Below are 115,119 nucleotides of genomic sequence, written 5' to 3'. Positions count from 1 at the left end.
CTGGCGTATTTCGCTGCACCATGCTTGGTATTGATTTAGTAGCCATGGAATCATAAATACTGAAATTACACTTACAAAACAAAGTGTTCCTAGACGGACACGAAATAAGGCGTACTTGCTGTAAACAATAGGCAATGTTCTGAGTCAGCACGGTTTTAATAACAGTCTTACCTCTATTGAAATAATAACATCCTTTCACGGAACCTTCCCGAAGCAAACTATAGTGTACGGCGTGGCGGTCTCAGTGCGGTCTCCCGGAGTATTCGTCAAATCTTACTTGCCCAAGACCGTGGCACATATTGGAGGCGCATTTTAACGGATTTTGTCGGAAACGACCCAGCACTGAACACTTGTATTCAGTGCGTATTTAGCTGCACTGGCGTATTTAGCTGCACTGGCGTATATACCTGTAGTTACCTTAAATAAAAATAATACCTATTATAAAAGTGAAACCTATTATTTTTAATTTTTTTTTTTTTTAGCACTTAACATTATTGCTGCCGTTGGAGTTGTTGACTGGTAGAGTCCGTCTCAATTTTAACTAATTATTAAATTCATGATTTTTAAATTCTAAAATTCCGCGACATACCTTAGGGAACTACATGACATACCAGTGTGTCGCGACACATTGGTTGAGAACCACTAGTCGACTGTATGCGACAGTATATGCCGTGTTGTAAGATAAAGTAGACTATGGAGATTCGAGGCTACAAGATGGCGTAAATTATAATGTAGTCTAGTGTTATCTGATTTTAGTGATCTTATATAGCTTCTTGTTATTTATTTATTTAGTTTCATCATAAATTAACTTTAATATTGTAATGAACAAATACTATCGTATATAATCACAAATAATTTAAAGCAAGATTACATATGATTACATATGATGTATGTAGTGGATTACATATGACAATGAAACAGTGCGTGTCTGAAAATTTTAAATTGTTGAATATGATTTAATAGTATCATTGGTAGATGTAAATAAATTGTTTCTTGCAGCCAATTTGTATTATACTTTTAGATAGTATTTAAGATAGATAGCCTAGTGAATACGAAATGACCTAACCTGAGAAAAATAATTTTTTATCATCATTAATAATCTTTAGCATTATTTATATTTGTATCCTTCAACCAAGATTAATGTCGCTTATTTTATTACAGGGTGTAATGGTTCAGTCTGAGTGGTTTGCGTTGCTTGGTCCAAAGAAGCCCTACAAGCCACGAGCGTCTCCTGTGATATCAATAGACGATAATCCTATTATATCCTATGCGCCACCACCAGAGTCAGTAATCTCATTTCATTTGATTAAAATTTTGTTTTATGAATTATACACAAATATTTCGTTTTCTCTATAAAAAGATAGTATTTATGTACAATCCTGTTCAGAAAGCTGGCTACCTATCTCTCTTCGAATCGAAAAGCCTTGTATTGTTATCTAGAGTGGAAGTAAACCAATGAAATGTGTATCTTCTTTGTTCAAGTGGTATCTCTATTTCAAGCCAAAGTGCTAAAAGTTCATACCTACGGTTGCAAGACTTAACGTTTTAATGATAAGTGGATGGCTTGTTTTTTTAAACAAGGCTGTACATCAATACACATACAAAGAAAAATAACGAACATGTATATTATAACTTACTATTTTTATAAATTATTAAAGTTCCCTGTTTAGAAAGTAAAGTAATAGTAATCATTGTATTTGTTAAAACTTTATATAAAAATATTCTAATTGGATAAACTCGATTTGTTCTAGTGTATCCTGATAACCTGACTCTACCGGGAAATATGTATTGAATGCGGTAAACAAAATAGAAATCTACCATGCACAAAAAACGTTGTGATAGTTCTCAGTTACCAAAATATGACATTTATTTCCTATAAAATAATATGTTACTTATAAAATTATCATTATAATATATGATGATATAAATACAAGAAAAATGGGTTAAACATATTTTAAGTTAAACGTAGGAGTACAGAAATCTAATGTGCCAAACTGTGGTGCCAGAATTTTAGCAAGTAATATTTTAGCTTCTGAAAACTTCTTTATTTTTTTGCGGATTTTGAACCTGCATCAAATTTCCATACTCTAAAAATTTTATGATAAAATAAATATTCTTGTTTCGTTTGTATTCGGTTAGATAATGTAACAATGTAATCTTGGCTTTCTTAAAGGAAATTACTTTTCTTTCAGCTCTCACTCTTCACTAAGGCATACGCGAGGGCTTTTAAAATATGAGATCCATCCTTTGCTTCATGGCTTTCTCAATCGTATGGAAGTTAGGAACAAAATTGCAGATGACAAAGGATTGCGGAAATTTCTGTAAGCAGTTGCAGTTACATATTTAATTTTTTTTTTTTAAATGTAGCCATTAACTTAAGAATATTCTGTCGGTTGTGCACTTGGACATTTGTGTCACGTGAGGTATTCTCAACAATTAGTTAAAATCAGGATAAATGTTGAGCTTTCGTCTGAAAATTGAGACCAAAAGGGTGATGCTCTCCCAGTATATCGTATTGAGTTCAGGATGCTGTTGTGAATAGAGTCGAAAAATCAATAGTGACAATCACTCAAATAATCTTCGTATTAACAGAAAGTACACATTTTATTTACCAAATTATTCCTTCAATATCAAATAGTATTCGTATTAGGCTTATAGTAGAATTGATTCTTAAATACTAAAGGTGAAATGAAAACATAGTAATTATTAAGTCTAGTCATAATAAGGGTCCAGGCGAATTCGACAAAACAATAATATTGACATTGAAGCAGAAAAGAATTGCAAGGAATACGTTGTTATTAAGCGTTCGATCAACCCTTGTACATATCAAAATCGTAAAAAAAAATCATTCACATTTATCATATATATCATTATTTATCCTAATGTAAAACCATTCGCCCTCATCTCTTAATCCTAATTCATTATCACATTTTAAATTCTTAAGAGTTATCGCAATACAATAAGCTAAATCTTCAATACTTCATTGCCGTGTTGTGTAATTAATTACAAGTGATCGAGATTTATAACAGACTTCACCTTCAACATGTTGATCAATAATAGGATGGTTCCTTATCAACTACAACTACAGTTGACCCGTGTTCGTTCCTGAACAGTGATTACCAATCGATAATATGGGTAATACAATTTACTGTAGGAATTTGACTTACTTAAAAATAGGATTCCCAACTCTGAGGAATAAAATTACTGGCATCCGCTCATAATCCTCGAAACAGATGAAGAAGAATTATGTTTTAAATCCTAGAATACGAGGAAGAATCAAATGAAAACAGCAATTAATTTCTTTTCATCACTATTTTACTGCAGAGAGAACGTTTGCTTCTACGTATGTTTGCTTCTACATTCTCATGAATCGAAAAATTGTCTATCCTGTACAGTGATGAAAATTTTCCGAAAAATTTTGAAACGGAAAATTCTCCGATTCATAAAAACATACTCCACTTATTCCTACATCGTTGTTTAGCCGTGATGTGAGGTGGAAAATGTTCTTCTATATTTTTTTCGGAAAATTTTCCGTTCTTAACAAATATCAGTGATCAAATAACAGTTCCTCAGTATTCATAAAATTGATAGAAATCATGTATAGAAATGTTAAAAAGTGAAAGATCGTTTAAAGAATCTGAAAATTTTCATGGCTCACAATTTTCAGTACTATGTAGGAACAAGTTAAACAATTTTTCATGAATCGAAATCTTTTCTGTCTTGTATGGAAAGATTGGAGACCTTTTAATGAGTCGGAAAATTTTCATCATTTTGAAGCTAAAAGTAAAACAACTTTTTGTGAATCGGAAAGTTTTATTGCTGTGTAGAAACAAGTGAAAGGAATTTTCATAGATCGGAAAATTTTCATCACGATGTAGTAACAAGTGGAGAAAACTTTTCATAATCCGGACAATTTTGGATATTATGTATAGTGATGTTTGGTGGAAAATTTTCCACTATATTGAACTGCACATTCAGCTATAAAATTCAATTCCTGTAGAGGAAAGTTAGTCAGCAACAAATTATCATTTTCGAATTAGTTTTCGGAAACCAGAAAACTTTCGAATATTTCAAGCTGGAAAGTAAAAATATACAGTGTTTCTCCCTCTCTCTCTCTCTCTCTCTCTCTCTCTCTCTCTCTCTCTCTGTTTGTGTGTGTGTGTGTGTGTGTGTGTGTGTGTAAAGTGCAGGGAACATACATCGTAGAGAACAAATATCTCATTCCAATATTTAAAATGTAACAAGAAATTGAAAATAAACCTTCGTGAATTTATCAATTTCAGAAACAAAAAAATCCACTATTTCTTCACATGTAGGCCTGCCTATGTAATGAAATAACTACATAAAAGTTCCTTATGAAGACTATTTTTGTAACAGAAAATAAGAAAATTTATTTTATTATGTTTGACACTCGTAAATCATGATTTCAATATTGGAATTTTGATTAATCAATATCTTACAGCACATATTTGTATTGTAAAACTACCATTATTATGTGTAAAAATGTATTAGAAATAATAACGATTCGATAGAACAAGTGTATATATATATATATATATATATATATATATATATATATATATATATATATATATATATATATATATATATATATATATATATATATATAAATGTTTTTTATTTTCTAAATTAAAATGAAATTACTTGTTGCTTTTAGAACGCAGCGCTAATAGTGCTGCTTTTTATGTTTCTTTTATTATTTTATTAGAAAAACAACTACACAAATCAGCTTCCTTATTAATTATATTTTACTTTCTCTTCTGAATGAATATATAAATAAATAAATAAATGTTTATTTCCAGAAAATGATCAGTATTTGCTTTCATGAGTTACTTAAACTCGAATTTTGGGTAGTCAAATATTTACAGTAGGCACTTTATATTATATCTACTTATTTATAAATATTGCAGTATGTAAATCTATAAAAGTAGTAAAGCTATGAGAAAACCGTCTTATGCGTATTAAACTGACGAAATCTAATACTGTAAGCTCAAAGGTGGATTCTGAGGGAAGAACGCATTGAAGTTTTTGAAACATTCTTGAAATGAAGAATCGTTAGATTTTCACTTCATGAAACTTTTTAAGACAATATTTATTACCAATAAATTTTACGGCTAAACTACGATGTAGGAATACGTGGAGTATGGTTTTATGAATCGGAAAATATTCATAACTTTTAATAAATTGAAATTTTAAATAATAGAATCCGGTTCCAGAAAGCTAATTAGAAAATTATAATTTGTTGCTGACTAACTTTCCTCTGCAGAAATTGAATTTCGTAGCTCTATGTGCAGTTAAATATAGTGGAAAATTTTCCACCTAACATCACTATACATAATATCCAAAATTGTCCGGATTATGAAAAGTTTTCTCCACTTGTTTCTACGTCGTGATGAAAATTTTCCGATCTATGAAAATTCCTTTCATTTGTTTCTATAGATCAATAAAACTTTTCGATTGACAAAAAGTTGTTTTACTTTTTGCTTCAAAATGATGAAAATTTTTCTGACTCATAAAAAGTTCAATTTTTCCATATAAGACAGAAAATATTTCGATTCATGAAAAATTGTTTAACTTGTTCCTACATAATACTGAAAATTGTGTGAGCCATGAAAATTTTCAGATTCTTTAAACGATCTTTCACTTTTTAACATTTCTATACATGAATCCAACCATTTTTATGATTGCTGAGGAATTGTTACTTGATTACTGATATTTTTTTAGAACGAAAAGTTTTCCAGAAAAATATAGCGGAAAATTTTCCACCTCACATCACTAAACAGGACCTTCAACTGGGGCTTACAGAAGAACCACAGGACAATTGTTAACACCAGCTTTAAAGAAGTTGCAACCCACAAGAGCCAAGAGGTTACTCCAGCGGTACGCGAACGGGAAACGCAGACGAATCCTGTTCACCGATGAAAAAATATTCAGCGTACAAGAAACATTCAACCGGCAAAATGACAGAATTTATGACCACAGTTCTCGGAAAGCTGCCGAACAACCTATGGTCAAAAGAGGTCACCATCCAGCTTCCGTGATGGTTTAGTGGAGCGTGTCTTACGATGGTGTCACTCAACTGCACTTTTGCGAATAGGGAGTCAAGACCAAGGCAGCAAATTACCAGACCTATTTCGAAGAAGATAGTAATACCATTAAATCGCACTCTTTTTTTCTGGCGCAGAATAGACATTTCAGCAAGACTTAGCGCCAGCACATGAGGTGAAGATGAACCAGCATATATATGTCCATCTGTATGTGAGATCCTGACCACCTATATACAAATTTTTCTTTCGTAGGAAAGTACGTTTATACGGAAAGTATGTATAAAACATATGTTTTCATTTATACATTTGCTGCAGGATGTTACATAGGGTTTACTACAGGATTTACGCATCCTGTAGTGAAGCCAAAAACTACAGGATTTACGCATGTCATCTACACTTTTAAGTACACTTTAAGTACACTTTTAAGTTCGTTGTGTTTCCTCAGTAGACACTACTGATTAAGGTGGAACTGATAGTGAAGTATACCGGCTTGAAGCTTTTCATTATAACCTTAGGAAGACGATAGTAACTTCTATGGTTAATGAGATGAAACACAAAATTATGATTACCTGTTAAACTTAAGTTTTGTTTTAATTGTAATATTGTTCAAAGACAAAACATATATCAAACAACATAAGAGAATCGAGAAAAATAAATTGTTGTGGCGCTAAAGTATGTTGTTAATTATCAGTAATATTTATTTATTTATTTATTTATTTATTTATTGAAACAGAACACAACAGGTATTATACCCAATTACAGTGTTCATCTTTCATGAAATAATATACATATTTACAATTTCCCTTTTCAAACCTCGTGAGGCAATCAGCATAAATATCTATATTATTTGTCATTTTTAAGAGTCTGTTGTAGGTTGCACTAATCCTCCATGTTGGCAACTTATTTAGGATATTCGTCCTTGCTTTTGCACAATAAAAGAAGTTATAGTTTTCTGGACGTGTTTTTCTACCTGGTACATTTATTGAAAGCTCGAAAGCAATTTGTTGCAGTCTAGCTTATTATTAAGTATCTTGTATAAAAAATATCATGTCACATAACGTTCTTCTTTGTTTGAGGGTTAGAGTTTCAAAATTCCTATTTAATGAATTAGAGTTTTCAGTTCTTGGGAAAATGTTTGTTTCCTTATATGAAGTTCTTTATTTCTAAAACTTGTTTATTCCTTTACTGTGTATATACAGTAAAAATATACTGTTCATTAGCATACTCTTTCTATTGTTGTTTACCCTCTACAGGGTTTCTCAACCTGGGGTTCGCGAGAGGGTTTCATGGGGTCGCGAAGATAAGCGGAAGAGATAAATATGATTCAAATCTAATACCGGAAAATATTTTTAAATATTATTTTGAATTTTGTTCTGATAGGCATACTTTTATTTTTATACATGGTGTTAAGGACAACAAAAAATAGGTCTGCTAAACATTTTCAACAGATGAAACTGATGATAACTGTATATTGAAATACCAGAAAAATACAAATGCAACAAAAATTACAAAATTGGAAATCACTTTGTTTTTTTATCATATGACCCAAAATTAAAGGAGTTATGAAGTGTTAAAATTTTGAAACGGCGTCCATTTTCAAACAGTATGTCAGATCGGATTCAATATTTGTAATATAAATGAACTGACCAAATTTGGTTTTAATCCATTCGGTTTTATGAAAGTTACTGAAGTTACTGTATCCACTATATACAAGAAATGGATTCTACTATTATGGAAATAGATGGATATCGTGAGATCTCCACAATAGGTATATTAATAACTCCACACAAGCTTATTGTACAAACCAAAGATTATAAGCGGGTCGCTGGCAAGAGGATATGATAAAATGGTGGTTGTAATAGGAATTAGGTTGAGAACCACTACTCTAACAGTGTCACGCCATGCTAATAGTGGCACACAAGCTTCTAACAGTGATGCACGTAACACTTGTAACGAAAATTGGTTAATGACTCCATATTGTTGTAAAGTTTCGTTGTTTAAGCCTCTTATTATTTATTTTCTCTCCTTTTTCTTATAGGAGACTTATAACACAGAAGAAACTTTGTCCACAGAACTATGCAGAATACTTGGCATTGTTGTTGCATATCGAGGAGCATCAGATGAATGTTGATATCAAAAGCTACACCGAAGAGGACAAAACTTTGAAAGAAGTCGTCAAAGAAGGCACGAAGCTCTTTGCTTTGGAGGTAAAATTATATTTGTCCTCTTAAATTCCTACTTAGTTTGTTTCTTGCGGATATTGTACTTCCTTCTATGGACAGGCGACTGTAATGTAGTCACAAGGTCACGTACATTCCCAATTAGAACGAAAAATAATAATTAATAAAAAAAATTAGGGGAGGTGGGGGCATAATGGACACCTTAAGGTTGAAATTGAAATAGCAACGTTGCTATGAATGGAAAGTCGATGATTTTGCAGTACAACATTCTTTATTCTTTCTTCTACATATGTAAATAGGTGGAAGGCATGAAATTTTTCCAAACAAGTTGTATGTGCAAATAAATGAACCTATTATGAATGACCGTTTTACCCCAACACCCTGGGTAAAATTGCCCCATCCTTGGAACACATACATATTAACCAAATTATGTTCCGTTTCGATAAGAAAACACTAGTTTCCTTATTTATTGAAAATGTTAATGAAACACTTAGTTGTACAACTATAAAACAATGAGTTGAAAACTATAAAAATGAAAATAATACTAAAATAAAACTAAATGAAAAAGAAAATACGAAGTGGAATAGAGGGGCTATCAAAAAATTTCGAGACTAGGTCTCTAACATGCCAACAGATGACTAAATAAAGACACAGCTCGATCATAGGGAGCACTGACTTCATACTATTCACAAGATAACATTACCGTGCTCAATTCGACATGAAATATTTTGGTCCGACATGGAATATTAAATATGGCACATCAAAATATAAACTAGATAAACTTCTTTGAAGGCAACTCATTTCAAAATCAAGAGGTAAGAAAAAGGTAACAAAAATGTCGGTGCTGGCAACTTAGAAATTTATTTCTACATAAAAATAAAATCTTTTCGTGTGTAATTCGTCAATTACTGTGTATAACAATTGGATTTATTAAATGTATATTAGCATCCAGTTTGCACTGACGGTATGTCTTGGTCACTAAAAAAAACAGAGGCGGTATGCCTTCATTACTGAAAAACCAGAGGTGGTATGGCATACCACCGCGTACCGTCTCACTTCGACCTCTGCTTGAGGGGCTTCTAACCCGTTCCTACTACTACTACTACTAGTACTACTATTACTTATACTATGGATCCGTATAGTAAAACTGCACGAATTATTTTTACATGATTGAAAATATACCACAGTTTTACAGGGAACGAACAGAACTTATAGTGCATACAATCCAAACTTCTTTAGCACTCAAGGAAATTATATTTAATCAGTTTACTTTTCACTAATCCTCTGTTTCTATTCGCGTAAGATTTACTGCTGAGCTATTGCAGAAGTGAAAAAAATGTTGAAAGTGTTTAATTTGTGGGCTATTCAAATTAGATTTTATAGATTTCAAAAACATTACATGGGATATTTACGTGTGCCTATACCAATTTACATAAATTAATAATGTGGAAATTGCAGTTTAATATGTAATTCTTTTGTATACAGATGGAAGGTCTTGCAGAGAATCGTCCATCAATCCTTCGTGGGGACAGTGTTTATCTTCAGTTGATGAATGGAGATCAGAGTGTCAAGTATGAAGGAAGAGTATATTTTATCACAAGTGACGAAATTCTCTTGAGATTTAACAGAGCGTAAGTATTAATTTCGTATATACAGCATTCCTTCTCTGATTTTAGCTCTCTCGTGGTTACTGTACGTGCCTTTGGTGTGGAAAACTCAGACTGAATTCCCAGTGGAGGCTTATATGATTCGGATCCCAGGTTAATCTCTAAGTACACGTCTTATATATCCTAGATGTTGAAATGGATACAAAACTCAAAATCAATCAACAAGGGAACTCTTTTTATGAATGAAGTAAATGGGGATTTTAATTATGCGATTTTACTCAATTATTTTTCAGGTGTATGTAAATATTCTTTAGATTCTGAAAACGATGTTTTATTACATATACTGTACGTGTACATATAACATTACTGAAATTAGGTTAAATTTATAAATATAAAAAATATTAACACAGAGATTATTTTTTTTTTCAAAGTAAGGGACATTTAACTAAAACTGAAGAAGAAATCTTAAAATCAAAATCATTAAAATCCTATTTGAAAAAAGAAGAAGAAGAAGATTTCCCCATATAAATCAATGGGCTAAAAACAAAAATGGCAGAAATATTCAACATTCTTAACTATTTTTCCTCACGCCGTTTTATATTTGCCAGAAGGAATTAAGTCACTGATCTCAGATATATGGATGAGATTGCAGGGGTTAAGTTACAAAGTTGGTCTTCCGTTTCTTGCTAAAATTTCGAAAATTTACCAGGAAGAAGTGAATAATTTGCTTGTTTGTGTGCTTGATAATATGTAAGGAGAGCGAAAGTTGTGTTTATTTTCTTATATAAGCGGTTCTAACCCTTTGGGTATCCTATGGTACAATTTGTACCATACGGGTGTTTCATGGTACATTGCGTTATAACTCTTCTATTTGAGCTTTTTCGTCCGTTTTTTTTTTTTTTTTTTTTTTTGTTCTTTTGTTTTTCAAGTCCAGAGGCATTGTAGGAGACATTACGTATGGTTTCACACCTTCCTGCGTCCACACATAGGAGGCGATGACGTAATAATTTTAAAATTATTTTTTCTTTTACGAAGCCTATCTTCATTATTTTTGGCGGGCTTATTTTTGCACGTAGAAGATTGAAATTTTGCACAAACATTCAGTCCACCGAGTAGTATTTACCAGATTTTTTTCAGATCTCTGCGTTGAAACAGGGGGGTCCAGAGGGGCTAAAAGTTGAAAAAAGGGATATTTAGACCAAAAAATCCCGTTTTTCGCGATTTTTCCGCCGTAGATACATGATGGAGACACGTGAGTCATACCATCTGAAAGGCAGCTCTATTCTGAAGAGAATGATTGGCGAATTATAGTCCTAGGGTAATTAGGGATGTGTCACGGAATTTTTACAAAATATCCCTCTGTATACGGGAATATGGTACATTGTCGGTATATATATATATATATATATATATATATATATATATATATATATATATATATATATATATATATATATATATATATATTTAGCGGGCTTATTTTTGCACGTAGAAGATTGAAATTGTGCACAAGCATTCAGCCTACCTAGTAGTATTTATCAGATTTTTTCAGATCTCTGCGTTAAAACAGAGGGGGTCCAGAGGGGCTAAAAGTTGAAAAAAGGGATATTTAGACCCAAAAAATCCCGTTTTCCGCGATTTTCCCGTCTTAGATACATGATTGAGACATGTGGGTGGTACCGCCTGAAAGGCAGTTCTATTCTGAAAAGAATGATTGGCGGATTATAGTCCTAGGGTAAATAGAGATGTCTCAGGAAATTTTTTATCTGAGATCATGGTGTTTTGCGGTAATTTTGGGGCATTGTGGAGATTCTTGATAAAAATTCTCCCGCCCTTAATATTCAAGATAGAAGCTTGAAATTTGGCACACGCATTCAGTCTACCAAGTACTATTTATCAGATTTTTTGGAGATCTCTACGTTTACACAGGGCCGCTCCAGAGGGGCCGAAAAATGTGGGGGAAAATCCCTCCGAAATTTTCCCTTTGACATCAATTTTCCCTCTTCTGGTATATGATATGGGCATAAAAGTGGTACCATTTGAAAGCCAGCTTCATTCTGAAGAGAATGAGGTATGAACCATGATCCTAGGATAAATAGTGACGATGCAGTAGCTGCTTGACTGAAAGTCTAAAAAATACCCCCAAAAAAACCGAAATCCCGAAAGCGCTAAACATTGGACTATTTAGAAAGCGGAGGGAACTACGTGGCGCAAGGTTACTGCATGGTAGGGTTGTGGGAATATAATGAGCATTTGTTTTGTAAACATGGCCAGAACGCAGCCCTAGATATGAGGTAAAGTTATTAGCCTATATTTTGTGAAACAATAAGGTGATAATCAGGAAAATCTATTAAAAGTAAGTAAAAATCATGGCTCAAAAAACTAAACATAAATTTTAGAAAGTGTGCTAAGCAAATAACTGTAAACAAACGTGGAGAAAGTTATACTTTTCAATGTAACGGTAACATAACCAACATGGCAGCTAGGTTCTAGAACATAGGTTCTCCTTCCCATTTAGCTGCAATAAAGACAGAAAAAAAACGTGCCCTGCGGGGCTCTAATCCGCCTTCACTCGCCAACGCTCGTTCGTCAATACTATGTGAATTAAATATTAAACTTTGGTACAGAAAGGAACTAATTATTACGCTTTTAGCCAAAAACTAGGCGGATGGCCAACTTCGGAATAAATACCGATTGCAGGAATAAATCGGTTGTGTAAAACATTCATATTATTTATCATATAGCTTAGCTCACGAATCGCTGCCGCGGTTGACGGCAAAGAAGAATTAGAATCGCGGCAGAGATTCGTGAACTAAGCTTTATTTATTTCTAATTTAATATTACAGTTGATACAAAACAAATGTACTATTAGTTATGATTGGTTGGAGTGGATTTTAGCCAGTGGCGGATCTAGCCCGGGGTCGGGAGGCCTAGGCCCCCCAGTTGTTTGAGTGACGAAAATAGCTGAAGCTATTATTTATATAGTTTCGAAAGTTTATAGTAAATTCATGATAAACCTATCATAGTCTGGGTGTTGGTTTACCCCCCCCCCCCCGGGTTTTACTTTCCAGAACCGCCTCTGATTTTAGCATCTCTTTTAGCACTAAGTATATAATACGTAGATTTACAGCTTAACGTGGGTTCGAAACACATGAACTCCCACTGGGAATTGGACTCAGATCAAATATGCTATTAGTACTTGACGAATTAGAATACGAAAATAACGGACTATACCTTTAAGAACTTAATTTGATCTATGTATGTAATTAAACAGATCTTACTGGGAAAATAATATTTCAAATCCTTCCTTTCGGCAATATCAGATTGACCTGAACTGCAATTACGAATGGTAACATAGACGAAATGTTGATTGTATATTAGAATCATCGTTTGAAGAGTTGTATTTGTCTTGATCATGTTATTCTGAACTTTTTAAATCCCACCTGGATTTACGCACGAATAACATGTATTACATTCCTTCAATGCCTCCAGCTTTATCACTTTCTGTCACACGTGTAGACGTCGTACAACGTGAGTGCGTCAATCTTTATCCATGTCCCACAGGAACCGCCATATGGCACGGATGATAACTTCTGTGTCTTAGTGCTTCTTGTGAAGCGATTCCTCCATTTTGGCGGAAAAGTCGCCACCAATCTCCTGAAGACATTCTTGTGTGAAATGCGTTTATATGCCACTTCGATCCTGATCCACGCACATTGTTCGTCTTTCCGAAATCTATTGTTACGGCGCTTCCCTTCCTTCCTCTATTTCACGGCACTGGTGCTTTTGACTAAATAGCACACAGTCGCTGCGCCTCGAAGAACCTCTATGTGTTAAAACAACTTTTGAGGAGAAGCAAAAAACATTCCAAACTCTTAGACTTTTGCCACATATACACGGAAACACTTGAAAAATATAATAAAATTGGTTCTACGTATAGTATACACTGGACATTGTTGTAGCTAGCTTCAGCAATATTATATTATTATTTTTGTGTTTACGTAGCATATTTTACGTCTTTTTAAGCACATAGAGAATTTGTATACATTAATCAACAAGTGCGTGATGAAAACCTGAAGCCTTTAATTTCAATCTATTATTTTTTCATTGTTATAGCGAAATAATAGAATATTCACTTATCACATTATAAGGGACGCTGCCTGACAGCTTTCAGGTTTATTTGCACGGCATAACTCATTTTCGACAAAAATGTCACATAACGGTTCTTCGAGGCGCAGCGATGATACAATCGTTACCACTCACCACACTTCCTCATCTCATATCCCCTTATTAGCCACATAACTCTTGTATTCTGAAACAGTTCTCTGACGTGAGGACAATATTACCACTACCTTTTATCCACCTTATGTACCATCCTCCTACCAAATTCCAAAATTTGCCCAATCGGTTCATTTCTAATACGTCAATACAACTTCAGGTTACACGTGCATAATATCATATAAGCTTAGATCTTTGACCTTCAAAGGCTTAATTCTTTTTAGATAACCTGATGTATCTGTTTCCTCTCATTTGTTAAGATAGAAGTTCATAACCTACAACCAAATTTCACTTGAATTGAGAAATTATGGAGTTTTAGGATGGAACCATGCCTCTTTGCGCACTGGTGGTGGCAATAACGTTCCGACAGTACGTCAATAACGCTGTGATATTATAGTTTTGACTTAACTTTGACACGATATTGTCAATAGTGACCACAATAGTCTGGATAACAACACGTACGACATTGACTTTTTAACCCCAAATTTAAGTGCAGGATTAAAATTATTTGAACATGTACACAGGAGTAAGTAGAGCGCAATCATAAGAGGACGGGTAATGCTAGGACTACATGCATAACAAATATTACATTATCATTGACATCCTCTGTCCGCATGTGTTACCTCTCCTGTGACAGCTCAGTACGACAATTCTTGAACAACTCTTGTTCGCAAACTGAACGTATATCAATGGGTTGCCTGCGTAATGTTGCGCTACCTCCAGGGCCAGCTTGTATGCCGACTCCGATACATTGCCTATCTATAGGATCTGAAGACGCAGTTATAACAACAGTGGGCCGAATTAACTTAAGAAAGCATACAACGGTTGTACGATTCCCTTTGGAGCCGAATTGGCTCATATATCCTGGGGAGAGAGGGTGCTATGCTCCTTTAACATGTGACCACTAGCATGTCCGTACTGCTAATTCCTTTCTAAGTTCGATCTGATGTTATAATGATTGTAGTACAATCGCATAATATTTAAACAAATCCAATTTAATTGTATTTCAAAAATTCCTCCTGTTTGACATTTTTTGTCAGCAAGTTTATAATATGAAAAGTATGCGTAAGCTCAAAAGAATTGTGCGTAGGCCACAAGAGAATATTTTGATATATTTATCAAATTGTATGGACTGATTAAAATAAAATGTCTTACAGATCAAAATGTTGTTTTGCTGAATTTTATTTATCTTTAGTAATGGTGTTTATCGCTATTGATAGCCTATTCACGAGGTACAGTACTTTCTACATAATTTTTAAAATGTTTGACGAGCGGCGAGAGAGGACTTTATAGAATGGTAGTGCTGAGTTTTGCTGTGAAAGGTGAAGTAGTCAACTACATGGTTATTTTAAGAGCAAGAATTTTAGTGGTGACATTCGTTGATAGGAGAATGTCAGTGCTGTATGCTCAAGTTATGGATTAATAACATAGAAAGTCTTCAGTGAGACGGAAAGTAGTTAACCTCAGCAAGTCAAAACAAAATTGGAAAAAGTTGTTCATTCATAGGGATGCGCACGAGACGAGTCGAGACAGGATTTTCCTGACAAAATTCGAGTCGAGACAAAGCTCTTCCAATAGAAAAATATACATTTTTCGAGTCGAGACATCATTTTTACAGCACATTTTCGAGACGAGACAGCCACAAATCTTGTCTCGTGCGCATCCCTATTCATTCAAAGAAAGATGCAACTGTTAAAGTAGCGATTTTCTGTAGCATTTTATTTTTCAAGATCGTAGCTAAGAATACGAAACACGCACTGTATAGTACTCTGAATTTGGGAAGGGATTAATTTAAGAGGAAGAGGTTTGAATTGTAACTTTGACATATTTTATTCTTTTACGACTATGGTAACCCATTACTTGGAATAAAGTTAACTATTTACAAAGATGAAACCAACTGTCTCTGTTTGATACATTTCTTTTCAAACGTTTCGAATAATTACGTCGAGTAAGGGCGTAAAGTAAATCATGAATACGCTTGTTTTCATTATGGTTGTTAAAAGTGTTATCTTAGTAATTGCTTTACAGCTTATCAAAAAAGGACGATAAACGTAAATAAATACTGTAAATAAAAAAAACATGACTTTTGACTGTGAAGTGTTCGTAATCTACATTTCTTCCTTAGATAAAAGCAAGAGGTTCGCTTCCTCCACCCAGTGTACGGGATACTCATTGAATAATGGTTCAAATATATCAACCTTACGTGATTTTACATTGGTTCTTGGAAAAAAATTATTATTAAGCAAGTGGTCGTTCTAAGAAGTTTCACTACATGCTATATATATGTACTCAACGGAAATCTAGTGTTAAAAAATACAAATATTTTTATGTGATTGTATGTGGTTCTGTTGTGCAAATACAAAAACAAAAGTTATACCAAATATCGCCAATGAATCCTAAATATTCGTATTATTATTCCAGCATATGTTACATTTTGTATTACCTGGAACTGTTATCTTGTTGAAATATGTGCAAATTTATGTAGATGTATTACTGGATGACTGGATTATATTCTGATTGTATCTATTTTTATATTGCAGATTTAACGACAAATTCATAAAAAATATGAAATTCAGAGTGGAGTTCACTTTCAATCGGATTCCACTACGATGTCAACATCGAGCCATTTCAATTGCCAAAATGCATGGAGTGGTTGACTTACTGTTCCCAAAAAGCATGCCAAGGCCACCGAATAATGTTCGAGAACTTAGGTAAAGAAAGCTCGTGTCTTGCGTTTTTCTTCAATTTAACATACAATTTTAGGGAAATTTTATGAAGCCAATCATAAATATTCATCAGATTTACATGAACTTTCACAACTTACCTTTATGCAATAACAAGACTATACAGCAGCAATAACTTATCATTAACATTGAGGTTCTGCTGCAAAATTTAACATAGGTTAAACTCCATTTTAATAAAACATTTTAGTACGCAATACAAGGGATTTATTCGATACGTTTTCATATAATCCGGAACTATGGTTCTACCTACTTTAGAAGGTGCTTCTTCAGGATATGTAGGGGATATACTACTACACAAGAAATCGTTGGGCACTCCAACCTGACACAGCGAGAAATTTGACAACTTACCAAATAAGGGATTTCATTTGCCTAGATCACAGTGAAAATCATCCTGGAAAGGTTTTCCACCAGTTTCTAACAAACACAAGGTTTTATGGTCGGTCATTTCTCCGTCAAGGTGACATCTACTCCTACCAACGAATTGAGACGATTTAAACGGGACCTAAAACAACATTCCAATTCATCCAATCGATATTCGATGGGATTGAAATGAGGACTATAAGCAGACCGGGTCCAGTCGCTGCACATAATTATCGTCTTGCCACATTATTCAATGGCGAATCTGTGGCAAGAAACCATGTCATCTTAATTGGAGCATTGCTCCATTCTTCTACAGCTTGCATAGCAATGAATTGTCCGAAATGTTCACGTATTCTGCACTTTTCATGCTATCAGGGGCGATGAGCAGAAGACGCAGCCCATACCAGCAGAAAACATCTCACACCATAAATCACCACCACTAAATTTCACTGTTTGCATCACCACCACTAAATTTCACTGTTTGCATCACCACCACTAAATTTCAGTGTTTGCACAACACGATTCGGTGAGAAGCGTATGCCAGGTTGGTGCACACACAAACTTTCGCATTTAATTAGAAACATCTGAACCTTATTTCATCACTCCATTACTGCCGTATTTTATCGGTTCACTGTCCGTATGTTATTGGCGTTACATCATGCCACTCACTAGCGGATCCAGAAGGATCGTTTGGGAGGGAGGGGTTCGCTTCCTGGAAGATGAGCGTAGCCTCAAAGGAACCAGGTTACTTTGCAAGAATCGGACGCATATGAATTCGGGTCTCGAGGGGGGTAGCTAAACCTGATTCCCAATATTCCATTTTGGGACCCGAATTTGTAAGTTTTTTTAAAAAAATGAATGTATATTCTTTCTGTAGATTTAAATTAAATACGCACTTTCATTTCGGAGACATGGCGGTGTCATGATTCACTAGTCATCGCAATATATCAGACGCGCTGTCTTACACAGTATTTGCACAAAAGAAAATACTGTATTGATGATGGCATTCATTTTAACGAAAGAGTGTACAATTTGCTCTAATCATTTCTATTTTGAATAACAATTGCGGGACAGCAGTTGGAAAAAACCAAGACTCGATGTACGCAAAATTAGATAACAAGAGTATACAATAAGAATAATGCAAAATGTAAACGAATAACGAAAGACATTATGATATTTCTATGTACCTTTCTTGATAGCTTAAGAAAACACAATAATTAATTATAAAATGATGTTTAATAGTATATGGCACACAGTGTTCCAAAGGGCCCAAAATTTAGGGTTTAGGATTTTAGATTTAGGCTTTCGGCATCTATGGTCATTTAGCCCGTCATGTTCTGAGGGATGACATCCCTCGGCGAGCACACAATCCGGGGAAAGGGAAGGAAGAAAGGATTGGGGAAGGAAGGAAGCGGCCTGGGACCTATAAGTTAGGTACCACCCCGGCATTTGCTTGGTGTAAAAGTACAGGAGAATGACGTGGATGCACTTCCTAATACATAATACTAATCCTCACTGCATTTAAACCTTGTACTGTACTACTAACAGTAACCCAGAGTGACAGTTTGAAGTTAAATTACAGCAGTAACATATAAAGATATGAATTGTGAATATAAATCCTATATAAATATAATATATTTCAGTACTTATTAACCATATAAATCACTACAAAGGTAAATGCACAATTTCTTCAATAAAATATTGTAAATAACGTAATAACAAAAATATCAATACTAAACTTTCTCTTACACAAACACAACAGAAATTTTGTCGGATCTAGCACGAAATGTGTATAAATTTTACACGAATTATAATTATATAGAATCACAATATAAGCCATTATAATGTATAACGTAAAAAAACAACAAACAAACAAACAAAGATTAGCAAAGCCTACAACAAAATGAACGAAAGAAGATCAGAAATGTAAAACCAAAGTAATGTTTCCGTTCATTACAGCACACAAACTATATTTCCTAAAACATACCGACTGGCGATATTATTTGACATTATCAGATATTTAAAAAAATAAAATTTAATTTTGAAAAACGCTCACCTTTAAACGAAATTACCAATAGAGAATAAAGTACGTATAACTTGTTTTTCTTTCTATCCCAGATATAATATAGATCCCGTTTGGTCTGATGGCGAACACGCTTGCCTTTCGCTCGCGTGATCCCGGGTTCAATTCCTGGTGGGGGTACAGTTCAACGAAAAAAGTGATTCGGATTCCACTATAATCAGTAGGTCCACGTTTCCCTTAGCCGTTCTGGCACAAACGTGGGACGTTAAACAAACAAATATTATACATATACTACATAACTGTTTATTAAATAATATAATATAGCCTGTATACCAGTACACATTTTTTTATCATTGTAGTTGTGCCCTTATTTTTCAGTTAAAATTTTTAAAAAAGCAATTTCAAAAACTTTTTCGAGTTCGTTTAACTTTCTTGATTTTGTTTGCAATTTAGACACATCCAAGGAGTTCAACTTTAGACTCAGACTCATGAGTTTTGGGGAATGCCCACAAATTGAAATTAATTAGGGCAAAAACCACGACGGGCGGAAACTACACTACGGCCTTAGTCACTTTGCAGTCCATTTCTGTGAAAGTTACAGCAAAAACACAAATTTACGCCCTGTCTTGTTCGTGGCAAATCTGTCGATGACACGATCGTAATCTACGTTTGTCTCGGTGCGTATATAGTAGTGCCAAGCCGCTAAGTCGATCTACACCCATCCGGAACCGTAGCCATGTATTCAACCTTTTTAGTGTTGAAATGTTCTTTCGGCTGATGCTCTGTATAGGGTATTTTGTACGAATACACCTTTTTTGCAATGGTATAATTGAGTATGTAAAGAAAAAATGCATTAGACCAGACTAGGAATAAGGGGTTGGACATTGGCTCTACTAGGTAATTTCTTAAATGCAGTTGTTAGAAACATAGGATAATTATAGCCATGCTTATAACAACAATAAAATTATATTATACTAGCCTTCGCCTAGGTAGGGCTTCGCCCCCAGATCCCCAATTTACTCTGCATACGGTCTCACAGAGTATATGCTCCTACGTGCTACTTTGGCACAATATTTCGCGTTTTTCCTTCTGTCTCTTTCATATAGCATTGGATTGAGCTAAAACTCTTTCACGAAATTCAAACATTTCAGAAGGTATTTTAGTGAACCACCCCCACCTCTTTTCTTTCCCTTTTACGTCAAGTGGCAAAAAACGGAAATACATGTTTAATTATTTTATATGAAAAATTAAACTACCAACTTTCATGTCTCTAACCGTAAGAGATCCCGAGATATGAGCATCTAATAATAATAATAATAATAATAATAATAATAATAATAATAATAATAATAATAATAATATTAAATAATAATTATAATAATAATAATCTGATCTCAAAAAAATCTCATAAATACTACTCGGTAGAATGAATGTGTGTACCAAATTTCAAGCTTCTATCTTGAATAGTAAGGGCGGAAGAAATTTTATCATGAATCCCCACAATGCCCCAGATTACCGGAAAACACTCTGATCTCAGGTAAAACATTTCCTCAGACATCCCTATTTACCCTAGGATTATAATCCGCCAATCGTTCTCTTCAGAATAGAACTGCCTTTCAGACGGTACCATTTACATGTCTCCATCATGTATCTGAGGCGGGAAAATCGAAAAGAAAGGGATTTTTTGGCTTAAATATCTCTTTTTTCAACTTTTTGCCCCTCTGGACCCCCTGTTTTAACGCAGAGATCTGAAAAAAATCTGATAAATACTACTCGGTGGACTGAATGTTTGTGGAAAATTTCAATCTTCTAGGTGCAAAAGTAAGCCCGCCAAAACAAAATACACCCACAATACCCCATATTCTCGTATAAAAAAGAATATTGGGTTAAAATTCTCTGAGACATCCCTAATTACCCTAGAATCATGGTTCACTCATCGTTCTCTTCAGAATAGAATTGCCTTTCGAATGGTACCATTCACATGTCTCCATCATGTATTTGAGGTGGGAAAATCCCAAAGAAAGGGATTTTTGATTAAAATATCTCTTTTTTAAAATTTTTGCCCATCTGGACCCCCTGTTTTAACGCAGAGATCTGAAAAAAATCTGATAAATACTACTCGGTGGACTGAATGTTTGTGCAAAATTTCAATCTTCTAGGTGCAAAAGTAAGCCCGCCAGAACAAAATACACCCACAATACCCCATATTCCCGTATAAAAAAGAATATTGGGTTAAAATTCTCTGAGACATCCCTAATTACCCTAGAATCATGGTTCGCTCATCGTTCTCTTCAGAATAGAACTGCTTTTCGAACGGTATCATTCACATGTCTCTATCATGTATTTGAGGTGGGACAATCCCAAAGAACGGGATTTTTGATTAAAATTTCTCTTTTTTAAAATTTTTGCCCATCTGGACCCCCTGTTTTAACGCAGAGATCTGAAAAAAATCTGATAAATACTACTCGGTGGACTGAATGTTTGTGCAAAATTTCAATCTTGTAGGTGCAAAAGTAAACCCGCCAAAAAATATACCCACAATACACCGAATTCCCGTATAAAGAAGGATTTTTGGGAAACAATCCTGAGATATCCCTAATTACCCTAAGATCATGGTTAACCCACCATTCTCTTCAGAATAGAACTGCCTTTCAGATGGTATTCACATGCCTCCATCATGTATTTGAGGTGGGACAATCCCAAAGAAAGGGATTTTTGATTAAAATATCTCTTTTTTAAAATTTTCCCCCCTCTGGACCCCCCGTGTGCTAACGCAGAGATCTGAAAAAATTCTGATAAATACTACTCGGTGGACTGAATGTTTGTGCAAAATTTCAATCTTCCAGGTGCAAAAGTAAGCCCGCCAAAAAATAATGAAAATAGGCCTAACAAACGAAAAAATGTGTGTTTTAAAGTTATGACGTCATCACCTCCTATGTCTCGATGCAGGAAGGCGTGAAGCCATATGTAACGTGTTCTACAATGCCTCTAGACTTGAAAAAACAAAACAAAACAAAACAAAACGGACGAAAAAGCTCAAATAGAAGAGTAGTGCCATAAAACACCCGTACGGTACAAATTGTACCATATGACCTAAAAGGGGTAATCCTCATTTGTTTTTAGTTCATTTCTTACCCACTGGGAAGTACTAATGTTGTTTACAGTGGCTGCTTCCGAAAACAAGCTCATTTCCTTTACGCCGTTCCGTTCCGTTATCCTCACTTGCTTACGCCGTACTTTTGCGTATCCGAATTGGATGCGAATGTAATGCACCATTATGTATTAAATTTACACGTACTGCGTCACTAACATAAGCCTAACGCAAAATTATTAAATTAAAGTGGATTACTGCCGGGACCGGGTGACGATTGCTCACCAGACGCAATCCCAAACTCGCTCAGTTTCAACATGTTTATGAACAATTTATTTATTTTCTGTTGTGGAATCACTATAACTAAAGCCTTTCTACTGTTATTCCATACTGTTAAAAGAATAATGATTATCAAGACGTAATATGCTCCCTCGTACTTATTGTGCTGATGAGCTCCTCCGTGGCTAAGCGGTTAGCGTATGCGCCTTTGGCGTGGGAGACCCGGGTTCGATTCCCGGCGGGAGCTCATGTGGTTCGGATTCCACGTTAATCGGTAGGTCCACGTCTCATATAGCCTCGCTGCTGAAAGGGACGCTAAACTACAATCAACTCAATTATTGTGCTGATGTTACCACGCGTGGTTAAAACAAAATGGACTAATGACTTTCTTACTGACTATTTTGTCTTTTCTAGTCACTTCGTGATGCAGAAGTAACTTTTACCTAATCAGAAAATTAATACCCTCCTTTATTTTGGCATTCCGCGCCAGAAAATTGCTTTCGTTTTACATATTTGCTCACATCCGCACATTTGAAGTATTTTTAAAAGCAGTTTTAAAGACACTCAATAAACCTGTACGCCATCAATAATGTTTTATGAGGACCAGTCCTACAATCTCCTGATGCCGCTTAAATGTCAGATAAGATAACGGGATGATAAGTGATCACAATATTAATATATTATGTAAAATGAGAACTACTGCCGCAACATCTTGCTGGAAGTTTTAAATTACTCAATAAAGTCGTATACCTAGAAATATTCCCTCAGGGCAAGCCCTACAATTTCCTGAAGTCTCTTAATCGTCAGATAAGATAATGGAATGATTCAACTTATCACAGTACTAATGTGTTATTTTATGTAAAATAATAACTACTGCAGCAACATCTTGCTAACTTATTTGGTGGCTAAAGATATCAGGAGATTGTAGAACCAGACCTATTACTAAACAAGCAATCATAACTGCCAACTAGACAATCTCATTCCCGCCATTTACTATTCACATTCATCTTTATATTACTATTCATTTTAAACAACAACAACAATAATAAAGAATATATCAAAGACACAATTTGTGCTACTTAAAGTTGAATTATCCTGTTAAATAATTATCCATATCTTTTTTCTTAACAAAAGACCAAGGCTAAAACAAAAGACCGCACATATGATTGTTGACTACAACACAGAGCTCTTTCAGGTTTCAAACAACCCACCTTTGACACTTTACTACTCTATTATTTTTTTAAAATACAAAACTAACATGGCCGATAAGCAAACTACAACGTAGGATTCAAGTGAGCGCCTGTTTCACCGTCGCCACGTTCACTTGCGATTCACCATTGATGCCAAATTCGGACGCCCCAAACGGTAGATACCGGCAGGATGACGCTGGATCCGGCCCAACGGATCATGAATTCAGAAGCGCCCAGTGACTTATGGGTAGAAAACAATTTAGCTATGCCTTGCGTTTTTAACTCTCGGCCTCCTTCGGCTATCATCGTTATTGCTCCTTTGGGGCTTATGGTAAACGCTTCAAGGAACTAGCCTCAGTACTAAAAGTGATGCTAAAATCGAAATAAATCAGATCAACCAACGTCACGATGGGAAAAGAACCCAATGAAGAGAAGTTTCAAGTCACATCAAGAACCGAGACCTGAATCCAAATTATTTGTTTTTATCAGGCAAACGGATACAAAATATTCATGAATTTTTAAAATACAGTTGACTCTTGATTAACCGAAGTAATAGAGGGTAAGATATCCACGGTTAACTGAATAACTAACTAACTCTATGGCCTATGGAACCCGGAGGTTCAACGCCGCGTTCACAAAAGCTCTCCACTGACTTCTATCCTTAGCTAACTGCATCCAGTTTCTACTTTGTGTTCCTATCTGTGCGAAATCCATCTTAATATTGTCCTCCCATCTCTGCGTAGGTCTTCCTAATGGTTGTTTTCCGATTGCTCTTCCATTCAAGACTTTGAAAGCGTTTCTACTTTCTTCCATTCTAGCTACATGACCTGCCCACCTAAGCCTCCTAGACTTGACGACCCTAACAATGTTGGGTAAAAAAATTATATATTATGTGGAATGGAGGAACCACACACCACGTATAAATTATGTGGTTCCTCGTTATGAAGTTTCCGCCATTCCCCATTCCCGTTCCTCTTGGGTCCGAATATTCGTCTCAGGATTTTGTTCTCAAATACTTTCAGACTATGTTCTTCCCTCATTGTAAGCGAACATGTTTCGCATTCATATAGAACAACAGGCATGATTATAGATTTATATATTTTAAGTTTCAAATTCCTCGACAGAATTTGCGACGACAAGAGATTTTGAACCGAATAGTAACACGAATTCCCTGCTTTTAGCCGACATTTAATTTCTTCGTGGATATGATTTTTCTCTGTTAATATTGATCCTAGATATTTGAAACTATCCACTTTATCAAAAGTATTATTTAATATTTTAACGCATCCATAATTTGCCGTATTACGGTCCCGACGCACTTCCATGTATTTAGTTTTCTCTGCATTTATTTCTAAACCCATGTCCCTGCAAGCGTTTAATAAGATCTCTGTATTTCTTTCTATTGTTCTCCTATCATCTCCTATTAAATTTACATCATCAGCATATGCCATAACCTGGTGAATACCGTTCAACTCTAGGCCCTGGTTGCTATCTTTGATTTTCCTTATAGCGTATTCCAGAACAAAGTTAAATAATAATGGCGACAACGCATCTCCTTGTTTCAGGCCATTTTCGACGTGAAAGCTCGTGGATAAAAATGTTCCTACCCGGACTTTACTTTGGGATTCATTTAAACATATCTTAATTAATCTAATTAGCTTTCTCGGTATTCCAAGTTCTGTAAGAACGTTGTATAATGTTTCTCTCCTAAACGAGTCGTATGCCTTTCTAAAATCAATAAATAGTTGATGTACCGGGCTACTGCATTCCCACTTTTTTTCGAGTATTTGGCGAATGTTAAATATTTGGTCGATAGTTGATCGATTTCGTCTAAATCCGCACTGATAATCTCCAATAATTTCATCTGCATATGGGGTCAATCTTGCTAATAGAATATTTGAAAAGATTTTATACTATATTGACAAAAGAGAAATGCCTCGATAATTATTACAGTCAGTTTTGTCGCCTTTCTTGTGAATTGGAACAATGATTGATTCTTTCCACTCTTGTGGCAATTCTTCCTTGTTCCAGATAAGGAGAATGAGTTTGTGTATCTTGTTCCACAATTTTTCGCATCCAGCTAAAATTAACTCAGCTGGAATTTCATCTACACCCGGAGATTTTTGTTTCTTTAATTTCTTTATAGCAGTTTCTACTTCTATTGGGATGGGTTCTGGAATATACGGTTCTGCGGTGTGTATCTCTTTTTCTCCACGCACACTAGTTTTTGGTTGCTTGTTAAGCAAATCGTCAAAGAAATCTTTCCATCTATTTAAGATGCTATCCGTATCAGTGAGAACTGTATCGTCAGCTTTCTTTAATATATAAGCACGCGGTTGACACCCTTTCTTAAATTCGCTGATCCCCTTATACATTTCCCGGATGTTTTTATTTTTACTATTCTCTTCAAGTTCCTTAATTTTAGCTTTCAAAAAATCGCGTTTCTTTGTTCTAAAAGTTTTGGAAGGACGGTTAACTGAATATCACGATTAATCCAAAGGCAGGAAAAATCCGAGAAATATACTGTAAATAACCAAGAAAAATGCTACATGGAAATTTACCTGTACTGTATTTTCAGCAGCTATGCTTTAATAAAGTTTAAAATCAACTCTATCAACAAACAAAAAGGAAATACTATAGATACGCAAAAGAATATAAATGTTTTGAGATTACGAATTCACATTTTAAAAAGTCAGTCAGATCTTTCTGTTTCTTCGCAGAGTTTCCTTTTCTCAAGGTCAGTGATCTCACGTAGCGTCATTTTGTCACTATCTTCTTGCCCTAATAAGGCACTCGACGTGATGAACTGTAGCTCCCTACATGACCATGTTTTAGCTGATTGCTGCCTACCTTGATCCACCCTCCCCTCACTCTCACTTCATGCGGTCAGGTTCTTAAAAAAATTTCTTTTAGGGGGAAGGGCATGGGCGTCGCCAGAAACTTTCGCAGGGGGGTCAAGAACAAACGCTAAAATACACACACTCACACACACACACACACACATCACAATATTATAATTAGGAAGTCATGCAAGTACATATACTATGTTGACTTTAGAAGAACTTTCCGAAGACAGAATCGTATGTTCCCTCCTTAATACTTCATAATAATTCCTGTTTTCAACATCTCAAACGTTGAAAGAATCAAGAAGAGAGAGAGAGAGAGAGAGAGAGAGAGAAAGAATGCGTGTTCGTGACTATGTTGCTACCGTACGTGCCTTTGGTGTGGGAGATTCGAGTGTGGGAGAATCCCGGTAGAAGTTGAGCTCATGAAGTTTGCATTCCATATGAAGCTTTAAGTCCACATCTCACCCTCGGGGTTGTAAGGGACACTAAACTCAGAATAAACCAACCCAAAAAAGAGAAAACGTTTTAACAGTACTGTGTTTCTTGATGTTTATTTATCAGTCCTTTGCGAAGTCATGCAACAACGAGACTGCTCTCGGGATCTCGATAAATACAAGAAAATATTTTTTGTGCATGAAAATCAAAACCTAATCATTTCACATAAATAGAAATTTAAAAAAAATAACACATGCAAAAATGTATTTACGAAAATATTACGGTTTTACTTACCAAACAGGAAAAGAGCAGATTTTACAAGATAAAATCGTCATCTTCGTGTTTGTAAATAACTAAGCCACCAGGTAGAAATAATTCCTTGTCTTGTTTCATAAAGTTCATACAAAATGCACAAAATCTTTCTTTCTTCCGTAACCACTTTACGAAACGCGGAACAATGAAATTATATTTATAAAAAAAGCGAACACACACACAGTGCACATAAAAAGTCTCTCTATGTAGATAAGCATTATTACGTGTCATATAGGAACAGGAACGTCTTGAACTTCTTGAACAGGAAATGCATACGGCTTGGTTCTTTCCCAAAAGCATCCAGCATGTCTGATATGAATTGTGTTTTATTTTTATTTATAAGTTCCCGATGGAGACTCATCATACACAATCCTGTTAATCCTTCTTCAGACATAGTTGACCTTAATCACGTTTTCACACGTCTTAGGGTGCTAAAACTTCTCTCAACACTACATGTTGTAACGGGGAGGGTAACCATTATTTGTATTCCTTGATTTATTGCCGGATAAAATGTGACGTGATCCATCAAATCAAAAAGAGAGTTTCTCTAAACTGTCTGCATCTAGATTTCTGTGTTTCCATAAATCATACCAGGCAATCAGCTTGAGGAAGGAAATTGTCAAATTCATAAATTTCATTTATTTCATTCATCATCTTCATGAATTGTAGTTTAGAGGTGTTTTTTATTTCACGGGAATGCAGTGTGAAGAGTGAAAAGCCTGGACTATGTTCTTCCGAAAATCTATTATTTAGCGACTGTAACAAAGAATCTATGTACGGTATAAATATGGTTCGCCGATAATATTCTTCCGCATTTGTGTATGGAGGATTAGCACGATGAACTTGTCGAGATGCAAGTCTGGGAACTGACAGCTGAATATTCAGTTCATCAGCAACACGAATACACTTTTCGAAGATCGAATGAAATGTAACTTCAGCTGTATCTCTCTGTTCTTTGAGCATACAAATCAACTCCGAAATGTGTGATTTTGCAGCCATTAAGTTCAACTGAACTCCTTGCAAAATTTGTGCTACTGGCTCAAGGTACGAGGAATATTGATTGATAACTGACAAGGAAACAATAAAGGCTCCTGTTGTTCCTGATCAAAAAAAGACGATAAGCATTGCTTCTAGTTTCAGAAACTCTAGAATTTATTGACATTTCTTCTAACGCACACACTATTTGTATGAAATGTTCAGAAAATTTTCTGATGCTGCTGTATTTGGAAGTCCAGCGGGTTTCAGAAAGAAGTGGGATATTTGGAATATTTTTTCTTCTTAATGGGCTCTCGCGAAAGAAAATTGTGATTTCTTTGATAGTATCCACTGTGTTTCGTATGTAAGAAACGGAACATAGCTTATTAACGACAAGATTAAGCTTGCGTGATGCACAATGGTAAAAAAACGCTTTTGGGAATTGTCTGATAATGCTTTGTACACCGTTACTACATCCAGCCATGGTGGAACAACTATCGAAACCCTGCCCTACAAGTTCACACTGAGATAATCCATGTTCTTCCAATTCTTTTAGAATTATTCTAGCAATATATGCGGCGTTTAATTCTCCTAATGAAATGAAACCTACGAAATCTCGCATCTGATTTTCAACAGTGTTATAAACCAAATACCTGGAGACAATTGTTCTACACCCCCAATATCAGCTGTCTCATCTGCAAGCACACTATAATAGTGGGAAGAAACAATTTTAGGCTTTATATACTGTTCATATAAAGTGTTGCCTGCAACTGATATCAATTCATTTTGAGTCTGCACAGATAAGTATTTTGCATTTTGAGCAGCAGTTTCAAAGTGCTGCTTTAATGTTATATCTCCTGAATCTACTTTAAATTGGAGAAGATCGTAGAAATTGCCAGATTTAGCATTCTTTCCTCGTAAAGACAAATCATGTGTCGCACAAAAGACAATTATCTTAATGATTGATGACAGTTTTTTTCGGTTTTCCTCAACTTGCTTCCGAGCCGCTTCATCAATTTTCAAATCAACGGGTAAACTTTTCGTAAACATAACATTCGAAAATAACTGAGCACGTTCTGTTGACACTCGATGCCATTCAGATTGTTCGTCTTGTCGATGAGATGCAAAAAAAAATCATTGTATTTTCTAAAAGGTGTTAGTATAAAAGACCCTTGCAATCCTCTTTTTACCGGAGATCGAAAAAGAACACACTGCTTGCACAATCCCCCTCGCAACTTTCTAGAATATGCTAGCCACGGAAATTCAACAAACCACTTATACAAAAAGGGGCGTTTTCCTGGCATAACATCTTGTTTAAAATCATATGTTTCGGTCGGGTGCCACGGCGACATCAATATTTCATATCGACCAGTGTCCGACAAACTTGACTGCAAATTTAAGTCTACATAATTGCCAATGTCTTTTGGGTCACAGGATGTCTCCTCACCTAATAAAGTTGCACAAGAAGACATTTGGGGAGAAGGTACGCTAACGATATTGCCCTCCGGTAATTCTTTTTCTTCGCTCAGATTTTCAACAAACGTTTGTTGTTTTCCAATTTTGAGGACACTTGCTGTTTTAGAATAACATCGAGTTTCATTTGCTTATGCTTATGATGATTAATTTTTAAAAAGCAATTTTTCTAATTCACTCACCTACACATGAGATATTAAATAAATTATAAACTAAGGGGAAAACACCCACTAAACTGTGAAATAGACCAGAGATCGAAAACCACTCACATTTATCACTTTCCGACACTCCCGAGCAACTTTGAAGTTTTGAAAACGAAAACCGCCTATATGACACACCAGAAACACGGATTTCCAATAACTGCGCACAACCAATTATGCAAAACTAAACCTTTCTCTTCTTGAAAAGGGTCAATCTCCATCCTCCCCGCTAAAAATAACATTGTACTTTTAAACCGCGTGGTCTCATAAGAAAAAAAAAAGCTCAATTTCTTTCTGCTCAGAACGCTAGAACAAGGAAGACAATGTTTGACAGCATTAGAATCGTTGCTGCTCCATTTGCAGTTTTGTCTTCTCGACCCCTTCCCCTCTCTGTAATCCATCAAGATTCTTGGTTTAAAAGGAGACGGGGTCATTCAAAATCTCCTTGCTACAGCCAGAGGGCAAACAGGTGCAGAGGAGTCGGTGACATCATTGCCTTCACAAACAGTATTCTTGAGTTATTTTTAACATCAATATGTGTTAAATGCTCATACTTTTCCGATTGTTGCAAAGGTCAGACAAATGAGTCAGAGAAACACTTTTATTCTGCTTTACAAAGGAAACCACTGCAGAAGTACGTATTAAAAGATGTGGCTCTTCATTTTCTATTGGAACGATTGAGGATAACTTGCTTGATTCTTTCAACGTTTGAGATTTTGAAAACAGGAATTATCGTGAAGTGCTACGGAGGGAACATACGATCCTGTCTCCGTAAACTTTTTCTAAGTTCAATATATATACTTGACTACTTCAAGATCAATGTAATATTAACTAGACCCCTTCGACCGACCCCTTCGACCCCCCTGCCGACACCCATGGGGAAGGGTAGAGGACATCTGAAAGGTCAGGTCGTTATGAACTCCAATCTCACTCTCAAATTCCATGTCTGTTCTCTCTTTGTCTCTAGGGTACCTGATCGTGATTCTTGCGATAGATTCATTTTTCTTTCTTTTTTGGCGAGCACCGGTGAAGCTGAAAGCCGGTTAAGGCGCCCCTGGTAAATACGGAGTTGACTGTACTTAATTTGTAGTGCAAAAGTAATTATTTATTGTTGAAGATAATTTCAATACCAATATAAGCAACTTGAGACTCACTGAGGAACCAGAAGTGACTGCTTTTGAGTAGACGAAATTTGTTCAATCGTTTCACTTAATATCATACTCCTAAAAGCAGGCAGACTAAGGGACGCGAAACCCGAGCGACCGCCCGGAGCGCTACAGTCAGGCGCCAAAATGAGTCTCAAAAATAAATTTTATAACGTGTTTTCTACTCTTTCTTGGTTTATATTCTTGTAAAGTAGCATCAATTACATTACACAATCTTTTTCTATTGCACCATGGAAGAAGAGAGTTTCATAGTACTAGCGGGGCTGTATCGACAAATGGAGACATGGCATGTAGAAGAAAGAGTGAAAAGGGAGTTGATATTATTTATAGCTGGCTATGTTCTTTGCGAACTTTTCCCAGGCAATGAATGTTATTGGAATGTATATATGTTACTCTTTTAAAGTGGTAGTGGAGGGGGAACAGTATATACAGCACTTACTTTTGATTTCTTACAAACGACACCGCCGTGCCAAACTGTCGGCCTTTGTTGAAAGTAGTGTTTAGATACAGTATGTTATTGTTTCGCTATGTACAGTTCTTGCCAAATCATTCATTTTGAAAGTGTTTCTGAAATCGAATATACCACTCTGCATCAACATAGGAGAGGGTTAGACTCAGCATTACGAAAAAAAATATCAGCGACTACCTTTCAATCCTTCCTCAATGACCGATAAACAAAAACTTAAGCTTATCAGTTCAATCACAATCACCACAATTACAAAAGAGCCAGTAAGCCCATTCTATCCAAGTATATCAGATGCTTGATGTGGTTAGGCTGTGCGTAGTATGTTGTTTCGTTAGAGAATATTAATAAAGCAGGATATAATTTTTAAAATGTCAGAGAGAAAAAATCTGGATCTTACTACAGAAAAAGAAAACAACAAAAAATCCACGAAGAAGAAAAACAAAGTCGGATATATGGAAGAATGACTTCTGGTGTTATTGATATAACAAAACAATTTACAATATAGCAGTAATCATGTCACCATTAGTAGTATTCAATAAATTTCGATATTGTTTTTGTTTATACATATCGCTACATAAATAATAATAATAATAAAAACACAACGTAATTGATACCATATGTATATTTTCAAGTACTAAATATACCTACTAAATATATCATGTATTTGAGAGTATTAATCTTTCTTTTTGAAAAAATAGGTTTACAATATTAAAATCACTGTAATAAAATGTAAAATATAGGCTAGGACTAGGGGGGCACCAAAAAGTCACTTTGCCCGGGTGAAAATTTTGCCTTGGTTCGCCCCTGCCTAAAAGTGTTTAATCTATATTGTCATTTCAGATGGTTTAATAAGGACATTGGACAAAATTGTGAACAAATGCAGGCTGTACGTAACATTGTTGCTGGAACTTCTTTCCCTGCTCCATACTTAGTCTTTGGGCCACCAGGCACAGGGAAAACAGTTACATTAGTTGAGGCCATTACTCAGGTAAGTGCATACTACTTCTACTGCTACTTTCATAATAATAATAATAATAATAATAATAATAATAATAATAATAATAATAATAATAATAATAATAATAATAATAATAATAATAATAATAATCTATATACTGAACGCGAAAACTCTATTAGGAGGGAGTTCTTTGACCTAAAATATATCGATCTATAAACTAATTAAAAGCCCTTAAAATGCATAAAATAATTGCACCAAGGAAATACTTTAAATCATGCCATTTAACTTATGTAGAGGTATTTTAATGCAGCTACAAATACTTTCAGGAAAGATTCCAGAGAACATAATCTATCATATTAATTAAGACTGTCTCCTCATGTGCATTCATGTCCTTATTGGAAACAGTTATGTATAAATCAGGTCCGTATCTACGGGGTGTCTAGGGGGGCCGGGCACCCCTAAAGTGTTACTGGCCCTTCTAAAATTTTCATGATAGGCTTGCAAATGAACTATAATATGGTTGGATCGGGCCCTCCCTAACTTCTACCACCCTCTATATTTTTGGGCTGGCTACGGCCTGGCACAATTGCAAACATAAGGTGTACTGCAAATTAATTGCACGAATTATAATATTTGTAAATCTTTTTCTGAACTCAAAGTACCATTTTACTTACTTATGCATATGTACGCATAAATGAATATTAATACTTTCCATAGCATAGAGAATACTTGTCATTTATTCGAGTATTGGACGAGAACTGTATGACGTTTGAGTTATGAATTGGGCTAAAATAATGTAGATATATTTAAACTCAAACATATCTAAGTGCCATTACGAAAATAATAAGTAGGGGAACCAACTTTGAACTTTATACAACTGTATATTATGCTTTATTTTCCCTTATATTATGCTTTATGATGTTTCTTCATAAATTATTCTTCAATATGTTGTTCCTGGAATATACTTCATTTTTACACATTTCTGTTACATAATTGTTTTATTTACTAGTTTTTATTACACAAGCATTAAAAATGTACGTGAAGCTATTAATTTATCCCACTAAAAATTACATCAATACAACATACTTTAGAATTCAAACAAACTACACTTAAACGTCAACATAAATAGAGAATACAAATATTTGAAAACAAAAGTTTTATTTTCTTGTGTTCAACCTTCTTCATCCTCGCCATTCCTGATGGTGTCAGTGTTTCTGTTAGCTCTCCTATTAAAAGCAAGTCGCAAGTGAGTTTCAAGATTTTCTTCCGTAAATGAAGATCTGCGTGGGTTTAAAACCCAGTTTAGAGTGGAGAAGCTCCTTTCAACTGAAGCACTAGAAAGAGGTACGGTTAATGCAATCATGGTCAAGGTACTCAAATTTGGCATCTTATCCAGGTGTTTCCTCCAAAAGAAAAAAAAAGGGAGAAATGGAAGTAATTTCGTCTTGAACTACACGATACATGCACAATTCTTCTAAAGGTATATCCGGCTGAGGGAAACGCTTCAATTCTGTCGGTAGACCTGCTGCAAACATATTTGGATTTGCGCTTGTGGTATCCAGACACTGAACGTGTTTCCAAAATTTGGTAGCATAACCTGATATCCACTCACATAATCTGCAAGCGTTTTGCACTGCACGCCAGAAGTTTCAAGAATTTCTTGAACTGATGAAAGAATAAACCGCAATTGACTTCCATCCACATTATGAGTTTTTAAAACTGTTATCTGCTTACAGACTGCATCTGTAATTTTATCTATGGTACTTAACTGGAACTTAAGACATTGTTCTTCATTTCCAATTAGTTTCTTGACATTAGTGACAGCAGAACTTTCTCTTCTATCCACTTCCTCAATGTGCTGTAATAAGCATTGTGAAATTTTCCTGCCTGGAGCCAAGTCCCCCAACGGGTAATCACTGGCACTAGAGGCAAACTGGTGATCTTTTCTACTTCCTTCAAGAGGTTAAACAGTCTTTCCCGTCTGGCTGGTTTTTAGTCAAAGCTGATTTAACTGATGCGATAAAAGTATCAGCTACTTTCAGACTATTTCTAATCTCTTCCGCACATAAGTAAAGGACATGTGCCCAGCAAGTAGAATGCATTAATCTAGGAGCTACTGCAGCTAAGCGCATAGCAACGCTTTTCATGTATGGGGCATTAGCAGATATTAGAACTACAATCTGCCTTCTATTAACACCAATTTTAATGCGTCAAGTACAGAGTCTACTATCACATCTACGTTGCACCGTTGCACTGTTTCTATTCTGACCAGACGAAAACATTCAGTAGGCTCACCAAATGGACGAACAAGAACATTTACAACTTTACGGTTTTTAATATCAGTAGTTTCGTTCAACGACCACAAAAACATCCTTTTCTTCACAGTTCAATTTTGTTCCATTCAGATCATCATCAGCACAGGGTTTGTTATAAAGTTAGTAGATGATTGAATCCAAATTTTGAACTCTTCATTCTTAAAAACATGAAGAGGGATACTAGCTGCAACAAATGCTGTAGCCATATTCTTGACTTTTTCTTGATTGATCCCCTGCGCTGTGAAAATTTTGCGCCCCCTTACTTCAGCGCCCGGGGCCGTCAGCCCGCTCGTCCTCCCCATGGCACGGTACTGGGTGGAGTAAAGAAGTTCAAACAGTTGTGAAGGAGAAAACGGAAAGACACCAAAAAAATGGCAGAACTTTGGCAATCAACAAGATCTGAAGGATAACAAAGAAGCAAAGAAAGCCAAGAAAGCAGTTAGTGTAGCAACACTCAAGGCTTATGTACAACAATCTGGAAACAATCGGGGGATGAAAGATTATATACAAACTATCGAAGGGAAGAGAGAGAGAGAGAGAGAGAAAAAAAAAGAAAGCTATCTCGCATGTAGTCTGCGGGTAAAATAACGGAGTCCTGGCAAGTAAGAAGATAATAAAGAAGCGGTTGAAGAAGTATTTTTAGAAACTTTTGAATGAAGAAAACCTGAGATAAACTTTGCGAAAATCTACTCATGACTCAAGGACGTTTTCGGTTTGTGACTGGTGGAGGTGGAAAATACAATTAAAAAGATGAAAAGTGGTAAAACTCCAGGACCGGATAATATCTCCGTCGAAGCGTGGAAAAGTTTAGGTGAAGATAAAGTGTGGTGGTTTACTCGACTTTATAATATGATATTGGAAACAGGAAATATTCCAAAAGAATAGAGAAACAGATACGTTGTGCTGATTTTTAAAAGCAAAAGACATGTGCAAGAATGTGACAATTACAGGATAATAAAAGTTATAAGCCATGCAATGAAGCTCTGGGAGAGGGGAATAGCAGTAAGATTGAGGAAAGAGACCGAAATAACAGAGAACGGATTTGATTTCGTACCAGAACGGTCAACAACAAATGCAATATTTACGTTCAGGATGCTAATCGAAAAGTACAGAAAATACCAGAAGAACCTCCATTTGGTTTCCATCTCCCCTAAAGAAAGCGTATAACAGAGTAGGTGCTGAAGAAAAAGTATGTTCCGAAAACATATATCTGTGTAATTCAAGATATGTATGATAGATGTAGGGTAGAGTTGACACATGTGGAATAACAGAAGAATTCACAGTTATAGTCAGATTTCGTTAGGGACTAGTCTTAGCCTATACTTTTTTTGCAGTTATGGATGAGCTTACAAAAGGCATCCAAGAGTAATACCTGGCACTATGCTATTTGCGAACGACATTGTACTGGTGAGTGAGAGTAAGCCAGCACTGCAAGATAAATTAGATACCTGGAAAGAAATATTGGAGAGTGAAAGGTTTAGAATTAGTAAAACCAAAGCAGATTACTTACATTGCCTATTTAACAAAACTGTAATCGAAAATACAGGAATGCGACTGGACGAAAAAGATGCTGTAGTGGCGAAGAAGTTCTAGTACTTGGGATCAATATTACATGATAATGCAGGAATAGAAGAAGAAGTAAACAACGGAATTCGCAGCGGTAGGACAGAATTGAGAGAAGAGGCAGGAGTATTGTATGATCGTAAGGTAGCAATACGTCTTAAAGGATAAGTTTACAAAACAGTAATGAGATTTGCCATATTATACGGAGAGGAATGTTGGACAACGAACAGAATGGAACAGAAGTTGCATGTTGCGGAGATGAAGATGCTAGGTTGAATGTGTAAAGTGACGCAGAAGGACAAAATTAAGAATGAAGTAGTCTGAGGAACAGTAAATGTGAGACCAGTGTGCAAGGGCTGGGTAAAAAGTAAGGCGACATTGTTACACTTCTTATCTGGATTTATGTACAGATGAACATTTGTTACATTCTTTCAACGTAATTGCCCCTGATTTTTATCTCCTTCTGCCATACATTTGGAAGGCGTTGTACACTGTCAGAGAATCCATTCTTCTCGATGTTCCGCAAGGACTATTGTACAGCACGCATGGTGGGTTCTCATATGTTGTAGGATTCTCTTATAGTTGTTCCTTCATTCTGGCGGAAAGATCGTCACGAAGTCTCTGAAAACATTATTGTACACTGCGCCCATGTCCTACTTTAATCTTGATCTATGTTCATCTTTCCGAAACATACTGTTATGGCGCTCCTACTTTCCTCCTTTACTTTACGGAATTGCTGCTTTTCTTATTGAATTACACACAGTCGTTGTCACTCGCTACACTTAATCGCTTACATTCTCTAATCAGCTACGGAACTCTTATAGTGCTGAGACACGAGAACAGTGTTGCTGCTATCTTTGATCCAAGTTATGCAGAAAAACTGCTAGAAAGTATACTCAGATTGCTTGGGCATGTAAGAAGAATACCTTCAAAATTCGTAGCTCACCGGTGGATGCTATAGAATTGAATGGAAAACGAGTACGAGGCAGATCAAAGAAGATTGTGTGAAGAAAAATATAGTGCAGTACAGGGGTGCCCATCTCCCCCAAAGCTGATGGCGCACTCCCCCCAAAACTAATAATCTCTTCCCTCCTCAAAACTCAAGTCCTCTAAAAACAATTGCCCAGTGTAGCAGTAGTTTTTATAGTACTAGTAATTGTTATTTTTGTTGTTGTTTTTATTTCCTGTAGTAGTATTATAGAATGCTTGTAGTAGTAGTAGGGGCAGTAATAATTATAAAAATGGCATTACTTTTATTAGTAGTCTTGGTAGTGTACAATACTAAATAGGTTCTATAAGGATATTGAAGGGTATAAAAACTTCTACACACTGTGTATGGCACAGGTATTCTTTTTTTTTACAATTAGTAGTAGTATTTTTTTTCTTTACAAAATATTGATATAATTCCCTTGTACATGAAAAGTAAGACGCAAGTTACAAGTTATTGAGTTTGATACCAAAAGAAAATGTTATCCTCGAAATTAGCCTACAAAAAGAAGTGATATCCAACAAAAAACATTCCTGTAAAAGAGCCAAGTACGAGTGGCCTTAAAAAGAATTGAAATCACAAAAATAGGCGCCAAGTTCTGGTGGACAACAGTTATAAACACTCACTGGCTCACTTCAAATTTAGATTTGAAACTTGGCTGTTGTCTGTATGATTGCCACTAGCTCACAATTATGTCAAACTACTACATAATTTTCAACAGACAACATAGGCAAGTTTCAAATCTAAATTTGAAAGTGATTCCTTGAGTGTTTGTAACTGTTGTTCACCAGAACTTGGCGCTCATTTTTGTGATTTCACTTCTTTTTAAGGCCGCTCATACTTTTTTTTTTTTTTTACAGGAATGATTTTGTTGGATTAAATTATTACTGGTCCGCAGTACTTCATTCATCGAGTATCGAAGCAGGAGGTACGGAGTTCACCCCGGAAAATTTTTGAAAATTAGCTTCTCAAAATCGTGTTTTAATGCTATTCCGACAGTAAAATTGCTAGTTCGAAAGTAGAGTAAAATCCCCCCCAAAATTTTTTTCAATGGCGCAGCTTGCGCCATATATCCCCCCCCTGTGGGCGGCCCTGGTGCAGTATAGTATCACAGTTGGCATGACACAAGATCGAAATACATGGAGAACAACTATCCGAGAAGCCGATCCCAACTAACTAGGAAAAAGATGTAGAAAAAGGAGACGTACAGTTAAAATACCATTTAGTGCATGGAGCCGAAGCCTCTTACGTAGTTTGGATTTCACTATGTTCATTCAACTAAACATTCGTTCCACTTCTGCGTTCGAGTAGGGCAAAGATAGAAGTGTGAAAGCTAATTGCACAAATCGCCGAATGGATTTCTGTGTTCGGGTCGGGAGGCATTTGTTTACTTCTATCGAAAATGACACAAAATCTATGTTCTCCCATTGTGAATTATCAGTAGTACGCCGTTGTGGAACAATCTTGTTAATTTGCTCTCCATCAAAGCCAAGTTCCTTTTCAACTTCATAAATTTTAAAGCTTAAATCTTAATGATTCATTAAAATTCAATAATGACGTTTTTCAATATTTTGACATGGGGGGGGAGAGGTTCCTACGTTCCTCTGAATAACTTAACTGTAAATGCCAATGCTGCATTTTTGTGAAGAAAATGTCAGTTTTAGTAAGTAAATTTACTGTTAGGCGCTTATTTAAAAAAAAAAAAAAAAATTGTTGCTGAACAGCATGAAAAGTCGTTAGATCTAGCAACAAAGTCTTTAAATTGGTAATACTGTATGCGTGCTACGTGCACTGATGACTTGCTACTGTGCATGCGTGATCTCGTCAGTTGCCAGTATCTCTTTATAAAATATCGATCCTTTTTGACATGAGGATCGTATTATTGATTAGTGAAATTTGTTGACTGAATTACTAACAAATTATTTATTTTACTTTGTTTTCTTTCCCAGATTTGGAGTACAAAGATGATGTCTCATCTCCTGGTGACTGCACCCTCCAATGCAGCTTGCGATCTTCTGACTGAGCGTTTGTTGAAACACATCCCACCCAGTCAGGTTTTAAGGATGTATGCAAGTTCATATCTGACGTAAGTATACATAATAAATTTGCATTTAACTGGATTTTGGGATTTTATATTTGATTGGTATAAAGCAAAGAAAGCATCATGTAAATGTTCAGGCATTGATATTTTCTTAAAATTTGAAAAAAAAAAAAAACACATGTAAGGTGACTGAAAGAAGTATGATTCATGTATAATCATGGTCATAAATTACACCCTGTTCCTGGAAACATTGACAGTGAATTTAGAAAAATTTGAGAAGCTTATTAACATTATATTCAACAGTTAACACAGTCAGTGTTTACAGCGAGTAATTGTTCACTTACTTGAGAATGTAAATCAAACTAAAGGACAACACTCTCCTGCATGAGTTGACAGTTAAAACTAGAATAAACATGATTAAAAATCATTGGTATAGCAAGCAGAAAGAGCAAGGAGTACTTACGGACTTTTTTTTTTGTGTGTGTGTGTGTGTGTCAAGTGTGCATTTGGACTGCCCTCGCCTTCTGCTGACAGCGGCATTCTTCATCAGTGCTGCTATGGGTGTGATAAGACAGTGTTAGAACTAGAGGAAAGAAACGAGCTTGAAAGCCTTGACTGGATTAACCATTCATCCTACTTTATTTTACTTCACAACAACGATTTTCCAGTTGAATTTGTGAACAAAACACCTCGTAGAATATGATGTCATTACTTAATTCTTTGACCCCTTTCTGCTCAAAAACACAAACTGCTTGTTGTTGTGTGTTATGGTATAGTAAAGGATTAAATATTCCCAAAATTTCAGATTTTTTAAATCCAGGTCCATTAGAGATATTGGACAGTGAAACATGCTAATTGGCATAATTCCCCAACTTTACGATTTTTTCAGGCTTTTGGGAGCACCTACAGATCTGGAAATTTTTGTGTAATAACTTATGACCCCGGACTACATGCACACACAAATTCAGATCTCTACGTCACTTGTTCCCTCTTCCCAAACATGTTTTCAATGTCCAAAAATGTGGCTACTGCAGGCACTGATTTTAACCCCTTCAAGTGGTTTCAGGCAAAAATGTTAAGAGATCAAAGTTTTAGCTCTGCACGAGTTGGAGACGCCCAGCAATTTTTAATTTGTTATTACAAATACATGCTCAGATATTCAAAACAACGTAAACTCTTAAAATCGAAAAAACGCAAAACGGCGGCAACCGCTGTGTCGCCATGGGATGTTGTAAAAAATAATTGTGGTTTTGAAGTCCCCTGCTATAGGATAAACATTCATGAAAAAATTAGATTTTTTTAAAAAAGATCGAGCGGCAATTTTTCTTTTTTCTGGATCACTTTGCATGGATTGATCCATGTCTTACTACAGAGGAGGGTAGCAAGAATGACATAAGTGAGGCAGTAAACCGTACCAACATTTCTAAAAGTGTGAAAACTAAAGATTTCCGTTTTCACAGTAAGTGTGCTATTACACAGTTTATTACTCAACTGATAGTAGTATTTTAATTGCTCGAAGGTTATAAAGGGTGGTGAATAATCGTTTCTTATTCTTCTTAAGATTACTTGTACATTTATAGATAAATAAATATAGAGAAGGAATTAGGGTGATAGAAATGGAGAGTAATATAATCGTCATAATCTTAGGCAAACCGTTAGTAAATGTTGTGACGTATAATAAGAGATACGTAGACGATCATAAGCACGAATTTACTGTGCGCAATAGCACATTTAACTTCTGTTCAGTTTTGAGTTCTTGTTGGTGTAAAAGGTTGGTGATTTTATATCGTCAATTTATTCAATAGATGCCAGGAATGTGAATATTTTCGTTGCAAGGTGATTTGCAACGCCTCTTTTCTTGGTCTGATGTAATGTTATGTATACAGCAAACAAGGCACCGAAGCTGTGTGAATACATATATTTACTGAAGCATTTGTAGCGTAAAACACAATGTTTGTGTACTTCGGACGCCATTGCGTTGCTTTTATGCGTTACATCTGCTAGCGGCACTTCCTTATTCGCAAAAGCAAATAACGGGGTTACTTGATCAATTAAATTTTGAGAGAAACATGAGATTTACATTTTGAGTTTACCACAGCACACTACCCACAAATTACCAACAGTGGACAGAGCGTTTTCTAAAGTCATTGCAAATTTAGTCACCAAGAACTACGGAACATTTTCTCAATATCAACGTGCAATTTACAAGAAAGATGAACAGCAATAGAATTGCGAAAATTTCTTTTATTGTTTCATATGGTTTTGAAAAGAGCAGCAGGACTATCCTGAGGACAAAGAGCACACACAAGAAAAGAATCACTAGACCACTTGTGTCAACCTGTAATATCCATGACAAATATTAACACTAAATGAATTCGAGAAAAATGTCTCATGTGAATTATAATAATTAATACCTAGAGATATCTGTCGTGAATCTGTCAGAAAATATGATTGGATTCTCTGTCAAACATTTAAACAATGTGTCATGAGAAATGTGTAGGAGCTTCGGGTGAAAACAATTTGTGTGTGGCAAACACTTGTGAAGTGAATATTTCTTTATCAACTTTTAAACTCTCTTGGTTCAATTTTCGTAATATGGTGATTTTTCTTTTAACTTAGTACTATACGTAAAAACTTCTGATTTGGATTGTATATCTTCCCTAAAATTGATAATTGGCATGAGACCTAGATATGCAAGATTATTTTAAAGTATAGTACAATAATAACTTAAATAACCTTCAGACACCAAAGTAGATCCGTGTTTTTGCGTTTCATTTTCTGCTCTTTCCACTTACAAGGGGAAAGCAGACTTCGGTAAATGAACTTTGGGGCCATCTTTCGCGAGGCAGTAGTGCATATTTAAAATGTTTATATTACAGACTGGAAGAGCGCAATAGGCAGAAATAGAGGAGAAAAAGCGTCTTAAAGTTTCCTACTCGCGGCATATAAATTACGACGTGTTACGTTATCGACGGCGTGAAAGAATGAGGAGCATCTACACCTCACGTGCAAAGTGCCAAGGGTTCCATTCCCTCTCTAGTCGTTTTTGTGTTTTTCGCTTTAACCAATAAAGTAACCATTTGTAACTAAAAATAAAATACATATTAATTCACCATATGTTTATAATGCATAAAACAATAGAAATATTCAAATCAGCTGTAAAACCTTTCAATATCCCATGTTAACTACCAACAAAATGTAACATATTCCGTAAATAGTTTATATTGATATCACGAGTTATATTATGGTTATCACAGTCGTGTAAACAATGTTCTTGACGCTTCGTGTCTATATCTGTGGCAGTGCGAATTACAAGGGAGGAGAGGGGAAATCCCTTTTGGTAATACTGGATGTATGCTATAACCAGGGGGTGAAAATGCAGAAAGTGCAGAAACACATCAGAAGCAATTGAACACATTACTGGATCATGTCGTATAATGGCTCCCACAAACTATCTAAAAAGACCAACAATGTTGCTAAAAGCTTTCACCAATTTGGAATTAATCACCGATACTAAGCCACACTACAAATACCAGCCAAGTCTAGTACTTGAAAACTATAAATACAAACTCTACTGGGATTAAGAAATCAGAACAGTACATACAAACAGACCCGACATCACTGTCGTCAATAAAATGGACCAAGAAGTAATTCCCTAGATGTAGCAATACAATTGACTCATAACATACGTACAACATTCAGTACGAAATAAGCAAATATAAAGACCTGGCCAGACGAAATCAAAAAGTTAGGGAACTGTCAGAAACTTACAATAAGACCAATCATTACCTCAGCTACAGCAATTGTCCCTAAATGTACTATGACACAAGTGGAACAGATAAACGCAAACCATCTCCTAACAAATCTACAAATTGATCTGCCATATGGTCAGGAAATTCTTTGGAGAAGAACTCTTCAAATAATCTGCACTTACCAAAGACCGATCGGTTTATTAGAGGGAGAATTTTGTTAAACACTTTTTTCCTTATTCTTGTACTTCAAGGTTTATCAATTGTTGTTGTGTTATCTTGCAGGGAGTTTATTAAACCCGATCTGAAACGTTGCAGTAACATCGTCGACAATAAAATCTGTTTCCCTTCAATAGACGAAATAATGAAGAAACGAGTGGTGGTTTGCACCTTAGTTACAGCTGGAAGGTTAGCTTAAATATACATGTATATTTACTTTTTCTACTAGTTACACAACTGATTTCTTATATTGTTTGTATTCATTGATCAGATGGTTTCAAAAAACAGACAATTCTCCTTAAAAATAAATTTCTGTATATATGGTATCAGCAATTAGCTTTGTAGCATTAATTTAATTGGCAAGCGGTTTGAAGAGTGTAAGTTCAAAATAATCAGTTTTATTTCACGTCAACCGTGAACCAATATTAAAACAACTTTGTAACTGGAAACGACGCATTACAAATTAATCGGAATAAAAATTGGTCTTTTTAAGTTAAAACTCCGTGTGTAGTACAAAAGTAGTACAGTAAACAAATAATTAAATGTCTAATAAACTATTTACTGTTTTTTTTTTTTTTTTTTTTTTGACTCGACAATGGAGTTGAGTAAAGCTCCACCTCTTTTGCCTAGAATAGTCATTTAAAAAAAGTAGAACTGCACTGAGAAACGAAGTCCAGATATGAGGAGAAAACGAGGATAATATGCCTTCTGTTGCTAACACCATGACAAGACAGTGGTATCAATTGTAATATTGGGTGAAACACCCTTATTTCCTGTAGCAACGTAAGTCAGTAAATGAGAGCACCAATTACTCCTGTGAAAACAGTAAGTACCACTCTCACTTAAGCTGGGTTGTCACTTTACAAGAATCTTGTAGCTGGCATAAAAAATCTTATATTTCCCCATGTAAACATAGCCTTGAAAGGGATAAACATTTTTTTCTTCTTGGTAGCAGTCAAACCATGTGCAACTTTCCGAGTCTCTTGATTGCTACCTGCTATCGCCCTATCGCTGACATAAAGAACAAACAGTTTCGCCGCTTCTGAAACAACGGGTTCTTTCGGACGGGAAGGGGAAGCGCGCCAAAATACCCGTTTCTAACGAGGGGTTCACTATTTATCCACTAGAATGCAGTGCTGCATGGGGGGAAATGGTACAACTTGCTTTCAGAAAGTTCTAATGTGTAAACACTAACTAGGAAGATGGAGTTACAAGATTTTTTTAATGACAGCTACAAGATTCTTGTAAAGTGGCAACCTACATTTACTGACGTAGGCTACGTTGCCACAGGAAACAAGGGTGTTTTACTCAGTATTACGATTAATATCACCGTCCTGTCACGGTGTTCGCAACAAAAAGAATATTATCCTCGTTTTCTCCTTAAATATGGACTGCGTTTTTTTTTTTTTCAGTGTGTTCATAAAAACATGTATATCATACGAAGTTCAAGCGTTAAGCGTTACATGTATGTTATACGTATATATGAAACATATTGTAGTAAGTCATATGAAGAACCCCAAGTACAAAACATGATTATTGATATTCTGCCAGTTAGACATTTTCTTTTCCATTTTCTTTCTTTTTTTCTTTTTAAAATTAGAGCAGTAAGTTTAACATGAGGCGCTTCATAAACCACACTACACGAATGGTTGTTGATAAGGTTATTAACTCTAGTCGTCCGGAAAAGAAGTATTATAATGGTTCATTAAGTGCCTTATACTAAAATTATTATAGAAAGTTCGAAAAAAACGTCTAAACTGGGACAATAACAACAACAATGCTTTGTTTGCGGTATTCTGTATGTGACTTGCTACAATATGTTACATAACGTTTAACACTTGAACTTCATATTCATGCGTTATAGTGGGTTTTATAAACACGTTGTTAGCTCCAGCTGATATATCAACAATTTTTTATTTGGAGTACGTCAACTTATCCACACAGTAAACTACACAAACACATTATATTCTTATATCGGGTATAGTAAATTTATTCTTAATCTGTACAGGAACCAAATATTCACAATATTCTCATTAATAAGATCCGTTAACACACATCTTCATACTTCCTATAATCTTATTTGTTATTGTACTTACAACCACCTCAAAATATCGTCATACCAACCATCAATTATTTTTATGTTATATTTCTCTATGTTTGCACATATTCATAACCAGTAGTTAGTGTCACATTTATAAAACACTGTTTCAATCTGTACCATTCCAACACACATTTACTTGTTATACTATTATATAATAGGAGTAAAATGGCCGATCTCTTCCCACCTCCTTTATTATAGATCCATGGTACATTACATTAAGGAACTTTCACTACATTTTCTCTGTGTAACGGAACTAACACTCCTTCTACGGTTTTCAGTAATACCCTGTACTTATAAATCCGAAGTGAAAGAGCTCTTAATATTATTACGCTTTTAGCTTTTTTCCAGCAAGGGGGTGACATGTAAATAGGGCTTATATGTTTGACGGCTAACTCGCTGCACTGATTTTGATTATTTTTGGTAACCCAACTTACACTTTCAACACATGTTTGGGAAAGGGGAGAAATATTCAGGGTGATGACATGTAAAAATAATTGGAAATGACAAAGCTTAGCTTCTAACTCATAGTTTTCGAGGTAGTTAGGATGAATAGTGAAACTGCGGATGCCGTTCAAGTCCAAATTCATCCCTCATCGGCAAGTGATGAGGGATAGTTATTGGTAGGAATTGACAAGTAGAAATAATCGAAAACGACTTATATGAGTGTCCAATTCCTAGTTTTGGGGGTTGCTGAGATGAATAGTGACACTCGATGGCGTTTAAATCCAAATTTATCCTCAATCGGCATAAGGCTTAATGTGTGAAAGAGGTGACGTGTAAAAATTATCAAAATCGACTGATATTAGTGTACGATCCATAGTTTACGAAGTTGCTGAAGTGAATAGTGACACTTTCGATGAAGCTTAAGTCCAAATTCATCCCCCATGTATATCCTAACAGAAGAAGGGGACAGAAGAAGGGGTGGTTTAAATATTTTCCATAAGCCTTCTCGTGCGGAAAACGGTCATTCAGCTAGTACACACACACACACAAACATATATATATATATATATATATATATATATATATATATATATAGAGAGAGAGAGAGAGAGAGAGAGAGAGTGAGTGAGTTACAGATACTTACCAATTTAAGGGAAATCTGAAAAATTGCAATTTACTAGAGTAATTTGGACCATCTTTGAAAGGACTCTGATGTGACGTGAAATGGAGTCGTAGAGGTCGTGAATGGTATTAAGTATAATATAACACCATCCCTAGTGTAGTGCATCACTCAGTTACGAAAGAAAAAAGAACGGAAATCCGATTTGGTTTCGTGTCTCCGAAACGGTCTATAGATATTCAAATATGTTCAGATCCTGTGATTGGGCGGGCCAGATGAGGTACTCAACTTAATCCTGATGCTCTTCAAACCGCGCCGTAGCGGCTCCAGCTGTGTGAATAGACATATAATCATATTAGAATATGCGTAAATGAAGGAAAATTATAAAAGAAGACGAAAAACTAATCGTTTCCAGCAACATTATTTCTTTCACTATTCGACTAATTTATTCTGCTTGCGATGCTTCATTCCCTTTTGAATAATTATGATAACGCAATCAAGTTGCAAGGTGTAAATATAACCAACCACAAGTGCAACACTCCCTTCTGTACGAACCTTAGATGCCGGGGCCATTGCTCGAACATTCACTGTTATGTACTAACATTCATGCAAGTATATAAAACACGGCCCTAACCAGTGGCAAAGGAGAGAATAAACTGGGATTACATATACTATGAGGTGTCCTTTTACTCGTCGACACTTACTACATACTCATCTATAATTATTTATTCATCTATTTATTGCATAGAGGTACATCCTCAAGACATCCAATTTTTTAATACGCCCTGAACTGCCTATAGTATTTACGCCCTATTCATCTTAATCTATATATGCCACTATAAATAACTACTTGAGTACTAAAAACTACGCATATCCAGTATCGCAGTATTCGCATATCCAGTAAAGGCATGGAGTAGGGATTATAAACTCAGATAAAAAAAATCTCAAACATTGGCCACCGCAATGAAAGTTCGAACGATTCAAAATTCACTTTTACTGGCACAGACGACACCATATATTTACACTTTGTAACCTGTTATACAGTATGTACAAGCAAAATTTAGTACTATTTTCCGATTTACATTTATCGCTAAATATTATTCTGTGAATGATACTACTACATCAGTTCGCGAACTGAAATTACTTGCTCGTAACGCTATACATGGGCACTAGCAGTGGCGGCCGGTGGATTGTGGTTTCGGGTGTTGCAGTACGAACGATCGGAGACAGAAGATATAAAGTGGACTCATTGAATAATCAGCATAACTTTAGATGCAAATGCTATGTGACATGTTAAATTAAATAAAATTCTGTTTTTAAAAAATAAAAAATGCAGAACATTTAATCCAAATAATCACCTTAATTAATTAGTAAGTTCATTCTTCTCTCTTTGATTGGAACAAATCTGCCTAATACATGCTGGTTGAACTCTAGTATTCTTATTGTCAGGTCTTTTTCGATGGAAAGCATAACCAATGGTGATAACCTTTCTTGGGACATGTGAGGTGCAGGTAGCCCAAGCCGAAACTAAGGACACCAAAAGAACACCAACACATATAAAATAAATAATTTAGGTGGAGTGGCTGGGAATATTTAAAACTAAAAGCAAAATTTACATAAAATGCAAATTACAGGCATCTGCATTAATTACTTCCCTTCTTGGAGATAAAGGTACTCTCCTGTAAGAGCCGCCACTGACACATGTAAATTCGGTAGAGCATAAAAAAACAACAACTTAGTTAACCAAAACAACAGATCTCAGGGTTATCTGTAATGTCAGTCATGGCCTAGAAGTTACTATAGTGAGTTTATGTAAATACCAAATAGGTTAAAAAAAATCTACTTTAAAATAACAGGTAGCAGCCTGTTTTAAAACTCACTATACTCATGACTGTGTATTGGTTCTATGGGCATGATACTCTCTGGGCCCCATTCAGAGAGCTGGTCAGATACACAAACAACAAGGGAAAATGCTTCCTTGTCTCACACTCCTGGAACAAAACATGTTTGATTAGTAACAGGTACTCACCCTGCAGCAAAATCAGAACAACAGAGATACTGGGATTAGATGGCGGTTTATTCTGTCTTGGTATAGCATCAAAACAACTGAAGATATACATTAACACTCCATTTTCGCCAGTATTGAATTTTCCGTGGTAGTGCACTACGAAACACACACTCGTGTAATATATATATATATATATATATATATATATATATATATATATATATATATATATATATATATTCATAAACACACTTTCTTTTCACACAATAAGAAAAAAATAAAAGAGGACGTGTTAGACTTGAAAATGAGATCTGTCTGATCTCAGAAATGATTTAAAATTTTATAGACACAATCTCATTATCTCCTCATGTTTAAGAGTTCACAGTCTCTGACAGTTTCAGAGAGGAGAAATTTGAAACACATAATATACAGTATATTGATTAATAATGGGAATGAATAGAAATATCAATGATTATAAAATGATTAAATATTTAAACTGGTTCAGCACACTGTTCCTGTAGTGGATATCACTCACGCACACTGTTCTGGCTTAAGTCACCACGTTACTGCACAATTCCATTCCACTGGAGAAAGTTGAAATGTTCGTTACACTTTTCTACGCCGGACGACGCATTATCAGAATGCTGACATATCATATGTCGGTAAAACAAGCAAATTACTTATTGCTTGAATCCTTGTTCCAATGTCCAAGGAGGCGCTGCCGTATATGACGTGACAGGCCTATTTATCTCAACTAGAGATATAGAATATTTAATGGTAACAATTCCATAACGGAAAAACGTAAATGCCCCTGTGCTTATGTGGGGTTTTAGCAAACAGTGTCTACTTCGTTCTGCTTATTAGAGTTACAACAAGCACCGTGTTAAAAAAAAAAATATTTTAAAAGTAACTTCTCATGTTAAATAGTCGTTGTTGAGCGTTAAACTTTCAAAAGTTAGCACTGCTTTAGTCACTGATGAATGCCACAAATAAGGTGATATGTAATATCAAAGTTCACCAAACACACACGGTTTCCGATACATGTTCGGCTCATGTATTTCAACAGGAAAATCCCTGCGAGATCGAAAAACTCAACAGTTCCTGGGTTAAACTACCGGATAATGGAGGAAGTATAGGTGACTTCCTTCCGCTGTATTTTCGATGTTTTCTCTACCAGAGCTATCAACGAACTTTTCTCTCTGTTCACTCCCGAAACAAGTATATCTACTGCACAAAACCAGAAAAAGGAAGGACTCGCTTCCTCTTGAGTCTTTAACAAAAGGTTAAGTGCCTTCCGGCAATACTTCTGGGAGGTCCTTGCAAATTCCAAGCTCGGTCAGCTGCCTCTAGTTGCAGTTTCTTCCAGCACCCTTTGACATGTGCTGCTGTCATTACAAATGACGGTGAACTTGGAAACTTCTGCTCACAACAGAAGTCTATGAGATTTTCAAAACAAACGTAATTATATTTAATTATAACTAACACTACGAATATGAGAAATACATGTTATCATATACTGAAATAAAGTAAAATATACATAGAATACATTGTTATACCTGTGATAAACTGTCATCTCTCTCAGTAACAGAAAATAGCCTATTTTCCTGCGGCTGTCTTTCAAAACTGTCTGCTACTAATGGCATCCATGTTTGTATGGAGAGAGATAGAGGAAACATCTTTGTTTATTATTAATTTTGACAATTACAAGAGCCAAATGTCTTGTACGAAAGGGATACACGTTGATCAAATAAGTTAGGAATTTTGAACGGTATTTCCAAGAACGATTGAGCGTAATACGATAATATTAATATTTTACATAGAAAAATGAGTCAAAATAAAATAAACATTTCAAACTGGCTTTGCATCTTGGGTAAAAATCCTAGGTCCGTCGGCTGACTGTACCGGCCATGGGTGAAAGGGGGGTGGAAGAGACGCTTGGAGCTGGCTACTAAGAAAATCACACCTATAGAAATCCAAAAACTCACATGTTGACGCTAAAATTTTTACAACTTTTTCAACAATAGAAGTTGAGCGTCTGTAACCACTGTTTCCAAATCAGCGTTGCTTCACTGAAGAAGTGAGTAGGATCCTTCCTGTGTTTAATGAGTCTTATTCAGTCACTCATCTAGTGATTTCTTGATACGGTGAGTCGTGAAAGACCTCACATATACTATGCTAGGCGACGAAGAGTCGCGAGAAAAAAAAATCTCTGTCAGCGCTAGCTACGTCTTCCAAGTTCTAAAATCAATGCATGATTCCATAGAATATGCTTATTTCTTCATTAATTAATCCATTGTAGAGTATATTAATATCATTCTTCCTTCATCCCCATGTATGCTATATATTATACAATGACCCAGTAAATAGGTGCAAGCGGTAAAATCAAGTATAATTAGCCTATAAAGGAAATAACATAAATGGATAAATACAATATAATACAATATTGTATTAATATTTCCGTACTACGCTCGGTGTTTCAACATCTTTAATCATAATAACTAGATAATATTCAATAAATATATTAATATTCAAGCAATTAATTGTATCACAAAATAATCTATTTACATATTGATATGTAAATGTGCCCCTCATCTGCATTTTGATATGCAGATGAAGGAGAAGGACATCGGCCTTCTACAGACATTCAATTCCTTGAAAGTGTCAATTCTTTCTCATGCGGAAAAAACTTTTGGTCTTTTGCTGACGTCATAAGTACAGTTAATATTAATTTTAGAAGCTTTGTAGATTCACTAAATATTTTTCCTAGCCTATTGCGAACGATTCATTCTAGTAAACACAGTCCCTGACAGTGATCCAAATTCCTCTTCAGCATTGACTGAAGAGGGTTCGTAGCAGAGATTAGTGTTATAAAGAATGTCCATTGAACACACTTTATTCACAGTTTATCCAGGAAAATTTAAAATAAATTGTGGAAATGTATCTAGTGCATACAACATTACTGCCATAAGATGTCCTGTAAATTTGAACTTTTTTTTTTCGAACACTCTCCTGAATTGCACTTTGCTTGTTTTGTCTAAGCCTTAATTGTAAGTTTTTCCTCGGTTGAAAGTTGGGCAATTTTTTGTAAGTTATTTACAGAAGTCATGGTATGCAATATTCAGAATTTGTAGGTTATGTACAGAATTAAAGCACACACAATAAAATTAAATCTAATAACTAATAACCAAAACAGCTGATACCAAAGAGATACTGGTATATGAATTGCGAATGTAACATATTCATACATAGGGCTGTCAACTAGCCGGCTTTTCATTGGCCTGGCCGGAAAAATTGCTGTTATTTTGATTAAAGCCGGTGACGGGTACAAACTTCTCACCAGCCCATTTACAACCGTTTTTTTTAAATTTGTATCTAGTTCGAAGTATAGATATTGAAAAGTAGCTGTCTTTCTGTAAACTCAAAACTGTTACCTTTCACCATCTATCAACGATTAATATATTTTGTTCACCTGTTTAGAAAATTTTAGAGAGATGACAGGGACTGTATCAGGGAAAATTTGAAATTTACTTTCAAGGAATTTTATACATTTATTAACAGTGGAAAAGGACTTCTTAAAGCAATTTCCTATAGTTGAAGTAGAGACTATGGGACTTATGCAGAGTCGTTTTGACGCGTTATTAGTGTCATACTAAAGAGTTCAACTAACATATGTTTCCTGCAGTAGTCAGCCCTTTAGTATGACGCTAATCATACGTCAAAACGACTCTGCATAAGGCCCTATATGTTTAAAGAGTGAATTTCATTTTCCAAATCCAAAATTGTCACGTAAAGATTATTATACTTTTGTTCATCTGTTTCGATAATTTTAAAGAAATGGTAGTTACTGGTAAATACAATAAATTGATCAATGCCGATTGATCAATTTCAGTTTCTCATTTATAGCACAATGTATCTATTAAGCTTAGTGAATGTTCTAAGGGCATACAGAATATATGTGTTAATGCACTTCTGTTCACGATGGTACATTTCCTTTCCATGGATAGGTCCGAACAGAGATACTTCACGTTGAGACCTATATCATAGAGAATTTTGAGGAAGTGTCGTTTTTTTTAATTTTACAGAGTTGGCAACACTATTCATACATCAACACACACACACACACACACACACACATGTGCGTAAAAGAAAAAAAATGCATTCCAAATCATCTGTCTTTGTTGTTACGCAATGCACAATGAACACAATATACTTCCACATGAGGCGAAACAATGTTTATCAACGTTCTGGAAAGCAACCTTGAAACCCGCCAGGTATAGGAAGAACTGTTAGCTAGGAGGGGTCCAAAGTATTTGAGGAAGGTCCAATACGTCTACGTAATAACGAACCTGTCTTATACTGTACCCGAAAAGATAAGTAATTCTTAATTACTGTCACCTATATTTTTAGAAAAAATGATAGAACGATTATTTCTATAAGAAAAGAAAGAGTACACGATGAGGCGTAAAATAAAATATTTAGCGTACATCAATCATTTATCTGTTAAACAAGTATAGTTTGTTAGGAAAGTCTACAAATGTTAGTCAAGTTTCGAAATTTTTGGGACGTCCGGACCCGGCGGACCCCCTCGTGGCTACGCCTCTGGGCATTGCTAACTAGTCCCAAATTCAATGTGGCGTTCCCCACCATACAGTTTTATCAAGAGTATAAAATATACTTATTTTATAAAAGAAATATGTATGTACTAAAATACTATCCACAGAGGGGGGAGGGGATTCTGCATATTGACTTATTAATATTTGGTTCACAAATTACTGTAGAAGAAACCTTCATTATCTATATAAACTAACAATTAACTTGTAAATGCTTATCTACTTTCATTTAATTTCTGCACTACTACATATTTTCTTTCTTATTTTGTAATTCTGCTATCACTTTTTTTAATTGTCATTATTTTGATTTGCTTCAGTATAAGTACCGTAATTTAAAAATATGAATGCATAAAAACAAATTCTATTTGTTAATTGCTAGAGAAATAAAATTCAGAAAGCTTATTTAGCGCGAAAAACCTCATTCACTGGAAACCGTGCTGTTGCAGAAGCACTGCAACGACCAGACCCTTTAACTTCTGAGATAGGGGAAAGGAGACTTAACATTCGCTCCAATTCCCGCGCTGAAGGAATCTGGTCGTTGTATGCTCGCTGCAACACAATATAAATTAGAGACTCTGTGACGGATTAGTTTTTGCTTTTTAAAACGGATTAATGAAACGGACAGTTACAGAAGTAAAAAAAAAAATTTCAAGTATATATGGGAGTATTAGGAAGTATTTTTTCTGTTCTTTACTACTATTGCTAATAATATTTTTCTCTTGAAATACTTTGGTCGTTGCGCAACGCTGCAACACTAACATTAGCCGCCACTGGGCACTAGTAGCTCACTTGTTTTATTTACACTCACTCGTATCTATAATTATACTGATTTCTATTCTGGTATACACACTGCTGTACGAAACGATTCATATTTCAATATTTCAATTCTGTACTCACACTGACATATATATACATGAACCAACGAGTAAGTGTTAGGATAGGGGAAGAACTGATGGAATAGAGTGCAATTGGAAGGGGAGTTCGACAAGGATGCTGCCTCTCGCCAACACTATTTAATGTCTATCTAGAAGAGATAGTGAAAAAGAGCCTACATGATGATGATGGCATTTCGGTAGGAGGTAGAATGATTAGATGCATACGATTTGCAGACGATATGGCCCTTGTTGCAGAATCTGAAAAGAAAATCAATAAAATATTAGAAAAAATGAGAAGGGGCTTTGAAGAATATGGGATGAAAATAAATGTTAGAAAGACAAAAGCCATGGTGATTGGAACGAAGGGGTCTGTGTCAAATATAAAAGTAGGAGGGGAGAAAATAGAACAAGTGAATAGTTTTCGATACCTGGGTAATGTTCTTAGTAATGACATGAAATGCGAACGTGAAATAAAAGCAAGGATAGGAATGGCGAAAGAAGCCTTTAAAAGAAAGAAAAGTCTGTTTTGTGGGACCTTGAACAAAGAGTTGAGAAAAAGACTCATAAAATGCTTCGTGTGGAGTGTTGTGCTGTATGGGGCGGAAACGTGGACATTGCGTAAGGGTGACGAAAATCGACTGGAAGCCTTCGAAATGTGGGTGTGGAGAAAAATGGAAAGAGTTAATTAGGTCGAGCGGAAAACGAATGAGAGAGTGTTAGAAATGGTGGGTGAGAAAAGAACACTTTTAGATATTATTAGGAAGAGGAAGAGAAACTGGTTGGGACATTGCCTAAGAAGAGATTGTATCATGAGGGACGTCCTAGAGGGTATGGTGGCGGGAAAGAGAGGGAGGGGGCGAAGGAGACTACAATTAATGGATGATATTAAAACAGAAAGATCATACGCGAAGACGAAAAGGTTAGCGGAGGACCGTGGAGCATGGAAGCTTCTCAGCTGCGGCAAGTGACCTGCCAATAAAGGCAGAATACCTATGATGATATATATTCCGAAAATCAATCAGTATCATATACGCACAGAGAAACTTAAGGTTGCGAAACATCAACAATTTCTGGCCTACGACTACGAGTATATTGTTCCTAATGGTTGATTGTAGTTAAGAAACTAAGCAAAGTTTAATTTTCATTGCCATTCAGTTATTCGACATCAGAACAGAATAATAATTTTAGAATAGGTACTCAATAATGTACTTTCAGTATTAAATTACTTACCGAAGCGGTAGCAGGCGACAAATTTAAATTAAATACGAAAGACCGCAATTTTTAATTTTGAATAGCTCTCTAAGATATTGAGACTAACAAATGACTCATGTTATTGTTACCTCGCGTTATGCAATTGTTACCTCGCGTTAGGTGGCGCTGTGAAGTGAGAATTAAAATTTGCACTGGAAAAATGTAGTGTACTATTTGAAGTCAAACTAAGTATTAAATTGATGTTACGAAACGAATATGCGGAACATGATGACGGATCTAATCTATATATGAATCGCTCACTGGTTTAATCCCGAAAGAGATGAATGCATAAAATTTCGCAATACATTGTCAATAGATAAATTATCAAACATTCTTACTCACACTTATCACATTCTATGACTACACATATAAATATATATCACTACACAAAATGGAAATCTACATATCTACACTAAATATGAATATACCTTTTCAAAAAATCAACACATCTTTTCGATCGGCTCTAACGTGAAAGGGGGCTGTAGCGAGGACTAGGTAGTCCTTGCACCTGAAACTAAAATATTTTTTCATTCTGCTATATTAAATTTGCCCCCCCCCCCCAAAAAAAAAGAGGGATTGAGGAAGATTCGCATCTGATGGAAAGGAACCTTCACATCGTTATTCAACTCATATTAAAATTTTAGAAAGCTATGCAAAATAAAAGTAAATAGGCGTCCCTGTAGAAACTTACTCGTACATTTTAGTGGTTGATTCACTAACCCAAAAACTACGCGTACCGCCATGTCATATATATTTTACACTGATACTACATGAAAGAAAAGAAACTATGTTAAGGACAGGTTACCGAACTCTGTGATGAACAGGAAATGGGGGGGGGGGATTTTGAATTCGAATCTCCAAATATTATTTGTAAAGCTCACAAGACTGCAAAACCAATTTACTAGCACTTCAAACCTGTCCTGGGAAGTTTGTGATTTCTAACATGGCGATCACAGCACAAGATTCCATATTTCGTAGTTTTCTGTTCATTTTTCAGATGAAATTCTAATAGTTCTGGACTCCACTTTCCTTCTATGTCGTTTATATCATAATTTAGACTAGTATTGCCTGGTATTTAGTAGCTTTTCCACAAAATGTGTTAATTTTTTCAGAGTGGTAATGTGGAAGATGTTAGTTTGATGGTTGTTCTCGAACAAAGACATTGTAGAAACGCGCCAAACTACTAAGGTTGTATCTAGTTTCCAATCACAACGCAGAAATTTCGCGCAGCGGGATTACAAAACGAATAAAAAATTGTAAAAACTGGATAAAACCAGATTTTGGCAGGATATGGGTATCTCATCGGGACGAAGGGGTCTTAAGTGTCCTACCAACTTTCGAATTGATGGAGAATTCAGAAAAGTCTATCCAAGAACTAACATATTAATTACATGGAAATAATAATATATTTTATAATTATCCAAATGAGATCTCATACACGAAAAATTGCGGAGAAAAATAATATATAAACAGAAGAAATTATTTCCCGAAAATCTATAATTATTCTGAAACTTCTAAATTAATTTTATTTAAACTAAGACAAAGACGGATTCAGGATGTAAACTAAAGAAAGTTATACAGTAAAACACGATTACACCTTCTATTGTTATACAGTGAGGTTTAAAATTAGCACCAGACTTTTTAAAAATTAATACTACATACATTGTAACTGGAGGGTTACGACTGTCTCCAATATATATATATGGAGAGAGAGTTTGTGTGTGCTTTCTCGATATAGTAATTATTAGTTTCCTCTTTAATGCTTCTCTTACATCACTGTAATAGATATGAATGTTTGGAAGTCGTATTTGCTATTCACTTCTTTTCTTTTTAAGATTGGTGAGTGCAGATTTTCCCATGGACCACTTCACGCACGTGTTCATTGATGAGAGTGGACATGCTGTAGAACCTGAAGCCTTAATTCCCATCATGGGAAATATTACGCATAAGGATGGAGCAAATAGTTTCAGAGGGAAGATAGTGATGGCTGGAGATCCTAAACAGCTTGGTCCTGTTCTTAGGTCACGTTTAGCTATTCATCTTGGACTGGGTAAGGAAGGAAAATTTAATTTTGATATATCTTATCAAAATATATTTAAGTTTATAAATTTAGTACTTTATCATATATTTTGTTTGTTTTGTCGTATAATTGTCATAACTTCAGAAGTATGAACTTACTTTGGTATCCAGTGACTTATTATTGGATCTGATAATTTCACACCTAAATAAATTAGTTGATTTAAATATAAAATGATTTTAGGATAAGTTTTTTCCAACCAAAACGAAAAATACTTCAATTGTTAGAAAAGGTGGTAACTGTAAATAGTAGAAAAATAAAAATGCATTTGAAACTACTTAAAATCACCAATAATTATAAAACTCTTTTATTATATGAAAATATTTCTATCGTAAGTATTCTGCCATCATTGACAAGGCACCATCCTGTAATCATTTTGTTTCGAGTAAGAATTGCTCTCTTGTATATCGGTAATCTATTGAAATGCTCCTCCTTGTATATCAGTAATCTATTGCAGTGTTCTTTGAGGCACTCGTTTATCCTTCCCAGATGGACGTCTACATACAAAGTTTTTCACCCAATTCAAATATTGATTGTGGTAACCTTTTTATATAAAGGGTTGCTGAATTTCCAAGTTCATGATCTAGATGCTACCTGCGCAATCTTCCAAACGCTTTATGAGATACACAGTCAAAATTACAACTTACAATACATATTACCATAATTGAAAATCATGATTGAATTTCTTAGCGTTTCGTAAATTAAATTGTAGTTGATGATGGATAATATATTTAATTTTAGATAGTCGTAGTAGTAGAAAATAAACGGATTTTAGTCATAAAATCGAGAACAAGTTGATATAGAAGGATAATATTGATCAGAAGTCAATATGGATTCTGATACAACAAGATATAGATTATTTTGCTGATACAAATTATTTGAACGGTAGCAGAACAATTCTTTGTTTATGTTAAGGAATTGTCTCATTTCAAATTATTGATAGTACGTTTCAATAATGTCATTATGCACATATGATACCTGTATCCTATTATTCATAAATTTATTATATTTCATAAAAGAGGATTGCGAAATCATTATTTTCATATATATATATATATATATATATATATATATATATATATATATATACATTTTTACCGTTAATTACATCATTTATCGTTAGATATATTCGTCGAATAATATTTTTGCAATTCCAGTTATTTCTCGTAATTATATTTATTATCGTAATGTCTTTCTTGGTATCCATCTCTTTTGACGTATACGAAGGAGACACACACACACATGGTCTTGTTCAGTTAATCTTTATCCACAGTACAGTAAACAATGTATTAATATACTTACAATTAGATTCGGTTGATTTTGTACATTTTGATTATAAAGTATAAAAGATATAAAAGAAAATATTTCGAATTATTATAGTTTTTATTTTAGAACAGCTTAATTTATCTTAATATTTAATCATTATCTTTTGATTTCTATCTTTTTAACAAATTACAAAAGTATTTTTCTCTAAATTATTTTGGATCTTCATATCAATGTATAGATTACATATCTTTTCATGGTATATTCCGACCATTAGTAGATTAAGCATATCTAATTTTGATATAAGCATTGAACATAATAAACAAATGTAATTGTTCATGGTTTTATATGATTCGTTACATTGGTCTGACAAACACATATGCTTATTAATATTGTCTGAGATCACGTGATTAGATCACGCAATTACAGTAATTTATATAACAAGTTGTTTTGTATTTAACATTAAGTTAGAGAACCGCTATATTACATTTTATTATTTCATTAAATATTATATAGATTTTGGGAACCGTCATCAACCAAATTCTTTAAAAGTGATTGAGAACAAAATTAATCAAATAGTTAGGAATTTAGGACTTAACTTAATAGGTACGATATGTTTCCCAACTTGAATTTGTTTTAAGATTGTTTGGCTTGTTTGGTGTTTGACGTCCTTTCTGCACCGATCCTATGTCGCACATGAATCTACAAGCTTACATAGATCTCGAATGAATTCCCTCTGAAAATAAGATTCTGACCTCACCCAAACCCAACATTTTCATGCCAATCAATGTGTTCCTCCGTTTTGGGTGAAGCATCACGGAAACAAAGTAAATACTCGAAACAAAATATTACTAATCACTAGTTTTACGGGTTCAAAAGTTTCATAATTTGACATATAAAATTACCATAATTTACTGTTGTAAAACAGACAGTAGATCACCTTTAAGATTGCAAAGTAATAATAAATTTTAATTTGCCAGGAACCGGAAAAAGTATATTTTGACGTTTTAACTTTCTGTAGGCAACATTCCAAACCATAATTTTCAACAGCAAAAAGCTCTTATGAGGTTGTTAATTGAGTAGCTGTAGCTTGATTCCAGTAATCACTACTCCCATAATCTTTCTTTCTTTCTTTCTTTTTTTAGTTTCCATTATGACTTCATTAATCATGGAAGTAAAAAAATTGCTGGAATCTTGTATGTTTGCATTTGTCAGTTTCAATATCAATCAAGTTGCCTCTATTTTACCATATAGGTATATAAAAGATAATGCTCTCAATTGTTTGTTCAGCCTTCCATTGCGAATTGAAATGTTTCATTTCTTTTCCCTCAACACCCCAAACTTTCTTTTCAATTAAATTATGACCTGAATTTCAGATGGCATATTCGGATAACGTGAGGAGGCTCACAGTCAGATTTTATTAAAGTCGATTTAAGACGAAATACAAGGAATGATTTCCAGATTACCAACAGTATATTGACTTATGCTCATACAAACATGAAATTACAGTTCAGAAACACAGCCTAACAAAGTATATGAATTGAATATACTGTACTTTTAGTCGTAAGGGTAAAACATGACCAGGTGCTTGGCAGTCATTTCAATATTCATTTTCTGGAGGAGGCTTAATCTCCCGTAAATAACTTTTAATCCCACCAATCAACAGAAAGAAAATATACGTAAAGTATTCAATAAATTTGTTTGTGCATAGACGAAGTGGAAGTATTACTATCAATTTGTAATATTGAAAACTTTATATATTGAACAGGTACAAATCATTCAGATAAAATGCGGAAAACTTCCGAACTGAATAAACATCGGTAAGGAAAAATGGCACGTACTATGTAAATACTTTCTCATCGTTATAAAAAAAAGTTTAGTTTTATTTGTATTTCCATTTTGAATTTTTTAGTTAAGAAGAAAAATTTTCTTCCTATCTTTTCGCTGATCTTGTCATTCTATGTTTATTTTATAACTCCATTTCTCTTGCTCATTTCTCCTTTCAGTATTGCCCTTTTTTTAAAGGAAATCTTTGGCTAATAAATTGGAGGAAGTGAAGTCATATTACTACAATTTCAGACTGAAAACTTCTATGCTGTGTGGTATTCTTTCATATCTCACAGCTGGTTACTTTCCTTTCAAATTAAGAGCAGTAAAGAAGTTTTAGATTTATCAGATAATAACATATAGCTATTGCGAATAAGTTAATGTGTATCATTTTAATTATTCAATAGATATTTCACTTCTTGAACGTCTAATGACAAAGTGTGACATATACCAAAAGGACGAGAAGGGACACTACAATTCAACAGTTTTGACAAAATTGTTGAAAAATTTTAGATCTCATCCAGCTATTCTCCAGATTCCAAATAAGATGTTTTATGATGGAGAACTTGAGGTAAGTATTCAATATTGTATACCAATATACTATCAAAATAATAATTTAGTCATGATCAGTAGTATATTATAAAATGCTATAAGAAATTAAAGTTGAAATTTAACTAATTTTCTAACAATGAAATTGTGAGCCCATGTAAGTATTTTGTTGGCATTCTAACAGAGAAATTGAACGGGAAGGGCATTGTCCCCTCTGTAAGAATAGAATAATTACGCTAGTCAACATTTTTAAATAGTTTGTCTGCCACATGAACGAAAACAGTAATTTTAACTAAATCGACCCTCCTGAACACGAGAATGGCAATAAAAAGTTCGTAACAGTGGCATATCTAGCATTAACAACCCTTAGGGCAAGTGGACAATTCGCGCCCTTACCTTCTTCCCTATCCCCATCCCAATATGCCTATTAATTTTTCCTATTTCGATCGTTTATTTAAATTCTAATTTTTCGTTTCTATTTCCTTGTTAAAATATAATTGTAACTTGACTTTAGAGAAACAACTTTGTTGTTCAAAATTTATTAATTTTACTGTTATTATTTAAAACATTCAACAATTTTAAACGTTTGAAGAAACGCACTCACTTATGAGAGTGATTGCCATATTTTTTCTATATATAAATTATGTAGTTTCCTTGTCTCAACTCCTGTAACTTAAATCTTCAAAACTTCTGTTTTTCATCTTTCTTCCCTTAGTAGTGCAAGATTACCCTTCTATCATGCTCGTGAATGCGAAAGAATTAATTTTAATTTGCTGAATGGTTTTTATATAGCTAGTAATAAAAACAGCAAAGATTAGCATTATTTTTAGTGATGTTCCGCAGGTTGAGTACATACCCCATTCCCATACTGACAACAAACTCTGTAGATTTTGGAATGTTTGCAGCACGGGTGGGGAATAACGTTTGTAAGTCAGAAATTTCTTCACGTAACTACTATACGCCAGTATTACTGCTATAGGTTTTTGCCAAGACTTCTACAATTGTTTTTCAGGTCATTATTATCAGCACTGTAACACAGTAAGTTGACGTCAAAAAGAATCCGAACTTTGAATGACCATCTGGCAAAAGAAAATCTACCCTCTGTCTTCATGATAATACGGTCTCGAGATAATCCTTCATCACTTTTCCATTTCTTCCTAAGAGGTTAGTTCTTCATATCTCGAGACCTCACTGAAATGTTCTTTCTTCTTTGACACTTCTCAACTTCAAGATTCAATTTTTGGCAGAGATTAAATCCTCCTAACTTATCTTTAAAATTTAAAGTAAAAGTGATTTCTGAGACTTTTAAAATCTAGGAGAAATCTGGAAGTTCAACTTAGGATTTGGAATCCACTTTTAAGATTGGTTGATTGAAATAAAACTTTGCTCCGAAATCCCCAACAGAATTAGAAATCTGTTGAATCTGTTAAATAAACAAGCTTTTATATGAATGTATCGTATAATTTCTTGTTTTAGTGCCCTCTCTTTCATCATTCTGACTTCAATTTTAGAGACACAGAAACATTGCCAGTGCTGTGTTGAATGAGTGAAGAAGATGGTTCCAGAAAACTGTTACCAACTATTGGTCATATTTTGTTGCTCGAACTGTCGAAGTTTACATTGTCAGATTATTTTCCTTAATTCTTTGCCACAACAGCGTTGTCATAACACTGGCACCGACAATTTTTGAACTTAATTTCGTCAGCTTCCAGGTGTTTCACAATGATTTCAATAAAGCTTTTCGCGCAAGACTCACTAATGCGTACTGTTTATCTGTCAAAATCAATTTCCTTATATCTTATTACTCTTAACTTCTACTTTGAATGTGCTCAAGGCGGAATGAGAAAACTGACTCATTAGGCTTAACTGCAGAGTTGGCCCAACCATCAAACTTTTGGCTCACAAATCTGGCCATCATGGCGCACGAATCCTGGTTTCGACGCTCTACTGTAATACACGGGCTAAAACTATACCTAATATTAAAATAGTATTATTTTTAAAAAGCTGGGCAGAAAGATGTACATTTTAGTTGCGTGTAAAGATCAGTTTTCATAACTTCATACATATAATTTACACGCAGATAATAATTAAATTGGCGGCAAGTGACCTGCAATAAAGGCAGAATACCTATGATGATGATGATGATGAATAATTGAATTGACAGCATTTCCAAAGCATTGCTCTCATTTGACTTTTAACTAAGAGTCCGTGAAAAAAATATATAGCCTAGCATTAGATGTTGAAATCATCTATCTGGAATTACTAATTAAAGTAAACGTTTCAAGCTTTATTTTTTTTTAAGGCATTTTGTCTTTATCATGTTGGTTCACTGAACGATTGTCGGTTGGGTCAGTCCGCCCTGGCATGCGTCATCAGGAGTGGATTCATTCATTAACCCATAGTACTTAATTTTGTTCCAGTGACTTTGTTCCACAACAGTATATGGCATCAGGTGGATGAATTCGTTCTTAACACACGCAGTTTTTCTGCTTAAAATAAATATTCAATGGCATGTTATAAATTTATGAACTTATTTCAGCATTAAAGAAAATTCATTAATTATTTTAGACCTTAGGTTGTCAGTTTGTATAATAGTAATTATAATGTAATATTAGCTGATCATGGTACAATTCTTAGTAAATATTTCTTTTTTTGAAATTGGCGTAATTTGAGTACACAGAGAGTTTTTAATAGCATTAGTTAATTTTAATTATAATACTTTCTGCATGGTCGAAGTTGTCTCAAGATCCTCCATCTTGAATTCAAAATTAAGTTCATACTGTTTTTGTAATTTTCTTTTAAAATTTTAACTAGAACAGAGTTGAATTTTTAACCAGATTTCAAGACGTTGTACGTTTAATATTATTATTATGGCCCCGCTTAGCGTAGTCGCTAACGCTCTAGCCTTCGGTACGAGCGGTTCCGGATTTGATTCCCGGTGGAGGCACTGGGTCGAAAAAGTGTAAAAAGCTTTTTCAGGCCAGTCAATCTGAATGAAGTTTTCCTGGGTATTCCTCATTCACACCAGGCAAATGCTGGGATGGTACCTAACTCATAGGTCCCAGGCAGCTTCTTTCCTTCCCCGATCCTTTCTTCCTTCCCTTTCCCCAGATAGTGTGCTCGCTGAGGGACGCCATCCCTCAAAACGTGACGGGCAAATATGGCCATAGATGCCGAAGGCCCAGAAATCTAAATACTAACTCCTATTATTATTATTATTATTATTATTATTATTATTATTATTATTATTATTATTATTATTATTATTATTATTATTATTATTATTATTATAAATGTCAAAAGATTTATTTAAAAAAAATCCTTCGGTTAGCAAGTTTTGGGATGTTTGGTAAATAGTCAAAGATTTAATAGTAAAAGATCATGTGAACATAATTTCCATTTCAAATCTAGACAATACTGATCGTACTCTCGACGACAAGGCGCATTATAATGTACAGGAATGTACAAAACCGGTACCGAGATAGGACATATCAGCTAAATTACAGTGCATGGGCTGTCATAATTGGATGCATTCTCGGTGTGTGAAATTGAACGAAGCAGATGTTGAGTTTATTAAATCTCAAAACAAACACTGGCGCTGTCCGAACTGTTCAAAGAAACGCCGAAGTAGTCAGAAATATCACCTGAGTCTGTCCCATCTATTGCGGATGTTTATAAACTCCTGCTCGATATGAAAGAAGAAATCAGTAATATAAGAAAGTCTTCTCGTGAAATGGAACGCGATTTAGGTAAGTCCTTAGATTCCTGTCACGAAAAGTTGGACAGTAATCAAACGTTGCTTACTAATCAACAACAATTAATTGAAAAACAGCAAGTGTTGATAGAAAGTTTGACAAGTGAGAATAAATTATTGAAAAAGCAAATCCTGGAATTAAAAGCTAAGTGTGTTGACATGGAACAGCACTCTCGGTGTAATACCCTGGAAATATATGGAGTGCCTGAATCCCCCCAAGAAAATATCCCTGAACTTGTAATGAACATCGGAAAGGCTTTAAATGTACACATTGATGAAACCATGATCGATGCTTGTCATCGGTTAAAGAAATTCAATAATCGACCTACTACTGGTATTATAGTTGGTTAAGTTTGTCCGAAGACATCATAAAGAGTTATTTCCTTCACGAAGAAAAGTAAAGAGAAACCTGTCTACAATTGATATAGGTATGAATAGTGACAATCCAATATATATTAATCAATCCTTGGCCCCGCAGACAGGAAAATTTGTTTGCTAAGGCAAAGCAGCTGCAACGTGATAAAAACTATAAATATTTGTGGGTAAATTATAGTGGGAAAATTAAAATCAGGAAAGGTGACCAAAGCCCCATTCATGTAATCTCCTCAGAGGAGGACTTAGACAAACTACAGGGTTGAATTTGTTGTGCTTTGGTCATAAAATCCTTATTAATTTCATTATAATTGTACCTTTTCATGTATATAATGGTTTTATTATCTCACTGATATCAATTGGTTAACATTTATAAATACTCGTATAGGAGATGGAGTACAAAAATAAACTGTCATTGTATTATCAAAATGTTAGGGGTCTCAGGACCAAAACTCACCTCTTTCTCAAAAACATTTTAAGTAGTAACTATGATATTATAGCCCTAACAGAAACATTTTTTATACTGATGTTAAGACTGCTGAATTATTCGGTAACAGGTATAATGTTTTTAGAAATGATAGAAACCTTACGTTATCAGGTAAATCTGGAAGTGGGGGTGTGCTTGTAGCGGTTAAGAAGTTATATAAAACTATTCATGAGGTAACGTATAATGTGAGAGGAATCACTCACAATATATATTTATGATGAAACTCAAAAGTTATTTATAAATATTGTTTATATAACACCATCTTCCCCAATAAGTGTTTATCAAGATTATTTTAATCATTTACAACAGAACAACTGTTTAGTTACTTCCGACATCTTTATAGTTGGAGACTTTAATATAAAAGAAATTGGTAATTCAAATCATAATATCTTAGGAGGATCGAGAACGTGTCAAAGGCTCCAACAATTTATTTCATATTTTAACATGACTTCATATAATACTATACAAAATTATAACCTAAGAACCTTAGATTTGGTTCTAGCAAATGTTACAGTGGAACTCGAGCAAGACGAGTCTCCCTTAGTACCTGAAGATGTTAATCATCCTAGTTTATCGATTTCAGTACCGTCAGTCAAAAAAATGCCCATAAGTAAGACAACGCAAAGGAAATATTATAATTATAGGAAAGCTGATTTTTACAAATTATACTGTACACTGCGTGATTATGACTGGAAAAATCTATATGATTTCGATAATGTCGACTTAGCATTAATCTTTCTATATGATTCTTTATATAAATGTTTTGATAATTGTATACCAATATGTACCCAAGTTAGGAAGTCTAGGTATCCGGTATGGTTTACCAGAGAAATAATTCAAAGTATTAAAATTAAGAAAAAATGTGCTAAAAAGCGTAAATTCTCTAGGTATTATGACGAAAGATTCAGGAACTTAAGGTCGGAATTAAAACAGCTTATACATAGAGCTTATGATGAATACATAGAACAACTCCAAATGAATGTCAATGATAATATAAAACGTTTTTGGTCATTTGTAAATACCAAACAACAACATAACATAAGAAATCTAGTGTACACTTTGAATAATGAGAACTTTTCCCAAGGCAATATTTCAAACGGTTTTGCAAAATATTTTTCTTCAGTTTACAGTCAAACCAACTTTAGTTATAAAATTAACGATGTTCTTGAAGATTTTCCGAACATACATCACAAACTTGATATTTTGCATTTTAACTATGTTACTTCAGATGAGGTTAAAAGCATCTCAAACCCAAACAATCTTGTGGCCCAGATGGAATTCCATTTTATGTTATTAAAGCATGTGGAGAGGTTCTATCCGAACAAATTAAATTTATTATTAAATTGTCATTGAAAACTAATATTTTACCTCAAAAATGGAAAGAAACAAAAATAACTCCAATTTTGAAATCAGGTAATTCGAACGTTATTACAAATTATAGGCCTATTTCAATAATTAATTCAATGTGTAAAGTATATGAATACATACTATACGGAAAGGTGTTCATTCATGTGAAAATTTGCATTTCTCCAAATCAACATGGCTTTTTCCCTAACAGATCAACAGTAACTAACTTGTTGGAATTCTCACAGGAGATCTACAATTGTTTTGAAAAGAAGGAACAAATGGATGTAATATATTTGGACTTCGCTAAGGCTTTTGACAAAATAGATCATAAAATACTAATCAAGAAACTTATAACATTCGGATTATCCAAAAATTTAATTATGTTGTTTTTATCTTATTTACGTAATAGAAATCAATATGTAGAGTTTCAACAAGAAATCTCTTATCATCTGGTTTGTAAGTTCATCTGGTGTTCCGCAAGGTTCCAATCTTGGTCCTTTGTTGTTTTTAATTCTAATTAATGATTTGCCTGAGGTTGTAGAAAATTCCAACTGTTTGTTATTTGCCGATGATGTAAAGATTTATAAATCAGTTACAGTTGAAGAAGTTAGCAAAATTTTACAACAAAACTTGAATAAAATCATAGATTGGTGTGGTTGAAATAAACTACAACTGAACGTAAATAAGTGTAAAAGTGTAACCTTTAGTAGAAAAAACAAATTAGTTAAATATGTATACAAAGTTAATAATATCCAAATAGAGAATGTTACATCGATTAGAGATCTTGGTGTAATTTTTGATTGTAAATTAACATTTGGTAATCATTTATTTAGTGTTATAGACTCAGCAAATAGAGCCTTAGGTTTTGTTATCAAAAACGCAAAAATATTTTCACAACCATCAGTAATTATCAAGTTATATGCAACCCTAGTTAGAAGCAAATTGGAGTATGCGTCGGTAATCTGGAGTCCCCACTTTAAGAGAGACATCCAAGCAATTGAGGTGATTCAAAACAAATTTTTGAGATATTTATATTATAAAACATTTAAACCAGATTCAACAACTTACTTGTCAGTGTCACTTTTACGCTCGCTATTCAACTTAAGTAGCTTAAAAGATAGAAGAATTGTACATTCTATTATTATTTTAAGAAATATATTGACAAATAGAATTAATAGTTCAACACTGTTGCTACATATCCCTTTCTATGTACCAAGATATCGCTCCAGAAATCAAAATATCTTTTATATACCTATGTCGATAAGTTCAACTCATGCACACTCACCTATTATACGAATGCTGACAAGTAAACCTTACGTTTGGGTGAATCGAGTTGCTGACTGAGACACATATGAGAAAGCAGTACTAAATGTGGTCAGTATTTCAGTGAAGTTGTAGGTGCGAAGCTCCAGGGGTTTAGGAGATACAGCTACCAGAACATCACATGGAAGTACAGAATAGTCTTCATACAGTTGGAGGTAAAAGCTCTGTAAGACCTCTTGTAACGACAAAAGGTGAATAACAAATATATGGGTACATATTAGGACTGGGGGGAAGTCATATAGTAAGGATATACCTGACTTCGGCCATCTTGAAATCCGCCATTTTGAATTAAGGTTAAGTTTTTAAAATAGGAATAGGGTCATGTGATACATGATTTAAGGCGCAAATTTAATCAGAAGAACGATGGTGACATTAATTTTGATTTACGCGCAATTGGTAAAAAGTTACAGGGAAATTAAATATAGTTGCAGCATATGTATTAGTCCTTTACCCCACCTTGTAAATTTTGTTTTAATGATAATAATTAAATAAAAAGCAGGTGGATAAATATTAGGTCTATGGTAAGAGTTGCCTTGATGGCGGCCATGTTCAAATCCGCCATTTTGAATCAGACAAAGATTTTAAACAAAACGCAGAACAGTGACACCTTATTAATAGCAAATTTTACCATAACTTCAACGGTATAACCATTTTTGCTTTATCATTGACCAGCACAAAATTAAATGGATCGCTCCTTACGACTACTGCTTTGACGGAATCGTTAACAACAAATGTTTGAAGTGTAACTCGATTGCCTTTGTCAGGTGTGCTCACTGTGAGCAGAGCATTTGTGCAAGTCATGCACTCTTTTCTGAACTACATATTGATTGTACTAATTAAGGACTTTTCTGGAAGAAAGACCCAAGTTCAATTATGACTCAATTCCACTTTGGTCATTTTCCCTTCAATTAGCAACTTGTTTATGCGATAACAAATGCTGGTTAATGATAAAGCAAAAATGGTTATACCATTAGATTTATGGTAAAATTTGCTATTAATAAGGTGTCAATTTTATGCGTTTTAATTAAAACTTTTGTCTGATTCAAAATGGCGGATTTGAACATGGCCGCCATCAAGGTAACTCTTACCATAGACCTAATATTTATCCACCTGCTTTTTTATTTAATTATTAACATTAACACAAAATTTACAAGGTGGGGTAAAGGACTAATACATATGCTGCAACAATATTTAATTTCCCTGTAACTTTTTACCAATTGCGCGTAAATCAAAATTAACGTCACCATCGTTCTTCTGATTAAATTTGCGCCTTAAATCATGTATAACATTACCCTATTTCTATTTTAAAAACTTAACCTTAATTCAAAATGGCGGATTTCAAGATGGCCGCCGTCAGGTATACCCTTACTATATGACTTCCCCCTAGTCCTAATATGTACCCATATATTTGTTATTCACCTTTTGTCGTTACAAGAGGTCTTACAGAGCTTTTACCTCCAACTGTATGAAGACTATTTTGTACTTCCATGTGATGTTCTGGTATCTGTATCTCCTAAACCCCTGGAGCTTCGCACCTACAACTTCACTGAAATACTGACCACATTTAGTACTACTTTTTCATATATGTCTCAGTCAGCAACTCGATTCACCCAAACGTAAGGTTTACTTGTGAGAGTCTATAATAAATTAAATGATAGGATAGATCTATTTTCATCTGGAAAAGTTAAATTTGTTAAACTTCTATATGAAATACTGCATAATGTCCATGTATGATCTATCATTATTTGTTAACGTACATATATATATATATATATATATATATATATATATATATATATATATATGTGTGTGTGTGTGTGTGTGTGTGTATGTGTATATATATATATATATATATATATATATATATATATATATATATATATATATGTGTGTGTGTGTGTGTGTGTGTATGTATATATATGTGTATATTATTGTTCTCGTGGCTGAATTGTACATTCTTTCCCTTTTATTTTTTAATATTTTTTCTTTTATTTTTTTCTTTTCTTTCCATGTTTTATTTATCTTCCTTGTAAGGTCATGTTACCATCAATTATGTAAGTCAAGAAGGTATGTTATGGGTGTATGCCTGTGTACTTTCGTATAAATAAATAAATAAATATTGTTGTTTCACTGAAATAGATTTGTTCTTTCCTAATTTAGAGGAAAGAATTATCACTCTATTAGTTAAATAAAATAAACATAATGTTTCGAAAATAAATCTCAATTACCGTTCTCTATTAATTCTATTTTAGGCTGCATCTCGGGATATAATAAATTCAGCGTGTAATTGGGAGTATTTGCCAAAGAAACAATTCCCTATTATATTTCATGGAGTCATCGGAACAGATTTAAGAGAAGCATCATCTCCAAGGTAAACACAGTGACTGCATTGATTGTTACGTACTTACATATTAGTCTGTCTATCTTTCCAAAAAAAAAAAAAAACTTTATTTCCAGGTACATTAATACTTTAATTTTATTTCTTATTTCAATATTGAGAAAATTATTGAATTTTGAAGGTTTCGCGAGTATAAAATATTATATAATGTTGAAGATATACTCTGTTCAACCTAAATATTACAGAACTGTGATAAATCCGGAACTTGACTGTTTTGTCCAATAGATAATGTTGTAGAATACTATATACTAATGTTGAGCGTGGTTTGTAATATTTTACTAAACTGAACATCAATGGATAACTTTAAACGTGAACAATGTTCATTGTTTTTCTGAGACAAATTTCCCACCAACAACATACAAATTTCCCTTTTCAGTTATTTAAATTTTCTCTAGTTCATAAATGTTGCACTTCCAACAATAGTTTATGAGGAGCTCCGAATCAAAACGTGCTAAGTCCATCTGTAAAGGAAATGCTTTTTCATGCGGATTTTCTATAAATAGCCAGCACTGAAGCGATCTGGGCTACCCATTTAGTTCAAAAGTCGCTATATTACTGCATAAAACGGCCGTAAAATACTGCATTTGGCGCAGAAAGCGCTTTGCCCACCTGTTGTCCGGAACACGACGCGCTATTTGACACTGCAGGAATGTGTAGTCAGATTAGTTCACAAGTTATTTCGCGTGCTATCAGTATGAATGAATCCACTGTGGTTAGGAACGTTGCAGTCGTTCTTTCAGAAAAAATGTTCAGGGGGACAGGGGCACACTTAATATTGCGAGGCACTGCTGGTACTGTTCTATTTATTATTATCATCATTATAGACGCATAACTTTGGTTTCCTCCGGGGGACACGCTTGGAGCTCCGGGAGGGCAGTGCCTCCCCAAAAGCATGTTTGGAAGAAACACTGCATATGGGTTGTACATGCCTTAATCTGTGGTTGCTGCGAAGATCTCCCTCTTCTCTCAAGAATATTACTATGCACTTTCCAGTGCGAGGGCATTTCTATCTCCCCGCCGACCGATTGTTTGGAGACTTAGAAAAGTCTTTTCGAATACATTCCGAAATTTTGAATCCTGATAGTTACACTGCAATGTGCTGCGAAATTGGGACTGTGAAAGTTCTAGTTGTCGATTGGCATTTGAGGGATGGGAAAGCGTTAGGCAATTCCTCACAAAAAAAAAAAAAAAGTGACATGAAAAATGTGTTCCTGAAGAAAGATTTGCACCAAGGACGATCCGAGGTTGTTTTCAAAATAAAACCAATGTAGAATTTTGACGACCCGTGGAAAGTCAAATCACAGATGCAAATAAAGCTGACGTTGCAAATTTTCTAAAAGAAAGAAAAAAAAAAAAACGATTTGGAGATCTCTGAAGACTTGAATCTGTGCTACAGTTCTATATTGACGCACTACATGCACAGCCTGCACGTTGTACTGAAAACGAAAGTGTGCCCGAATGCAACTGCTTAGAAGAGGAAGTGAATATATTATGAAACAACACGAAATTGACAGCATATTAATATGTACAGTATGTGTATTCTTATAGCAAAAGTTCATTGCCTTCAATTTGTAGTATGTAGGGGGTCTATGTTCATTTGATAGCCTGTAATCCTTCAACCCCTTTCTGCATGATTTTTTTTCTTTTAGCGAAAAAAAAAATAATCAGTATTGGAAATCCTCATATGGGAACTTGAAAAATGAATTAAAACTTGAATTTTAGATTTTTCACCTAATTAAGACTAGAAATAAGTAAGTGCCATATATAACACACTTACAACTCACAAAGAACATGCCAGATGACACAAAAATATCTTATTCATACACGTCAATATCTCACACAACAGACAAAACTGTCATTTGATGCCTTTGATAAATCACAAAAAAGCTAAGTGAAAAAAGGGTATGTGCCATATATGGCACGGCATGCGGTAAGGGGTTAATATTCGCATACAGAGGGAGAGAATTATACTTTACATGCCTCATACACTGTTGTGTGTACCATTGTAAACAAAATATGCTCAAATGTATTTTTGTATTTCATTTATGGAGTCTCAGATATATCATTTTCAGTGTGTTCGCATCAAAATGCACTTTGTCCTAAATGTTTTTAACAATAATTTGCACATTACTGAAAAACTGATTTTTGTAATCATGCCATCTCAACTTGTAGTACTTCAATTAACAGTAACAGTTTATTGAAGTCCGTGACAGTTTCTAAGCTAGTAATTTTTCTGCTGTCCTGAAGTTTTTTTCATTATGGACTCGGCGCTTTTTGTTTTGGAGTTCCCTATGCTTAAAAAGAGATGTGTTGCGTTATATGATAAAAAAAATCTACCAAATACAATGATATAATAATAATAATAATAATAATAATAATAATAATAATAATAATAATAATAATAATAATAATAATAATAATAATAATAATAATAATAATAATAATAATAATGTTATAATTCCGAATATCACTGCGGGACTTTCATCTTGTCTTCGATCACTCTGAGATTCAATAAAATGAACACAATTCCATTTTAGAAACTAAGCATTGTGGTTCAGTGACACCTGCACTTATTTGTTAAACTCTTCAAATTTTAATGTAGAGCAAGTAGTATCATGAAAACAACAGAGACGAAACATCTAGTTCCAAAGGGGAAGCCTGGCTTACGACCACTCACTCAATTTTGCCATCCTCCATAGTGACAGAAGAACGGAGATGCAAGAGAAGGTCTCGAAAAAGGAAGACTTCGTAGGAAAGAGAACTGAATAATCGATTCTTTTCAATAAAAAATAGAAGAAAACAGAGTCATAAAAATCACTCAACATCTTAACGCGATTATTCCCGATTTCAACATTTTGCTTAAAAATTCCCTTTTTTGCATTTTTGCTATATATTTTCAAAACTAGAATCGGGAATCGAACCAATACTATACAGTATTTTAGCATTGGAATATTAGAGATGCGGGAGGATAACAAAGAACACTTAACTGTAATTATTCAGAAACAAACTAGATGTAGGAATGTTTGCATGGTAATTCAATTAAATAAATGCCAATTATTGTAATAGTATAAAGCAGAAACGAAAACAGAGACTAAAGCAGAAAAGGGTGAATCTAAATCAGGGTCAGATCTGAGTTGATTTTGAATTTAATGTCCCTTTAAGCAACGAGGTAGTATGAGATAGAACCTACTAATTAACGTGGAATTCGAACCACATGAGCTCCCGCCGGGAATCGAACTCGGGTCTTCTACGGCAAAGGTGCGTACGCTAATCGCTTATCTACGAAGGAGCTTCTGGTCATATTTCAAAACCACGAGAACATTATTGCATACTAATTTTCCTTGACTTTGGGAAATTTCCTTTATTCTCCAAACATTGCACAGGAGAGACAGCAGTACTAGTATTAGAGATTATCTTAGAATTACGAGGCCCGTATCTGCTACATCTGTTACCAAAGTGAGTCGCGCATTTTTCAAGTGATTTTCACACTATATCTATTGAATTTAAGTTAACATTTTAAACTAAATTAATAACAGAAACCTTTCAAGTAGTTCTACTGTACATTTATTGTATTTATATATGGTTACATATAACGTATGGCATTTTGTTTTAGCCGCGTAAGTATTTATTTATGTCCATTATTACAGGGTGGGCACCAAGTCCCGTCACCAAACCCATTTTTGAAGTACTAAATATTCAAACTATGAGAAATTTAATTATTATAGATGTGTGCACTATTGATTGAGTTTTATGTGTAATAGACATCTGTAGCTTTAATGTCTAGATATCTAACACATCATCCATTATGTTCCATCATGCTCCAAACACAAAATAATACGTCGCCAGATTCTGTGGGATATTTTTCTCAGCATTGCTGGAGTAATTCATCTGAAAATAAGTCTCATAGTTTATTTCAGTTCATCGATCGTAAGATAACGTAATTTTCAATCATGTTTCATGTGTTTTGTGCAAGACTTGACCGGGTTATACGAAGTTCCATGAACCGTTGACTTCATTGTGGTCTTTCCACCGACACCGCGACTTCTCTGCATTGTTCCTCTCTTGTTGATAGTCTACCACTTCATGGTTCATCCTTAACACTCCCTATAGAAAACAGTTTCCGTTCCAAACGCATTCCTTAGAGGGAGCTCTTGTCTGAATCGTAGCTGGAAAACCATACGCAACTATTTCAACGTTTTCTCTACTCTGGGCCTCTCGTGAACCCAATTGTGTGTGAATACGATATAGCCATTCGTTTTATAATCATTTGCATTACTCATTGTGTATACATGAAATAAGAAAGATATACATTATAATGTCCTCATATATATTTACAGTTTATATAAATTACAGTTTACATACTGTAGTTTGAGTATTTTATACTTAAGAGGGGGTGACAGGACTATGTCCACCCTGTAGAAGAATCCTCAGTAATAATGGACAAAAGTAACACAAGTGCATATATAATGTTTATTTCTGTGCCATTAACAGCCTAACGGCAAAAATAGAGCACTTGGTCACACAAGATTAACACATATTGCATACAATGTAAACAATATACAAATACAATAAAACATAACGATAAAATAAAATAGTATTGGATTAAATAAAATGTATGCGATTAATAATCCCTTGTCAAATTAATACCAAATATTTTTAGTCTCAAAATAAATACATCGTCATAAATAACAAAAATAATATTTGTAGAGCTCTAAAATTCATGCTTCTATACTGATAAAAATAATAAATTAAACTAAATTAAAAGAACTGGTCAATCTTCTTAAAATTACAGATTTCGGATTCAAAGGAACTAATGTTGATCTATATTTTGTATTATACATTGGTACCCGTATACCTATATTATGCAAGCAATATGACATTTCCAGTGAAATCTTGCACAATGTCTTTACTAGTACTTTTTGAGGAGGTATGCAGGGCCGGCGCGAGGGGGGGTCGAGCCGTGCCACCGCCCAGGGCGGCAAGTCTAATGGGCGGCAAAATTTGAAAAAGAAAAGAGTACTATCAAAATATAGTGCTTCGTAATAGGCTCACATGGAAAAATAACATTGTATTCACCTGAGAATGTAATTGAACTTACTTCACTCACATTCAAGAAAATACTCACTCAGGAAATTCAGAGCATTGTTCCTCATTTTCAATTATCAAATTACTAGCCACAGGTATCTCGTTCAATATTTCCCTTGCAGCGGCGTAGACAAGATTTTGAGCTAGTGTGCATAAGATTATCAAGGTGTCTTTTTATATTTTTTTTCGACTGAGTAATGTCCTAACGCTCCGCTCCAAGTATGCAAACGGTACACTCCCACTTGAGACAAGCCGTTCTAGCCTGTAGCATCTAGAGACATTTAGGTTCTAACAGCGAGTTTTTAATCAATTTACAAATTGTTCATTCCGAATATAGTAAATCGTACAGCATATTTTTTGTTGAGAAATGTTTCATTTTTTGTATAGCTAAAAAAGTTAATGACTTTTTTTCTGCGTCAGTTCAACGTTGGGCCATACTAAAGGAACATATTGGGTGATATCAATAAAACGGAGAAGTCACTCACTACGCCCAATTTTGAAGTAGTTACTCGCATTGGTATCAATAAAAAGAGAATTGAGCACTAGTCGTCTCGGCTGACCTCGAAGAAGCCCCGCCCTTTTGAAGTAACCACACCTCTATTCTCGAGCCGAGTAACTACTCCGCGTTTGATATCAATAAAAATCAAAGACTCTTCTGTGATGCTAGTAACTTCTCCAAATTTGTGGAGCAAGCTAAATAGGTGACTCCGTGCGAAATATGGCAAAGTATATGATTGTTTTGCTATGTAGCAAAATTTATAAATTGCATAGAAATGTTGCAAATGGAGATTACAAAAAACATAGGTTCATGAAAGAAAATGTAGAGTAGTTAGCACAACATTTTTTAGGAGAATCAACGGAAATTTGGGGTGATGCACTACGTAATGATGAAAAGATGCGGGTTTTCTTGCTTTACGTGAGTGATCCGGGATTCCAGGTCTGAATGTCAGGGGATTCTGTTGTGGCTCAAAGTACTGTGTCTATGACTACTACAAGTGTAATGGATGCGATTATTGCGAAATCTGAAAATTGATTGTTTCCGGAGGTGTGTGTAATATTCAAACAGCAAAGGCAGAGTGGCAAGAACAATATACATTTCCGGGTGCTATTGGAGCACTTGACTATACACGCGTGGCAATAAAGAAACCTAGTATTTTGGAGACGAATACGCTAATAGGAAGAGCTCCTTCGTGGCTAAGCGGATAGCGTACATGCCTTTGGCGGGATACGGACAAAATCTCGCGGCCGAAACATCGCCGCCCAAAATCTCGCCGGCCAAAACCTCGCGGGACAAAATCTCGCCGGGCCAAAACCTCGCGTGGCCAAAACCTCGCCGCCCAAAACCTCGCGGGACAAAATCTCGCCGGGCCAAAACCTCGCGTGGCCAAAACCTCGCCGCCCAAAACCTCGCGGGACAAAATCTCGCCGGGCCAAAACCTCGCGTTGCCAAAACCTCGCCGCCCAAAATCTCGCCGGGCCAAAACCTCGCCACCCAAAACCTCGCGTGGTCAAAACCTCGCCGCGAATGAAACTTTTCTTTAAAATTTACCCAATGAGTTTCTTAATATGCAATTCCACATTACAAATAATAATAATAATAATAATAATAATAATAATAATAATAATAATAATAATAATAATAATAATAATAATAATAATAAGAAGAAGAAGAAGAAGAAGAAGAAGATACAAAAAACATCGTGTGCATGGGCTTTCTCGGGTTATTCCCGTTTCCTCCCACTTTCTTTATTCGATCATTTCCTTCATCCTGGTCATCTACGTCTCCTTTAAACTACAGGACATAATTAAGGGACGTCGTAAAAACTCATATATTATTTCATACTTTCATAAATATTATTAGATTTTTGTTGAAATTTTAAGTTTTTGGATGCTCCAAAGTTCACGAAACTAACCCCGTTAGTTGTCATTGCTTTCCTTATGCAGACTTTCTTTCCCTATAACCAGTTTAAAAACATCCTGTTGCACTATCTTCACATTGAAATCCTCTAATACAGAAATAGAATTTTCATATGGTATCGCGAGACTTGGTCAAATACCCGTGATACTTTTTCTGAAACAGCGTCTTTTATACCGTCATCCTTATCATCTGTTGGAACATTTACATTTTGGTCAGGCGAGATTTTGGGTATGGCGATATTTTGGGACGCGAGGTTTTGGCAAGGCGAGGTTTTGGCCCGGCGAGATTTTGGCCCGCGAGGTTTTGGCCCCGCGAGATTTTGGCCCGCGAGGTTTTGGGCGACGAGGTTTTGGCAAGGCGGGGTTTTGGCCCGGCGAGATTTTGTCCCGCGAGGTTTTGGGCGGCGAGGTTTTGGCCAGGCGAGGTTTCAGCCCAGCGAGATTTTGGGCCGCGAGGTTTTGGGAGGCGAGGTTTTGGCCAGGCGAGATTTTGGTCCGCGAGGTTGTCGCCGCGAGGTTCTGGCCGCGAGGTTTTGTACCCAAACCGCCTTTGGCATGAGAGACCCGCGTTCGATTCCCGGCGGGAGCTCATATGGTTCGGATTCCAAGTTAATCAGTGGGTCCCGTCTCATATAGTCTCGCTACTGAAAAGGACATTAAACTCAAAATCAAATCAACTCAACGCTGATAGGAAGGGTGTATACATGAGAATGTATATTTTTTATGCCAAGGTGAAAGGGGACATGCATGGTGTGGAAAACGCAATCAGATGGACGTGCTTTACGACGTGACTGGCTGGACTATTTAAAAAAGGAAACAAAGGGACCAAGTGTCTGATTTCGTTCTTAAAGCCAAACAATCTTGGACAACACGTGATATGCGCTTGTCGTGCTAATCTTGATATTGCTGGATTCCAACCAACATCCATCAGTTCCAAGAGGTACTACCATGAGCAAAATAAATGACGCGTCTCTTTATTTTGAAACTTTTTGAAAATATCTCTGTTTTCTTTATATGTTCGAAATTTCGGAAGGTTTCCCCAGCAGGACAGGTTAATAACAAACCCGTTTTTAATATTTGTGTTAGATATCAGCTTAAAGTAAATAAATTAGAAGCAAAAAACATTAAATCGACAGAAATCTCGAGAATTACCAACTCTGCTAAAGTGGGAAATTTTCAAGAACGCGAGGGAATTCTGCAGTTCCACACGAAGCAGCGACATCTATGTCACTGAGAGAAATGCGGATAAAATCTACAAACGAAACTTTAAACGAAATATTTCTAATATGTCTTATTTCGTGCATTATCTGCAAACTCCAAATATATGAATATATGCCAAGTATTAACGTAAAGATAGAGCAAAAAGTGGAAATTGTCTATGGAAAAGGACGAATTGGTAGCGCGACCGTAATGAAAAATCGTCTTTACCGTAGAACAGGGTCAGTTCACGTAAGGAAACAAATAGCTCAGTTAGTTGGCCGGGAGTTGTGGCGTACTCCTGTAATCCAGCTATCATGGAGGCCGGAAATCGATGTTGTTACCTTTGATGGGTACTTTCACAGGTATCACACAGAGCACAAAACATCCGCTGTGAGGTTCCGGAGTTGCTGCCGGAGGAGGTGCATAATATAATTAACTCTCCTGCTGACTCCTTCGGGTGTGTGTTGTGTTTCTGAGGTAGCAAGATCGATTTCCATTTTAAAAAGCCGGTGGGTGTAGCCGAGCGGTCTGAGGCGTTAGGCTGATGATCGTGAGATGAAGCCCATTGGGGGTTCGAGTCCCTCTGTAGTAGCAAGGGTAGAATTTTAACTGTCCTCGATGTTTCTGTGTTCGTGTCCCTGTCGTGTCTAGTAGTCCTGAAAAGTGGTTGAAGTAGAAAATGTCAGGATTTTTTTTTAAAAAAAAGATAGTTAAAGCAACTAGCCTGTACGCCGAAGGTAGCGCGTTCGAATCCAGATGGAAGTGACGTTTTCATTTTTATTATTATGGTTATTTTATTTATTTTTTATGTGGGAAAGAATCAAATTGTAACATATGTGTAAAATTCATGACAATACCAAAAAAAGAAAAAATGTTGTCGCACTTGCATTAGCATCCCTAATTTTGTTTCCAAAAAGTTTAGTAATTATTTCCCCTGTGCTCACTGCTCACTATACGTAATGCTCGCTGGCGCGTTGTTTCCCAGTAAATGTTAATCCTAATTTGGAGAATTTTATAAAGTTGTTACCTTATACATCGTATAAGGTAACATGGCCCGGAAGTTTTGGGCAACCAGTATATATATGAATTTAATATTTATTAAAATTTTATTTTTAATATATAATTAATCAATGACTTGATTTGAAGTAGATCGCAAAATTTGCGTTAAGTTCCTTGAACTAATGATTTTAGTATATTTAGAGGGAAATATATGGTAATATATTTACATTGAATAATTATTCGTATATTTAGCTAAAATATAATATTATTTTGGGAAATAAGGTAATATCTGGTCGTATTTAGTCCTTTCCAATCAATTTTCATTCATATTTGTGGCTTAGGGGATCTTCAAAAGAATTCAAAATTTTTATTTCAAAAATCTTCTTTAAAATTTTTCATTTGTAAAGTCAGCCATAGTAGCTTCTTGGAGCATCCCTTTGTTTAACCTAAATTATCTGTGATTGGATCTTCCGCAATCACAGGTGTGGTTGAGATTTTTCGGCTTCTTTGATCTTGAGAGATACACCTATCATCGTATGATTACGTCACAATGATCTTCCAATTGGGAATCTTCTTCCTATTGCCTTTGTTCTTTTGGTTGATGAAGCCGCCATGATCAGATGGGTAGTGCGTCTGATCTACAGAAAATCTACAACTTAATTCAGTGTGGTTAGCTGCTAGTGGAGCTTTTGGAGTACGAACTCCTGAGGACTGCGGCGCAATTCAAATTAGTTTTGACTTGCTCATTGTGTAAGGGTGAAGGAGAGCAAGCTGCTGGCGTCAGGTTTGCACGTTGTTGCAGAAACCCGAAGACATGGAATTCCAGTCTCAAATATTTTGAGTTATCCAAAATACTTGCCCGGGGCAAGTAGGATAAAGTATTGGTAAAGTATGAACTGATGGATTATTGCAGCAAGTAAGTGGTAAAAAAATAACGTTCCAAATTATTGTTGTTTTCGGCCACACTAACCTACTAAATTTCTAACCTCTTTCGGATTGGAGAAAAGTGTTATGTTATTGGCGTGGTGATGTCCACCAAAATGTGCTAAACGCTGCGTAGTTTTCCCTAAGTTGTACAATATACAAACTCTGCGATGTAACATAAATAACTCGTTCAATGGAGGGGGGGGGGAGGATTGTTCTTTTGGAGTTTCAGTGTGGATGTTTGTTACCAACAGTCCATGAAATGTGTATACTTTCGAGTACATACATTTCACCCCAAAATTATACTTTGGATATGTAATTTCGTATATTCTTTTTCTGTTATTTATTATTGTCCGTACTGCTATATCACAGAACAAAATCCATTCTCTGGTTTGTGCTTACCTTCACTTTAGTTTGAATACGATGAGACAAAATGTATACAAAGTTTCGACTCACATTGATAACAAGGGTGCTTGCATAGCTATTGGTAATGGGAGATGCTCGTCAACAACAACACGTTCGTTATATATTTTAAATTCCTTTCACCAGAAACCAGAAATTCGAATTTTAAGCACATAGTTTAAGACTTTTTTTTTAATTTTAACAATATACAAAAGTAGAGCTGAATGGTCGACGTCCCATACGTCCTCGGTAAGAAGCAGGGTGTGTGCTATATTATTAATCTGTTGAATAAAGTGATTTTTATATGTTTTAGGTTAAGTTAGTTAGATAGTTAGGCTAGGGACTAGGTTAAGTGTACTTTCTTTTCATGTAGATTTATTTAGTGTATGTACTGTCTCAAAAGAAAATGTTTTGTTGTGGAATTAAAGTGGATGAGGTCTGAGCTCATACAAGGGAGGTCACCTTGTTGGTATAAATCCTCCGCGCTGACCCTACTGTCACAACGGTATCTAAAAGAGAGAATACTAAGAGAAGAAAGTAAAATATGTAGCATACAGCCGTAATGAGTAGCACATGTGTAGTGCAAGGCTTACGTGATTTTGTAGTAAATGTCCTTATTTTCAAATTGTTTTCTTTTTGACTAAACTAAACGTATGTAGAATTGTTCATGATATGTGCAGAGAATATGTAATGCAATGATAGACTTACCCATTCAGCTATGTCAAGAATTTTCCTCAATTTCCAACCTTTTTTTTTTAAATGTATTCTCCTGTTATCTCTTATCATACAGAAAGCTAGTGTAAATAAAGCGTGCGAGTCGAAACAAAATCTTTCATTGTCCAGAGCAAAGCTAATTATTTTAAAACGATGTCGTATAGTAACTTTAATAGTATTGTTGGTACTCAGAAAGTAGAGTGTTTAAAGCAGTACGTGAATAGTGTAACGAAAGTAAATCATAGCGTCTTGAAAGTGTACAGAATTGGTTTCACTTAGTGTGACCGGGGTTGGAATCACAGACCTGCCAGGAAATTTCACTTCGTTAATAAGATCGCAAAATTCACTTTGGCATTCAGTTTTCTTTTTTCGAAATTTCATCCCGTTGCGCGTTTTAGATTCGATTCGAGATTTTTTTTTATCTGGGTTAGTAAACACAAACATGTAGATTTTCGAAGCACTCACCGTCAGTTTCACTCTTGGGTCAGTGTCTTATTCTGTCGGATTATGGTTTGTAACCTTATCTCGCGATGGGATGCAGGCTATGAGCTGCGGATCAGGATACTGGACTGCGAGTGAGAATGAAGGAGGCTTAGAAATCTTTATATTTAGGGTCAACTTGAGTTCTATTTTCCGGAGATGATGGGTGTAGTGGATGGGTCAGTGAGTGTTGATAGCTTACCCGTCTGGGCCCGGTGGGTTCGCGTTCAGCAATCGGTGACACGTTCACGCAGCCATAGTCTCGAGGAAAGGGAACATCATACAGAAACACAATATCAGTATCATCATTATTATTTTTAATTTTTATTTTTATTTTTATTTTACGTTTTTATATTTTATATGACTTTTTTTTGTAAAAAAGTTTCACAATATTTCTTACTAGATAGTCTTCTATCTACTTGTTTGGATATTTTGATAACAGATTTCCCTATTAAATGTTTAATTTTCTCTAGATGTTTAATTACGGAAAAGTTTTACAATGTATTTGTATTAAATTGAAATTGTTTTGAATTTACCACATGAGATAAGTAGCTCGAAGGAAGAAAACTCAAGTAATTGATATTCTACGTAAAAGCTACCTATTGTAGAATGATGATACTTCTTGCCATCAACACATAATCTTCACGTTAGAGAGTCAGACAGAAAAAAATTCTGGTTTTTCCTCCCTATGATCACCCATCTTAAACCTCTACATTCCATTGTTCGTCTCACAAAATTTCGGTGCTCCAAAAACATTCATGTAATAATAATAATAATAATAATAATAATAATAATAATAATAATAATAATAATAATAATAATAATAATAATAATAATAATCCTGAATATGCCATCCTTACATAATGTAAGGATATCTTAGTTTCTTAGTTTAAATCTTAGATATCTTAGTCTAAGGTGCTTTCTTTAGTAATTGTTTGAACAACCATGTAGGAGGGGGTACGGCGTTTTATTTTGCCCCTCTCATTTCATTACCCTTCCAACAGAAAGTAATTTCTGATAAGCAGGGTAGACAAAATGAATAAGAAATATATTTACAGCATCCTCTCCCCTTTCATGATTGGAATATCACGTAGCATTTTTTATTCTACCAAAGATGGCCCTCTGCGGTTAGGGGTAGGTAACTAAAGAAATACCTAATATATAGCGCCCCTTGATTGTAATATTACCGCTTCTTTATTTGTACGAGGGAGCCCCAACAAGGTGATAAAAAGAATAGGAAAAATGTCTATTGAATCCAGTGGCGGATCCAGCACAAACTTCTGGGAGGGGGGGAGTGAAAGATTCTTTTGATGATGTGAAGCTGTCACAAATTACCACTTAACTAAACTAAACATAATAGTGAGGTGAACTGGAACCCAATCAGTTTAAATTGATGTAAAAGTTTAATTTTTGGCTTCATATTAAAGTTTTGGTTTCAAATGAAAATTTCAGTCCCAGTGGTCAAGGATCAAATCTCGTGGGGCTCTTCAGTGTAGGCTAATACGGGCCCCTTATGAGAAAAGGCAAAAATATTAAAATGTTTATAACGTTCGAAATTTTCGTCTATTTTAAAGAAATGTTGGGCTTCGTATTAAAGTGTTGGTTCCAAATGGCAATTTCAGTCCGATGGAGAATGATCAAATCCTGGAGTCGGGGGGCTCATCAGCATAGTGTGCTACGACTCCATTATGGGAAAAGGCAAAAATATGAAAATGCTTATATTTTTTGAATTTTTCGTGTATTTTAAAGAAATTATTGGCTTCATACTAAAGTCTTGGCTTCAAATGACAATTTCAGTCCTTGTGGACAATTATCAAATCTCGGAGGGCTCTTCGGTGTAGGGGTTTCGGCTTCTTTATGGGACAAGATTCACGTAATTGATATTGCAAAATTGTTTTGTATACATTAGTGTAAACTTGCACCATTTGGTTAATTTTACCTCTTATATTTTGCAGATTTCAAATTCCAAGCATAGTTACTTCTCAAAGCTAAAAGGCACTTACTAGTTTCATTAAAAGGAAATGTGTTTTATGAAAAGTTGTCATGGAGTAGACGAACGAACAGGCACCCAAACATTGGTTGAGTCGGGCGATTGAAACTCGTTAAGCTCACTTCAATTATTACTATTATTATTATTATTATTATTATTATTATTATTATTATTATTATTATTATATTATAATATTAATAATAATAATAATAATAATAATAATAATAATAATAATAATAGAGCATTCATGGGGTCCGTGGCTCGACTCCACTTCGCGCCAAGTGAAATTTGAGGTAGACAAATACCGTGTGCATGGGTATGGGTTTTCTTGGAATTTTCCATTTTCCTCCCACTTTCTTCATTTCATCATTTCATTCATCATCATTCTCCCTTAGCGTAGGTGCATAATCGTGCAACGTTAAACTAGATATTCCATTTAATTTTAATTTCAATAATAATAATAAACAATTAATTCAACTGAAAGAACTGTAATTTATGTTGACGGCAATTATCATAAATATGCAACCATTATAAAAACAATGCTTTGAGTAGAAAGATAATCCTTCCCAAGTGTTAACGAATGCGCACGAGATAAGACATGTCTCGAGAAAGAGACGAGACGCGCTTTGTGACATCCAAAAGAAGACGTAACAAATGTTTTGGACACGAAATAGCTTTTAAAATGTCTCGTCTTGTCTGGAATGTCTCGAAAACAAAAGTCTAAGCTTTAAAATTATTTTTCAAGATCTATTCTCTCAGAAGTAGCTCTCTGCCTTAAAATTAATAACGGCATTTGTGATTTTTTTAAAAATAAACAATGTCTAAAGTTAATAGTTAACTTTTCGAAAAGAAGCTTCATTAAGGGTGAACCTGAAAGATGTCCACAAACTTCGGGAAATGATTCCTGACATCAAAAGGAGACAAATAGCCCTCTTGCAGTTTTCGAGTTCAGCTTCGTTGTCGAGATACAGTGTTGCCAACTGGTCGTGTTTGAGAAACTCACTGGAAATAAATTCAACTTCAAGAATAAGCTACTACAGGTCAATTGACTTATACCATGCTGCAAGGTTAAATATTTGTTTATGAAGTGTGTACAAAATTTGCCAGTGTCCTTTCTCAGAACATCGTCGAGAAAAAGTCACCTCCAAGAATAAACTACCCCTCGTAAATTTTTCTAAGAGAAATATCTGATACTGCAATATAGGGTTGTTAATTAAATATTGATTAATGAAAAATAAACAAAATTGTAAAAACATTTTGGAGAAAATAGCTTTTTTCGATTTTCGGCTGTTAGTAAACCACACTTATTTTAGGCGGTAGGAAAAAAATGGGAAAATCTCCTGCAGGAATACTATGTAAACCCTAAGTTTAAAATTTGGTGTAGATACGTTGAACGGTATGGCCTCTAGGCGAGTGCACAGAAAAGTGTACCGAACGGACGGACCGGAAGGACGGGTATCGAAAAATCACATTTCCGGTATGTAGACGCCATGAAGTATGTAAATCCGTTGAAATCTGAATTTGGTATACTATTTTCACAATCACCATATTTTCTTCTCTCTTTTGTCGCTCGAAAAAGAAAAGCCTGAGTTTACCACAAAAAGCTAGGGTGTTTACCAAAAAATATTCAATTACAGGGCCACCGCACTAAACTTTTTCAATTCAATTTCTTAACTGTGTTAGGCCGCAGTTGTTACTGAAGTGTGTATTTGGATAATACGAAAAAAATATATATCGTATTATTCAAATACATCGAATGTCAGATTATCGAATAAAAAACTTCGATTGAAGAAAATCCACACTACAAAACTAACTCACACTTTGAGCACATTTTCATTAGACATATAATAGAGCAATTAATGCAATAATTGTTTATGAAATATGAAAAAATCAAATGAGTCATTTTCGAGAAAGTCGTTCAAAAAGAACACGGCAGAAGTAACCTACCTCTTGTGAATTGTTTCGAACAATGAGTTAAGATATACTTTTGCTTATTAATGAAATATTTATTTGCGAAATTTGAACAAAATCGCCTGTCGTTCGAGAAAATTGTTGGGAAAAACCTTGACCTCCAAAATAATCTATCCGTCGTAATTGTTTTTCATAGAAATGACATACTAAAATATAGGGTTATTAATGAAATATTTATTTATGAATTATCAATAAAATTGTCCACGTAAGTTTAGAGAAAATCGTGAGGGAAAAATAACTCCCCGAATAAACTATCTCTTGAGGATTCTTTCAGGGCAAGCGAGTTATTCCATATTATTAGGTTTTTAATGAAATATTTATTTCTGAGTACGAACAAAATTGCTTGATTCATTTTAGAGAAAACCGTGGAGGAAAAACACCCCCAAGAGTAAACTACCCCTCGTATATTTTTTTTCAGGACAAACGAGTTTTGCCATATTGTTCGGTTATTAACGAAATATGTATTTTTGAAATACGAATAAACTCTTTTGAGTCAATTTTGAGAAAATCGCCCAGACAACACACTCCACCAAGAATAAACTACCCCTCGCATTTTTTTAGGACAAACGAGTTATTTATGTCATATTGTTAAGTTATTAATGAAATATTTATTTATGAAATATGAACGAAAACACTTGAGTCCAGTTTGAGAAAATCACTCAGAAAAAACTCACCCCTAAGTATAAACTACCCCTTGTAGATTTTTCTCAGATAAATGCCTTATACCACAAAATAGGGTTGCTAATTAAATAATGATTTATAAAAAAAGAAAGAAAACAAGATCGTTAGAGCCAGTTATGAGAAAATATATTTTTTCTATTTTCATCGTACAGGAAACTACCCATGTTTTGGGAGTAGGAGGGAAATAAAAGAAACTATAGGAAAAACTATGAAAATCTTAAACTAAAATTTGATGCAGATAAGTTGAACGGTTGGCCTCTAGGCGAGTGCACAGAAAAGTGTAGCGAACGGACGGACGAACAGATGGACATGTATCAAAAAATAACTTTTTTCGGTATTAGGGGCTATAATACGTGTAAATTCGTTGAAATCTCAAATTTGATTTTTTTTTCGATCACCATACTTTCTTCTCTCATTTGTCACTTCAAAGTAAAAGGAACTCAGAACTACAGATAAGAGACACCTACTTTTACACATAGACATTTATTGATTTAAAACTGTTTTAGTTTGTCATTTCACTTCCAATTGAAAGGTTTTACCATGACTAACGGCATACCAATGACGAGACGGAAGTTTTGAGGAAGTAAATGCATTCAGAAGTCTAGACTACATAACGTTTATCAGCCTGTTTTTACTTCTGCAATTGTTTACAGTTGTAATTTCGTCCAAACGCTACATGAAATAATTCTTGGTTGACGTCATTGTGTTACTATTTTAGTGTTGTTCTCTTTAGACTAACGGTTATACATTTTTTCTTTCTTATTTCATCGTTACTCATAAGAATAAAATGTTCTGGTGAGTGGATAGATTCGAACCTACGAACATTGAGTTTTCATTCTTCCAACACTTTACCAAGGGACCAAGCTTTGTCTTCACGTTAACCCACGGTTACAGGGTTTATTACGATTTAAATAAAATGGCTGGCTGTTAGAGTTTCCTGCCCAAATATTTCGATAAAAAAATTTCATTGCTTCGTAGATAAGTAGAGCAATGTTTAGATACACATTTTAGGATAGTGCATTTTGGTGTATATAATAACTTCATGCCAGATAAAAGCTAGATAAGTTTTGATAAAATGTTTCATATGTAGTTCTCAATAATAGGCTTGCTGTTCGGGGTGAAGTTTCAAGGTTCAGCATTGACTAGCAGTTTTTGCTATTAATATCCCTTCTAACAATATTGGCACTGGACAAAAGTTAGCCCGTGTTGAAGCTTTTTGCTCCTAATTTAATTATTTTACTTTATTATTTAACGAATATATTGAAAATTGTCAGCAGGCACGTATACAGTAATTTATTTCGGAAGGGGCCCAACTTCAATATTAGGATAAATTATAATAAAACTTTAAAAGATAATCCCAAAAATTAGGCTAAATTTACAGAAAAGTTGGGATTTAAGAGGGGGTCCGGACCCCCTGTACCCACTCCTAAATGCGTCCTTGTTTGTCAGTAACGTTTCCTCATTTTGAAACCCTCAAAAACTTCGGATATACAAAGGGAAACAGTTATTTTCGATAAAATATCACTTCAAGGAGACGCGACAGTTTTATTGCACATGGTGGTATCCAACGTTCACAAGGGCAAGAATTCCTTCCCTTTTATTCTTTTGCTATTGTGCTCCATCGAAAGGTTAGGTTTGTAAAATATTACTCTTACAAACAAGCGTGATTGGCAGATAGGAATACTGAACAGAACTCCACAGAAATGCATGCTGAACTTACGTTTATAGCTACCCTTTTGTGATTTGGCCTCAAGGTCAATCGAGTGGTAATTCAGTTCCGTCTCTGTTCTTGAGCCATGTTCGTATTACTTCGAACAGTTTTGCTAATGAAAAGCATGCCTCGTAATATAACAGACTTCTTTCGCGTAAGAAATCGAAACTCAGTTGGTCAGAGCAACTAGTCTGTACGAATTAGGTTGTTAGTTAGAGCCCAGTACGAGTAAGGGTTTTTATTACTATTGATTGTTTTTATCTTTTTTAGGTGAGGAAAAATCAAATTGTGACATCGCGATATCAAATGTATTTGGTTAGGTAATTTTGTCTCAGCTAAACTTTAAACATCAGTAACCGTCGAAATTATTTCACTAACCGATCAGTCACTGAACATTTCAAACACTTCAAACCAGTGGCATAATATGAAGGTTAACCTCTCCTCCGCAATCTTTAGTTATGCGTCCGTACTTTCAGGTGCGTGCCAAGGGCCGGGCGACTGCCCGGGGCGCCAGAGAAAGAGGGGCACCAAAACGAGCCTCAAAAAGTAAATTTTAGAACGTGTTTTCTACTGACGTTTTTGGTTTATATTCTTGTAAAGTAGTGGCAATTACATAACCATGGAAGAAGAGAGTTTCATAGTAATAAGGGGGCTATATCGAAAAATGGAGAGATGGCATGCAAAATAAAGAGTGGCGGGGGTGTAAGTATTGTTTGTTTGTTTGCTTGAGTTTAGCGTTTCACGGTTATGCCTTAATGGCCAAAGGAGATGTGGATACTAATTATAGTGGAATCTGAACCACTTTTATCGTTCAACAGTAATCCACCGGGAATTGGATCCGGTACCACAGAAGGCAAGCGTGCTAGCCACAAGACCAAGCGGGGGGCGGGGAGTTCGTATTGTTTATAGCGGGCCATATTCTTTGTGAAGTTTTCCTAGGTAATGAATGTCTTTTTGAAAAATGGGTTTAAAATATTAAAAACACTATGATAAAATGTAAAATATAGGCTAATACTAGGGGGAGGGCGCCAAAAAGTCACTTTGCCCGGGTGAAAATTTGGCCTGGTCCGCCCCTGCCTACTTTCTGTATATTTTTGGCCTTGCAGCTTGCATTTTTGCCGATCCCAAACGTTTTAGCATTCTTGCCAATTTGATGTCGAGAACATAACCCAAACAACCCCTGCGGGGCTTCTAACCCGTTCCTACTACTACTACTACAACTACTACTACATTAGCTGTGGATCTATATAGTACAAGGGCAAACGTACTACTACTACTACTACATTTGCTGTGGATCTATATAGTACAAGGGCAAACTTATTTTAATGAAAGAAGTTTAATGAAAATTTTAAAACAATGATCGTTAAATCACTTTTTGAATATTATTTTAAATCTTATTTTAACGAAAGAAGTGTTATAAACATTTTTAAAAGTAGTAAAAAAACTGTCCGTAGGCAGGATTCGAACCCTCGCCAAAAACATTTTCGTTAATAGCATGTTACGCTAGACCACTCGGCTACCAAACCTGACAACAATTTTCGTTTACTTTGTGCTATATGTAGATCATGTCTTGTGATATCGCATCTGTATCGACCAATCAGATCAGAGGATATGCTGAAAAAATTAGAGACACTAATGCAAGTGCGAAAACGGCATTTTTTTTGGTATCGTCATGAGTTTTACACATATGTTACAATTTGATTCTTTCCCACATAAAAAATAAATAAAATAACCACAGTAATAAAAATTACAACGGCACTTCCATGGTGTTCGAACCCAATACCTTCGGCACACAGACTAGTTGCTTTAACTAACTGAGCTACTTGTTTTCTTACGTGAACTGAACCTGTTCTACGGTAAAGACGATTTTTCATTACGATTGTGCTAAGAATTCGTCTTTTTCCATAGGTAATTTCCACTATTTGCTCTATCTATACGTTAATACTTAGCATAGATTCATATATTTGGAGTTCGCTGATAATGCATGTAATAAGACACATTAGAAATGTTTCGTTAAAAGTTTCGTTTGTAGATCTAATCCACGTCTCTCTCAATGACATAGATGTCACTGCTTCGTGTTGAACTGCAGAATTCCCTCGCGTTCTTGAAAATTTCCCACTTTAGCAGAGTTGGTAATTCTCGAGATTTCTGTCGATTTAATGTTTTTTGCTTCTAATTTATTTATTTTAAGCTAATATCTAACACAAATATTAAAAACGGGTTTGTTATTAACCTGTCCTAGTGGGGAAACCTTCCGAAATTTCGAACATATAAAGAAAACAGAGATATTTTCAAAAAACTTCAGAATAAAGAGACGCGTCATTTATTTTGCTCATGGTAGTACGTTCCCGTAGTTTCAGTATTACTTTCTTGTTTCCCGTCTTCTTTTTCAAATTAGTTTTTTTTTTTTTTTTTTTTTTTTTAAATGCTCGCTCGGATATTAAAGATTCTCTTTTGGATTTGTGTCTCATTTGTAAATGTATTTGATATTTCGTTGCATTTCATTGTAATTGCCTTCAAAGCTTCGGCTTTCCTTCGGTTACTTTCTGGTAACTGTGACTTCGAAAGTACCACTGGAAACTCTTTTATAATATCCACAAATGCACTTTGATTGAAACTGTCGTTGCTACTTGTCCCTTCCATGGCGTCTAGGATACTGCGCCAAGGTTACCCACAACGAAATGACCGCCCAACAGATGATAGAAATGAGTAACCACTTCTTTTATTGATACGACAGTGCTACGTGCAGAGGAAGCGCGAGTAAACGTTCATAAATCTGGAGCAGACTAGACCTGAGTAGTGGCTTGTTTTATTGATACGAAATTGAGGGAGGAGATTACTCCAAGTGTAGTTACTCCGATTCTCGAGCAGGACTTCTCAGGAGTAGTTACTTATTTTTATTGATATCACCCGTTAGCAGTCTCGCTTTAAAATCATTATCCACCACAAGGTGGGAGAGCCGAATTAATGCTCTGACTCAGTTATCAAATAGGGGAAGTTTATGATGCCGTGCTTCAAACAAGTAATGACAATAGAACAGAATGAATGGTCGCCCACGATGCTCTGTGTATAGCATACCAGCTGCGTTACTTTCCTTTCCTTTACTCACTCGTTGTCTGATAAGACTTTTTACTCCACATAAACATAGTAAGCAAAAATCTTCGAAGCATTGATTCTCATGTGTTGGATGCAGTAAGATTTCTTGAAAATATATCTGGGTACTTTGAGAGAAGAAATGATGCAAAGTTTCAATCTTACTTAGTTGATGCGACAGAGTTGGCATCAGCATTAGATATGGATGATCCACGGATATGTAAACAGTGCAAGCTCGAAGTCGAAAGAAGAAGAGAGAGTTTCAGTGCGAGGCAGAGGATGAAGCTCCACAAACAAGATACAAGATCGATTTTTATTACAAAGTTCTAACGCTTAGCTATAAGAGAAAGGTTTGAACAACTTAAATATCACGACGAGTATTTCGATTTACTTTACGATATAAGTAATTTTAAAGATATGCCACCTGAACTTTTGTCTGAAAAGTGTACTATACTTGCCAGCATTTTAACAAACGTAGAATAGAAAGATATTAACCCCCGTGATTTGAAAGACGAACTGAAAGTGTTATCCGCTATAATTATTTCTAAAAGTTCACCAAAAGAGATTTTAAAAATAATTAATGAACATAACTTTGCTCCCAATGTCAGTGTTGCATTTAGAATTTTGTTAACCTTACTGGTAACAGTGACAAGTGGAGAAAGACGTTTTTCGAAACTTAAGCTTATTAAAAACTATCTACGTTTTTCCATATCTGAAACACGCTTCAGTGGTCTAGCGATGATATCAATAGAACACAAATTGGCTAAAACTTTGGACTACGCGAATGTGATAAAGGAATTTGCTTATATCAAAGCAAGAAAAGTTTCTTTCAATTAAGGCATGTTAAATTTATGTATCTCTATTGTGTTTTAGTACATTATAAGGCTTAGGCTAATCACTTAGATTTACCGTAATATCTGATTTACTAATTATCTTTTTGCTCCATACTTTACCGAAAACGCCTTTTGATATAAAATAAGCCTAAAAAATTAAAATTCTTAGTCATGACTAAAGTATATTTTTTAAATTTTATTTTCTGTATGCGCTGCTGTATATTACAGATATACAGCGAAATCGAGCATACTGAATATTGTGTCAACATAGAGTCGTTTAAATATTACGTTAGCATTCCAGAAAGGTAGTTCATTTTCTTTGTTTACTTTTACTTTTCCATTTTATACATGCTTTTAAATGACACTTGAATGTCATCTGTCAAAATAAGGTTTACGGATTAAAGGGGCGGCATGTGAAAGCACCGCCCAGGGCGGCAAAATTGCTAGCGCCGGCCTTGGAGGTATGCAACCACGCAAGTGATCATTTTCTTATCCGCCATCTTTTATCTGCGTATATGTGTATTGACCTGCCACGTGGTATTATCTCCAGGTAGTGAGACGTCTTTTACATACTCTTGTCAACTCAGTTTAGGTCATAAAATGTCCGGGAACCCCTAACGTCGTTTGGGAATCCCTCGCGCCGCCATTGCACAAATCTGGAAACTGCAAATTTGGATAGAGCAGGTTAGGATCCTTTGATGATATCATGCCGCATCACGTTTACGCTCAGTAGTGTCTGCAATATTTAACTCTAAAGTTTGTTTTCCCATGCTTTCGGTAGCTTATAACACGTAAACGACGCGATTTTCGCCCTATGTTTATTAGAACGTTTTTTGTTTGTTTTGCTCTCAGGAATGACCCCTCTGCTTTTGTACAACGTATTTAGCGCCATACTATATATATATAAAAATTGTGGAATATTAAGAAATTTTGACGGAAACAAAGATAGGTTGCACCCAGTACCAAGGGGAAGGGTCAAGTGTATCCGCAGCAAATATATTTATAAAAATGAAACAGGTGGTATTATATTTTAAAATTAACAAAAGTGAACATTACATTCAAGTAGACAATGTAAAAAAACAAATCAAAGCTTTTAAGAAACACTTTATTCTGCAAAAAATTGAAAGTTTGATTAAAATTTGTTCCTCCAACATAAGTATAGACCCTATTTTCTTTTCAACTCATGTATGAGTATATAACGAAAATCGAGTCCAGTAATCTATTTTAAATTGTGACTTTAATATATCATTATATCCCTAATTTTCTTGGTTACTTAAATGTAAAAGAAAATTTTAAACAAAAAAAAAAAGCTTATACCGTTTGTTTTCCGCAGAGAAAATTTTATTACAAATTTGTCTATTCTGTTTCAGTTTCTTCAACATTGCTGAGATAGATAAAGTTATAGACTATATAGGTAAAATTCTCAGCAGTAAATTTCAAGGCCAATCTCTAAAAGGAGAAGACATTGGAATTGTTACGCCATACCGTCGCCAGGTGGGTCCCACAAGAAAATTAATTTTCTTTATTTCTTTCTTCGTGCTACACCACTTTGATAAATCTGGGAGGATAAATAAAAATGTTTGATCTATATTCAAATACAATTATTTCGATAACAACAGCTTGACATTAACTATCCTATACAAATTTTGTTTTATAGGTGCGACGTATTTGATAGATTTTAACTTCATGAATTGGTTATTTTTAAAATTAATACATGGATATTAGAGAGTTAGTCATTATTTATGTTAATCAAACATCAAAAATTGTTCTTTTAGTTCATATAAAGAAGATTTATCAGATAGTTACATATATATAATGCCTTCAACATGAGCACTACGAAACAAATAGATAACTATAGATAACTTGAAGCCTAAATTTTTTGAATAAAGAAATAAATATAAAGACCAAATGAAAAAATCTCAAATTGAACAATTTTAAGTACAGTAGTCAGAGAAGGAGACAAAATCAGTCTCATCGGCTCTTTGATATGGCCCATGGACTCATTTTTTGCAATAACAACATTGAATCCAACCTTCTTTTCAATTCATGTGGATATAGGCAGAAATTTTCATGTTCATCATGTTCCTGAACTTAATTGGTATCTCCTTTTCTTGAATAACTAACTAACTCTATGGCCTATGGAACCTGGAGGTTCAATGCCGCGTTCACAAAAGTTCTCCACTGACTTCTCTCCTTGGCCAACTGGATCCAGTTTCTATTTTATACTCCGATTTCTGCGAGATGCATCTTATTATTATCTTCCCGTCTGTGTCTAGGTCTTCCAAATGAACGTTTTCCGATTGCATTTCAGTCAAAACTTCGAAAGTATCCCTATCTTCTTTTATTCTGGCTGCATGATCTCACCACCTAAGACTCCTAGATTTGATAACCCTAACAATGTTTCGTAATCGGTATAAATTATGTAGTTCCTCGTTATGAAGTTTCCGCCATTCCCCATTTCCGTTCCTCTTCGGTCTGAATATTCGTCTCGGGATTTTGTTCACAAAAGCTTTCAGTCTGCGTCCTTCCCTCACAGTAGGCGACCATGTTTCACAACTATGCAGAACAACAGTTATATTATATTTGTAGCCAACGTAGTTCTATCTGTTATTTTAAGTTTCAAGTTTTTCGATAGAATTCGCGTCAACAAAAGATTTTGAACTGAATATATTTAGTTTCTTTATGGATATGATTTTGGTCTGTTAATATTGATCCTAGATGTTTGAAAGTATCCACTTTGTCGAAAGTAGTATTTGATATTTTTACGCATCCTGGCGAATTTTCATGTATTTTGTTTTCTCCGTAGTTAATTCTTACCCCATGCTCCTGCAAGCGTTTAATAAGGCCTCTGTATTTCTTTCTATTGTTCTTCTATCATTCCCTATCAGATTTACATTATCAACGTATGCCATAACCTGCTGAATACCATTTAGCTCTAGACCCTGTTGATATCTTTGATTTTCCTTATAGTTGAATAATAATAATAAGGGCAAAATCGCATCTCCATCTTTCAGGTCATTCTCGACCTGAAAGCTTGTGGACAAGTATTTTCCAACTCGGACTTTATTTTGAGACTCATTTAAACACACTTTAATTAGTCTAACTAGCTTTCTCGGTATTCCAAATTCTGTAAGTGTTGTAAAATGTTTCCCTCCTAACCGAGTCGTAGGTCTTTTTAAAATCAATAAATAGTTGATATACTGGGGTATTATATTCGCATTTCTTTTCGAGGGTTTGCCTAAATCCACACTGATAATTTCCAATAATTTCGTGAGCGTCTAAGGTCAATCCTGCTAATAGAATGTTTGAAAGGATTTTATAGGATGTTGACAGAAGAGAAATGCTATGATAATTATTACAATCAGTTTTGTTACCTTCCTTGTGAATTGGAACAATGATTAATTCTTTCCACTCTTGTGGCAATTTCTTCTTATTCCAGAAAAGGAAAATGTTTGTGTATCTTCTTCCACAATTTTCTCTCCAGCTGAAATTAACTCAGTCGGGATTTCGTCTACACCCGGAGATTTGTGTTTCTTTAAGTTTTTTATAGCGATATCTACTTCTATTCGGTTGGGTTTTGGAATATACGGTTCTGCAGTGTGTATCTCTTTTTCTCCACGCACATTAGTTTTTGGATACGTGTTAAGTAAATCGTCAAAGAAATCTTTCTTTGCATTGAAGATGCTATCTGTGTGAATGACAACTGTTCCGTCGGCTTTCTTTAATTTATGAGTGCGAGGTTCATAGCCTTTCTTAAATTCGTTGATGCCCTTATACATGTCTCGAATGTTTTTGTTTTTACTATTATCTTCAAGATTATTAATTTTAGTTTCCAAAAATTGGCGTTTCTTTTTTCTAAATGTTTTAGAAATTTCCCGTCTGATGTCAACGAAATTTTGTGTAGCTATATTATTCGGCTTTTGTAGCCAACGTAGTTCTATCTGTTTTATCTTCTCCATGGTTTGTTCCTATATACTTCCACATGCCTCAAGTTTTCTTTTGTTGAAATTCTAATGCTATTCCTAATTTGAACCGACATATCCTGATCACTAGTGCGCTCCAAACTTCTGAAACCGAAAATCTATTCGACCTTAATCTGGTTTTCCCCTCTCAACCTGCTCTCCTCTAAATTCTTTAGATTAAGCCTCTCCGTTTTAAAGGCTGTAAATGCTGTAAATGGTATTATGATCTTTCCATCTATTGAAAACCATCTGCTTAATTGGGTGTGATACTTATCTAAACATATTTTGTGCAAAATAAAAATACTTTGAAGAAAGTCAAATTATGAATTCCTTATAATTTTGTTTCTACTTGTTCGAATTATGTCATATGATGACCGTAGTATTCGACACTAAGGTACTTTGGATGTGAGTTGGTCTGTCTATGTTACTTGTATAATTACTCGTTATAGAAGCATCCAAAATTTTGTTGTTTTTTGATGTTTGTGATACTGTGGCATGCTTAGTTTGCAGGGTTGTATAATATTTGTGGAATTTTAAGGTTTTCTTTTAATTAAAGACTTGAAATATGTAATGACCTGACGCAGTGCTATTTGAAAAAGAAAATACAATTGTATGTTGAGTTGGCAATGCTGTTAATTTAATGGTATTGAAAAGTATGTCAAACAACGTGTCTCTGTCGATATTTGCATGGTAAGAAGTTTATGTATCTATTACGTTAAAAAATACAAGAGTGTATAACGATAAATGGTCCAGCTTGTATATTTTTCAACTTTTAACACAAATATATGGAACAAGTGGGATTCAGATGTACGGCAACAGAAAACAGAATGTTTCTCAAAGATCAAGCAATTTGTTTCTAGGCCAACAACAGAAAAATATTTACAAAGCCCACACTTAAAAGAATTGTGTTTCTTTAATAGTACAAAAATTAATCACCAAAAAAAAAAAAATAAATAAATAAATAAATAAGATTTCTAATCGACAGTGAATTAATTATTTTCTCCTTACATGTCATTCAAAATAAGCAAAACATTACGTTTAAATGTTTTACAAAATACGTGGGGTCTACCTGATTTTGACAGATGATTTGCAAACCTGTTTCATCCAACTACGACTATTTCACTAAACAAATGTGAACTTCTTAGCGAGTGTGGTTAAAAGTCCAATTAACACAAGATCAAACAGGTAATTAATGCATACAGAGATGAATTATGGGAAGTTTCGCTGCTGTTTATCTTTGACATGAACTGATTTCTCACAATTTAACAAAATGCTAACTGCACCCGATCTTCGAAAAGAATGGTGTTTTTTGACCAACCAACACGTAAGTCAGTCGTTTCAATCACTTCTCTTACATCATTGCGTGTATAGGTAACAATTTTGCGTGCTATCGATGAGAGAGGAGGCTGCTCCGGTCTGCCCAACTACTCTGTTCTTATACATTTTTTCCTTGTGTATAAAGGCGAAGCCCTAAACTTTTTGTAGAAAAATAAATTACTGAATATTGCAGGCTTGATAATGAAGTATTTTATACATGAAAGATAAACATATCTGCTAGTGCTTTTTTTAAAAGATATCGTCTGAACAAAACTCACCCCACCTATTAACTACTCTTTGTAGAATAATTTTGGAAGAGAAATGACATACGAGGTGTTATTAAAAAGTTTCTAGACGTTCCGACAAAGTACTTTACCTACGTTTACACACTATCACCTTCAAAATAGTCATCTTATACAGCACTCTAAAAAAAATGAAATCTTTAAGTTTAACGTCCCACAGTTATGCCGGTTAGGCTAAAGGAGACGGTGATAATGAGAGATGAGTGAAATGGTGGAATGAAGAAAGTGGGAGGAGACGGGAGAGCCCCGAGAAAACCCACGAGCACGGTGTTTGTCCACCACAAAGTCCACTTGGCGGGGGCTGGGATCGAACCCGGGACCCCAAGCACCAGAGGTGAACGCTCTACCACTGAGCAACTGCGCCCCCCTATACAGCACTCTAGTGTTCCCAGCGTTTCTGCCACTGCTGCAATGTATTCTAAAAGTATTATATTCGAAGAGTGTCAAACACCTTCTCCAACTCAAGTTGGATCTTCACAATGGTGTGCAAATGGCGATCTTTGAGTTGGATTTTCAGCTTCGCGAAGATGGTTCGCATGAGCCAAATCTGGCGAGTAGGGTGTGTGCGAAAGTGCGATCATCTTGTTTCTGGTGAGAAATCCACGTGTCAGGAGAGTAAGATGACAGGGTGCATTGTCGTCATGCAGCAGCCAGTTTTTCGCACGCCACACAGTCGATCGCTTTCGCCGAATGTACTCCCTCAGACGCCTTAAACCCTAACAGTAGAACTTGCTATTGACCTTGGAGAAAAATTTCTTGATGCACAATGCTGTGAATATCGAAAAAGGCGATGAGCATGCATTTGGCCGAACTGCGGACCTCAGTCGCCTTTTTCGGTCTTGGAGATGATGGGTTTTTCCTCTATGAAGAATGTTTCTTTATCTTAGGGTTACTTGTACACCCAAGTTTTCTCACCGATAATGATCTTCGATAGATATGAAGAACGGGTCATCCAAGCACGTTGACGGAGTTCTTGGTAGACTTCGACGCGGTATTCTTTCTGCTCCTGGATCAGCAGAATGGAGACGAACTTGGCAGCAATATAGTGCATGTTCAAGTTACACATGAGAATTCCTGCACTATTCGTATGACACACCAACAATTACAGCAATGTTGTGGATTGTTCACCGATGATCCTCATGCAAAAGTTTTCGATTTTTTTTCGAAAAGTTTTCAACATTTTCCGGTGTTATACTCGTTGAAGGTCGTTCTAATCTCTCGTCGTCTTCCAGTGATGTTCTTCCGCTCTTGAAGCGCGCGTGCCTTTCAAAACACGTCGAACGATTCATTGCAGCGTCACCGTACACTTGCCGAATAATGTCAAGCGTCTCTGTGGTGAATTTGTTCGGTTTCATACAGAATTTCACGTTCTCTCTTATTCATACTTGCTGTCCAATATGAAATCGCAGACGTAGTAACGCACATGGTCAGAATAGCACCAATAGCACAGTTCCCGGTATACTTAGAAGAATGTCTCTTAGCTCACTGACTTATGAAGATCGGAACTCTCTGTGCCTATGCGTGCAGACTTGCGCTGTCATGTGTAGACGTGTTACAGAACTAGTTTCGTATTTTTTGATGCCACCTCGTACATAATAAGATCCCAGATATGGAATTCCATAAAGATCTAAAAAAAAATTGGTATCGATGTAATGAACGGTCTGGCTTCCTCTTATAGGACGAACGTATCAAAGAACAACCACATGATATCCAAATATCACTTTTCCAGAGGTACAGTAGGAGTCACTAAATGTGCGGTTCCGTTGATATGTTTCGATTCGATTTTCTTCCAAACACTTCGTCTTTGCTCTTGTCGACGCCCGAAAGTAAAAGTCACATGAACTTTCAAAGATTATCTTGGTCCATCCGTTAAGTTACCGGATTTTTTTTTCAATTTTATGATTCTGCCAATAAAGAAAGCTCGATGAATTGCTTCTGAAAGGAGATAGTTAATGCAAACGTAATTTAGTTTTAAGTATACTTCCCTATTCATACTTAATAACTTATAGTACTAATGGAATTTAAACTCTTGTAGGTACAGAAATTCCGAAAAGCTTTGAAGATGAAAGGTAATTCTGATTCGAAGTGGAATTCAGTGGAAGTTGGTTCAGTCGAGGAATTCCAAGGCCGAGAAAAAAGAGTAATCATTATCTCTACTGTTCGATCCACTCCCAAATACATGGAGTTTGACCGCAAGTTTCATCTAGGATTCCTACACAACCCAAAGGTAAATGAAGAGTGTAGATACAGTTGTGATCGTATTCACCTCTTAACATATATTAATGAAATATATAATCACCAAAGCACTAAATTTATTTAAACACTTTTGTAATATTTTTGACAACGTATCGTCTCCTTCATCAGACACGTTATATATATATATATATATATATATATATATATATATATATATATAGAGAGAGAGAGAGAGAGAGAGAGAGAGAGAGAGAGAGAGACTCATTTTAGAAAATACTTAATGTAAGTGTTAGAAATGCTATTTTAAATGATAGAAGTGCCAATTTTTCTGTTTTTTGTCAATATAACACTGAATTATTCCTTTGATATACTAAATTTTTCTTTCCGATAAATTAGATGACGGTTCGTAAGGAGATACTTTTACAGCTTTAATCTAAGGGGCTGTACTGAAACTGAAAATAACCATTGACAAAGATGCGCAGCAATGTAGAAATTTTCATAGATATCCATATATTAGAAACAATTCTTGAAGTTTATCACAGATTATTACTGAAGATAAACGTATCCAAGTTTGAAGAAAGTCTGCTATAAACATCTGTTACTACAGGAATATACTTAAACGCTTTACTATCTGGCAGCTTGACAGCTTTGTCAATATTCCAGGTGTTATTTAGCCTTTGCACTTCAGGAGTTTAATACATTACCATAGTTTTTTATTATTAACTTTAAATTTTGGACAGGTATAATAGAATTTAAAATAATCTAATGTCTGAAAACATACGGAGTCAAGTAAAATACTAGCAATCGTAACAGATGTTGCACTGTATCCCATGTGTCCTCTGTTGCTTACTCGAGCATAGAAATATCCTAATGAAAGAAAATAATATCCTAGGTATTAGAACTCTAAAAGCATCACCAATCTTAATTTCTGTTGTATTCAATAAAGTTTGTTCTCTAAAAAGATATGAAGTTATAGTATCCGTACTCTCTAGTTTCAAAATATTCTCTTTTACATTAGAATCACTACGCTGATAATTTATAAGATATTTATTAAAGAGGGAGTTTCCAGAAATTAATGGATTTACATTTCCTCATGATCGTTTACAACTTATACTGTATTTAGCTCGTTTATATAAAATTTTAAGTAATCCCCAATAGGGGTGTAAGAATCTACATTACTATTTACTTCGGATATAAACAATCCTAACTTTAAACTGTGCAATTTCTCCAGTAAAGCCCTTTAATGTCCCTGGTGCATGTGTTTTCTAAGATAGGGTTTTTGAGTCTGTGTACAAAGGAAAGTGATTACATAAATATTATTCCTTTTAACGCGATAAACAAAGAGCTTTAAGTTCCAATTCACACATTATCTTACTCCACTGAGGATGAGAAATAGTTTTAGAAATCATAAACAATGTTGGTAACTTTCCTTCATCACTGAACTGTACGTGAGAAAGTTTTCTCATACTACTATCAATATGAACTGCAAAACTTGCATTCGTGTCAGGAACTTTTAACAATACATTCTCACTAAAAAAGTCAGTTTATTAAGAGCTCTATCATATTCTGAAGTCCTTTTAGATAATTCAGTTTTGGATTCAGAAGATCCGAATGTTGTCGAACTTGCATAGCATTTACAAAAACGTTTTGTCTGCAAATAGAAACGCTCTTATGTCATATTTAACGACTTATAGATCTAAATGTTGATAAGTACTACTGATTTATGCTCTTTCATCCTAATACTGAATATATAGCATTCTATTCAATATATTATTTTCTTTTAAGAAAGGAGCTAAGGGTCAAAGTAAACATTTTGGATATTAATAAAATAACTATTTATATACACACTTATCGTGGTAGTTGTAAAACAATACAAGATTATTCTTAAATTGTTTTGTATCAGTAATTATTACCCTGAACTTATGCATGGATTATTCTTTACTGTAGATTACTTTTATAAAAGCTACAAAAGTCAAGGAAAGCTTTTTCTACATAATTCCTTTGGAACCCAAAATATTGTCAACGTAATTAGGAAATAGCATCTCTTTTGTCATTTTGTCGATTATTTTTCCATTTCTTTTTTCCAATGAAAATTATCCCCAAAAATCATTATTATTATATTAGGTATAGGATTTTACCTTTAAAGTTCTGAAATGCCTTCTAATTGTACTTATCTTTGAACATGAATATTAAGAAATAATAATGTTATTTACGAATTGAGTTTTAATAAACGAAACTATAGAATGACTTCGCATTAATGTTCTGTTGTTTTTATTAACAGAGGTTTAACGTTGCCATTACTCGAGCCAAATCGCTACTGATCGTCGTTGGGAACCCAAATGTTCTTCAGTATGACAAATACTGGCGAGAATTCATTATATTCTGCCAGCAGCGAGGAGGTTATCAGGGAGTTCAGTTTGTCCCTGATCCAAGAGCTTATAGTGTAGAGCCCAATGCAGAGAATAACTCAAGACTAGATAAACTAATAGAACAATATGAAAACTTGCTATTGGAACAAGGTAGATCCTTTTTCTGTATAGTTTGTATTTCAGTTTTTCATTACCTAATGTATACTAGCTGTTGATTGTCACTCGAAGCTTGGTAAGTTTTTAGTATGTGTGTGAAAATATATTGCCTATTTTTGTTTTGTAACCAATGACATTGCAGCCCAATCTAGAGCGGACCTACCAATCCCCTCACAACCAATTTTTATTTTCCTTTAAAAATCAGTAAAAATTTCCATTAATTAAACAAAACAATGCACAAACAGACAAACCAGTTTTAATTTTCAGTAGTAATATGAAAAATATAAAATTATCCTATTGAGAAAGAATAATAAGAGTAAATATTTATTCTGATTTGTGAAACAAAATTTCGGAACTAATTTCTGAATAAATTTCAACTTTTTGAACAAATTTCAGTTCTTATTAGATAAGCATAATATGTATATGACAAGATTTGTCCTACATATTACAAGGATACCATATTGATGCATTTAGATTATTATTCGTATTATTATTATTGTTATAAAAAGGCCTTGTGTCCATCTTAAACACAAACTAAATACAACTTTCTTACAAGACTGTCTATAATCTTTATTATAAATTAATTAGAAATGTTACAGTTTCGGAAGTATATCACTTCCTTCTTCAGACTACTTTCCAACTGAAATCATAAATAATATTACATAATTTTTTCTCTACCAATCAGATAAAAATGATGTAATATTATTTATGATCTCATCATCATCTTATCAGCTGTGACGTACCACACATCAAAGCAGCTGTCTTTTGTAATTGCTCCCCCCTGATTTATTTGAGCTTCCTGCTTTCACGGCAAGAAAGAATCGACGCAACATAGACAGGACTGAGCTAGGACAACGCCTACGGTGCTAGCTTTCTCTATTGCTGTGTTTAGCCACCTAAGCACCTATAGAAACGGGGTGCTTTCTACCTATTAACTCTACCTGATCGACTGTACACAAGAGCGTGAAGGTTTCTATGCCCCTAAGGCAATCGCAACCGGCCAAAGGGGGTGGTCTCAAACCTCCACGAGGAGACTCTGCAGCTCTTACTCCTGCCAATTCCTGCCTACTCTAAACGCCCTCGCACCCAAGTGCACGTCATCATTCTGATAATGAAAGTAACCGTTCACGATCACCACCATCTACGTGGGCTGAAGCCTTACTTATGGACACAGGTGCTATGGACGTTGTCCACCCTGCTGATGCCGATCCATCCACTTCACATCCTGGCACAAACACCGCGTCTGCTACTGCTGCTTCTGGTACAGATACTAGACACACCAGTGGCCGTTCTCCGTTATTAAACTTTCTGCTTACTGGGTTTGACAGCCGTTTCAAAACAGAAAAGCATATTTATTTTCAAATAGTCAAATACCTTCCAAGGGGGAATATCCAGGAAATTATCAAGACCAAAAACGGGTCAATCATAAATCTCCTGATACCCAGTTTGGCACTACTTTGCACAATAAAGCTTCCTACGAGATATTCGGCCCAAATGCATAACTCCAATCGCTGTCTAGTAGTACCAAAAAGACTCAACCTCCACCACGCCAAGCACCAATGCTCTCAGTTGTAATTCGAGAACACACCAAAGAAGAGATTGAAACAGAATTACGTCTTAAGGAATACTCTTTTAAAGAAGTGCCTCCGCATTGAAAACAATAACAGACCAACCTACATTATTCGTCTCCTCACAAATTCCAAGGACACGATTGATGATCTGTTACAGCATGGTGCTTACATCTATCGTCGCAGCCATAAGGTTGAACCATCTCGCTCCTCTGCCCGTCAGATGTCAGCGATGCCAAACTTACAACCAACACACTACATCTCAGTGTCCAAATAATCCGAAGTGTGGCTATTGTTCCGGACCACATTCCACATCTTCATGCAGCAACCACAACCAAGCTCCTCGCTGCCTTACTGTTCACGTGATCATCCCACCTATAGTTACAAGTGCCGCGCCAGACCAGCACCACAATCTGAAAAACCAGAACTTACAGTTTCTATTCGTACGATTGATTTCTCCACACTTCCGGACAATTCTTTGCCTACACCTCTCACTGTGGAAGATCTTCACTTCACTACAATTGTTCTTCAAAATATTCATCCCTTCTTGCATACTCACATCTTATCACAAGTTACTGCTGCTGGAAAACTTCTTTTCAATCTCCAATTCCATGCCACATATTCTGGAAACACAGTCCACTTCCATTTCTCATCACTCGAAACCTCTGTCTAATATGGATTGGATCTGTTACGTTATGGCATATACCTTTTTATTTTTAAACATCCGCTCATTCAACACCCACAAGTTTGTGCTCGAGCATTCCTCCGTAATGAAAAAGTTCATGGTTTTGGAATGAAACCTAAGTGAAACCTTTCTTACCCCACTCCATCAAGTCAAACTCTCCGGATGTAATTTGACTCGTTTGACTACCCACTGCATATAGCTCGGGCACATTGCGGTATTGCCATTGGTACTTATAACCATCTGTTAATTCGCACACGCGTGCTTCGTCCTCACATGCATCTCCCTGAACATAACAACTTTCGTCACTATCTGATCATGGCTGATATCAATCTCCATAGTAGATCGTTAGGCGGAAAACAACGCTTTACAGATTTTATTAATCAATCAATTGCGACAGAAATCTTAGATCTTCCTTCTGTAACACGCCCAATTAGCCAAATATCACCAGATATCGTCATACCATCTTCTAGTCTTACTATATCAAACTTACGCATCTGCCTCCTGTTGGATGCACCGATTCTTCTCGATGTTCCTTGTGCGACACCACCAAAAATTTCTCGAGAGCCCATTCATTATTATGATTACGAGCGAGCTAACTGGCAGTCATACCAATCCGACATTGAGCATGCCCTAAGGAGTGCTCTTCCTTCCAACACGAATGACGACCTTCTTCACGTAGTTGATAATTTTTTAGATATCATTACACATGAAGCACAAGCCAATATCCCTTTAGAAAGCATACATTTCCATAAACCTCCAGTACCACCTCACTATCATTCCATTATTACTGCATTTCGACAGGCGTTCAGAGAATATTTGCATACTCGAAATCCTGAAGCACTGCGTCAGCAACGTTGATGGAACAGGATGGTACGAAATTATCTTGCGGCCTATAAACGACGACACTGGGCCAATACGTGTAACAGACTTGCAGCAACATCCAAACCTTCCGTCTATAGGCAAAAATTCATCAACTTACTGGCACCAATGCTCGTACTACCTACCCAATTATCGAACATGGTCACGCCCTTCAAACGGATGTTGAAAAAGCTTATGTTTTCGCTATTTTCAGGATATCTTTACGCCTCCTCATCATAATTTTGCCACTCAATTTTACCGACATATTGAACGCCTTACAAATCCAAATCGTCAGCAACTACGTCCTCATTGCGACCATACCATTGCCTCTCACTAAGCCAATCATCTCTTCTGACATCGTCGCTGTACTGTACTCTTCTCGAAATACTGCACCCGGCTTTCGACAGTCACATACCGCCTTATCAAAGCTTCACCTTGGGGGTGCGGTGGCTCAGTGGTCAAGCGTTCACCTCCGGTGCTTGGAGTCCCTGGTTCGATCCCAGCTCGCACCTTGTGGACTTTGTGGTGGACAAACATCGCGCTCGTGGGTTTTCTCGGGGTTCTCCCGTTTTCCCCCACTTTCTTCATTCCACCATTTCACTCATTTTTCATAATCACCGTCTCCTTTAGCCTAACCGGCATAACCGTGGAACTTAAAACTTAAAGATTTCATTTCAAAGCTTCACCTCCTTCCTTTCATATTTTACTTGCTTCCATTTATAGTTTCATTCTTCGTACCGGCTTTTAACCTCCTCAATGGAAAGTCTCTAAAATACTATTGTTTTCTAAGCCAAATAAACCCCCTCAGGCTCTCTCGTCCTATCGTTCAACTTACTTCTTGCTTTAGTAAAATCTTCGAAAAAATCTTCTAAACCGCCTTCATCATCATCTCGCTACCTATAACCTATTACCAGTTCACCAAGCCGGCTTCAGACCTGCCATCAGCCTATACGACCAACTTCTTCGGCTTACCACTACTAAATAGCAATCATTACAATTCATCTCGCCCCTCATGCCTCTTACTCTTTTACTTGGAAAAAGCTTTCGATAAGGTATGGCATATTGGACTTCTGTATAAACTTCACCGCTTCCGCCTTCTGATGTGTTATATAAGGCTCATTCAATCCTTTCTTACATCCCGGCTTGCCTACATTACTATCAATAGCGTTCTATCATATCCAATCTTTCTAGACTCTGTTGTACCTCAGGGCTCCGTTCTATCACCTCTATTATTTCTTCTTTACATAGCAGATATGCCTTCTTTGCTATCAAACGTAAAAGTTTTTCAGTTTGCTGATGACACGGCATTTCTTTGCCTTGGGACTACTGTACAGCATATCAATCAAACTTTACAACCTGTTATAAATACATTTCTTGACTGGTGCACACATTCGAAACTCACTGTCCATTCTCACAAAACACAAGCAACTGTCTTTCAATATCCACAAAGACGCTCACGTGTTAGACAAAACCCAAATCGTCTCGACCTCACCATTGGTGGTACTGCCATACCTTCCTCGAAGCAGGTTACATATCTAGGCGTAGTCTTTGACAGCGAACTTACCTGGAAACCACACGAGCGGAAACTTCAATTACAAAGTACACACAGACTCAACCTTATCCGAAAGTTAGTTTGCACGTCTTGGGAATTGCACTCTAATTCCATTCTTACTACGTACAAAGTTTTCTTACGCTCTTTTCTCACCCATGGACACACTGCGTGGATATCAGCACCAGTCTCCTTCTATCAGCGAATCCAGATTATTGAAAGGCACGCTATCCGCCTTGCATTTCGTATTCTCCTGCCTTACCCTATGGCTCCACTGTACCACCGTATAACCTTTCCTCCTATTCTACCACATATAGAGTCTTTACGCACAAAATACATCACCAAACGCATGAGTTCCTAGAATCCCGTATTTTTTGACACTATCCATCTTAATATTGCTCATGACGTTCCTCCGATATATATATATATATATATATATATATATATATATATATATATATATATATATACTCCTCTCCAACATTTTATGACCCTGTACTGTCACACTCTCCCTGCCAATGACCCCCACAAATTTTAATATGACATATATCATCCATCTCATTATTCTCATCATGTTTATCCATCTTTGCACATGTGATATCCTTCTATACTAACCAGGGCCTCCACTTGTCACTCATTAGTCTCGAGTTGCCCCAAGATAGAAGATAACCCTAATTTGTTACTTTAACAGCTCCTCAGTGTTGTCTCATCTACTGCACTTCATACATCTCATCCAACCCGATTCATTCCCATTGGCTACACTTAATAGTATATTTGTTCTTGTTAATGTGTCATTTAATTCATCTATATCATCTTCCTCACCTTTGTTTTTCTCCTATACCGACAAACTCTGAGAGTTGATTCCTCACATTGAAATAAGAAAAAATGTTCATATGGACCTATGGGAAAAAAGTGCATAGTTACAGAGCTAGGGCTGTCCAAAATCTCGAAAAAGCCAAATTTTAACAGACCCTATTTCGAATTCGAGAAACTGTGGATGGTGGTCCTTATCAGCGTAAAAGAAACCACGCATACACAATTAAAAAGTGCATGTTTCATCAATTTTCAATAGGTGTACAGGGCATTCACTACAGGGTGTAATTCTCACATATGCTCTCAATAGAGTTTTCAGATAAACCCTGATTTCAAGAAGCTCCAAAGTAGGCAGGAGGTAAGCCTTGACAACAATGAACATCCAACGCTTCGGAGGGAAGTTGGAAGTGTTAAGAATCGGCAGCTCCATGTTCTTTTGTGTTCGGAAAACGTGTTGATGCGATGTATTTCTTCACGGTATATTTCACGTTTTCTTCAGTTATAAACGTGAAAGAAAACGTTGCAGCATACGTTTTCCGCAGTGCGAGAGACCTTGCTGCTCAAATCCTTAACACTTCCGACATCGTGCCAAAGGATTCCGTGTTCACTGCTATCAAGACTTATCGTTTGACTACTTTGAACCAATCATAGAGTCAGAGCTATCTCAAAATTCGATATATGGCATGTCTGGAAATTTCACCCTGCATGGAATACTCTGTACACCTATTGAACATTAATGAAATATGCATGTTTAGATTGCGTATGCGTAACTTCCTTTACGCTGATAAGGACCATCCTCCATAGTTTCTCGAATTCGAAATAAGGCCTCTTGAAATTTGGCTTTTTCGCGATTTTGGACATCCCTAGCTTTCAAACTATGTACTTTTGCCCACAGGTCCATACGAACTTTTTCTCTTATTTTGATGTAAGGAATCACCACTTACCGTTTGTCGGTATACTTCATTAACACCCTGTATGTAACAAGTGATGATCCTGGAATGCAGATCCATCTGGAAGAGATGAAAACCAAATTGATGCTCAATAAAGATCATAATCCTGGAATGCAGATAAATCTATGTGGAAATCACTGACAATCAATTGATGCTTAATAAAGATTAATAAATAGATACCCGCATGATTCCAAAATACTCATAGCCCATACATGATTTTCCTTCCCTCGAAAAATTTTCACCCTTCTCTCCTTCCCAAGAAAGGGTGTACACCTTTGACGGGTGAACAGGAAAAAAACAACGAAAAAATCTTTAAAAAGTCCCAAGTACATTTTCGTTAATACTGGTTTATTTTACCAAAGTAGATGAAAATGTCTAGCACTGGAGGGTTATCTGAAGACAATATAAGGCGTATGTCATTCGAGAAATTTGAAGTTGATCCTGAGAGTGATTCAGAGTTCGAGGATAATGTTAAAATATTTCTGAGGAAGTAATACAGTTTCTGGAGATAAAGGTTCGGTGGGAAGTGGTTCTGAATTTCTGATAAGTTTTCTATGGCATGGAGAAGTGTAACACCAAAAAATAGAATATCGTCCAAGTTTCAGTAGTGCCCCAGAACTGCAGAACTATCTGCTTCAGGCTAGGCTCCAGCTAGCTCCAGGCTCCAGCTAGCTATTTCCAGCTTTTTTTTTCACCAACGACTTTATATTTCGTGTTTTTACTTACAGTAACAAGAAAGCTCAATAATGGGTACAATGTAAAATATCAGCTGATGCTCACCTGCAACATCGTATGGAAAGTTATGGATAATACTAAAATTCTTACTATCATTGGAACATGCAAATAAAGAGCAAATAAATATTTTTTGAGTACGAATGAAGAATTCAAAAGAACAACTTTTCGGCTAACATGTCTGGAGACAGATTTCTTTAATTATGAAAATATATCAGGTTTGACGACTGTAACACAAGAGAAAAAAGGTAGGAAAATAAACTCACTGCTTTCAGAGAATTATAGATCTATTTGCCAAGCAGTGTCGTGTATTTTGTAGTCCCAGTATACATCTTACAGTGGATGAAAAGTCAGTCCCTGCAAGAAACAAATGTCCTTTCAGGGTATAAGTGAAATTAAACTCACACAAACACAGAATAAAAATTTGGGATCCTGGTGATAACGTTAACGCATACTGCCATAATTTATAGGTGTATACCGGAAAAATAACGACACTGAAAAGAATTAAGGGAAAAGAATAGTAATGGATTTGACGAATCGTTTGAAACTTGGTTACGGAATAGCGACTGATATGTATATTTATGAGAATTGATCTCGCTGAACAACTTCTTCAGAAAGAAACATAACTTTGTGTGGCACTGTTCGTAAAAATAAGGATCTTTTTTCCTAAGGAGTTCTTATCAAGTAGATCTAGATATCAGTACTCGTTTGTATTTGGATTTATAGTATACGTTGGTGTCATTCTCTTTAAAAGTCGGAAATATTATTTCTATTTACCTAAATAAAAAGGTATTCTATAAATATTTTACGATATATTATACAATGGTTTATATATATGAGATTCAATGAAAATTATTATTGTTTTATATTTAACAGGATTGGCTAATTTGCTAATTTCGTTAAAAATTGCTTTTAGTATTGGGATGCACGTACATCCCTATTCAATACATAATGTTTCTATTTAACTCAGTAAAAAGAGGTTCAATATTAATTATTCACCTTCTAACAGCATTACTACTATCTGAGTTATATATATATATTCACCTTCATTGTCCACTACTTATTGCAATATTGTATTAGTAACTCAATGTCTACAGACGGTAATCACCAGATTTTGACAATTCGTCGAACCTTTCCATGTTGTGTTGTTAATGAAGAAACGTTTTGCAGATTATATTATTGGATAGTTATCGGAAACAGTAATAGTCTGAAGACACTAGGTTTTCATTAAATCATTAAATGTTGTTTTCAAGAATTTCGTGGTGGATTCATTTCTGAAATCATACTGCACATATGCAGTTGTAACTTGATTGGGGATACCGCTTACTTGTCGAGACATATATATATATATATATATATATATATATATATATATATATATATATATATATATATATATATATAGAGAGAGAGAGAGAGAGAGAGAGAGAGAGAGAGAGAGTTAAAGACATAATTTCGATCATTAATGATGATGTGGTAAATCTATGTCCACGAATAGTTGATAGAAGCGAACAAACTGGCGAAAGTAGATTTCTCGAGTTCGTCTCTTACGTTTAGAAAAAGTGGAGTTTAGATACTGAGATTGTAGCCATTATCCTTGGAGAAAAGAAGACGGGCAGACTGTGTGTAGATTTGTCTTACGTGGAGTTAGGACGTTAAACTTCGATTCGAACCCATCCTAGGGAGAATCTTTCTCATTCTTGAAGCTTTTCGATCTGTCCCTAATTGATTATCTTTTTGATCACTTTCAATCGAGCGGTATGCAATCACTTAACAGCATTATTTTAAATTTTGATACAGTGTTGACAACTGTAATTTTATTTTGTATATATCCAAGAGAAGTATCTTGTATGGTGTTAAGTTTATGTAATTTCATTCGTAAAATAAGAAAACTCCTTGTGAAACACTGTATAACCTGCGGGCATCTGTGGACAGTCACTGTCTTTTGGATTAGATTTCCAGGAAGTCCAAACTTTGAGGTTAATAAAGCAATACAATGTAACGTAAGGTATGAAAGTGTAAGTCAACACAATTCTTTCATTAAGAATTTGAATTTCGACATAGCATTGGCAACAGTGCCTGAATACAGATAGGGTAGAGAACTATTTTATATTAATTGTATACGTGAAAATAATGTATAAGCTACCTCTCGGACATTTGTACAGCAACAGCTCAATGCAGTTAGTCATCGATTTATGACCGACTTTGATTACGATTGCCCGGTCGTAAGGTGGACAGATGGTAACCTATTACGCAGTATAATAGATTAAATTACCATTTTGATCAGTCCTCTGCCAGTGATTTAGGCTGCGGTTACATTAATTCAAAATTCCTACAATATTTGTTCGTACAAACTCTTACGAATTAAACAAATCAATTGATGTTCACAAACGCTGTTACATTACTTCCTTCCTATTCGTATGAGTAAGTATCTACGAAAATTCGTTGTTGTTGTTATTATTTCTCTTATTATCATAATAGGCCTTTGATGATAACCACATCCACGAGTAACTGTATAAAGCTAGGTCTATTAGTAAGAATTGTCTTCGCATATGGGGTCTGACGTGGAGTCTTCCGTTCAAATTTCTTAAATTATTGCCAGAGTTACTTGTTTTATTACAATTCTTCCTCTACACTGTTTTGATTATAATTTTAAAACTAGGACTGTATTTTTTGTTTCAGATAGCTTACCACCACTTTTATTTACCATATTAGCTGTAATTTTCAACATTGTTAAATACACTTATGATATAGTAATGAAAATGATGCTTATCTTACATCTGCTTCTATTTCAGCGCCAGCAGAAGAGAGGCCAGGCTGGAGATCAGAAAGATAACGGAAAGAAGAAACCATTCGTGTCCATAAAGTGCTCCAAAACTAAAAAAAAAAAAAAAAAAAAAATCAAATTTGCTCTAAGGCCTATAGATGACATGTGATTGTATAATGCGACTAATGTGTTGGTTTACGTACCAGAGTGTTAGAAAACGTGTCTGCTGCTTTTATAAACAAATTACCAAAGACATGAGTAAAAATTGCTAAAAGTTACCAAGTATAGAACATTTACAGTTAATATTGTACCCTAGTGTGAATACTATGTCCTAGTAATAGCTAGGGTATATATCATATGACATTCATATATTCATGATAACGATAATTATGTTACTTATCATTTAGTTACTTAAAGTGTGTTCTAATGCTCAATAATAAATTAGTTCGCCTTAAAATATTTGCCTATTAAATTCAGTTCCTAATGATGTAATTTTGCTACTAAACACTGTGTTGTATAAATAAAGTATTCGTAGTTCAGTATTGATATCGCCCTAAGTTCTGTCCTGATTTTGAACAAAATTTTAGGGATTAGAAAATTAATCGTATAGATTCTATTCCATATCCCATCTCCCTTAGCCTAACGGGTACACTGAGAAAAATCCATTATCCGGACAGCGGTATATTGTACAAATACAAGGATTCGTTACGTTTACTAAGGAAATCTGTACGGAGCGTACTTTATCCATATACTACATAGGTACTGCCTTTTACTCGCTTAGATATTACATCATGTCGCTGCAGGATGTCTGACATCTCACAATCTTCCGTATTTTACATACGAATACGTATGTTAAATACTTCAGCTATATGTTATATACGTCCATCTGTGTGTGAGATCCAGACCGCCTATAGACACTCTTTCTTTCGAAATGGCTGACGTCATTGAACTACCGTCTTTTGCTTGCGAAAAGAGGTTGTTTACAAACGGAAAAGAAGAGAGGAAGGAAACAAGTGCTTGGGTAAGTACACTAGTTAACTATTACTTTAGTTAAATATTCCATTAATTATATATTCTTTTAGTGTAACTTGCTTTAATATAGTACTAAGTAAGTAATGTAGTTTATGAATACAATTCTTACTATTGTAAAACTCGTTAATGATTGAGGACAATGGAATGGGTGAATCTGAATTTTGAGAAATCTTTGAATATTAATGTTTTGAAACATTTTACATTTCAAGGTAGCAAAATGAATGTTATGTGTTTATTCATTCCGTTTTATATGTGACGATTTATTACTTGGAGCAGTTTTACTACAGGGCTGCTTAACATAATTGCATAACTAAAGGAAGAAAACGGCCTGGGACCTATATGTTAGGTACCACTCCGGCATTTGCCTGCTGTGAATGAGGAAAAGCCAAGGAAACCTCATTCAGGATGGCTGGACTTAAAATCTTTTGATACTTTTTCGACCGAGTTCCCCCACCGGGATCGAACCCGGGACCGTTCGCACCGAAGGCGAGAGCGTTAGCGAATACGCTACGCGGGGCCACTAGTGTAGTTTAGAAAACTCATTTTTACTAGGATATTTGCAAGATTTTTTTTTCTTTTAGTTTAACGCCCCATGATTGTACATCAATGTAAGAGAGAAGGTGACGATGAGATACATGATAATGGTGGAATCAAGAAAATGTAAGGAAACTGGAAAGTCTTAAGAATAACCACAACTACAGTGTTCACCAAAAGCCTATTTGTCGGGAGCAGGAATCGAACCAGGGACCTACCGCGTCAGAGGTAAGCGCTCTCAGAGCTTTCTTTTGTTTAAAGAACTTGTTTACAATGAAATATATATATAACGAAGATATTGACATATTTTACAGCCTCACTGAAATTTAAAAAAAAAAAGTAGTCAGGGAGAGCTTACTTGTCAGGTTTTTATTCTTTAATTTAATTTATTTTTATTTATTTATTTTTGCTTTGTTATGTTCCCTAGTTAATTAATGTTTGGGTTACTGAAAATTAAAACCTTTTTAGTATTATTGTTATGTCATCACTTTGGAACCA

At 35.2% G+C, this 115,119-nt stretch overlaps 1 protein-coding gene across 2 annotated transcripts; it reads left to right on the top strand.

Annotated features, from left to right (window-relative positions):
• Positions 1-1,161: 1,161 nt before the first annotated feature.
• Positions 1,162-113,512, top strand: LOC145690432 (putative helicase MOV-10; the record flags this gene model as incomplete). Of its 2 annotated transcripts, XM_081765304.1 has the most annotated exon segments (15): positions 1,162-1,283; positions 2,193-2,321; positions 8,107-8,275; positions 9,734-9,879; positions 16,674-16,844; positions 32,534-32,681; positions 39,467-39,603; positions 43,593-43,715; positions 57,270-57,484; positions 61,009-61,172; positions 70,686-70,804; positions 94,202-94,325; positions 100,448-100,639; positions 102,890-103,127; positions 113,084-113,512. In XM_081765304.1, coding segments are annotated over 15 exon segments (2,238 nt in total), but the record flags the coding sequence as incomplete, so codon positions are not given.
• Between the last annotated feature and the right edge of the window lie 1,607 nt (positions 113,513-115,119).

The sequence above is a fragment of the Thermobia domestica genome, chromosome 7 (assembly GCF_964235325.1).
Source record: "Thermobia domestica chromosome 7, izTheDome1.hap1.1, whole genome shotgun sequence".
In the NCBI taxonomy this organism is placed as follows: Eukaryota; Metazoa; Arthropoda; class Insecta; order Zygentoma; family Lepismatidae; genus Thermobia; species Thermobia domestica.
The sequence above is the reverse complement of the archived record's forward strand: the minus strand, read 5'-3'. Positions and strand labels throughout refer to the sequence as shown.